This window comes from Scylla paramamosain, chromosome 27 (genome assembly GCF_035594125.1).
Source record: "Scylla paramamosain isolate STU-SP2022 chromosome 27, ASM3559412v1, whole genome shotgun sequence".
Lineage (NCBI taxonomy): Eukaryota > Metazoa > Arthropoda > Malacostraca > Decapoda > Portunidae > Scylla > Scylla paramamosain.
The window spans coordinates 17,219,719-17,363,897 of record NC_087177.1 but is presented as its reverse complement, the minus strand read 5'-3'; the positions used below and the strand labels follow the sequence as shown (position 1 = coordinate 17,363,897).

Here is a 144,179-nt window from a genome sequence, read left to right as displayed (position 1 = left end):
ACACTCAAAACACATGTGTTTGTTAATGTTATTCTGTTTCTCCAGAAAGGGTGTTTTGTATGCCTTTTCGCGTTTTTGTACGTAAGAAGCTCAAAAACACTCTAAAGACACGATTTTCATTAAATTATTTTGTTTTCTTATATAGCGTGTTTTCTATGTTTTATTATTTTTTAATCGTTTTGTTTTGTAAGAAGCACTCAAAATACATTTTTTTTTAATGTTGTTTAGTTTTCCCAAATAGGGTGCTTCGCATCAAAATTATCATTTTGGTACTTGACATGCTAAAAACACTCATATTACACGTTTTTAGCATTGTTGTTCTGATTCTTCTTATAGGGTGCTTTGTATGCATTTTGACGTTTTGGTCTTTAACATTGTAGTAATCACTCATAATACACGTTTTTCGAAATTATCTGTTTCTCAATATAAAGTGCTATTCATGTGTTTTATCGCGTTGATACCTAAGAATCTGAAAAAAAAAAATACTCATAGCATTCGTTTCTGTTAATATCGTCTCGTTTCCCATAATGAGTACTTTGCATGAATTTTTACCTGTACCTAACCTGAATGTACCTGTACCTGAATGTACCTAACAGGCTCAAAAGGAAAAAAAAAAAAAAAATCAAAAGATACGTTTTCGATTTTGTTTATTTATCCCATATCTTTTTTTTTTCTTTAAGTAGGAGGGACACTGGCCAAGAGCAACAAAAATCTAATAAAAAAAAAAAAGGTCCAAAGCGGTAGTCAAAAATTGAAGGATAAGTGTCTTGAAACTTCCCTCTTGAAGGAATTCAAGTCATAGGAAGGTGGAAATACGGAAGCAGGCAAGCAGTTCCAGAGATTACCAGAGAAAGGGATGAATGATTGAGAATACTGGTTAACTCTTGCATTAGAGAGGTGGACAGAATAGGGGTGAGAGAAACAAAAAAGTCTTGTGCAGCGAGGCCACGGGAGAAGGGGAGGCATGCAGTTAGCAAAATCAGAAGAGCAGTTAGCATGAAAATAGCGGTAGAAGACAGCAAGAGATGTAACATTGCGACGGTGAGAGAGAGAGAGGCTGAATACAGTCAGTTAGAAGAGAGGAGTTGATAAGACGAAAAACTTTTGATTCCAGCATGTCTAGAAGACAGGTATGAGTGGAACCCCCCCCAGACATGTGAAGCATACTCCATACATGGACGGATAAGGCCCTTGTACAGAGTTAGCAGCTGGGGAGAGGGCGAGAAAAACTGGCGAAGACGTCTCTGAACACCTAACTTCATAGAAATTGTTTTAGCTAGAGATGAGATATGAAGTTTCCAGTTCAGATTATAAGTAAAGGACAGACCGAGGATGTTCAGTGTTGAAGAGGCGGACAGTTGAATGTCATTGAAGAAGGGGATAGTTGTTTGGAAGGTTGTGTAGAGTTGATAGATGGAGGAATTGAGTTTTTGAGGCATTAAACAATACCAAGTTTGCCCTGCCCCAATCAGAAATTTTAGAAAGATCAGAAGTCAAGCGTTCTGTGGCTTCCCTGTGTGAAATGTTTACTTCCTGAAGGGTTGGACGTCTATGAAAAGACGTGGAAAAGTGCAGGGTGGTATCACCAGCGTAGGAGTGGATAGGACAAGAAGTTTGGTTTAGAAGGTCATTGATGAATAATAAGAAGAGAGTGGGTGAGAAAAACCACTGTTAATAGATTTAGGAGAAGAACAGTGACCGTCTACAACAGCAGCAATAGAATGATCAGAAAGGAAAATTGAGATGAGGTTATAGAGAGAAGGATAGAAGCCGTAGGAGGTTAGTTTGGAAATCAAAGCTTTGTGCCAGACTCTGTCAAAAGCTTTTGATATATCCAAGGCAACAGCAAAAGTTTCACCAAAATCTCTAAAAGAGGATGACCAAGACTCAGTAAGGAAAGCCAGATCACCAATAGAGCGGCCTTGACGGAAGCCATACTGGCGATCAGATAGGAAGTTGCAAAGTGATAGATGTTTAAGAATCTTCCTGTTGAGGATTCAAAAACTTTAGATAAGCAGAAACTTAAAGCAATAGGACGGTAGTTTGAGGGATTAGAACGGTCACTCTTTTTAGGAACAGGCTGAATGTAAGCAAACTTCCAGCAAGAAGGAAAGGTAAATGTTGACAGACGGAGCTGAAAGGGTTTGACTAGGCAAGGTGCAAGCACGGAGGCACAGTTTCAGAGAACAATAGGAGGGACCCCATCAGTTCCATAAGCCTTCCGAGGGTTTAGGCCAGCGAGGGTATGGAAAACATCATTGCAAAGAATTTTAATAGGTAGCATGACATAGTCAGAGGGTAGAGGAGAGGGAGGAGCAAGCCCAGAATCACCCAAGGTAAAGTTTTTAGCGAAGGTTTGAGCAAAGAGTTCAGCTTTAGAAATAGATGTGATAGCAATGTTGCCATCTGGTTGAAATAAAGGAGGGAAAGAAGAAGAAGCAAAGTTATTGGAGATATTTTTCGTTAGATGCCAGAAGTTACGAGGAGAGTTAGATCTTGAAAGATTTTGACACTTTCTGTTAATGTAGGAGTTTTTGGCTAGTAGGAGAACAGACTTGGCATGGTTCCGGGCAGAAATATAAAGTGCGTGAGATACTGGTGATGGAAGGCTTAAGTACCTTTTGCGGGCCACCTCTCTATTATGTATAGCACGAGAACAAGCTGTGTTAAACCAAGTTTTGGAAGGTTTAGGTCGAGAAAAAGATTGAGGAATGTACGCCTCCATGCCAGACACTATCACCTTTGTTATGCGCTCGCACACAAAGACGGGTCTCTGACACGGAAGCAGTAGTCATTCCAAGGAAAATCAGCAAAATATCTCCTCAGGGCGCCCCAACTAGCAGAGACAAAATGCCAGAGACACCTTCGCTTAGAGGGATCATGAGAAAGGATTGGAGCAATAGGACAAGATACAGATTTCAAAATGTGATCGGAGGAGCCCAACGGAGAAGAGAGGGTGACAACGTAAGCAGGAGTAGAGGTCAGGAAAAGGTCAAGAATGTTGGGCGTATTTCCAAGACGATCAGGAGTACGAGTAGGGTGTCGGACCAATCGCTCAAGGTCGTGGAGGATAGCAAAGTTGAAGGCCAGTTCACCAGGATGGTCAGTGAAGGGAGAGGAAAACCAAAGCTGGTGGTGAACATTGAAGTCTCCAAGAATGGAGATCTTTGCAAAAGGGAAGACAGTCAGAATGTGCTCCACTTTGGAAGTTAAGTAGTCAAAGAATTTCTTAGAGGAGTTGGGTGAGAGGTATACAGCACAGATAAATTTAGTTTAAGAGTGACTCTGATGGTAGAAAACTCGGAAGATTCAAGAGCGTGGGGACGAAAGCGGGTTAAGTTGTTGCGCACATAAACTCAACATCGAGCTTTGGTTCGATGTTGGTTAGCGTGTTAATACTTAAAAAGCTGAAAAGCAGTCAAAAGACACGTTTTTGTTAATGTTATTTTTTTTCCTATGTAGGGTACTTTGCAAGCACCCTTTGGTTTTCATACCTGACAAGGCCAAAAACACTCATATTACACGTTTTTAGCATTATTGTTGTGATTCTTCAAATACGGTGCTTTGTATGTATTTTGGCGTTTTGATCCCTTAAATTGGTGGTAATCACTCATAATACACGATTTTGGTTAGGTCATTCTGTTTTTCAATATAGAGTGCTATTCATGTGTTTTATCGTTTTGGTACCTAAAGTAGCGTATAAATACTCATAATACACGTTTCCGTTATTTTTTTTTTTTCATTTCCCATATTAGGTATTTTGCATGCTTTTTGGTACCTAGCAAGTTCAAAAAATACTCAAAAGACACGTTTTCGATAATGTTAATTTGCTTTCCCATATAGCGTATTGTCGATGTTTTTAGTATTTTGTCCCTTATACGCTCATAAACACCCAAATGACACATGTCTGGTAATATCATCTCGTTACCCTGTATAGTATGCTATGCATGCATTTTGGCGTTTTGATACCTAATAAGCTCAAAACAATAAAAACACACCTTTTATATAATGTTCTTTTCTCCAAAAATGTTATTTTGGTATCATTGTACGTAAGAAGCTCAAAAACATTCCAAAGACACTATTTTGATGATTTTTTTATTTACTCATTTATTTATTTTTATTAATATAGCGTGTTTTCCATGCTTTTAAGCGTTTTTGGTATGTAAGAAACTGAAAAGCACTCAAGACACGTTTTTGATAGTTTTTTTTTTAACATGAACATTAGCATGAACATTAGTGTTTTGGTACCTCACAAGCCCAAAAACACTCATATTACACGTTTTTAGCATTGTTATTCTCATTTTTCGGACAGGTTGCTTTGTATCCCTTATAGAGTTCTTTGTATAGCATATAATGCGTTTTGATCCCTAACATGGTGGCAATCACTCATAATACACATTTTTGGTAATGTCGTTCTGTTTCTCCATATGAAATGGTATTCATGAGTTTTAACGCTACGATAGCTAAGAAGCTGAAAAACATTAATAATAATGCACGTTTCTGTTAATATCGTTTCTTTTCCTATATTGGGTATTTTGCCTACATTTTAAGGTTCTGTTACTTAACAAGCTCAAAGACACTCAAATTACACGTTTTTTCATAATGTTCCTCTGTTTCTCGGTAAAAAGTTTATTGTGTGTGTTTTAGCATTATGTTACGTAAAGAAACTGAAACACTCAAAAGAAACATTTTCGATAATGTTTAGTTTCCCTGTATAAGGAGTTTTCCTTGCTTTTTAGCGTTTTGGTACGTATGAAAAGAAAAACATTAAAAAGTTATATCGTTTCGTTACACGTGCTTTGCACGTGCTTCGAGACATGGATGATTTTCTTTCTTTTCTTTTCTGATCTTCGTTCATACAAAAATACTAAAACGCATCCAAAACCAAAAGAAAAAATTCTGGAGAAAAGAAAAAAAAGTGTGTTTTAAGTATTTTTGAGTCTTCGGTAACAAAACGCCAAAATACCTGCAAAGCAACCAATATTAGGTAATGAGATGATATTAGAAGAAATGGGTCATTTGGTGTTTGAGTTTATGAAGAATGGGAAATATATATGGGAAATATATATTGGAAAACAAATTAACATTATCGAAAACGTGTAATTTGAGTGTTTTTGAGCTTGTTAGGTACAAAAACGATAAAAATGCATGCGTTCCCAATTTCAGAAACGAAAAGATATTAACAGAAACGTGTATTATGAGTTTTTCAGCTTCATAACTACCAAAACGGCAAAACACATGAACAGCATTCTTTATGGAGAAACACCAAAAAAAAAAAAAACGTGCATTTTGAATAAATACCACCATGTTAGGGACCAAAACGCCAAAATGCATACAAAGCTCCCTATAAAAAGAATCAGAGCAACAATGCTAAAAACGTATAAGTGTTTTTTGGGCTTGTCAAGTACCAAAACGCTGAACTGCATAGAAAGCACATTATATGGGGAAAAAAAAAAAAAAAAATACAACTTTACCAAATACCTGTCTTTTGAGTGCTTCTCAGTTTCTTACGTACCAAAACCATATATATATATATATATATATATATATATATATATATATATATATATATATATATATATATATATATATATATATATATATATATATATATATATATGAGCATGGAAAACACGCTTTATTGGAATACAAAACACATTCATCAAATTTGTGTCTTTAGTGTGTTTTGAGCTTCTTATGTGCAAGAATGCTAAAACAAATACAAAACACCCCTTCTGGAGAAACATAACAACATTAAGAAAAGCGTAAGATTTAAGTGTTTTTGAGCTTGTTAGGTATCAAAATGCCGAAATCCATGCAAATTACCCTATACGACGTAACTAGATAACATCACCAAAAAGTGCCAAAACTCTCATCACCAAAACTCTAAAATGCATAGGAAGTACTAGATATGGGGAAACGAAACGATATTAACAAAAACATGAGTTATAAGTGTTTTAGATTCTTAGTTACCAAAACGCTAAAAACAAGGGAGAAACAGAACAACATTACCAAAAATGTGTATTATGAGTGATTATCACCATGTTAGGCATCAAAGCGCCATAATGCATACAGAGCACCCTATTACAAGACATAGCTAAAAAGGCTTGTTAGGTACCAAAACGGTAATGTGCATGGAAAGCACCCTATTTGGAAAAAAAAAAAAAGTTTTAGTGTTAGCTTTTTACATACCAAAACGCTAAAAAGCATGTTATATTGGGAAAAACAAAAATTATCAAAATCGAGTCTTTTTATGTTTACAAACGCTTATAAAACACTTTTCTGGAGAAATAGAACATTATTACCAAAAAAAAAAAAAAACGGGCTTGAGTGTTTTTTAGTTTAAGTACTCAAACGTCAAAATGCATGCAAATCACCCGATATTGGGTAACGAGACGACATTACTAAGAACGCTTTATTTGGGTGCCGATGAGCGTATTAGGCATATAATCGTCAAAAAAGCATGAAAAAAAACCCTATATGGAAAAAAAAAAATTATCGAATACGTGTCTTTTCTGTTTTTGAGCTCATAAAAAAAAAAAAAAAGTTATATCACATGCAAAACACCCCATACGGAAAAACTTAACGTTACTATGAAAAACATGTATTTTGATTGTCTTTGGTCATATTGGGTACCAAAACGCCAAAATACATGAGAAATACCGGATATTGGAAAAAAAGAAATAATAAAAACAATATTAACAGAAACGTGCATTATGAGTGTTCTTCAGCTTCTTAGGTACTAAAGCGCTAACAAATGAATAGAACTCTATATGGAGAAACAGAACAACATTATAAGTGATTCTAGCCATGTTAGTGACCATGTTAGTGTTATATAAACACGACATTGCTAAAAACGTGTAATATGAGTGCTTTTGAGATTGTTAAGCTAAATGCGTGAAAAAAAAAAAAAACACGCTATATTGGGAAACAAAACATCTTTATAGAAAACGTGTCTTTTGGATGTCTTTTTGAGGTTATTTCGTGCCTAAACATTAAAACACATTTAAAACATCCCTTAAGGAGAAAAAGAAAATCGTAAAAAAAAAAAAAAAAGTGTATTTTGAATGTCTCTGAGCTTGTTAGGTGCCAAAACGCTAAAAATACATACAAAGTAGCCAATATGGGAAAACAAATGATATTAACAAAAACGTGTATTTGAGCTTCTTAGGTACTTAAATGCTAAAGTGCATTCAAGGCTACCGATTTTAGGAAAGCAAACATAACCAAATACGTCTCTTTTGAGTGATTTTTTTTTTTTAATTCCTACGTACCAAAACGCTAAAAAAAAAAAAGCATGGAAAATACTCTCTACTGGAAAACAGAACAACATTATCTATCAATCAATCAATCGTGTCTCTGGAGTGTTTTTGAGCTTCTTGCGTACCAAAACTCTAAAGTGATTATCAAAAAAAAAAAAAAAACACCCTTTCTTGAGAAACAGAACCTTACCTAAAACTTGTGTTTTGATTGATTTTGAGTTTTTTAGGTATCAAAACACCAAAATACGCGCACATCACCTATGTGAGGTAAAGAAACGACATCACCAAAACCATGTCATTTGTGTTTTTATGACCGTATTAGGCACCAAAACGCGAAAAACATCCTATTTGATATATATATATATATATATATATATATATATATATATATATATATATATATATATATATATATATATATATATATATATATATATATATATATATATATATATATATATATATATATATATATATATATATATATATATATATATATATATATATATATATATATATATATATATATATATATATATATATATATATATATATATATATATATATATATATATATATATATATATATATATATATATATATATATATATATATATATATATATATATATTATCAAAAACGTGTCTTTTCATTGTTTATAAGCTTCTTACATACCAAAACACTAAAACGTTTCTAACACGAGTGTTTTTGGGCCTGTTAGATATCATATTGTTAAGGTGAAAGCAAAACACCCTATATGGAAAAAGAAAAGAACATTACCAAAAACTTTTTTTAAGTGCAAAAGCATGGAAAACACATTATATTGGAAAAAAAAGAGCTTTATCAAAATATTGTCTTTTTAGCGTTTTTGAGCTTCTTACGTACAAAAACGATAATATATATATATATATATATATATATATATATATATATATATATATATATATATATATATATATATATATATATATATATATATATATATATATATATATATATATATATGTATATATATGTGTATATATATATATATATATATATATATATATATACTCGTATATATATATATATATATATATATATATATATATATATATATATATATATATATATATATATATATATATATATATATATATATATATATATATATATATATATATATATATATATATATATATATATATATATATATATATATATATATATATATATATATATATATATATATATATATATATATATATATATATATATATATATATATATATATATATATATATATATATATATATATATATATATATATATATATATATATATATATATATATATATATATATATATATATATATATATATATATATATATATATATATATATATATATATATATATATATATATATATATATATATATATATATATATATATATATATATATATATATATATATATATATATATATATATATATATATATATATATATATATATATATATATATATATATATATATATATATATATATATATATATATATATATATATATATATATATATATATATATATATATATATATATATATATATATATATATATATATATATATATATATATATATATATATATATATATATATATATATATATATATATATATATATATATATATATATATATATTTATTTATTTATTTATTTATTTTTTTTTTTTCTGGAGAAACAGATCACTAATTTTTTCCTATCTCCTTCCTAAACCTAAATTTTTCAAGCTTGAACCCGTTATTTCTTGTTCTACCCTGGTTGCTGATCCTTAGAATTTTGCTTACATCCCCCTTGTTATAACCCTTATACCACTTAAAGACTTCTATCAGGTCCTTTCCTAACCTACGTCTCTCTAAATGATGTGAATTTAACAACTTCAATCTCGCATCGTAAGGAATACGCCTCATCCCCTGCATCCTTTTAGTCATTCTCCTCTGTACTGATTCTAAAAGACCTATATCTTTCCTGTAATGTGGGGACCAGAACTGCACAGCGTAGTCTAGATGAGGTCTGACCAGCGCCAAGAAGAACTTTAATATTACTTCCAGCCTTCTACTTTTAACACTCCTTAAAATGAATCCTAGTACCCTGTTTGCCCTGTTTCTGGCCTCTATGCATTGTTTTCCTAGACGGCGTTCAGAGCTAACTATAACTCCTAAATCTTTCTCGTACCCTGTATCTACCAGAGTTTGGTTGTTTAATGTGTACCTACTGTGTGGGTTTCCTCTACCTACGCTAAGTACTTTGCATTTATTGATATTAAATTGCATTTGCCATCTGTCCGTTCATTCATTCATCCTATCTAAATCTGCCTGCAAGGCGATGGCATCCGATTCTGACCTAATTAATCTACCTATGTTTGTGTCATACTCAAATTTACTAACATCACTACTAATTCCACTATCCAAGTCATTGATATATATTAGAAATAACAATGGCCCTAATACTGATCCCTGTGGCACCCCACTAATTACATGACCTCGCTCGGATTTCGAGCCGTTTATTACAACTCTTTGTCGCTTGTCGCTAAGCCATGACCCTATCCAGCCATGACCTTCCCATCTATCCCGTGTGCCCTAACCTTTCTCAGGAGCCTTTGATGGGGTACCTTGTCAAATGCTTTACTAAAGTCCAGATATAAGATATCATAACTATCACCATTATCTACTGCCTCGTGCACTTTACTATAAAAACTTAACAAATTTGTCAGGCAAGACTTCCCCTTCGTGAAGCCATGCTGTGACTGATCTATCAAGTTATGTTTCTCTAAATGTTCCCTAATGTACCTCACTATTATTGACTCCAATATTTTACCTACAACTGAAGTTAAGCTGACAGTTAGACGCTAAAGTTTTATCTCCTTTCTTAAAGATGGGTACTACATTAGTCTGCCTCCACATTACTGGTACCACACCTGACTCAAGTGATTTCCTAAAGACAGAAACTAGCGGCTCACTTAACCTCTTTGCATTCATTAAGTACTCTGGGATATATTTCCTCTGGTGATGGTGTCTTGAACTTTTTAGCCTATCTATCTCCTGTTCCACTATCTCCTTAGTTATGGAAATATCTGTCAGCTTCTCATTCTCATCTGCTCTAAACATCTGTTGACTATCTGGCATATCCTGCATGTTTTCCTGAGTGAAGACAGTTAGAAAATACTCATTCAGAATTTTACTAATCTCCTCTCCAGAACTAACCAGCTCCCCATCTGCTGCCTTTAATGGACCTATCGTCTTCGCCTGGCTGGCTACCTTTAATTCATGGCATGGCACTGGCATGTTGTATGACGATTCGCTAGTCTTCCCTCGCTCGCCCGATCAGATTGAGAGAGATGTCAAGTAACAAAATATACGAAGGAAAAAAAAATTCTAATGCGATTTTTACGTACATAAAAAAACATTGAAGTATTGGGCGTCTTTTTTTGCGCGCTCTGATGCAACAACGCGGGATATTTGAAAATGGCCTCCGGAAGGGAAGGAATTTAATTTTACGAAAAAAAAACACACCTGGTAATTTAGGCTATCTCCAACATCCTGAGCAAAAAAGAAAAAAGATTTTCGTCTGATTTATAAAAAAATATTCGTCGAAAAATACGGAGAGGCATCTCCAGCGAAGGTAAAGCCCCCAGCTAGTTTAGGTTAAGTTAGGTAATGTTAAGTTCAAGTTAGTGACCTTAAGGTGGGGAATTCAAAGGGGGGCCGGTTAGGTTAGGATGGTTAGGTTAAGTTAGATTAGGTTATGGATAGCCTAGAAATTTCCTATTTTCAAAATATGTCGTTTCTCATCCTTAGACTTTTACAAAAATGTCAAAAATATCTCATTTTAGCTTTCCCCACCCAAAACCCACACTTTCTGATAAAGTCCCCAAGCTTGCTGGGGATAGGGGAAGTTCAGAAAAACAAGATATGGTGTATCGTGTTAAACTGTAGTTTTACGAAAATATCGTTCAGTTAAGAAAAAAAAAAAAAATGTTGGGCAGCCATCACTTGACGCCTTAAGCGATACAATCTTAAGGAAAGACGATTGAATTCTTCATGCAAAGTATTGCAATGCGACTGTCAAAAAATATTGGAGGAAAGCAGATATATGTGATGAGGTGCTTAGTGATGAAGCTTTAAATCTGTGTGACTCACCTGAGTCAAATGAGAGCCTTATAATGTTAGAAATTCAGCTGGAAAGAGAGAAATTGTAAGATAGAGAACGAAAGAGGGAATTTCAGATTACCATGCTTAACAGGAAGACTCACTTGAGTAGTACAGAAGGGAAATTTGACGTGTACAAAGTCACAAAGTTCATTCCTTCTTTTAGTGAAGATGATCTAGATGATTTTTCATGCAATTTGACAGAGTAGCAAACACTCAGTATTGGCAAATGTTGGTACAGTCTGCTCTGAAAGGGAAAGCTCTCTCAACTTACCTCTGCCTACAAGATGACCAACATAATGACTATGAGACCATAAAGGAAGTAGTTATTAAAGGCTTATCAACACTTCTGAGTATTACGGGGAGATGTTTCGGAACTGTTTCAAGGAAACTAATCAGACATGTTGAATATATTCACTGTTTAAGTAAGTGGAGAGATCACTGGATAATTGCTAGTGAGGTGACTACCTTTGAACAGGTATTGGAATCATGTTATTGGAACAATACTTATGGGGAGTTCCTCAGGAAGTTAGGTTATACATATATGAGAAGGAGGTGAAGAGTCTGGAGAAAGCCACTTCTCTTGCTGAGGATTACAGAATCATTTGTGCATCACGTAAAAGGGGTGCTGAGAGAACTGCCACTGTCCACGTCAAGTCTCCCAGACCTAATGGTAAGCATGTTGGTAGTTCGTACAATTAAATCAGAGTAATAAGATTCAGTCCCCTCAGAATGCTAATGTATCTGGTAATTTTGTTAAGTCTGACATTTGTAATAACTGCAAACAACCTGGACACTACAAAAATAGATGTCCTAATTTAGGTAAGAAGATCCAAAGTGGTGACTCCAGTGCAGTTGTTTATTGTGTGGGAAAACCAAGACTCACACTACTTGTTTTGCAGAAATGAGTCCTCAGTTGTAAAGGATCCTCAGCAGGTGTTTCATCACTCTAAGTCTGAGGGACCCGTGTCAGTCAGCAAAGATAGTACGCCAGTTACTGTCAGTAACCCTGCGAAATACTGGAGCATCTTAAAGTGTTGTAGTAAGGGATTCTGCTCCTTTTGTTGATGAATTGTACACTGGAGATTATGTCTTGTTGAAGGGTGTAAGTGAAACTATTACTCTTCCTTTGCCTTGGCTCTATCATAAGACTGAGTTGATATCACAACCAGTTACTGTGGCAGTACAGGATTCGTTACATGTTGACGGAGTCTCATTCCTGTTGAGGAATGATATTGCTGGTAGTAGGATAGTCTCTAATCCTATTGTTAATTCTTGCTTTTTGGATGAAGATCCTACCACTGAGCTTAAAAATTCTTATCCTGGTTTGTTTCCTGTCTGTGTTGTAACCAGAAGTAAAGTTTGTAAGTCCAGTAAAAAAGTTTGTTATGAGACTGTTTCTGACTGTTTGGATGGGAGTTTAAGCATATTTTCTGACCCTGTTGTGGCAAGTGAATGTAATGCAAATATAAACTCTGATGGAAAGCCTAAGTTAAAGGAAGGTCACATTTCTGAGGGTACAAGTGACTATGTGGTGGCTAGACAAATGTTAAGTGATGCCCAAGTGTCATATCCTACACTGATGTCCTTATTTCATAAAGCTGTAGATCTTGTTGCTTGTGAAGATGAATCAGTTTCCTATTACCCAAAGTCTGACGTACTGATGCGCAAGTCTTTACTCACGCTGATATGCAACTCCACTCGGTACCCAGACGCAGTTCACTTGAGAAACATCAAGTTATCTTGCTGACGATATTTACTCCTTTTGGGTTACCTGAAGTTCTCCAATCTGACCAAGGAAGTAATTTTACCTCTAACCTATTTAAGTAAGTCATGTCACCACTAGGCATAAAACAGCATCTGTCCTCAGCGTATCATCCACAAGCCAAGGAGCCCTAGAGAGATGGCATCAGACTTGCTTAATATTGCTTAGAGACTGAGAATGACAGGGATGAGGGCATTCACGTTGTGTTGTATGCTATTCCAAGTGCCAAACAAGAGATTCAGGTCCAAATGAAATGCTGTTTGGGAGAAACAAAGGAAAGTTGGTTGATGGAAGAAGACACAGTGAACCTAAGTGATTATGTGTAAAAAATGAAGGAATGATTGAAAAAAAAAAATGCATGAATTTGCTAGAATGAAGAAACACTATATTGTTCAGTCAGAGGTGAGAAAATTTGAGAAGGGAGATAATGTACTCTTCACTGTCCTTTGACAGAAAGTTTCCATTGCAGGCCATGTATCAAGGACCATTCGAGGTGTTGAGCAAGGAGAGTGAGCTGAACTATGTCGTTGCTGCTCGAGGTTCACGCAAGAGCAAAAGGTTGGTTCATGTTCATCTTCTAAAATAGTATGCTAAGAGAAGTGTGGATGTTTTTGAATCTGTCATCGTTAATGTAGTAAGACTTGAAAGCACTGTAACAGAGAATGATGAGTTCAAGGTAAAAGTAAACGTTAAATTCAATAATTATGATGTATTAAGTTCACTGGATCCAAAGAAGAAGAAAGAGCAAAGGAGTTGGCCTGACTTTTGTATGGATATGTACATTTATGTTCTGATATTTCAAAACAGACTCACTTATTTGAACATGACATTGTCCTTGTTGATGGTGCTACACCTGTGAGGCAAGCTCCATACAGAGTTTTCCCTGAGAAAAGAAAAGAAAAGAAAATACTGAGAGAGGAAGTGGAGTTTCTACTTAAGCACGGTTTAGCTGAACCAATTAAGAGCGAATGGGCATCTACTTGTATTCTCGTTCCTAAACCTGATGGATCATCGAAAATGTGCACGGATTACAGACATGCATACTTACTCACCAGAACTGATTCTTTTCCCCTTCCACGAGTAGATGATGTTACTGACTCAGTGGGAAATGCTGCTTTCATGACTAAGATAGACATGTTACGTGGTTACTATCAAGCGCCCCTCACAAAACGTGCCAAAGAAAATAATGCAATCATCACCCCAAATGGTTTATATCAGTACTGTATTATGCTCTTTGGTTTAACGAATTCCCGTGCCCATTGGTTTAATGAATTCCCCAGGAACATTTCAAAGGTTGACTTCAGGTTTGATTGATGGACTCAAGGGAGTACAGTGTTATATCGATGACTTAATTGTCTATTCTTCTAATTGGGAAGCTCACATGGATACACTTCATTCCCTCTTCCACACCTTTTTTTTTTTTACACCTAAGTTTTTCGGTCATGAGGTTAGTGGTGGGAAAGTTGCTCCTATCTTGACGTACCTGTTCCTAGAACCCGTAAAGAGCTGCCAGAGGTTATTAGAAAAGATAGGATATTACAGGAAATTTTGTTCAGTTTTGCTAAGTTGTCAGCCCTTTAACTGATTTAGTGAACCCGAAGCCAATGAAATGCGGTGAATCTTGTCAAGATGCTTTTAACAAAATAAGAAAATTTACTAATGACTAAACCTGTTTTAAATGGACCAAATTTCCAGTCACCTTTTCTGTTGTACATTGATGCCAGTGATGCAGCCGCTGGAGCAGTGCTGATGCAAGGTGGGAGCATAATGTTATTGTAAGTAATGTATGTGTATTATCAAGTATTTATTTTGTAAATAAGGCATGTAGTGTTATTGTGAGTGTCTGAGTATGTGCAGGGGGGTAGGGCAGCGTGGGATAAGAGTTGAATATTGCCGGGAGACTAGCGCGAGGTACTGTATTCGCCAAAGCACTTATGGAGCACATGGCTGTAGACATCGCTGGTCCTTATTCATGTACAGAGAGAGGCAACAAGTACCTATGTGTGCCCATGGACTATTTTACTAAGTTACAATAGATATGCGCGCTGCCTAATCACGAGGCAGAAACAATGGCCCAGTTCCTCGTCGACCAAGTCTTCACCCGGTTCGGTGTACCCGGGGAACTACACTCAGACCAGGAGCACGAGTTTGAGTCCCGAAATTTCCATGAGTGTTGCCGGGTCCTGGGGATTCACAAAACTCGTACCACGCCTTTACGACCTCAGACCGATGGCATGATGGGGAGGTTTAATGCCAGCATCGTCCATGACCTGGACAACAAGTATTACAGCGCGGACCAGCACGACTGCGATGTGTGGGTTTCGTACATGCTGACGGCTTATCGCTCTGCTGAACACGAGACCACTGGGTACTTGTCAGCAAGACTTATGTTTGGCAGAGAGATTCACTTTCCGGCCACAGGCCGGCCGCTGGAGGGAGGCCTGCCATACGTCCACACTGACTGCGTCAAGACACTGCAGCGGCGACTGTAGGAGACGCATCTTCGTGCGAGCCTGCATCTCAAGACAGAGTGCCAGGCCATGTGAAAACAGTACAAGGAAAAAAAAAAACGCTGAGTACAGCCCCATTGACCTGGTGTTGCTCCACAATCCAGAATGCAAGCCGAAGCTCCAATCATGCTAGGAAGGCCTGTGCAAGGTTGTAGAGGCAATCTCAGCTGCTCTTTATCATCTCGACATGCCTGAGAGGAACAGAGCTGGCAAAGTGGTTCATGTGGACCGCCTATGACGACACCCAGGTACACATGGGGTGAAAAGGATGACAGTGGCACCGATGGTGACAAGTGTTAGAGACATTGTTATCGATCGTGATAGTGACGCTGGTACTAAGAGTGATAGTGACGCTGATACTGATAGTGGAACTGATAGTGATAATAACACTAGAGAAACTTATCTGGGACCACAAGGCTACCACAGTATTAAAGATTGCGAAATGAGTGAAAATAAAGATGGAGAAAGAAGTGAAGAGAGTAGAACTCCACCGAGACGCCAACCCCAGAAACCTGGCTTGCTGGTAAATTACGTGATAGACATACAAACCTGCCCCGTGTATTGCTTTATCTTTATTTATTTATTTTTTCATTTATATTTGTATTTTTGTTGTTTAAGTTAGTGTGTGGGCAAGGTCGCCATACAATAAAGAGGGGGAGCAGTGTTACGTAGGTGGCTGGAATACCCATATTACTTGTATGTGTATTATGAAGTATTTATTTTGTAAATGAGGCATGTAGTGTTAATGTGAGTGTCTGTGTGTGTGGGAGGGTACGGCTGCGCGGGATAACGCCTGAATATTGGCGGGAGATTAGTACCGGTTACAGCGTTCCGCTGGCTCCGCGGAGTGACGCCAGTAGTCGCTTGATCACCGCTGAAGTTGGAGTCTCACTACGAGCGAGAGAGAGAGAGAGAGAGAGAGAGAGAGAGAGAGAGAGAGAGAGAGACGTGCGCCCTTACCTGCCTCTGCTATTATACCTGCCCCCATGAGCGTGCAATGCTTGTATACCTAGCTAAGACTGTGTGCTCTAACTGACTCGCAAGGCGTTCTTTGTGGTTTCATACAAGAAGTATTAATCTGCTGTGTCTTCTGTACTAAATATAATCGTGTGACTATTCTGCTCCACCCCTGCCTTTGTCTGCCATTATTCCAAGACGACTGTCTTGGGTGATCCACGTGATAGGTAAGATGAACAGTGATATCAGCCCAGAATCCTGACGACGAGTGACTGTCAGTGAATTAGCTTCATAAATAGCTAGAAAGAATAGCCGGTGGGTATCGTAATAATATTGTATCCTGTTTGTTAAACATACGTTGTTAAAGTATGCTTATGTATGCATATGTATGTATGCCTGAGTGTGAGTGCATCCAAAAAGACACCGACATTTAAGCAATTATATTCAACATGGACACTATAAAAAATCATTCAATATAATGTAGCACATTGGCAGCCCTACAAATTTAATCTTATCAACACATACAGAACACTGAATCCTGATATTATTCTTATTAACAGTCACGGTTTATCAGAAAATATCACAGTTAAAATGCAAGGATACACGACATATCAAGTTAATTCCAACAATCAGTTACATGATGGACCAGCAATTCTCATCAAATCTACTATCAAACACCGAATAAATGATGACTTCATCACTGACTTTCTACAGATTACTATTGAAACCACGGGAAAGGTTAACATTGCAACAACTTATATATCAACAAGAAAACCGTTACCATTCTCAGATATACATAAATTAGCCTAAAACAACACGCCAACTTACATTTGCGAGACTTCAATGCTAAACATCATTGCCTGGGCAACAGTTACAACAACAATGTCAGTAAAGGGCTTAAGATCATGTTCGACCAAAACAAACACCACCAAAGACTTAACTTTTACATATATATCCCTAACAATTCTGGAACATCCTCTGATATAATTTCATACATTCCACATACATTCCATACATTCTACAACCATATAATATATATATAACCTTGACCACCCACAGCATCCGACCATCTTCCGATCATCTTCACTATAACCACTAAAGCTATAACAATACCTACTGTCCCAAGACAGAACATGAAGAGGACAGACTGGGATGCCTTCAAAGCAATAACTGAAATGGGATTCAATGAAGCAAAACCCTCATCACAGGCTACACCTGACCAAATAGATACAGCACTAGGCAAATGGTAGTCATCACTAATTCCATGCCGAGTTACATACCACTTGCCAACAGAACAACAGTAGGGAAACCCATCTAATTCTACAGTAAAGAATGTACAAACATACTTTATTTTTTTTTTATCTAAAGACGGAGGCAGATCAACATAGACAGATCAGCACTAAATATATATTTTTTAAGATACAAAAAAAAAATCTTTGATCACAGAATGCAGGAAATTACATAACAAAAACTGGACTAACAAAATGCAATATCTTACACAAAAATATAAGAACCCTAAAAAATTTTAGAGACATATCAAGAAAATAATAGAATCAAACATCCAAAAGCCAACATACATTACAGGGAATAACAAGAAACTATTCACCAAACAGAAAAAGGAAAAAGCTTTAGAGAAATTTGGCAGATTTTTTAATATTTTTATATATATATATAAGCCCCGTAGAGAACCTCAATTCCCATCAACATAATGAACAGAGTGAAGAATTTTCTTAACTTACACAGCCATCATACCAAGCCACACAACAGAGCAAACACAAGCCGACTTAACAGTGAATGCAACCTAACTAAACCCATAACACAGCAAGAAGTAAACAAAACTTTCGAGCAATTCAAAAGTAATTCTCCAGGCCATGGCCAAATCACTAAATTAATCCTGCAGAATTTACCAAATAATACCCTAAACATCTTCGTCGAAATTTTGAATAATACATTATCACCGGGATACTTCCTGAAGAAATTCAAACACGCCACAATTATACAAATTCCAAAACAAAGGCAAAGACCCGTTTGATTACAGATCAATTTCTTTATTAACAGTACTTGGAAAGATCCTGGAATGAATCTTAAATAAGAGGCTAAAGTCATATATTGAAAATAACAACATAATCCCTAATTCTCAGCACGGCTTTAGGACTGCAAGGGGTACAGATACTGTTTTGGCAGTTACAATAAAGACAAAAGTACATGCTTTGGATGACAAAAATCAATGCTATATAATTTTAAGGGATGTAGCCAAAGTATCTGATAAAGGTTGGCACGAAGGAATAAAATTCAAATGAATTAACTTGTAGTTATCTTGCTTAATAACCAGAATTCTCTCCACTTTCTTGGACTCCTGAACGGCAAGCATTTCAGTAAAAAGCTACACAGGTCCGCCACTCCTTATCAGGAGTAGGGTTCCCCAGGGATGCTCCCTCTCATCAACCTTATACACTGTACGGCAGCAACACCAAGCTGTATAAACATTCAATATGCTGACGACATTACAGCCTATATATATTATAGCCTATCCCAGTAAATCTAGGAAAATTATGGCAAGAAGAGTCACAACAGACATAAACCGGCTGAACAAATATGAATATTCCAAAATGGAAAATAAAAATTAACACAAACAAATTTTAAATAACATCTCTTGCAGTTCGATCCACTGACTCAATAGAAAAAAAATGAATATAAATGGTTCCAACGTTCCGTTCTCTGACGAATCGAAGATCCTGTGTTACAATCAAACCTAGATAGATTTATGGACACGTAAATAAATTAAAGAACAGAGTCCATGCAATGTTAACAACACTTGGGCAATTCTCAGACTTTCCTGTAAACATGTAATTTCATCCGGTAAGAGCCTATATAACACCCCTTCTTACCTATCTGACTTACCCCCCTCAACGCAGTCTCAAAGGAATCCATTCTTAAGTTCCAAAAACTACAAAATACGAAAAAAATACCCGTATTCACACAATACAGAGGAACTACATCACCTCTCTAATATGCAAGCACTTAACCTTTTAATCTACTACTACGCTGGAAACAGAATAAAAGAGAAACTACTTACACTACAGGATCCACAATTTATAAACATAACAGATAACATAAACAAGATCCGAACATGGTTTAAAAAATTCTATTAACACTGGAGAAGGATACACCCGCGCCTAATTACACCAGAAACTAATCTAGCAAACAGGACTTGCACATACAGGACACACGCACACAGGAATGCATACATATGCATATATAATCATACAGACATACCAATACACTCGTCCGTCGCTGCGGCGTCCATCTCTGTTCCTTTCCCTTAACTCCCGTGCCCTTCTGGCGCTGGACAGAGCGGATATCGTCAGCAATGTCACTATGCCCGTCCTAGTGAGGGTTGTTGACTACCGGGTTAGTCTCCTTGGCGCTCGGCACTGAGGCGGAGGTCGAGTATCGCAGTAATAGTCGGAGCGGCCACTCATAACTTCTGCACCATCACAGAAGACACCAGTTAATACTAAAAATCTAGCTATGTAAAGAGAATGATAAAGAAACTACCAAAAAACAGCAAGGCGGGTCGCCCGCTATCTTTAAACTCTCCCAGTGTTATTTCACCTTTAGTATTTTTTCTCGTGTCTTTGGCTCTTCCATTTCACCCTTTTCTATCACCCCCGCCTTGCAAACAAGCTCCATCTAGCCGTTCTCAGTAGTACAGTGGTCAGTATCCACGCCTGTCACGCAGGAGAACGCCGTCGAGAAATCTTTTCTGTGGGCCGTCTCTGGATATTAAGGTCCGCGTCATCTTGTTTTTTTTTTTTTTTCAAGGTGGCATTTAGCCACACACACACACACCAACCGAGGATGGATAATCTCTTCCAAGAGATAATTGCCCGTCCCAACATCAGTGTTGGCGAGCCTGAGCCTCTCCTCACAACACCACCGCCCAAGCCCAGGAATAAAATGCGACACCAGCGCCGTTAACGACCAACAACAGCACAGATGGGCCACTTATAGCCCGTGTGAGGCTTTAGGCCCCACGAATCTATCAAGCAAAGCACAGTTAACACCTCAGCTCCGCTCTCTACAGGCAACATCATCCCGGAAGAAAACGCAAATTTTGACCGAAACACCAGTTCATTCAAGAAAACGCAGCCCAGTTTCAACACCATATACACGCAAACTTAAACAGACTAGACAACTCAAGCCCTCTCACAAAAAAATCACAAGATTATATAAAAAGTAAACAAACTAAAAAAATAAATAAATAACTCACCAGAAATAAGTGAGATCAATAAAGCAGTCACACAGAAACTACCTGACGTGGCAACAAAAACTAACATTACGTTGTCCACCGGATATTTTCCAAAACAAGTTAATCAAGATCAAAATGATACCAAAACATAATAAGTCAACTGTCAACCCTCTCAGCTACAGACTAATATCCTTACTGAAAGTTCCTGGGAAATTACTGGAAAAAAATAATCAATAGAAGGCTTCAGATATATCTGGAAACTAACAACAAATTGCCAATAACACAGCTTGGATTGTGGAAAGCGAAAAGTACTGACACAGCACTAGCTATTACAATAGAGAAAATATCAGAAGCACTCACAAACAAAGAACAGTGTTACATCGTTCTCAGAGATGTATAAAGCATTCAAATAAAGTTTGGCATAATGGATTGAAACAGAATTCTTAACACAGGACTACCGAACATATTAACAAAAATTTTTAAGCAGCTTCCTCATACTGAACAGCAAGCATCACAATCACAAGTTTTATCAGTATAAGTTTCTCAATAAAAGTTCTCTCTCGCCAACACTCTACTCACTCTACATCTCAAATGATGCATCAGGAGAATATGGTCTCTGGTGGGCTAATTGTGTGTAGCAAGGATGTAGGGATGTTGTTGTACGGCATCTTTATCTTCTCCACACTGTACAAGCATCAAACTTACCATACAACAACATCCCTACATCCTTGTAACACACAATTAGCCCACCAGAGACCATATTCTCCTGATGCATCATCATCAGGCAAAATATTTCCCTGCCTAATAAAACTTTCCCTCGGGCCGATGAGCAAATCTGACTTACTGGCCCCCTCAAATCTTCTCTATGGAAAACACATCAATCTCACGTCTGGACCTTCACTACCCACAACATCATTCCCACTTGCTCGCTCATGGCTCCATGGAGTCTCTGTGCCACACCCATAAAACCGATAAAACAAAAATGCTACTAAGAGGTGCCATCTGGCCACTCTTAACAAACTACACTCCTTCCCTAGTGTGACACCACCAAGTCTGCGTCTCACTATCAAGTACAGCATTATTAGCGCTGCGTTTCTCCCGCCAGCCCCTCGATGATACCGGTATCGACAGCGAACTGATGGTTGCTCCTTTCCAGGATGCAGCATACACAACGGCACACATGGAAACCCCGCCATCACACAGCAGCAATAAACCCTGGCTCCAACATGGGTGCTTTTGGCCCAACACCACTGGTCACAGCAACTGCTCCGTGTGCATTCACTTCTCAACATATCCGATACCTTGTCGCTTCGAGTAAGCCGACATCCATCATCACATACTACACTGCTCGGGCCCAGCATCTGACAGTTAACAAGAACTTGGTCAAACAGAGCCCCCAGGAACACTGAGGGTGCTTCCCGAGTGGCAAGCAACAAATTCATCGATCGGCAGCCTCACTTAGCACTACCTCCAAACAAAGCACCGTAACGCTCATGTCAAATACATCATACCAACTTGTCCGGGAAGGAGGAACAACATCATAAACCATCCCCACCAGGGGAGAAACAACACCGGCCAAAAGACAACTGAGAGAGGAGGCCCCAGACAAGAGGTCATCAGGCTTGCCAGCCTGACCCGCCCGGTTACGACCAGCAAACGGGACAACAACCGGCCCCATTACCGTGCTAAATGCTCCGGATCAACCAAACTCCAAAACGACCAAACACCCGGCTGCTACGTGCTTCTAACACCTGTCCCTCCTTAACAGCGGATGGCACATTAAAATGGAGCATTAAATCTCAGTCCTCCTCTCTCCGCCAGCTATTCACAATATTGTTACTCTCAACACACACTGCCCGACCCTCTGTTTCCTTGCCATCCATCCCTGCCTTGGTAAGCAATGGGGCAACACACACTCGAGAGACAGAGCATTCCTTAACTACAATGACAGCTATTGCAGTAGCTGCCATCCCGGGTGGCTCACCACGTGAGCAAACACCTGCCGTGGAAACTCCCGCCTTCCCAGCAGAATCAGGAGTCTCCTCGCCCTCAGCAGCGACCCCCTGACACATCAGACACAACAGACTGAGTTGCAGAGAGAGCACTGGTGCCCACAGACACAGACAACCGCAGGTGACAACTCAGCATGAGCATCACCTCCGGGAGGCTCTGCAGGGTGAGGTAAGCCATCAAACAAACGACCCAAATCCATCACTCCAGCCTCACCCTTGGCAACAGTCTCTACAAAATCAGGTGCTCTCTGTGGTGGCTCTGCACTTCTGCGGTCAGCCCCAGCACACTGACTCAAAGACGAGTCTGACTCTAACCCGTCAAAACCGTTGCCAGCAGCGGGAGAGGCCTCTGGGCACTCTGCCCCAACTGTGGCATCAGTACCAATACTGCACTCCTCTAGTGGTGGCCCTGCCCAGTCGCAGTCGATTCCAGGAGTCACAGATCCCGCTGGCACCTGACACCTAGATGCTCATTTCGCCTTAGGACGAGTAACAGCAACAACAGATTTACATATTTCAGTAGCCTACTAATCTGGGAGAGGGTCTGCGGATATATTTATTTTTTTTTAATGCAGAAGGGGCACCGGCCAAGGGTAACAAAAATCCAATAAAAAAAAATGGAGTCCACTGAGATGCCGGTCCCCTAAGAGTCCAAAGCGGTAGTAAAAAATTAAAGGGTGAGTGTCTTGAAACCTCCCTCTTGAGGGAGTTCAAGTCATAGGAAGGTGGAAATACAGAAGCGGACAGGGAGTTTCAGAATTTAACAGAAGAATGGGTGAATGATTGAGAATACTGGTTAACTCTTACATTAGAGAGGTCGACATAATAAGGTTGAGAGAAAGAGTCTTGCGTAGAGAGACCGCGGGAGAAGGGAGAGGGACAACTCGACGCTGCCAACTCAACACCGCCGACTCAACGCCGCCGACTCAGCGCCAGGACAACTCAACGCCGGGACAACCCAACGCCGGTACAACCCAACGCTAATGAGCGTTTTGGAACAACCTATTTGGCTGACAACCAACCTCTCTTGTCGAAACTATTTAAAACGTTTCAGATGATTCGTAAAAGGAATTTGCCTGACATACCAACGCTGGTTTCGAAACTTTATTAATCGTTTCAAATGATTCATAGAAAGAATTGGGCTGACGAACCACCGTTCGTGTGAAACTATTTAGATCGATTCAAATGATTCGTAGAAAGAATTCTTGACATACCGAGAATTCATAACTTCATACTGGTGTTGCCTGTCATAGTGTATACTACATCACTTAGATCGGCGACGTTTTTGTTTTTTTTATCAACCCCAAAATGGAAATAAAGCAAATTCTTAGTCAAAGAGGAAAAAAAAATTTGCACAAGAAGGCCATTTATTTGTATTTGATAAGTATAGTAAAAGAGACAACAACATAAGTTTTTGGCGTCGTGACCAAGCCTCTAGGTGCAATGGAAGGATTCATACGAAGTTTGGAGTAGTTATCAAGGGAGTAAATGAGCATTCCCACAATTCGTCAGCAGCAACTATATAAATGGCTAAAGTGCACACAGCCTTGAAGCGTCGTGCCAGAGATACTGTTGAAAAACCCAGTAATAAGTGAAGTCTTAACAAATGTATCCCATGCTACGCTTGGATCATTGCCAGATTCTTCAGCTATGAGGAAAACGATTCAACGCACAAGGAAAGCCGTAAGCGCTCCCCCTCCGAATCCTGTAGATCTTCAAGAGCTTGAGTTGCCGCACCAGTACAAAATTTATTTTTCCAAAAGAAAGAAGAGAAGAAAATTTCTTGATCTGCGATAGTGGTCCAGGATTACACAGAATTTAGCTTTTTGGAAGACAAAGTTGGCTGAAGCATTTGCATTCATCTGATACTTGGTATGTCGATGGAACTTTTAAAATTGTTATTTTCACAAGATTAAAATTATTATTTTCACAAGATTATTTTCACAAGTTTACATTATTCTTGCAAAGAAATTCGATGGAGTTATTCCGATTATATATGCTCTTTTGCCAAATAAGCAGCGATCAACTTACGCAAAGAAATGCTCAAAGATATCATGCCTACACTAAACCCAACATCTATTATTTGCAATTTTGAACAGGCAGCCTTTACAGCTATAAAAGAAGCATTTTCAAAAGCTGAAATAAAAGGATTTTTTTTCCATTTATCACAAAATATGCACAAAAAAGATAGCTGCCATGGGTTACACTTCTATGTACAACAACGATGCCAGCTTTGCATTAAAAGCAAAAATGATATCAAGTTTAGCATTTGTTCCTCTTTTGTATATTGATACTTATATTGACGCTCTCTCTGCGGACATACCTGAAGAACTTGCAGAATTATTGAATTGGTTCGAAGATAACTATATTGGAAGACCAAATCGGCGTGGAACCAGTAGAAGACCTCCTCTCTTAACACCTGAAATGTGGAATCTTTACAAGAGAACGTTGCACGAGGAAGACAGGACATATAACCATGCTGAAGTAGCAAATAGAAGACTGCAAACAGAGCTGAGGATGGAACACCCCACAATATGGAGATTCATTAAGGGGGTGCAGAAGATGCAAAGAAACCGAGATACATTTTTCAAGCAGTTAATTGGAGGCCATCGGCCTCCTCCTAAATTGTAAAAGTATATGAAGGCAGATGCTAGAATTTTTCAGATTGTTGCTTCTTTTTCACAACGATCTCCCGCTGAATATTTGAGAGGAATTGCATACAATTTTCAGAAATGTTCTAAATTAAAATGTCATTATTAAAAATTGATCCTTAATAATTTTTTTTTATTAATTTTAGAAGGTAAACTTTTTAAAATTATCATTAATAAATCACTTTTATCTGTTTTTGAAAAGTCGACGAAAAAGTTTCGTAGTTGCATGCCGTTGAGTTGTCCTGGTGGTGAGTTCTCGTAGCATTTGATTGTCCTGGCGTTGAGTTGTCTCGGCGTTGAGTTGCCCTGGTGTTGAGTTGTTTTGGCGTTGAGTCGGCGCTGTTGAGTCGGCAGTGTTGAGTTGGCGGCGTTGAGTTGTCCTGCACCCGCGGGAGAAGGGAAGGCAAGCAGTTGGCAAGATCAGAAGAGCAGTTACCGTGAAAATAGCAGTAAAAGATAGCAAGAGATTCAACATTGCGGCGATGAGAAAGAGGCTGATGACAGTCAGTTATAGGAGATGAGTTGATAAGACGAAAAGCTTTGGATTCCACCCTGTCTAGAAGAGCGGTATGAGTGGAATCTCCCTAGACATGTGAAGCATACTCCATACATGGATGGATAAGGCAGTACAGAGTTAGCAGCCAGGAGGATTAGAAAAAGTGGCGTAGACGTCACAGAACACCTGACATTATAGAAGTTGTTTTAGCTAGAGATGACATGTGAAGTTTCCAGTTTAGATTATAAGTAAGAGACAAACAGTGAATATTCAGTGTAGAAGAGGGGGACAGTTGAGTGTCATTGAAAAAGAGGGGATAGTTGTTTGGAAGGTTTTTTCAAGTTGATAGATAGAGGAATTGAATTTTTGAGGCATTGAACAATACTAGGTTCGCTATGCCACTATTAAAATTTTAGAAAGATTAGAAGTCGAGCTTTATTTCTTTAAGTGTTGGACGTCTACGAAAAGATGTAGAAATGTGCAGACTGGTATCGTCAGCGTAGGAGTGGATAGGACAAGAAGTTCGGTTTAGAAGATCATTGATGAATAATAAGAAGAGAGTGTGTGACAGGACAGAACCCTGAGGAACACCACTGTTAATAGATTTAAGAGAAGAACATTGACCACCTACCACAGCACCAGAAAGGAAACTTGAGATGAAACTACAGAGAGAAGGATAAAAGCCATAGGAGGGTAGTTTGGAAATCAAAGTTTTTTGCCAAACTCTATGAAAAGATTTTGATATAACTAAGGCAACGGCAAATGTTTCACCAAAAATCTCGAAAAGAGAATGAGACTCAGTAAAGAAAGTCAGAAGATTACCAGTAGAGCAGCCTTGACAGAACCCATACTGCCGTTCAGAATGGAGGTTGTTAAGCGATAGGTATTTAAAAATCTTCATGACGGTTGTAAAGTTATAGGTATTTAAAAATCTTCCTGTTGAGGATAGATTAAAAAACACTTTTAGATAGGCAGGTAATTAAAGAAATAAGACGGTAGTTTGAGGGATTAGAAGGGTTCCCCCTTTTTAGAAACAGGCTGAATGTAGGCAAACTTCCAGCAAGAAGGAAGCTGAAAAAGTTTGATTAGGCAAGATACAAGCACGGAGGCACAGTTTCAGAGAACAATAGGAGGGACCCCATCAGGTCCATAAGCTTTCCGAGGGTTTAGGCCAGCGAGGACATAGAAAACATCATTGCTAAGAATTTTAATAAGTAGCATAAAGTCAGAAGGTGGAGGAGAAGGAGGAACAAACCCTGAATCATCTAAGGTAGAGTGTTTAGCAAAGGTTTGAGCTAAGAGATCAGCTTTAGAAATAGATGTGATAGCTATCTGGTTGAAATAAAGGAGAGAAAAAAAAAGAAAAAGCAAAGTTATTGGAGATATTTTTGGCTAGTGCCAGAAATCAAGAGGGGAGTTTTGGCTACTTGAAGAACAGACTAGGCATGGTTCTGGGCTGAAATATAAAGCGCAAGAGATTCTGGTCATGGAAGGCTCAAGTACCTTTTGTGGGCCACCTCTTATGTATAGCACGAAAACAATCTTTCCAAGGTTTAGAAAGTTTGGGTTGAGAAAAAAAAAAAAGTGATGAATGTTCGCCTCCATGTCAGACACTATCACGTCTGTCACGCGCTCCGCACTCAGATCTCTGACACGGAAGTCATTCCAAGGAAAATCAGCAAGTAGTCAAAGATTTTTTTTTTTATAGTCCGAGGAGTTAGGTGAGAGGTATACAGCACAGATAAATTTAGTTTGAGAGTGACTCTGTAGTCGTAGCCAGATGATGGAAAACTCAGAAGATTCAAAAGCATGGGCATGAAAGCAGGTTAAGTCGTTGCGCACATATATGCAACATGCAGCTTTGAATTGAAAATGAGGATAGAAAAAGTAGTATGTAACAGAAAAGGGGCTAGTGTCAGTTGCCTCAGTCACCTGTGTTTCAGTGAGTTAAAGAAGATGTGGTTTAGTAGAGGAGAGGTGGTGTTCAAGAGACTGAAAATTAGATCAAAGACCACGAAGTTGTTGTTGCAGAAGTTAATGAAGAAAAAGTTGAGAGGAGTGTCAAGACACTTAGGGTCGATACTAGAAGACCAGTCTGACCTGGGGACATTTGTGGTCCCCTCTCCAGATGGGGATTCCGAAGCTGGTGTAGGAGTCGCCAAGATAATTTTTAATTTTGAGTGAAGGGTGTGTGTGTAATTAGGTGCTTGTAGTTTTGTGTGAAGAAAGAGAGTTGTCTTTAGAGGGCAAGCTATGACTATCCCCTTGTGTTGTGAAACACAAAGGGAAAACGTTCAGTTAGGTCACAGCTGAGTTTAATGATAGGTTCACACCACCCTCTGATCCATCGCTTTAGACCTCACTGGAAATAATTATCGTTTAGGCAGATGCCTACTACCTCCTCCTGCACCCAGCAGCTGCACCCAGACTCTTCCACAAGCCAGGTCATTCCCCATAAGGAAATCGATCCCCGACATTGGAAGGTCCTCCGCTCGTGCCACCCACGTCTCTGCGGTCACTAGCGAGCATACAAGACTTATTATTATCTCCGCCGTAGCGAAGCTTTTCGCGGCGCCAATTTCCCGGCACCACAAAGGCGATCGGAAGCAACTCGCCTCTTGATCTTGATCTTGATGGTACAGGTGGCACAGGATCACTCCTGAGCCAGGCCTTTGGATCGGCAACTCCTGTAGAAGGGAAAAAAAAAAAAAAAGAAAAGAACAGCATCCCCTATCCTAATTGTTCATACATCTGGCACGCCACATTCTCTCCAGAAACTCTTTCACCGCCTCAATCATCCTTTCATTCGCCTTTCTACACAGTCCCAGCAACAACACCATCCATTACTTTCCTGCCTTCTCCACTCTTTCATTCCTATCATGCCCTAACTCAATCAGTATCACTTGCATCATCTCATTCCTGTCTCTGGCATACTTCACACACTCCAGCACCACATGTTCCACCGTCTCATCCTCTCCCATGTCACACATCTGCCACACTTTGCTGCGGGACTCAGACCACCTGTAACTCTTTGCATTCACATCCATACACTGTGCCCTCGCTCGGAAGAGAAGATCACCGCCCAGGCTTCCATCATACCACCTTTCATACCTCGGGGCCTCTTTCTCCTTGTACCATTCCAGGGTATTCTTTATTTCCATCTCATTCTTCCATTCATTCAGCCCCACACATTTCACTTCTTCGTCTATTATATTCTTCCATTTTCTCACATCCCATTCAGCTCCCACTCTGCCTTCTCTTGTTACCACCCATTCACGCTCATTTTGATTCCTCCCAACCATTCTTATCGCCCACACAACTTGCAATCCATTCCTGTCTGTCATTCTCATGCACAATATATATATATATATATATATATATATATATATATATATATATATATATATATATATATATATATATATATATATATATATATATTTCCTGAAGGGTTCGACATTTACAAAAAGACGAGAAAAAATGCGGGGTGGTATCATAAGCGTAGGAATGAACAGGAAAAGAAGATTGGTTTAGAAGATCATTGGTGGATAATAGAAAGAGAGTGGATGACAAGACAGAATTCTAATGAACACAATTGTTGATAGACTTATAAGAACAGTGATCGTCTACCGAAGTGGCAATAGAACGGTTCGAGTGGAAACTTGAAACGAAGTTACAGAGAGGATAGAAGCTGCTTGAGGGTAGTATGGAAATCAAAGCTTTGTGCCAGACTTTATCAAAAACTTTTGATGTATCTAAGGCAACACCAAAAGTTTCACCAAAATCTCAAAAAGAGGAAGACTAAAACTCTGTATGGAAAACCAGTAGAGCGGCCTTGACAGAACCCATACTGACGATCATATAGAAGGTTGTGAAGTGATAGATGTTGAAGAATCTTCCTATTGAGAATAAATGAGAAAATTTTAGAGAGGCAGGAAACGAAAGCAACAGAACGGTATTTTGAGGGTTTAGAACGGTCATCCTTTTTAGGAACATGTAAAATGTAAGCAAACTTTCAGCATGAAGGAAAGGTAGATTTTGATAGACAGAGTTGGAAGAGTTGGAATAGGAAAGGTGAGAGCACAGAGGTACAGTTTCGAAGAACACTAGGAGAGACTAGCGAGGACATAGAAAACATCACTGCGAAGAATCTTAATGGGTAGCATGAAGTAGTCGGAGGGTGGAGAAGAGGGAGGCAAAAGTTCTAAATAATCCCAGGTGGAGTTTTTAACAAAAAATTGAGCTAAGAATTCATATTTAGAAATAAATGTGATTCCATTGGTGCCATCAGGTTGAAATAAAGCAGGAAAAATTAAGAATTGGTGTCCTTCATTTCTCTCCATGTTTCTTCCACATTTCCAGTGTGCAGCTCTCTCTCTCTCTCTCTCTCTCTCTCTCTCTCTCTCTCTCTCTCTCTCTCTGTGACTTTTTTTTTTTAATACTCTGTTTAGGTTCCAAACTAATTAAGCCAATTAACATTATTGGTAGAAATATATCACTGAGGACTTGTATGTGAGTAACTCCTTTATATATTGAAAGAAAATTTTAAGGAATAAAAAATATAATATATATATATATATATATATATATATATATATATATATATATATATATATATATATATATATATATATATATATATATATATATATATATATATATATATATATATGTTTTATTTTATTTATTTATTTATTTAGTTTTATAACCGAGATGTTTTTACATTTCGCTATTCAACCTTTCCATCCATTTTGCCAGCCGCACTGTTCAGGCACGAATGTCAAGAAACAAGAGAGTTGGTGAACACAACGAAGTTTGTTTGTGCTGTGACTGACAAAGTCGATTCGCTTCCTAACAGCCATCGTGGAAGGACGTTCCAGAACGTCGTGCAAGGACGTGCTCTTGGCGCGCACGAGCGTTTATTTTTTATTTTTTGGTTATGACTTTAATGGTTACGACTTTTGTGTCCCACAAATTTTATTTTGAGTTCTAGCACGAGCGATTTTCACGGCGGTGTCTATCCTGGAGTTCAACATGAATTACGAAGAGGTAGCATGTTTGTGCTCTATTGTTAAAGAAGAAAAAAATATATATATATTCGGTACATCCAGTGTTAAGCCAAGGTTGTTACAGGGTCAGATCTATGAAGACCTGAAATCATACCACATAAACAAGTTTTTAGCTATTTTAGGATGAATATGGACACGTTTGACAAACTTACGAACTTAGGCCTGTAGCAGAACACCAAAACACCAACATGAGAGAATGTATTCTAGGAAAAGACTTAATTACAGCTACTTTACGATAAGAGTATATAATTATAAAACTTTAGTCAGGCTTTCAGATAGAAATTAATTTAATCTTATTCACTGTAGAAAAATTTACTCCGTGTTTACTAAACAAAAATTATTTTATCTGAATGACCATAAAAAAAAAACGATTTTCGGACATTTTTATTCTGTTCTGTATAAAATTCAAATAAATTAATATTTTTAAAATGAAAGTATTATATGAATGACAAAAAAAATATTTTCATCATGATTTGTATGGATAATATTCATTTATTTATTCTTTTTTATACAATAACACACAATACTTGAAACACAAAGTCGCTCGTATGCACTCTCTTCTAAAGTAATGGTTTCTATCCGTGATTCAAGAGAGAGAGAGAGAGAGAGAGAGAGAGAGAGAGAGAGAGAGAGAGAGAGAGAGAGAGTGTGTGTTACAAACTCATAGTAGTGTGTGAAATTTCAGGTATATCTAAGTAATTCAATAAACATTCTATTTTATTTCATACTCGGTCCATTTCATAGACATTTCATGAATTGAATAGGAAATCAATTATGCCTTCCATATTAAATCTGTTAGATAGAAATTCAATGGACACGATGAGCATACCAGAAGTGACGCCAACCATCCAGACCCACCATATGCCCTGCAGCTGGCGCATTGTGAGGCTATTTGAACTTCCCTTGCGGTCAGAAATTCTTTGCAAACGACAGCCAGGTTTATTGAATTGGAGGTAAAGATGTTTTATTATGCCATATGCACGTAACCATCGGATCCTGTGGAAGAAATTAATAAGTACATTATATTGTATTATACATCTCACCTGACATCTGCAGCTATAAAAATTGACTATTCAGATTCCAGAATTAAGGACATCCTGACTCATTTACTCTTACTTTTCACGGAAGTCTTCTTTCTTAGAGACTTCAATGTTTACCACCAAATATGACTTTCCTCTCCCTTCAATGATCAATCTAATGGACTAATATTAAACTCTGCCGTCTTCCACGTTATAGAGCAATTAGTGCACTACCCTACTGGTATTTCTGACCGTCTTGGAGATACGCCCAAGATTCTTAATGTTTTCCTAACCTCTAATCCTGCTTATGATGTTACTCTGGAGGTGTCTTCTCTTTTGAGCTCCTCCAATCACAGCTTCATATCTATATCTTGTCCTATGGCTTCAATTCCTCCCTTCGATGCCCTAAAGCGGAGATTAACTGATTGATTGATGTCGCGCCGAAGCATTGTGGTCATATGGCGCTGTGCAAATTTAAAAGCAACAAAGATTTTAGTTTAAAATATTTATATTAAAAAAATATATATACTTATTGTAAAAATGCTAAAAGACCACTGAAAAGTAAACATAAAAAATAAAATGAGATGAACCATAAAAACCTTAACTGCTAAAGAGGGTTGGTGTTTTAAAGTATTATTTAATTTAATTCAAAGTGAGGGGATACTGACCCCACGGACATCCCCCCCAAGCCAAGTTGCATTTGCCGTTAAACCTCTGGTAATTTATTTGACCTGAGGAGGTATTATTCAGATTTTCCATGGAATAACTACCGCTTACGTGTCAGGGATCTATCTTTAGGTGCTGAACGCATTACGGAGATGATTATGTTTGGCATGGAGGCATTCATTCCTCACTATTTCTCTCGCTTTAACCTTCTAAATTTTAACTCAGCCTGTTTGTGATAGCCTTCTAGGACGCTTTAGGTACGTATATGTTTACATTATGTGTTATTGCTGTATGTTTCTTCATCACTCTTTGGGCTACGTCCGGCAGCGTCCACGGACCAGTTGTCTCTGTTTCCGCCTACATTCTACCTTTTTATACTCTCCTATGACTTTCTTTTAACATACAAATAGTTTATACGAAGTCTGTTTCCTTTCCACACAGAACACGTTCTTATACTCTGAATATGATTGAGAGGAATCCTACAAATGGTAGTTAAGACATTCATCACATAGAATTCATATGGCGTTGCTACGAAACTTTAAAGGTAATAAAGATTGCTGGTTAAAATACTAATATAGAAACAAAAAATTATGGAATGGTTAGAATATTAAAAATCACACAAAAAAAAATGTAAATACAAAAAAAAAAAAAAAAAATGGGAAGAACAATATAAAAAAGTGCTAGAAATAGGAGGACTGGTATGTTAATGTATAAATTAATTAGTCTGGTTTAAAGTGAAGGGATACTGACACCACTGACCCAGACCAATGTGTCTGGCGTTGTTCATTTCATATTCAGTACACTGACCCCACTGACCCAGATATCTGGCGTTGTCCGTTACGTGCCCAAGACACTGACCTCACTGATCCAGACATCTGGCGTTGTTCGTTACGAGTCAAAGACACTGACCTCACTGACCCAGGCCGCAAGACCCAGCGTTGTTTGTTACGTGTGTTACAATCAATTACGATCCCGATTATCTTTCTAAGAAAGTGGACGTTACATTGATCCCGGAAAGTTTTAAAGGTCTGGATTTTTAAAGGTTTCGAGTGCCTACACGACCTATCCGAAATCGCCAGAATTACACCCCCTCACTGAACCCTTACCTTAACACAGCATACCAGGAATCACCCCAAATACCAGATCAATGTTGGGGGAGTAGAAAACACGATTATTCTATGTTACAACATTATATATTAATACTAATGATAATTCACAAACAAAATGAGATAGTACACGTTAATATATGACGTTTCCGTCACTACACACAACGCCAGAACCCGTTTACACCTCCACTGGCCACTGAAGTATTTTTCTCAGCCACAGGAATTTACCCAGACGCCATCACCGCGTCCCCAAACAATAATTTCCGTGTTTCCTCTCCTCACACCTCACAAGACATCATCATGATACCAGAGATCACCTACAACACCATAACACCATCCCCAAAATCGCCAGCCTTCAAGGACAACACCAGCTTCTAAGGATAACACCACAGCCTCCACTCACAAAATGGCGGCTGGTTTGACCTATGCTCCCCCTCAAGCCAGCGTCACCAGCACAATTCACCAACCGAATTCCAGCGGACAAGAGCTCTTGGTACCACAAAAGACTCACTAACCTGATCCTGGATATCAAGGTTATACCGCCGCATCACTAATACCTCCACACGCTCACTCCATCACCATTCCACACCAAAATTCCTCCTTAGAGACGCCTACCTTCCGTTCTACCTCAAGGCCTAAGGCGCTCTGCTTTCCCCTCAAGACCTTAGGACGCTCTGTTTTCCCCTCTCTGGAATGTGTTGTTGCCCACTCAAGCTCCCCTCATTTCAACATATTTCCACCTCAATTACATTCCCTCCTTTACACATATAAACACATGGAGGACTTAAATTATGAAGAGAATAATACCTTAAGATATAAAATGAGTAAATAAGCCTTATACTAAATTATCACTAAGAATAAGAATAATGTCTGAAAGGCAGGTAAACGGAACACGGGGGACACTAAGAAAACGTGTTCCTTTTCAAGGTAAACTCGGCCAATAACATGACACATGCTTTCTCACTTACCTCTATGTTCTCCCAGCGCAAAACTATATTACTTAAAGAATAAAAGAAATAAGAACAGTAACCAATAATTTGTTTCAAAGACCAGCCTTTTCCACAAACATAAGACCTCATGTCCCAGGAAGAGAGCCATCTCTCAAAGTATCAGCGACATCTGGAAAATCCCATCCTCATCACAACGGAAAAGATATCGCTCCCACAGCTCCACCAGACTGGGACACTGCACTAGAAAGTGTCGCACTGTAAAGGGAACTAAACAGTCGTCACAAAATGGTTGGGTTTCCCGGGACATGAGGCAACAAATGAGCGGCGATCCCGCTCATGGACATATGTCCATAGACGGAATGTTACAGAAGTTATCTCACCCATCTTAGTGATGGCAACCAAATCTCTCCACCTGCCCTGCCAACTGGCAAGAACAGCTACTTCCATACTGGAGTATGTCATGAAAGGGATTGGGGATGGAAGAAGCAGCCTGAGTTGCCGCCTCTTTAGCCAACATCTCGGCCCTTGAACTCCAACATGTGCAGAGAACCAGCAAAATCCGATGTGGTAACCTCTACGCTGTTAAAGGCAAAGCCACCCAAAAATCGATAAAGCAAGTGGGTGAAGGGAAAAGGGCTAAAATTTTGAACAGCGGAAAGAACACTGCGAGACACTAAAAATTGTAAAAGATGAGACGGAAAGAGTAAAAACCATTCTTAAAGCTAGGATAATGGCAGAAAGCTCTGCCATAAAAACAGAAGCAACACCTAGGAGGCTACCGCCACGAAAGAAAGAAGGAAAGATAACATGAAATCTGACTCCACCATTAAATTCTGATCCGTCTGAAAATACAGGGATGCAATCGGAATGTGTGGAATAGTGTTCCAAGAATATTGCAGACTCAAAATCTGGTAGAAACTTATCATTAGGAATATCAGGGCCACAGACAGAAATGTCTGGTAATTGCCAATAACCAACTCTAGAAAATCTACAGGGAAATATAGAAACGGAACATTTAATGCCACCTTAGCAGATGCAAACCTAACACAAGGGCTCGTACACAAACATTTTTAACAGGCTAAAAGTACTTATAGTATAAGTACTATATACTATATAGTATAACTTTTACTGCTAAAATACCCTTAAAAGTAATACATAATCACTTTTAAGACCTAAAAGACTTTTAGCGGCTAGGAGTGGTGAGGGGTACTCCTAAGCGCCTAAAATTACTTTTCGGCGGCAGAATGACAGCCCAGCACCTCAATTTTCGGCTAAGGAGAAGAATCCTAAGAGAGTATAGTGATACTCAGCTGATCGAGAGAGCTCTGCCTGCCATTGTTAAGGAATGCACTAGGGAGTCACACTGTAGGGAGTAAGATTAGATAAAGGCCATAGCTTCGGTACAACGCGGCCATCAGCCAAAACCCTTCAAGCTCACGCACTACACATCATCTTCAGTTTTATTCTCTCTCTCTCTCTCTCTCTCTCTCTCTCTCTCTCTCTCTCTCTCTCTCTCTCTCTCTCTCTCTCTCTCTCATGGATATTATGATGAGACAAACACGCTATATAAACTGCAGGATTCCCCACTGACATTAGAATTACTGATGGGGCACATATAAAAATTACTGCATCTATAGATTAGAGATTTGAAAGCAGAATAAGTAAATAAGGCATGAAATAAAGCTAATTGTAGAATGCAATTGTAGCTCATGACACCAAGATCCATTTTAAATTGTCCTTTGGCAGTATGTGTGTGTGTGTGTGTGTGTGTGTGTGTGTGTGTGTGTGTGTGTGTGTGTGTGTGTGTGTGTGTGTGTGTGTGTGTGTGTGTTGTCATGATCCCAGTTATCTTTCCAAGAAAATGGACGATACACTAATCCCAGAAAATTTTAAAGGCCTAGATTTTTAAAGGCCTCAAATACCTACCCGACCTATCAGAAATCGCCAGCTATTAAACCCTCTAACCAAAACCCTTACCTTGGCACAGCACTCCAGAAATCACCTCAATACCAGATCAATGTTGGGGTAGAAAACACAATTATTCTATATAATAATAGAATATATTAATACTAATGTTAACGTACAAATAAATTGAGGTAGTACATATTAAATGAAATTAGAGAACAAATGTCTGCCCTAGACCAACACAGGATAATTGCCACACTTAGTTACCATACGTTTCTCTTTACTCAAGCTCTTATATCGCCTCCCTTATTGCCTAAAGGTTATATACACCATCACATGACATTCCTGTCACTTTACCAAGCACTAAAACCCTTTTACTTCTTTACAGGCTGATGGAATATTTTTCCCAGCTGCAAGAATTTCCCCAGACGCCATCACCAAACAACAATTCCCGTATTTCGCCTCCTTAAACACCACAAGATATCACCACCATCACCATAGTTCACTTATAATACCAAAATGTGACATCACTGACACAACTCATCAACCAAATTTCAACGAACAAGACCTCTTGGTACCACAAAAGACTCACCAACCTGATCCTGGATATCAGGATTATACCACCACATCACCAATACATCCACACACCCACTCAATCACCACACCACCACCCAAATTTATCCCTCGAGAACGCCACCTCCTCTGTTTCCCCCTTAGGGCTTTGGTGCCAGCTCAAGAATTTTGTTGATTCAGGCATGAGAGATGGAAATGTATTGTCTTTCGCCTCAACACATTCCACTCAAATACATCTATTCCATTACATATACATACATATAAAGAACTTAAATTATGAAGAGAATAGTACTACATGATATAAAATGAGTAAATAAGCCTTATAATAACTTATAACTGAGAATAAAGATATTTTTAGGAGGAAAACGGAACATGGGGGACACTAAGAAAACGTGTTCCTTTTTAGGGTAAAACTCGGCCAGTAACATGACATCCCCTTCCCAAAAGAGGCGTGAGGCATCTGATTAGGATGCCTCACGACTAAATGGAGGCAAGACAAGACATTAGCATTTACATTCTCGCTGCCTTTGACATGGTGAATTTCCAGGTCATAATCCTGTAAGACCAGACACCACCTCATCAGCCTTTCATTGGTGTTTTTTTTTTTCATTCTATGCAGGAAAATCAGGGGGTTGTGGTCGATGAAGACCTGCACATGTCCCTTTGACATGTACTTCAAAATGACTCAAACTCAGCACAAATCCCAAAGCCTCCTTCTCAGTAGTGCTGTAAACCTTATGACATGGTGGCAGCTTCTTAGAATAATAGCCTATGGGATGCTGAACTCCCTCATGATCCTGCAAAAACACAACACCCATACCATCCTGACTGGCATCCACATATAACACATAATCAGGCATGCATAGCACTGGGGCCCTGATTAACATTTTCTTAATTTCCAAAAAAGCTTCCTCACAATGTTTATCAACAAAATTTTGACTTCTTACTCAGTAACTTGGTCAGGGGCATAGCAACATCTGATATTTTTTTTACAAAAACGCTTATAATACCCACTGGCCCCTAAAAATCTCAGTATCTCCTTCCTGTTGGTGGGTGGAGGGAGATCTACAATGTATTCAACCTTTTACTTCCACAGTTCTCATTTCACCTTTCCCTACCTTCAAACCTTCTAAACCTCATCTTCTTTTCCTTACTGAAACTCAGGTGTCTGAGGCAACTGACAGTAGCCCCTTTTCTGTTCCCTCCTATTTTCTCTATTCTCATTTTCAATCCAAAGCTGGATGCTGTGTTTATGTGCGCAATGACTTAACCTGCTCTCGTGCCCACGCTCTTGAATCTTCCGAATTTTCCACCATCCGGCTACGATTACAGAATCACGCTCATACTAAATTTATCTGTGCTGTATACCTCTCACCTAACTCATCTGACTATAAGAAATTCTTTGACTACTTAACTTCCAAAGTGAGCACATTCTGACCCTCTTCCCTTTTGCAGAGATCTCCATTCTTGGAGACTTCAATGTTCACCACCAGCTTTGGCTTTCCTCTCCCTTCACTGACCATCCTGGTGAACTAGCCTACAACTTTGCTATCCTCCATGACCTAGAGCAATTGGTGCAACACCCTACTCGCATTCCTGACCGTCTTGGATATACGCCCAACATTCTTGACCTTTTCCTGACCTCTAATCCTTCTGCTTATGCTATCACCCTTTCTTCTCCGTTGGGCTCCTCCGATCACAGTCTCATATCTTTATCTTGTCCTATCACTCCAATCCCTCCTTAGGATCCCCCTAAGTGAAGGTGCCTCTGGCATTTTGCCTCTGCTAGTTGGAGGGACCTGTGGAGGTATTTTGCTGATTTTCCTTGGAATGACTACTGCTTCCGTGTCAGAGACCCGTCTTTGTGTGCTGAGTGCATAACAGAGGTGATAGTGTCTGGCATGGAGGCCTACATTCCTCACTCTTTTTTTCGCCCTAAACCTTGGTTTAACACAGCTTGTTCTCCAGCTATACATGATAGAGAGGTGGCCCAAAAAAGGTACTTAAGCCTTCCATCACCAGAATCTCATGCACTTTATATTTCTGCCCGGAACCATTTCAAGTCTGTTCTCCAACTAGCCAAAAACTCCTTCATTAACAGAAAATGTCAAAACCTTTCAAGATCTAACTCCCCTTGTGTTTTCTGGCATCTAGCCAAAAATATCTCCAATAACTTTGCTTGTTCTTCTTTCCCTCCTCTATTTCAACCAGATGGCACCACTGCTATCACATCTATTTCTAAAGCTGAACTCTTTGCTCAAACCTTTGCTAAAAACTCTACCTTGGACGATTCTGGGCTTGTTCCTCCTTCTCCTCCACCCTCTCACTACTTCATGCCACGTATTAAAATTCTTCGCAATGATGTTTTCCATGCCCTCGCTGGCCTAAACCTTCGGAAGGCTTATGGACCTGATGGGGTCCCTCCTATTGTTCTCCGAAACTGTGCCTCTGTGCTTACACCTTGCCTAGTCAAACTCTTTCAGCTCTGTCTTTCAACATCTACCTTTCCTTCTTGCTGGAAGTTTGCCTACATTCAACCTGTTCCTAAAAAGGGTGACCGTTCTAATCCCTCAAACTACCGTCCTCTTGCTTTAATTTCCTGCCTATCTAAAGTTTTTTAATCTATCCTCAACAGGAAGATTCTTAAACATCTATCACTTCACACCCTTCTATCTGATCGCCAGTATGGGTTCCGTCAAGGCCGCTCTACTGGTGATCTTCTGGCTTTCCTTACTGAGTCTTGGTCATCCTCTTTTAGAGATTTTGGTGAAACTTTTGCTGTTGCCTTGGACATATCAAAAGCTTTTGATAGAGTCTGGCACAAAGCTTTGATTTCTAAACTACCCTCCTACGGTTTCTATCCTTCTCTCTGTAACTTCATCTCAAGTTTCCTTTCTGACTGTTCTATTGCTGCTGTGGTAGATGGTCACTGTTCTTGTCCTAAATTTATTAATAGTGTTGTTCCTCAGGGTTCTGTTCTGTCACCCACTCTCTTCTTATTATTCATTAATGATCTAAACCAAACTTCTTGTCGTATCCACTCCTACGCTGATGATACCACCCTGCACTTTTCCACATCTTTTCATAGACGTCCAACCCTTCAGAAGGTAAACATATCACGCAGGGAAGCCACAGAACGCTTGACTTCTGATCTTTCTAAAATTTCTGATTGGGGCAGAGCAAACTTGGTATTGTTCAATGCCTCAAAAACTCAATTCCTCCATCTATGAAGTCGACACAACCTTCCAGACAACTATCCCTTCTTCTTCAATGACACTCAACTGTCCCCCTCTTCTACACTGAGTATCCTTGGTCTGTCCTTTACTTATAATCTGAAATGGAAACTTCACATCTCATCTCTAGCTAAAACAGGTTCTATGAAGTTGGGTGTTCTGAGACGTCTCCGCCAGTTTTTCTCACCCCCCAGCTGCTAACTCTGTACAAGGGCCTTATCCGTCCATGTATGGAGTATGCTTCACATGTCTGGGGGGGTTCCACTCATACTGCTCTTCTAGACAGGGTGGAATCAAAACCTTTTCGTCTCATCAACTCTTCTCCTCTAACTGACTGTCTTCAGCCTCTCTCTCACCGCCGCAATGTTGCATATCTAGCTGTCTTCTACCGCTATTTTCATGCTAACTGCTTTTCTGATCTTGCTAACTGCATGCCTCCCCTCCTTCCGCGGCCTCGCCGCACAAGACTTTCTTCTTTCTCTCACCCCTATTGTGTCCGCCTCTCTAACGCAAGAGTTAACCAGTATTCTCAATCATTCATCCCTTTCTCTGGTAAACTCTGGAATTCCCTGCCTGCTTCTGTATTTCCACCTTCCTATGACTTGAATTCCTTCAAGAGGGAGGTTTCAAGACACTTATTCATGAATTTTTGACCACTGCTTTGGCCCTTTTATGGGACTGGCATTTCAGTGGGCATATTTCTTTATTGGATTTTTGTTGCCCTTGGCCAGTGTCCTTCCTACATAAAAAAAAAAACCTAGGTATTCCACATCAGCTTGTACAAAATTACTTTTCATCAAGTTTATAGTGAGAGTGGCATCATCCAGTCATCTGAATATTTCCTCCAGTAACTGCACAGGTTTCTCCCAACTCTCAGTGTATGACAAAATGTCATCTATATGCACAGAACATCCTTCCATTCCTTTCAGCACTCTATTCATCAATCTCTGAAAAGAAATCCCACTGTTCTTCATCCAAAACGGAAGAACTTTGTACTGATACAATCCATCCATATTGATGAAAGCTGATATGGCTTTTGCCCTCTCAGTCAATCCTACTTGCCAGTACTCTTTTAACAAGTCAATTTTTGTTATGTAATACAAATTTCATAACAAAAATTGACTTGTTAAAAGAGTACTGGCAAGTAGGATTGACTGAGAGGGCAAAAGCCATATCAGCTTTCATCAGTGTCCACAAGTCCCACCCAAACGTTTGGGTCACCGCGCAGACTGGGAACAATTCAGGCAACTCCACTTTCCCATTTGTTGAATGAGGAACTGCTGCCGGAGTGGTGGCCTACCAGAGGATTGTTTTCCATCTGAAGTTTAGGGATGACTCTACCTCCAGCCAGGTCATTCCCGACCAACATATCCACTCCATCTACAGGCAGTGTCTCCTTCACTCCAACCGTCACCTCCCCAGTGACGCATCCACAGTCCAGCCAAACTTTCTGCAGGGGAATACTAAACTTACCTCCCGTGCTTTTGCACGAGACTCCTCTGCCAGTGCTGGTCTCCTCTGTCCATGGGAGTACACTATTTAAGATCAGGCTCTGATTATCTCGAAGGATTCTTATCACCTTCTCAGGGCTTCCCTTCACTTTCACCGTGCCTTCACTTGTGAAATGCTCAAAGCCCTCATCCCTCGGTGACTCCTCTTGTATATGTGTGTTCATATTCTATACATACTTCACCAGGTACCTTTGGGCGGTCACTGCTCCCACTGGCTTTGACCTTCCCTTCAGATACTGGTACTTTTTATGCCCACTTCCCCCACATCCTCACTTAACTGCACCTTCATCGCCACTAACCTTCTTGTAGTAGATAGTGCTTCCCTGCTCAGTCCTGTGTGGCATAGATCTAGGGTTGCGGTTGTGTGGTGGGGGCATGTCATAATTGTGGAAAAAATTATAGTGGTCAGGACGGGGCTGGTTTGACCTATGGAAGGATCTCGAGCTCACCTGGTGGTCATTCCTATATTTGTGATTACCATCACTTTCGTTGAAGAAAGACTTTCTCCCTCCATGGCATTCACTTCTACTCAGCACTTGGGCTTCACAGTAATTGTCAGCCTTGCGTCCAGCTTCCATCACATCTCTCACGTTATGTGATATGAGCTCATATTTTGAACTGAGAGGCACCTTGACCATAAATTGCTCCATCAGAACTCCTTTCTTTTCCTGGACTGTAGGGACTTCCTCGGCCTTCATCCATCGTTCCATTTCAAGACAGCACTCTCGAGCCATCTCGTGATAAGTGGCACCTGGGCGTTTTGTAACCATGCAGAACCTTTCCTGGTACACTCCCGGACTTACATGGGTTGATCCCAGCACCGCTTCCTTTATCACTTTATAATCACCCGCCTCTTCCTCATTCAAACGCACATATGCCTCTCTGGCCTTTCCTTCAAATTTAGACCGGACCAGCAATGCCCACTCATCTTCATCCCATCACCTTGCCCACTCATCATCTCATCCCCTCAACTTCGTATATTTTTCAATCTGAAGGAAGAAATCTTCTTCCTCCCCCTTCCACAAATTTAGACACATAGATTACATTTCTCTCTAAGCCCCCGTTTCCTTAGGCACCGTTTCCTGCTCTGGCCTCTGTTAATTTCATTCCTTTTCTGCCTTTATCTTTTCTATTTCCACTTCCTTCTGCATTTGCAACTTCATCTGCTCCCTCTGAATCTGCAATTGCTCCTTCTCCAACTCCACTTCTTTCTGCATTTGCGACTGCAGTTTCACTAATTCAAACTTTTCACTACTAGAAAGGCCATCAGTTCCGCCAAATGTATCACCTCCCTCTACACTATTTCCATCATCATCCTCATTTTTCATCACCATCATTTTTAAACCAGCTCCTCTCTACAAGAGCTTTTTTTTTTTTTTTTTTTTTTTAACTCCACATGCATTTCCTCCTTTTTCTTGGATTTCAACTCTACTTGGAACTTCTCAACCACTAAACACAATTCCTCCTTGGTTAGCGGGTACAAGGCATGCACACTTCTTGACAGAAGGAACACCTCAACACGTTTAACCGCTATGATTACAATTATTACACTTCACAAAATATTTTCCAAATATAACGCCACTAGTTATTTAACACCGAACAAAATACACCTTCACACACCAATAAAGGCACCATAAAATGATAGGCACAAGAAATACATACATAATTTAAAGAAATATTTCACACAGGTAAATTCTTCTCAATGACAATTACCGTGTAACACTCATTACATCCTACAAAATATTCAATATCCCGGATGGGTGCACATTTCTGTCACGATCCCGGTTATTTTTCCAAGAAAGTAGACGGTTCACTGATCCACGAAAGTTTTAAAGATCTGCATTTCTAAAGGCCTCGAATACCTACTTGACCTATCCGAAATCACCAGCTATTAAACCCTCTCACCAAAACCCTTACCTTGGCACAGCACGCCAGAAATTATCTCAATACCAGATCAATGTTGGGATAAAAAACAGTTATTCTATATAATAACATAATTTATTAATGATAATGTTAACTTACAAATAAATTGAAGTAGTACACATTAAAGGAAATTAGGGAACAAATTTCTACCCTAGACCAACACAGAATAATTCCCACACTCAACTACCACACGTTTCTCTTTACTCAGGCTCTTATATCAGCTCCCTTATTGCCTAAAGGTTATACACACTATGACATTGCTGTCACTTCACCAAGCACTAGAACCCTTTTACTTTTTCACAGGCCGCTGGAATATTTTCCCCAGCTGCAGGAATTTCCCCAGACGCCGTCACTGCGTCACCAAATAATAATTCTCGTATTTCACCTCCTCAAACCTCACAAGACATCACCACTATCACCATGGTTCAACTATAACACCACAACACCACCCCTAAACCCACTAATAACGCCACAACACCACTATAACTCCAACCACAAAATGGCTGCCTCTCAGCCCCTATGCTGTCCCTCAGCGTTACGTCACCGACACAACTCGCCAACCAAATTTCAGCGAACAAGACCTTTTGGTACCACAAAAGACTCACCAACCTAATCCTGGATATCAGGGTTATACCACCACATCACAAATACCTCCACACACCCACTCAATCACCACAACACCATCCAAATTTATCCCTTGAGAGTGCCACCTCTCTGTTCCCCTACAGGGCTTTAGTGCCTCCTGAAGAATTTTGCTGATTCAGGTGTGAGAGGCGGACATGTATTGCCTCTCGCCTCAACACAAATTATGAAGAGAATAACACTACATTATATAAAATAAGTAAATAAGCCTTATACTAACTTATAACTGAGAATAAAGATATTTTTAGAAGGAAAACGGAACACGGCGGACACTAAGAAAACGTGTTCCTTTACAGGGTAAACACGGCCAATAACATGAGAGAGAGAGAGAGAGAGAGAGAGAGAGAGAGAGAGAGAGAGAGAGAGAGAGAGAGAGAGAGAGAGAGAGAGAGAGAGAGAGAGAGAGAGAGAGAGAGAGAGAGAGAGAGAGTGTGTGTGTCAAACTAACAACCCGTCACCACATAGTCCAAGTAACTGGAATTTAATTTATCTTTCGGCATTCAACTTGATAACCTCACCCAGATACCTCATAGTTTCTTGCTGAGAGTAAGTACAACTTAACAAATCCGTCTGAATTCAACACAACTTAACCAAGTCATCTCACAGCTGCTTGTAGGGAGTGGAATTTAATACAGATAATTGCATTCAGTCTAACTCTACTATCCCCACAGCTGCTTGCAGGGATGAGCAGAATTTTGAAAATAATTTTGCACTGAGCAGAAACTAGTATGTCATACAATTATCCTGAAAGAGATGTTTTTCTTTTTCCTTGGTTTGGCTAAGCTGCCGCCACCATTGTTGTGTTGACATCCCCTGGACGGGTTCGAATTTGAACTTGCCTCATGTACACAATTAAACTCATAAAATATGTCAATAGTCCGGTTCTTTTATCGAAAAGCGAAATATAAATTCATATTAAATATTTCTATGTATTGTTTTAACATTCAAGTGAAAGCAATTACATAATGGTTAGGGTCTTTCTTAAGCCCTAAACATAGCACATATAGCGAGTCTAGATTTTTAGTTTTACTTCTAGTTAAAAATTACTTCAGAAGACTTTTATAGTTTCTTCTATACACTTTTAGCATTTACTTTTAGCTAGGGGTAAATTTAAAAGTCTTTTTAGGGGTTTTTATGTATATGGGACCAGAAGGTTTAGGCAAACCCGGGTGAGACCCATATAAATGTGAACGTGAATCACGGGAGACTGACACACAAGAAACACAGTCAGGAAGACGTTGAACACAATACCAGCACCTCAGTAAGAATGACTGGCGACGCAAGTCCAGCGGAAAGACTTCAGCATCTACCAGTAAGCTAGGAACTGGAGAAAAGTGGAACGCACCAGTTGCCAGGCGAACACCGGTATGGTGCACACGAAGCCGAGCCTCTGTAGTAGAGGGAGGAATAAACCTTACAACCATACTCCAACTTAAAAAGAATAAGAGTTTGGCGCAAGATAAAGAGGGTCTATCTATCAGCTCCCAAGAGGTATGAGCCAAGACTCAAAGGTGTGACAGCGCCTTCATACTTGCTGCCTTAATATAACGAAGGTAAGGTACCCAAGTCAGGTGTCTGTCAAATAAAAATCCCAAGAAACGAGTTTCCTCCACACAAGAAATTCTTCTATCATATAGTTACAAATCTGGGTCAGGGTGAACACCACGAAAGCTTTTAGTCTCATCAACTCCTCTCCTGTCTTCAGTCTCTTGCTCATCGCCGCAATGGTACATCTCTTGCTATCTTCTACCGCTATTTTCATGCTAATTGCCCTTCTGATCTTGCTAACTGCATGCCACCCTTCCTCCTGCGGCCTCACTGCACAAGCGAGCCTCGTCTCATCAACTCCTCTCTTCTAACTGACTGTCTTCAACCTCTTTCCCATCCCCGTAATGTAAAAGGTAGAGCCACTCAGGAATCGATAAAACAATCGGATGAAGAGAACAAGGGCTAAAATGTTGAACAGCGCAAAGAACATTGCGAGAATCGCTTAAAATTGTAAAAGATGAGGCGGGAAGAGTAAAAATAAATGCGGGGATGGAGTAGGAATATGTGGAATAGTGTTCCACGAATAATGCACAGGAGTCAAAAAATCTGGTAAAAAATTCTCATTAAGAATATCAGGGCCACAGACGAAAATGTCTGGCTTTTGCCAATAACCAACTCTAGGAAACCTACAGGGATATACAGAAACGGAACGTACATTTAATGTCTCCATAGCAGATACAACCCTGAAACCAAAAGGTTTAGTGAAACTCGGGTGAGGCACATATAGTTGAGAATGTGAATCGCGGGACACATCCACACAAGAAACTGATTCGGAAAGACATTGGACTTGATACTAACACGTCAACAACAAGGATTGGCGACGCAAGTCCAATGGAAGGCCACCAGCATCCACCAGTAAGCTAGGGATTGGGGATGAGTTGCCAGTCGAGCCTCAATAGCAGATGAATAAATCTCACAACCATACTGCAGTTCAGAAAGAATAAGAGTTCTTTGCAAGAGGAGGAGGGCCTGTCTGTCAGCACCCCAAGACTCTAAAAAGTGACTGCGCCTTCATACATGATGCTTTAATATTACAAAGGTGGGGTACCCAAGTTAGGCGTCTGTCAAATATACGAGTAAGTCCCAGGAAACGAGTTTCCTCTATACAAGATATTCTTCTATTATATAGATACAAATCTGGATCAGGCTAAACACCACACCGCTGAGGCATGTGTTCCAAAGACTTCTACAATTCACACAAAGCATGGAGTTTCATGGTGGATAACGGATTGCCGACTATAGACGATTCATGCATTTCAGCCAGCGGCCCAGTCAAGGAAATTTCATAGCCTACAAAAAGCAAGGGCAGACAAGGAGTCTTCTGTAATGCTAAAAGAGACTCATTCCGACAGATTAAATCAACTGTGAACCGCACCACCCCCTTGTCACAAGCTTGGAAGACGATACACTCATTAAACAATGAAAAACCCTATATTCCAATCACAACCCTCAATATAAATAATATTACAACAGAGAACGAAGCTGACATCGTCAACTCAGTAGCCCAGCATTTTCACCAGGCCAACTATTATGACCCCTCTTTCCTTCCCCATAAAGATGCAGCAGAACTCACTCTCTCAAACTTTGCCACAAAAGGCGTAAACTTGAACTACAACACAGAGTTCATGTTGGATGAATTCCTCTCCGCCCTAAAATCATGTAAAGGCTCCAGTTCAGATCTAGACAAAATATCATATAGCATGCTACAACATCTCGGCTATCATTCCCTTTCAAAATTATTACAACTCTACAATAGAATCTGGACCACACACACTTTCCCTCACTCCTAGCATTTTGCTCACGTCATCCCAATCCCCAGAAAGAATGGACGGCTTACGGACCCGACGGGCTTAGGTAGAACCACCACCTACACACTACGGTCCGCCGTCCAGTCGCTGCAGGACTCAACACACACTGCCAGCGTACAGGCGTCAGACTGGAAGTCTGATGCTAATCATTCTTCCTCCTGGAAGCGATCCACCACCACCTTCACCATCAACTGGCTTCCGGGGAAGAAGGCTGTCGTTACCGAGGCGGAGTTCCACCAACACTTCCGTGCCCTCCTCGTTGGCCTACTTCCATCCCTACGTCTATATACTGATGGCTCTAACATGGATAAATGTGTCGTTGCAAGTGTGTGGTCGTGTGAGTGTGCCATCGGGTTCCAACTCCCTTCCCATACATCGGAGTTTTCTGCTGAACTTTTTGTTATTGATAAGGCCATAGAGTATGCATTAAATTCATCATTCAATTGTAATTTGTTTGGACTCTATGTCAGCCTTTCAAACAACAGAATCCGGCCACACGGATACAAAAAAAGAAAAAAATCTAGGGCAACATTATTAATAAAATTTTGTAAATCCTTCTCTGATTTGGATGCCAGGACATTCCAGTATTAGCAAAAATAAACTGGCAGACATGCTGTGGAGATCTGCTGGAGAGCTTGAGGGAGCGTGGAATGTTCTTCAAGATCTGTTAAATCATCAGCAAAACTTTTCTGGCAGAATCACTGGGATAACCTCCACCTACACACAATCAAACTCATCCTAGGAGAGTGGGCCTCTTCCAGTCGCAACACACGGCTAGAGGAGGTGGTCCTCCCACGCCTCAAGATGGGCTGTACCTTACCTACCCATAGGCTCCCATTACATGGCAAACTCCTTTCCACCACAGTGTCCCACTTGTAAAGTCATCCGCTCTATTGAGCGCATCCTGCTTCACTATGTACGTTATCAGGAGGAAAGGCGGTCCTTGCCAGCTTATTGACGGGCCGCGGCCACCCGGTAACGCGGACCACCCTTTTGAGTGCAGTGAAAATTACGAGCCACCCCCCAACTTGAGTGAGGTTTTCAAGAAATCTCATTCAAGTTGGGAGGTGGCTCGTAATTTTTACCGCGCGTCATTGGATACAACACATGACTGGATTCTGGTGGAGTGAGGACTCTAGACCTATTCCGCAACATGCAACGCCTGAAGATGCCTTCTGTGCAAGAAATAAAGTGAAGGAAAGAAAACACCAAGTTGGCGAAATGCCAGCAAAATTTAAAGAAGATATCGTTTGCCCTGCATTTGACAGATTCCTGCAACAAGAGGAGACAGGATCACAGAACGTACCGGAGAACTGTGAGAGACTGGGATCGTATTAAAAGAGATTCTAAGCTATAAAGGTTTGACTCAGCCCAACTCCTATCCTTAGAGTTATGCTTAACTTCGAGCTGAGACTAGGTCTTAAGGCGCAGAAAATTTAAGACAGGTCTGGAGGTAGTTTACCTTTAAGGCTGCATTCACACGAGCCACTTTTTATGGTCAGTGGCGACCACAAAAAAAAAAAAAGAGAAAATATAAAACACACACATCTCTATGGACCCATTCACACTTTTTTTGTGGAAGCCACAAAAAAAAAAAAAAAAAAGGTAAATTGTGTCGAGCAGAGTCATTTTCTCGACCACACCACTGTAGCTGGCCACATGGGCGAGCGATAGAAACCATTATTTTTTTAATGGCAGCATACACACGAGCCACTGTTTGAAGCTGCCACTCTGCCTCCTGCTGCTTTCGCGTTGTCTTGTCCTGTCTGTCACAGCATTAAGTACTTTATGTGAGTAGGAAGAATACCTGAGTTGTTTGACTGAAATATTGATCGCAGAGATAGAAAAGAGACCAGTACTTAATGATTTGAATATGAACAAACACAGTGACAAGAATACTAAAGAAAAATAATGTATGAAATGCTACATGCAGATATCTGTTATAACTAACTATGGGGCGCACCCAGTACTTTCTGCAATTTTTCCGTTTCATCTTCATAAAGAGAGTGCAGACAGCTGCTATTTCCACGATATTCATATGGCACTGACCCCATTTGTGGCCGCCAGTGAGTGGCTCGTGTGCATAGTTTTTTTTTTCTTTTCATATGAAGGAAAATACTACTAATAAAAAAAAGGTCCACTGAAATGCGGAACTCCGAATAGAGTCCAAAGTGGTAGTCAAAAATTCAAGGATAAGTGACTTGAAACCTCCCTCTTGAAGGAATTCAAGTTATAGGAGGGTGGAAATACACGAGCAAACATGGTATTTCCGAGTTTACCAGAGAAATGGATGAATGATTGAGAATACTGGTTAAGCCTTGTATTAGACAGGTGGACAGAATAGGAGTGAAATAAGAGTCTTATGCAGGGAGACCGCGGAAGGAGTGGAGGCATGCAGTTAGCAAGATGAGAAGAGAAGTTAGCATGAAAATAGCGGTAGAAGATATCAAGAAATGTAACACTGCGGCAATGAGAGAGAGGCTGAAGACGGTCAAAAAAGATGAGTTGATGAGACGAAAAGCTTTTGATTCCACCCTGTCTAGCAGAGCGGTATGAGAGAAAAGTCCCCAAACATGTGAAGCATACTCCATATATGGACGGATAAGGCCCCTATAAAGAGTTAGCAGCTGGAAGAGCGAGACAATCTGGCGGAGACATCTCAGAACTCCTAACTTCATAGAAGCTGTTTTAACTAGAGATGAGATGTGAAGTTTCCAGTTTAGATTTTAAGTAAAGGACAAACCGAGGGTGTTTAGTGTAGAAGAGGGGGACAGTTGAGTGTCACTGAAGAGGAGGGGATAGTTGTCTGCAAGGTTCTTTCGAGTTGATAGATGGAGGAATTGAGTTTTTGAGGCATTGAATAATACTAAGTTTGACCTGCCAGAACCAGAAATTTTAGAGAGATCAGAAGTCAGGCGATCTGTGGCTTCCCTGCGTGAACTGTTTACTTACTGAAGAGTTGGACGTCTACGAAAAGGCATGGATGGAAAAATGCAGAGTGGTATCATGATCGTAGAAGATCATTGATGAATAATAGGAAGAGAGTGGATGACAGGACAGAACCCTGAAGAACACCACTGTTAATAGATTTAGTAGAAGAACAGTGACCGTTTATCACAGCACCAATAGAACGGTCAGAAAGTAAACTTGAAATTAAGTTACAGAGAAAAGGATAGAAGCCGCAGCAGGGTAGTTCGGAAATCAAAGCTTTGTACCAGAATCCATCATAAGCTTTTGATATGTCTAAGGCAACAGCAAAAATTTCAAGAAAATCTCTAAAAGTGAATGACCGAGACTCAGTAAGGAAAGCCAGATCACCAGTAGGGAGGCCTTGACGGAACATATACTGGCGATCAGATAAAAGGTTGTGTGATGGTAGATGTTTAAAAATCTTCCTGTTAAGGTTAGATAAAAAAAAAAGAAAAAAGATAGGCAGGAAATTAAAGCAATAGGACGGTTACTTTTTTTAGGAACAGTCTAAATATAGGCAAATTTCCAACAAGAAGGAACGGGAGAAGTTGAAAGAGTTTGACTAGGCAAGGTGCAATCACAGAGGCACAGTTTTGGAATCCGTAAGACCTTTGAGGGTTTAGGCCAGCGAAGGCATGGAAAACGTCATTACGAAGAATTTTAATAGATGCCAAGAAGTAGTCAGAGGGTGGAGGACAGGGAGGAGCAAGTCTTAAATCATCCAAGGTTGAGTTTTTAGCAAGGATTTGAGGGAAGAGTTCAGCTTAAGAGATAGATGAGATGGCTAGTGCCACAAGTCACGAGGGGAGTTAGATCTTGAAAGATTTTGAAACTTTCTATTAATGAAGGGTTTTTGGCTAGCTGAAGAACAGACTTGGCATGATTCCGGGCAGAAATATAAAGCGAATGAGATTCTGGTGATGGAAGGTTCAAGTGCCTTTTGTGGGTCACCTGTCTATTATGTATAGCACGAGAACAGGCTGTGCTTTAGGTCGAGAAAAAAAATTGAGGAATATACTCTTCAATGCCAGACACTTCTGTTATGCACCCGGCACACAGAGATGGGTCTCTGACATGGGAGCAGTAGTCATTCCAAGGAAAATCAATATATTCCACCTTACATCCCCCAGCTAGTAAAGGCAAAACGCCAAAGGCACTTCCCCTTAGGAGAGTCCTGAGGAGAGATTGGAGCGATAGGAGAAGATACAGATATAAGCAAGTAATCGGAGGACCCCAACGGAGAAGATAGAATAACAATATAAGCAGGATTAGAAATTAGGAAAAGATGAAGAATGTTGGGCGTATCTCCAAGACGGTCAGGAATATGGGTAGGGTGTTGCACTAATCGTGGAGGATAGCAAAGCTGAAGGCTAGTTCACCAGGATGGTCAGTGAAAGGAAAGGAAAGCCAAAGCTGGTCATGAACATTGAAGTCTGTAAGAATGGAGATCTCTGCAAAAGGGAAGAGAGTCAGAATGTGCTCCACTTTGAAAATTAACTAGTCAAAGAATTTCTTATAGTCATAGCAGATAGGTTGAGAGGTATACAGCACGAATAAATTTAGTTTGAGAATGACTCTGTAGTCGTAGGCAGATGGGGGAAAACTCGGAAGATTCAAGAGCGGAGGCACGAAAGCAGGATAAGTCGTTGAGCACATAGACGCAACATCCAGCTTTAGATTGAAAATGAGGATAAAGTAGGGGGGAACAGAAAAGGGGCTACTGAAACACCTGTTTTTTTTAGTGAGGAATAGAAGATGAGGTTTAGTAGAGGAGAGGTGATGTTTTGCAGATTGAAAATTAGATCTAAGACCGCGAATGCTGCAGAAGTTAATGAAATAAAAGTTGAAGATGGGGTGTTAAAACACTTCAGGGTCGATATCAGAAGAGCAGTCCGCTTTGCCCCCCGCCCGCATTCCATTTTCCGGTCCCCTAGGACCTGACGCCAGCCTCGGCCGACCAAGTGGTGCGAGGTCAACCCTCATACCCTTTGTCTCCGGACGCCAGCCCTTGCGGTGACCTGAACCGGACAGCAACCTCCCCTACTTCAGCCCTAATCTGTGTCTGCCTTTCCTCGGTGGAGGACACGGGTAGTCCACGTCTGCCCTTTCTTGCTGGTGGACATGCCCAGTCATGTCCACCCAGGCCTCGGGATTGGACGTACGACTAACAGGCAGCTTATCACTTATCTTTTGTACAGTATTACTTTATCATATCAGTATGCAGCAGCTTTACCACCGCATTTCTTTGGTCTACAGAAGAACTAGTAATAGAAGAAGCTTATAGACATTCTCTAGTACATAAAAATGGTGACCGCGGCGGAAGGAGTCGATGCTGCAAGTTCTTCTGGCCCACATGTCCTGCCTGGTCGTCGCCAGCTATTCCAGCTACCTTCTTCGCCTCCGGGTAACCTGTTAAACCGTCACCGACGCATTTCTGCTAAGCTGTCACTGATACAAATTGCTACGCTACTACACATCTATAGTGCTTTCTTCAAACTGCTTTAAGGGCCTTTTTCAAGGTTTTTATGCTGAGCTTGCCCCGCCAACCTGTGCCCGTACGACTTCAAACTGTCATCGACGACGTCCTTGTTTCAAGCCTGGACATTTTAAGCCGTCACTGAAGCATCTCGACTGCTTTACTGCTGATCCTGTCGTTCTAAGACTTTGGATGTCATGCCGTCAGTCTTCGCATCCCCAAGTTTTGGTGTTTCCTGTCTGTGTGGTCTTTCCTGCTCATGGCTTTTCATTGCATAATCTGCCACGATCCACCATACTTGAAGATTTTATCGCCATCATGTGCGTTATTTGTGCAACGTTATGATTTTTGTAGTGCATTTTTATTTTGAAATTTATTTGGCATAGAAACGCCTTGTTCTTTGGTTTTAGGAATCTAGTGTTGTCCTAGTTTTTCTTGACCTGTGATTCGCTGTGCTGAAGTCACAGCTAGTGTGAGTTTTGTGTTTGACTACTGTGCTTTCTTTTCTGACATCTTTGTTATGTGGGTTTTGTGATTCGCCAGTGTGCATTCACTTTTCTGATATCTTTGTTCTGTGAGCCTTGCGATTGGCTATAGTGCATACACCACGTGTCTTACACAGATAAGACCGTCTTTATTATGTGAATTATTGCTTAAATGTGCCTGCGTCACCCCATATGCTTTGTTCGCTACGAGGACGCAGCGAGATGGGTGGCTGAGGAATGTGGCGGACGCTTCACCCGCAGCCCGCATTCCATTCTTGGGGCACCTGGGACATGACTTCCCGCGGTTGGCCCCTCAGCCAACCACGTGGTGTGAGGTCAACCCTCACACCCTTAGTCTCCGGATACCAGCACTGGCCGTGACCTGACCAGGCCAGCAACTACCCATACATCATCCCAAGTCAGTGTCCATCCAGTTTTGCTGGAGGGCATGGGTAGTCAGTGTCCGCCTTTCTTCGGTGGTGGACATGGAGAGTCGTATCTACCCAGGCCTCGGAGGTGGACGTGCGAAAAACTGGCAGTTTCACTTTATTTATATTGTATAGTTTTATTTTATTAATACATTGCAGCTGATTATTACCACTGTATTTCTTTGATGACCGACCTGGGGACCACAAATGTCCCCAGGTCGGACTGCTCTTCTGGTATCAACCCAAAATGTCTTGAGACTCCTCTCAACTTTTTCTTCATTAATTTCTGCAACATTCGCAGTCTTAGATCTAATTTTCAATCTGTTGAACATCACCTCTTCTCTAAAAAAAAACGTGACTGAGGCAACTGACAATAGCCCCTTTTCTGTTCCCTCCTACTTTATCTATCCTCATTTTCAGTCCAAAGCTGGATGTTGCCTTTATGTGAGCAACGACTTAACCTGCTCTCGTGCCCATTCTCTTGAATCTTCTGAGTTTTCCACCATCTGCCTACAGACTACAGAGTCACTCTCAAATTAAATGTATCTGTGCTGTATACCTGTCCTAACTCCTCTAACTATAAGAAATTCTTTGACTACTTAACTTCCAAAGTGGAGTACATTCTGACTCTCTTCCTTTTTGCGGAGATCTCCATTCCTGGATACTTCAATGTTCACCACCAGCTTTGGCTTTCCTCTCCCTTCACTGACCATCCTGGTGAACTAGCCTTCAACTATACTATCCTCCATGACCTAGAGCAATTGGTGCAACACCCTACTCGTATTCTTGACCGTCTTGGAGATACGCCCAACATTCTTGACCTTTTCCTAGCATTTAATCTTTCTGCTTAGGCTGTTATCCTCTCTTCTCCGTTGGGCTCCTCCTATCACAATCTCATATCAATATCTTGTCCTATCGCTTCAATTCCTCCTCAGGAGCCCCCTAAGCGGAGGTGCCTCCGGTATTTTGCCTCTAGTTGTTGGGGGGACCTGAGGAGGTATTCTGCTGATTTTCCTTGGAATGACTACCGTTTCCGTGACAGGGACCCATCTCTGTGTGTCGAGCGCATAACAGAGGTTATAGTGTCTGGCATGGCGGCATACATTCCTCACTCTTTTTCTCAACCTAAATCTTCCAAACCTTGGTTTAACACAGCCTGTTCTCGTGCTATACATGATAGAGAGGTGGCCCACAAAAGGTACTTGAACCTTTCATCACCAAAATCTCATGCACTTTATATTTCTGCCCGGAACCATGCTAAGTCTGTTCTCCAATAAGCCCAAACTCCTTCATTAAAAGAAAAGTGCCAAAATCTTTCAAGATCTAACTTTCTTCGTGGCTTCTGGCATCTAGCCAAAAACATCTCCAAAAACTTTGGTTCTTCTTTTTCCCTTCTTTATTTAAACCAGATGGCATCACTGCTATCACATCTATCTCTAAAGCTGAACTCTTCGCTCAGACATTTGCTAAAAACTCTACCTTTGACGATTCAGGGCTTGTTCCTCCCTCTCCTCCACCCTCTGACTACTTCATGCTACCTATTAAAATTCTTTGCAATGATGTTCTCCATGCCCTCGTTGGCCTAAACTCTCGGAAGGCTTATGGGCTTGATAGGGTCTCTCCTATTGTTCTCCAAAACTGCGCCTCCGTGCTTGCACCTTGCCTATTCAAAGTCTTTCAACTTTGTCTGTCAACATCTACCTTTCCTTCTTGCTGGAAGTTTGCCTACATTCAGCCTGTTCCTAAAAAGGGTGACCGTCCTAATCCCTCAAACTACCGTCGTATTGCTTTAATTCCTGCCTATCTAAAGTTTTTTAATCTATACTCAACAGGAAGATTCTTAAACATCTATCACTTCAAAACCTTCTATCTGATCGCCAGTATGAGTCAAGGCTGTTCTACTGGTGATCTTTTAGCTTTCCTTACTGAGTCTTGGTCATCCTCTTTTAGAGATTTTGGTGAAACTTTTGCTGTTGCCTTAGACATATCAAAAGCTTTTGATATAGTCTGACACGGTAGGAGGGACAGGAAGATTCTTAAACATTTTCCTATTCACAGTTTTATAATCTGATCACTAGTATGGGTTCCGTGGTGACAATTCTACTGTCGATCTGATGTTTCTTACTGAGTCTCGGTCATCTTCTTTTAAGGATTTGTGGTGAAACTTTCGCTGTTGCCTTTATACATATAAAAATATTTGATAAAATCTGGGATAAAGTTTTAATTTCCAAAAAAGCCCTCCTGCAGCGTCTATCATTCTCGCTGTAATTTCATCTCAAGTTTCCTTTCTGACCGTTCTATTGCTGCTATGATAGACAGTCAATGTTCTTCAAAGTCTATTAACAGTGGTTTTCTTCAGGATTCTGTCATATTTCCCACTCCCTATTATTCATCAATGATCTTGGAAACCAAACTTGTCCTATCCAATCCTACAATGATGATACCACTCCATTTTTCCAAGTCTTTTCTTAGACGCCCAAACCATTCACGCAGAGAAGCAACGGAACGCTTGAGTTCTGATCTTTCTGAAATTTTTGACTGGAGCAGAGCAAAATTAGTGTTGTTCAATGCCTCAAAAACTCAATTTTTTCAACTATCAACTCGATACAACCTTCCAGACAATTATCTCTTCTTCAGTAACACTCAACTTTCCCCCTGTTCTACATTGAACATTTGTGGTCTGTCCTTTACCAATAATCTAAAAAGGAAACCTCACATCACATCTCCAGCTAAAAAAGCTGTTTTGAAGTTAGGCGCTCTGAGACGTCTTCGTCAGTTTTTCTCCCCTCTTCACCCCCTCCAATCTGTTAACACTATATGGTGTACGCTTCGCATATATGAGAGGGCTTCCACTCACACTGGTCTTCTGAACAGAGTGAAATCAAAAGTATTTTGTCTTATCAACTCCTCTCCTCAAACTGACTGCCTTAAGCGTTTCTGTCTTCGTCGGAGTGTTGTTTCTTTTGGCATTTTATGTTGTTTTAACGCTAACCGCTCTTCTGAACTTGCTAACTGCATGCCTCCCCTATTCCCAGGGCCTCATTGCATATGGCTTTCTACTTTGTCTTGCCCTTATTCTGTTCACCTCTTTAATGCAAGAGTCAACCAGCATTCTCAATCATTAACTCCTTTTTCTTGTAAACTCTGAAACCCCCTGCCTGTTTCTGTATCACCTTTTTCCTATAACTTGAACTGTTTCAAGATGGAGGTTTTAAGACAAATTCAAATTCTGGATGATCCTTTTGACTTTTTCTTTGTGACTGGTACTTCAGTGGACCTGTTTTCATTTTATTTTCATTTTTCTTTAGGTCAGCACTTCCTTTACATTAAAAAAAAAAAAATCTGTCTTCAGCCTCTCTCTTCGCTGCAACGTTGCATCTCTTGCTTTCGTTAATCAATATTCTCATGGTAACTGCTGATCTTGTTAACTTCATGCCTCACCTCCTTCCCCAGCCTCGCTGCATGATTCTTTTTTTTTTTTGTCCACCTCTCTAATGTAAGAATTAACTAGTATTCTCAATCTTTCATCCATTCTTCTTGTAAACTCTGGAACTCCCTGAATGTTTCTGTATTTCTCCGTTCCTGTGACTTTATATCTTTTATGAGGAGTGTTTCAAGACAAAAATTTATCCTCTAACTGTGGATAATCTATTTAGCTGTTCGCTATGGCCACTGGCACCTCCGTGTGCTTTACTTGTTTATTTATTTATTCATTTATTTGTTTGTTTATTTGTGTATTTATTTTTGTACTCCTATTTGTTGCCCTAGGCTAGAGCCCCTTTTTCATAAAAAAATAAAATAAATAAATAAATAAAAATAAAAAATCTCTCTACACAATCATCGTTCTTAGTAATGAATAACCATACCATGAGACGCGAGTTTCCTCTGACAAGTACAAAATCAACCAGAGGGAAATGCATTGACAGTCGAGCTCTCACAACCACATTTTTTTTTTTTTTAATTCCCAGAGCGGAGCGAGGGGCTCCTAACAACGATGATTTGTCCAGGAGCAGCTCTTGGTGTCCATCTCATATAAAAATTGCAATTTCAGTCTCAGAAACATCTACTGTTCGGTAACTTTTGACGGCACATCTTTTTTATTTTATGACATTACTTCGTCAGACCCACCGTTTTGCCGTATTTTGCATGTTTCGATTTATCGGCATGTGCGTGAAGGTTTTTGCCTCGAAACTCGCGCAACTATAGCCTCATCACTACAGATCGAGCTCGAGCGCGCAAAATGCTTGAATTATTTGCCATAACTCACTTCATATACTGGATAGCCAGTTTTGGTTGGCACCATCAGACTCATCAGCATCAGTTACTGTAGAATCAAGATGTATTGTAAAAACTTGACAAAAGAAAAAATAATATAGTATCACGATGAGTTGAACTATAAAAAAAAAAAAAAAAGTTTATAACATTTTATTTATGTTTGCTATTTTCAGCATTTAATCATTGAATGCTGAAATATATTATTATATTAAGTAGAAAAAATTCTCCTGAACACGACAGTGTGATCAGAATGCAAATAAAGCTCCGCATGTTGAAATTACAGTCATTTATAACATGTCACTCGCCGCAACCATTACGTCGGCGCGACACGACGTGGCGTGACCAGGTCTACGACGCGTCTCAAAATTAGAACCCACCAGCTGCTAGGGGAAATTTTTTTAAGTCTTGGATGCCTATGCCAATATTAGCAATTCCCTTGTATCACCTACTGTTGCCATCAAACTAATTTTAGTCTAGTTTGGTCGACAATATGTCTCCTTTTAGAAGGCGTTTAGGCATGGGTGGGTTTAGTGGAAAAGCAGACATATTTATTAAAGGTGCCAGTAGACTCTCATGACACCCACATGGTATCTGCTGCTGTATTTGGAGCTGAAAATAGCGATTCATGGATAATATGTTGATATTGAGCTGAACTCCGATTGCAGAAAATTGCCAACTTCCAGAGTGAGTTTTAACTAGAGCAATCAAGTTCACCACTTCCTTGAGGTAGACTTCACTACTCAACTTCCTTCACAGAGATAAATGTAAGAATAACAGAATCTTATTCCGTAAGTTGTATAACTGATAAACTAATAAAAAAATTATATATATATATATATATATATATATATATATATATATATATATATATATATATATATATATATATATATATATATAATAGTAACAGTTTTAGATAGTAATTACCATTTATTTACATGGAAGGTTAGCTGGAATTCCATGCTCAAAACCTTCGGCATATGGTCGCGCCATCCAAGATGGAGGCAGGTGTTTGAGATGTTGTCTATTTTTATTTACTTATTTATTTTATTTATTTATTGGTATAATTGCAGTTCCCCCCAATAAGCCGCACGTAAGTATGAAGTATCTCACGGTCTAGATCACACTGCTAGGAGCATTTCTAATCCCATATTACCTTGTCACAAACGAATAATAAGGTCGGGAGGGAATTTCAAAAATTTACCTCAGTTTTTAGCTGGGATCCTGTTTCCACAGTCATTGAAAGGATAGTGAGTGTGTTCGTGTGTTTGTTAGGTTAGGTTAGGTTAGGTTAGGATAGGTTAGGTTAGGATAGGTTAGGATATTTAAGGTTAGGTTAGGATAGGTTAGGTAAGGTTAGGTAAGGTTAGGTTACCTTAGCTGTCTGGTTGTGTTCGAATATACTAATTGTGGGGGTTCAAGGGGGTACAGCCCCCCTGGTTATAAAAGGTTTTTGGTTTGCTACATTTAGGAAATTTCCTTGACTTTTAGGGAAATTTCCCTACATTTTCAGTCTATATATTACTCGTATGTGCCTTTCCCCCCCCCCAAAAAAAAAAACCGGTTCCCCACAGGCCCCCAAGCTTGCTAGAGGGGTTGGGGGCGTGTAGAGATTGGAGATATTGGGTAAAACTGCAAATTTACCTGTTTATTTATTTATTTTTCATTTGAAATGATAACTAAACACAGCAAGTTGCTTACCTGTCGTTCATCTGCTCCTTGAACCAACTGTTTTTATTTATCATGAGGCCTAAATAGTCTTGACGTGTGTCTTGAGATGCTATGTGGATACGGCAGGCTGCAAAACCATGTCGCCCCTCAGCCTGATTCAGTGCCGTTGCTTTGCTTAAATGCGACCTTTCACTATCTGCAAAAATATGCAAACCAAACTTGTGTGGATATAATATTTTGAGGTATATGAGTATTGCAACAATACATCATAATCTTAAGTACAAAGTTATTTTTAATGCATGAGAAGCCAGCCAAGAGTATGTAATAAAAAGAAAGTCCGAAACAGAAGGCAATTTGGTTTATGAAATGTCTAATATTCCTCATATTAAAGGGAAAAAAAAAAAAACAAGGCAAAATTCCAAAGATTACTACCTAATGAAAAGGAAAAGAAAGTTATTTCTTATATTAGAGATAGGCAAAACAGGATGATAGTAAGCAGAAAGTCTTGTGCAGTGTGCAGCGAGGGCAAGGGATGAGGTGAACCATGCATGTAACATGTTCAGAGGACCAGTAACTATGGAAATATTGGGAGAATGAAGAAAGAGATGCAATATTCCGGCAGAGTGAGATATTGTAGGTAATCAAGCAGCGCAACGATGTTCAACGATGTTCAGCGCAACTTATTCAACATTGGGGATCATCATGACACTAAACGTAAAAATCTAACTAAAAGTAATTATTAAATAGATAAATAGATATATGGATATTTCCACTCGCATCACGCATAATATCAAGACATAATTGGTTTGTGTTGTAATTAGTATATAAGCTTTATATTAAAGGGTAATTAAGGTTAATCTAGTACAAACTAAATATTAGTTACTAAATTAAATAAAACCAAGGTAGAAGTGTACAAAAGGTGTATAGCTCCTGTTTCTGACGTGGCGACCACGAGGGAGTGAGCCTGTCTGCCTCAGAAGCAGACGCCACCCACTAGCCACCATGACAAGTCCCATGAAGACGCGTTTGCCACTCTACCTCTGGTCAGTAGTTAAATTATCTAAATTAAGAACTTAGAAGCTCGGAATCCTGGGATAACCGCAAGGAAGCAAGTGACAAACTCACTGCCAATCCACAGCTAAGTTTTCATATATTTATAATTTTGTATAGTGATACTTTCTGTAATTATGTGTTAGCTGGGAAACATTTGGTTGTGTCAAGGTCTAATAGTTACCACAATCTACTGTACCGAGTGAGGAAGACAGGATTTCTTGTCAATTACCGAAGGTTCGAGATGTTTCATGCTGCACGAATCGGGAATAGCAACGCACCCGAAACCCATCCTGCAAATTAACTGGGGTGAAATTAGGACTTTTTGACGTCTTGGGGCTAAAGATGAAGTCTTTAACCACGATATATGATTAAAATGGGTGCTAAAAAAAGTCTCACGAATTAACCATATGATCACTGGGGAGCAACGATATAAACCGGTAAAACTGATCCCAAGGACATAATGAGAACATTATAGGCATAATTAGTCAAATGGAAAAACAGCGTTCCTCTGAGGCTGTTTAGTGTAAATAAAACTTTAAAATATCACATCTGGCAAGGGATAATGTGCACTGGAATCGAATAAGTAGAGGTAAAATGTCTCATGATATCATAGTTCATAATCCGGAAACTGATGGATAAGACTGTGATAGTGTTATCAGCTAGCACTTATAGTATTGTCAGGTCCAAGGGAAGACAGCGAAACACTGTAGAAGCTCCAGTATATTGAAAAGTTCTTGTTAGAGAGTGTACAAGGTATAGAGCATGGCTAAACGCCCTGTGGCTGGCTGTGGACTGAGGAACAATAGTGGGCGGGAGAGATGACAACAGGACTCCCGTTGAGCCCATTAATAAGGGCTCCCGTTAATAACAACAAAAAGAAAATGAACTTATTATATATTCTATCACTTAACAAGATCCTGAATGATTTTAAGACAAATTACTAAACTAAGCCCAACCTGAAAACAAATATAAACACCCATTGAGTTCGGTAGAACCGCGGGTGCAAAGTAACCACAATAAAACCACATGTGGGTTAACAGACGACTACTCAGAAAACCAGCGAATAATAACTTGAAATGAAATCCTCAAATATTTTTATCAAAATGTTAAGGAAATCCTTGGTAACAAAGCAAGGTTGGTTAGCAAGAAGTATTAAAGAAGGTATTGAACTAATGGGAAGTGATCACCTAACCTTAGGTATATTACAGAAAGTAATAGAATCATTAAGAGAAAAATGGAGTAGCTATCAAGCTACTTTCAATCAATTAAAAAACTAAATTGTTAAGTGAAGCCTAAGATGACCAAATTACTTCAGAATATGAACGGCAGGAAATAAATTATAGTGAACAGCTAACTAAATTTGAAGCTCAATATTTGCTTTTAACAACCACGCAAGATCAGCCTGAGAGTATAGGAATAAAGCGTCTCTTTAGGCAAGTAGTAATATGGGCCGACAGTGAAATCTGTTTACACTGAATAAATAAAACAGAAATCTATATGTGAAAAAAATGGGGTAGAAAAAATACTGTCGACACAAGGGAACTTTGAGTGTTATCATATTCCTACTAAAAACAGAAAAAAAAAAAACAGCAGGTCTTTTAACATTCTCCAAACTATTAAAGGAGACCAAATGGTTGCACAGGACAAACAGGTTGACCCAGAAATATAACTGCCCCATCCAAAAAGGCATATAAAGAGGTAAGTAGCAGTTAACTTAATAGAAGCTCAACCTCAGGCTAACCATCAACTTAATATGGCAATTTATATAATTCATCCTTCATTAAGTTAATTAATGTAACCAAAAGAGTATTACATTTCATTACTCAGAAACTGAGTAAAGCAATGCCAGATGCTTTAAAATTTTGGATCATAAAACAACAAAGTGAATTCTTTATAGATATCCATAAGGCATTAGGTGACCGAAAATTAAGATTAAAGTAATAAAAAATCTTGGGCTATACATGGATGACGAACAAATTATAAGGTGCCGGGTAGAATAAAATATGCTGAGCTACCTTATGAAACAAAGGTTACCAAAGGGGAATCACCTCACGAAATTAATAATGGAAGCCCACAGAATAATCTTACATGGAGGAATCGGGGACACTTGCTCAAGTTAGGAAAAATTACTGGATACCTAAAGGGTGTCAAGTAGTGAAAACTTCCCTGAAGGAATATGAAGTATGCCAACTTTATGACGCAAGACCGTTGACGTATCCAGGACCTCCAAACCTACCACCGGAAAGAGTAAGCCTAGGTACACCCTTCGAAGTACGGGTGTAGATTACACAGGTACTCTTATAATAAGAGGTGAGGGTGACATGCCAAAGGTGTGTATATATATATATATATATATATATATATATATATATATATATATATATATATATATATATATATATATATATATATATATATATATATATATATATATATATATATATATATATATATATATATATATATATATATATATATATATATATATATATATATATATATATATATATATATATATATTTATTTATTTATATATATATATATATATATATATATATATATATATATATATATATATATATATATATATATATATATATATATATATATATATATATATATATATATATATATATATATATATATATATATATATATATATATATATATATATATATATATATATATATATATATATATATATTTGTTCACCTGTACCAGAACAAGAGCAGTCCACCTAGAGGAGGCCGAAGACCTTATTTCAGAGACCTCCCTGAAATTGTTTAGAATCTTTGGAGCAAGGCGTTCCTATCCCCATCTCATCTTAAATGATTATGCCATTAACTTTGTTGAGACTACTCCCTTTATGGAAGATATCATAAATGATCCAAAAGTACAAGAAACATTAACAAATAGGCAATGTCGTCGGAAATTCATCACACCAAGGGGGCTCTGGCAGAACGGTTTCACAAAATGATAGGGCTAGTCAAAAACTGGCTAAAGAAAACGCTACATCGATCCAAATTAAATTTCAAAGAATTAAGAAAAGTAGTAACGGAAATTGAGAGTAGAATCAACAACCGACCTCAAACATACTTAGATGACACTTCCTTAAATCTGGAGGCAATAAAACCATCTCTTATATGGGAGACGATTAGAGCCATTCACATCCATCGAGGTGGAGGATCATATCATAGACCACACCATACATGATAGGTCCCAGTATGTGAGAGAGTGAGTTATCAACAAAAATTTTTACAGGGGTGGGAGGAATACTGGTCTGAAGAATATCTCATCAGTCTTCATAAGAAATTCTATGGCGCTCAATCATCCGAAAATGCAATTTTCCTTAAGGAAGGTAACATCCTGTTATAAAAGATGGAGTAGATCATTCCACTTGGCCTTTCGCTAGGATATTAAAATTATATCCTGATGAGAATGGTATCATTAGAATGGCCAAAATTATGGTAAAGGGACAAAGGACTCTAAGAATAATAAATAAACTAATTCCGCTGGAGTGTTTTTCCTTGTTGAGGTCAGTAGACCCAGAGGGTTGCCCCAGGTTCGGGAGAGAACGGATAAAGAGGTACAGACCAGTCTCAAAAGTCTCAAAAGTCACAAGAGAGGTGGAGGAATTTAATCTTATATATATATATATATATATATATATATATATATATATATATATATATATATATATATATATATATATATATATATATATATATATATATATATATATATATATATATATATATATATATATATATATATATATATATATATATATATATATATATATATATATATATATATATATATATATATATATATATATATATATATATATATATACATATATATATATTACAGCAGGGACAGTAGCCAAGGGCAACAAAATCCAATAAAAAAAAAAAAAAGCTCATTTAGATGTCGGTCCCCGAATAAGGTCCAAACCGGCAGTCAAAAATTGAAGGATAAGTGTCTTAAAACCTCCCTCTTGAAGGAATTCAAGTCATAGGAACGTGGAAATACAGAAGCAGGCAGGCAGTTCCAGAGTTTACCAGAGAAAGGGATGAATGATTGAGGATACTGGTTAACAGAATACTGGGTGGCAGGAAGAGGCCGTACGCACCTGCCGAAACGATAATTACTCCCAGTGAGGCCTAAAGCACTGAATCAGAAGTTGCTGTGAACTTATCATTAAACCCAACTGTGACCTCACTGAACGTTTTCCTTTGTGTCTCACAACAGAAAGGGGCAGTCACAGCCTGCCCTCTAAATACAGCAGCTCTCTCCCATCACAGAAAACTACTAACACCTAATTACACACACACCCTTCACTCAAAATTCAAAATTATCGTGGCGATTCCTACACCAGCCCTGTAGTCCCCATCAGGGGAGAGGGCCACAGATGTCCCCAGGTCGGACTGCTCTTCTGGTATCGACCCTAAATGTCTTGACACCTCCATCAACTTTTTTGTGATTAACTTCTGCAACATTCAAGGTCTTAGATCTTATTTTCAATCTCTAGAACATCACCTCTCCTCTGCTAAATCTCATCTTTTTCTCATTGAAACACAGGTACCTGAGGCAACTGACAGTAGCCCCTTTTCTGTTCCCTCCTACTTTCTCTATACTCATTTTCAGTCCAAATCTGGATGTTGTGTCTATGCGCGAAACGACTTAAACTGCCCTCGTGCCCACGCTCTTGAATCTTCCGAGTTTTCCATCATCTGCCTACGACTACAGAGTCACTCTCAAACTAAATTTATCTGTGTTGTATACCTCCCACCTTAATCCTCTGATTATAAGAAATTCTTTAACTACTTAACTTCCAAAGTGGAGCACATTCTGACTCTCTTCCCTTTTGCAGAGATCTCCATTCTTGGAGACTTCAATGTTCACCACCAGCTTTGGCTTTCCTCTCCCTTCACTGGCCATCCTGGTGAACTAGCCTTCAACTATGCTATCCTCCACGACTTAGAGCAATTGGTGCAACACCCTACTCGTAGTCTTGACCGTCATGAAGATACGCCTAACATTCTTGACCTTTTTCTAACCTCTAATTTTTGTATTTATGCTGTTACCCTCTCTTCTTTGACGGGCTTCTCCGATCACAATCTCAAATCTGTATCTTGTCCTATCTCTTCAATCCCTCCTCAGGATCCCGCTAAGCTGAGGTGCCTCTGGCGTTTTACCTCTGCTAGGTGGGGGGACCTCAGGAGGTATTTTGCTCATTTTCCTTGGAATGACTACTGTTTCCGTGTCAGAGACACGTGTGCTGAGCGCATAACAGAAGTGATAATGTCTGGCATGTTGGTTTACATTCCTCACTCTTTTTCTCGAACTAAACCTTCAAAGACACCTCCGCTTAGGGGGATCCTGAGGAGGGAATGGAGTAATAGAGCAAGATACAAATATGACATTGTGATCGGAGGAGCCTAATGGAGAAGATAAGGTGAGAGCATAAGCAGAAGGAATAGAGGTTAGGAAAAGGCCAAAAATGTTGGGCGCATGTCCAAGAAGTTAAGTAATCAAAGAATTTCTTTTAGACAGATGAGTTAGGTGAGATGTATATAGCACAGTTAAATTTAGTTCGGGAGTGACTCTATAGTCGTAGGCAGATGGTGGCAAACTCAGAATATTCAAGAGCGTGGGCATGAGAGCCTGTTAAGTCGTTGCGCACATAGACACAACATCCAGCTTTGGATTGAAAATGAGGATAGAGAAAGTAGGAGGGAATAGAAAAGGGGCTATTGTCAGTTCCGCAGACACTTGTGTTTCAGTGAGAAAAATATGAGGTTTAGCAGAGGAGAGGTGGTGCTCTAGAGATTAAAAATTAGATCTAAGACCTTCGTCATCCTTTTTGGGTGATTTTAGTGAAACTTTCGCAGGTGCCTTAGACATATCAAAAGCTTTTCATAGAGTCTGGCACAAAGCTCTGATTTCCAAAGTACTTTCTTAAAGCTTCTATCCTTCTCTCTCTGTAACTTCATATCAAGTTTCCTTTCTGACCGTTCTATTGCTGCTGTGGTAGATGGTCACTGATCTCTTAAATCTATTTAGTCCTCTTAAATCTGTCCTGTCACCCACTCTCTTGCTATTACTCATCAATGATCTTTTAAACAAAACTTCGTGTCCTTTCCACTCCTATGCTGACAAAACCACCCTGCACTTTTCCACGTCTTTTCGGAGACGCAAAACCCTTCAGGAAGTAAATGGCTCACACGGGGAAGCCACAGAACGCCTGCCTTCTGATCTTTCTAAAATTTTTTGATTGGGCAGAGCAAACTTGGTAATGTTCAGTGCCTCAAAAACTCAATTTCTCTATCTACCAACTCGACACAGTCTTTCAGATAACTATCCTCTCTTCTTCAGTAACACTCACCTGTCCCCTTCCTCTACATTGAACATCCTTGGTTTGTCCTTTACTTATAATCTAAACTGGAAACTTCACATCTCATCTCTATCTAAAACAGCTTCTATGAAGTTAGGCGTTTTGAGTCGTCTCCACCATTTTTTTTTTATTTCTTTATTTTTGCTAGCCCTTCTAGCTGCTAACTTTGTACAGGGGCCTTATCCTTCCATTTATGGCGTATTTTTCATATGTATGGGGTGTTCCACTCATACCATGCTTTTTGACATAGTGGAGTCAAAACTTCTTCATCTTATCAATTCCATTTTTCTATCTGACTGTTTTCGGCTCCTTTTTTCATCGCCGCAACGTCGCATCTCTCCTATCGCTATTTTCTTCCTCTACCGCTCTCTATCTCTTCTACCTCTCTAATGCAAGAGTTAACCAGTATTCTCAATCATTCATCCCTTTCTCTGGTAAACTCTGGAACTATCTACTTGCTCCTGTATTTCCTCCTTTCTATGACTTAAGCTCTTTCAATAGGGATCTTACAAGACAATTATCCTCCATTACTTGATTTTGTTTATTTGGAGCTCTATGGGATCTAGCATCAAGTGGGTTTTTTTTGTACGTTTTTTTTTTCTTTTGTTGCCTTTGGCCAATGGCTTTCTTGCATTATATATATATATATATATATATATATATATATATATATATATATATATATATATATATATATATATATATATATATATATATATATATATATGTTACATAGAGCGCTATAGTGGAAAGAAGAAGAAGAGAGAGAGAGAGAGAGAGAGAGAGAGAGAGAGAGAGAGAGAGAGAGAGAGAGAGAGAGAGAGAGAGAGAGTGTGTGTGTGTGTGTGTGTGTGTGTGTGACCCGTTCCTAACCTCCTGTTCCTCCCTTTCCTCTACCACCAACTACTTCATATTACCTATTAAGACTCTTTGCAATGATGTTTTCTATGCCTTCGCTGGCCTTAACTATTGGAAGGCTTATGGACTTCATGGATCCTTCCTATTGTTCTTCTAAACTCTGCTTCCGTGAGCAAGTAAAAAGAAAAAAAAAAAAAAACATACAAATGCATAAAATGTTTTCACTGAACAAAACACGCACACAAAAAAAAAAGAAGAAAATACCAGGGTAACCACAAAATGAAAGAAAATGGAAAGCTATCTCATCAATTATCTAGTAGCCTACTCCAAAAATAAAGGTAAATGAGGGATTAGCCTCATACATATGGTAATAAATAAAGAAAACCTAACCGTGCAAAGCTTAAAAATAAAGGAACACTTATAACTGCTGGGAGAGAGAGAGAGAGAGAGAGAGAGAGAGAGAGAGAGAGAGAGAGAGAGAGAGAGAGAGAGAGAGAGAGATTAAAACGCCTGCAGTGTATATATATATATATATATATATATATATATATATATATATATATATATATATATATATATATATATATATATATATATTATACAGTGTTCTCTACAAATCCGTTATTTAGGAGATATAAGACTCTTACGAAAAGTAGCAGCAAATTATCTTGATCAACATTAAGGATATCAGACATTTCAGCTGCGTGTGCACATATTCCATGTAAACCCAGATCTATTACTGCTGCGATACTTACAAAAACATAGATTTTTTTTTTCGGTGGTAATGCATATATTTTTTTGGGTAGGTGAGCAATATGTAGTGCTTACGCGTCGGAAATGTAGCAGAAATCAGTTTCCTTAGTTAAAAACACAGCGAGGACACAGCCTGTGGCAGAATGTTAGACACTGTAGTTTGCTTCAGGTTACTCGAATGTTAGGCACTGTAGTTCGTTTCAAGTTTTCCTTTTTTTTTTTTTATTTAGGAGGGACACTGGCCAAGGGCAACAAACATAAAAAAAAAAAAAGCCCACTGAGATGCCAGTCCCAGAAAAGGATCCAAAGCGGTACTCAAAAATTGAATAATAAGTGTCTTGAAACCTCGCTCTTGAAGAAATTCAAGTCATAGGAAGGAGGAAATACAGGAGTAGGCAGGGAGTTCCAGAGTTTACCAGAGAAAAGGATGAATGATTGAAAATACTGGTTAACTCTTCCATTAGAGAAGTGGACAGAATAGGGGCGAGAAAAAGAAGAAAGACTTATGCAGCGAGGCTGCGGGAGGAGGAGAGGTATGCAGGTAGCAAGATCAGAAGAGCAGTTAGCATGAAAATAGCGGTAGAAGATAGCTAGATATGCAGCATTCCTACGATGAGAAGAAGGTTAAGACAGTCAGTTAGAGAAGACGAGTTGATGAGAAGAAATGCTTTTGATTCCACCCTGAGTGCAAGCCCCCAGACATGTGAAGCATACTTCATACATTGACGGATAAGGCCCTTGTACAGAGTTAACAGCTTGGGGGGAGGTGAGAAAAATTGGCGGAGACGTCTCAGAACACCTAACTTCATAGAAGCTGTTTTAGCTAGAGATAAGATGTGAAGTTTTCAGTTCAGGTTATAAGTAAAGGACAGACCGACGATGTTCAGTGTAGAAGCGAGGGACAGTTGAGTGTCCATGAAGAAGAGAGGATAGTTGTCTGGAAGGTTGTGTCGAATTGATAGATGGAAAAATTGAGTTTTTGAGGCATTGAACAATACCAAGTTTGCTCTGCCCCAGTCAGAAATATTACAAAGATTAGAAGTCAGGCGTCTGTGGCTTCCCTGCGTGAAAAGTTTACTTCCTTAAGTGTTGGACGTCTATCAAAAGACGTGGAAAAGTGCAGGGTGGTATCATCAGCGTAGGGGTGGATAGGACAAGAAGTTTGGTTTAGAAGGTCATTGGTGAATAATAAAAAGAGAGTGGGTGACAGGACAGAACCCTGAGGAACACCACTGTTAATAGACTTAGGAGAAGAACAGAGAAGAACGTCTACCACAGCAGCAATAGAACGGTCAGAAAGGAAACTTGAGATGAAGTTACAGAGAAAAGGATAGAAGCTGTAGGGGGGTAGTTTGGAAATCAAAGCTTTGTGTCAGACTCTATGAAAAGCTTTTGATGTGTCCAAGGCAACAGCAAAAGTTTCACCAAAATCTCTAAAAAAAAGATGACTAAGACTCAGTAAGGAAAGTAATGATCACCAGTAGAGCAGCCTTGATGGAGCCCATACTGGCGATCAGATAGAAGGTTGTGAAGTGATAGATGTTTTAGAATCTTCCTGTTGAGGATAGATTCAAAAACTGTAGATAGGCAGGAAACTAAAGAAATAGGACGGTAGTTTGAAGGATTAGAACGGTCACTCTTTTTAGGAACAGGGTAAATGTAGGCAAACTTCCAGCAAGAAGGAAAGGTAGATGTTGACAGAAAGTGTTGAAAGAGTTTGACTAGGCAAGGTGCAAGCACGGAGGCACAGTTCCGGAGAACAATAGGAGGGACCCCATCAGGTCCATAAGCCAGTGAGGGCATGGAAAACATCATTGTGAAGAATTTTAATAAGTAGTATGAAGTAGTGTAGAAAAGGGAGGAACAAGCCCTGAATCGTCCAAGGTAGAGTTTTTAGCAAAGGTCTAGTCAAGAGTTCAGCTTTAGGAATAGATGTGCTAGCAGTGGTGCCATTTGGTTGAAATAAAGGAGGAAAAGAAGAAGCAAAGTTATTGGAGATATTTCTGGCTAGATGCCAGAAGTCACGATTTGAATTAGATCTTGAAAGATTTTGAAACTTTCTATTAATGAGGTAGTTTTTGGCTAGTTGAAGAACAGACTTGGCATGGTTCTGGGCAGAAATATAAAGTACACGAGATTCTTTAGATTAGAGATTAGGAAAAGGTCAAGAATGTTGGCCATATCTCTAAGATGGTCAGGAATATGAGTAGGGTGTTGCACCAATTGCTCTAGGTCATGGAGGATAGCAAAGTTGAAGGTTAGTTCACCAGCATGGTCAGTGAAGGGAAAGCAAATCCAAAGCTGGTGGTGAACATTGTGGTCTCCAAGAATGGAGATCTCCGCAAAAGGGAAGAAAGTCAGAATGTGCTTCACTTTGGAAGTTAAGTAGTCAAGGAATTTCTTATAGTTAGAGGAGTTAGGTGAGAGATATACAGCACAGATAAATTTAGTTTGAGAGTGACTCTGTAGTCGTAGCCAGATGATGGAAAACTCGGAAGATTCAAGAGCGCTGGCACGAAAGGAGTTTAAGTCGTTATACACATAAACACAACTTCCAGCTTTAGATTGAAAATGACGATAGAGAAAATAGGAGTTAACAGAAAAAGGACAACTCTCAGTTGCCTCAGACACCTGTGTTTCAGTGAAAAAAAGATGAGGTTTAGAAGTGGAGAGATGGTGTTCTACACATTGAAAATTAGACCTAAGACCATGAATGTTGCAGAGGTTAATGAAGAAAAGTTGAGGGGGTTGTCAAGACACTTAGGCTCGTTATCAGAAAAGCAATCCGACCTGTAGACATTTGTGGTCCCCTCCCCAGATAGCGAATCCGAGGCTGGTGTAGGAGACATCATGATAATTTTGAATTTTTGAGTGAAAGGTGTGTGTGTTATTAGGTGCTTGAAGTTTTGTGTGGAGGAAGAGAGTTGTCTTTAGAGGGCAGGCTGTGACTGCCCTCTTGTGTTGTGAGACACAAAGGGAAACGTTCAGTGAGGTCACAGCCGGATTTAATGATAAGTTCACAGCACCCCTTGATCCTGTGCTTAGGATCTCACTCAGAGTAATTATCGTTTCGGCTAGTGCCAACTAAAGTTACTCAAATCCAAACTGTAGTTACGTTTGTGGTGGGACAAGTGCTTATTCACAGGTACGGTCACCCTCTCACTCTCTAGCAGTATGTAAATTCACATTACAGTGTCAGTGGAGAAATTCTCCATTTACAGTGACGACTGATGACAGAACGTTTCGTCAGCATTTCTTTCTTCTTGCAGCAGGACGGCACCGAAACTCTCGCACACAATGAAGCCATCGCATACTGTGGGCTTGTTTCTCTATTAATCATCGTTATGTACAGTTACTATTCCCCACATTATTACTGACGAAAACATTGTAGGAATATCACTTGCTAAACTCTGCTGGTCCACCGATGCCAACTGTACCTAAAGTTGTTTATTGGATGTGCAATACGCAAACAATGTAAGCTTTTGAGGAAGATTACAAATGTTTAGATAGCTATGAGGTTTTCCTTTAATGATGTCCACATATTTTTCCTACACAGGTTTAAATGATGGAACCATATACCTTCACAGAAGAAATTAATATGCTGATGTGTTTTGGTGAAGCGCGTGGGTGCAGCAGGGAAGCATAATGGTTGTATGCAGCAAAATATCCATTACAACGTCAGCCATATTATCAGACATTCCCCAACATACACAGAAGGCTGAGAGACTCTGGCAATCTACGCACAACCAGACCCGATGCAGGTAGACCTCGGAGGGTTCGCACACCAAACACTGATGAGGAAGTGTTGAATGCTGTTGCTGACAATAATAGGACTAGCGTTTGTGCAATTGCACATTATGGTACAGGCATTAATACATGCTGACTATCCAAGGCGATTAGAATTTAGTCAGTGGTTCTTAAATAAAACAGTTACTACTTTTACAATTCTATATTGCTCACAGATGAAGCCTCATATACCAGGACAGGCATATTCAATACTCATAATGTGCAATACTGAGATGAGGAGAACCCACATACCAAATGGAATAGAGGACATCAGCAGAGGTTTTCAATCATTGTATAGTGTGGCATAATTGGTGATTATCTTTTGGATCCTTATGTACTTCCCAGACGTCTGACTGGCGAAACATATTTTGAATTTTTACAATACACTTTATCTGGCTTACTGAAAGATTAATCATTACCCACATACTTCCTTTTCTGTGGAAGGGTTAAAGAGAGTGGCGACCTGAGAGGCTTGACAGAAGTTAATGACTGGCAGGTGCCTGGTTTCGTTGTATTTGTGCAGTGGGGCCGCGCGAGGTGGGTGCAGTGAGGCCGCGCGAGGAGGGGAAGCATGCAATAACCAAGATCAGAAAAGTAGTTAGCGTGAAAATAGCGGCAAAAGATAGCAAGAGCACATCATTTCAGCGATGCAAGAGAGGCTGAAGACAATCAGTTGGAGAAGAGGAGTTGATGAGACAAAATGCTTTTCATTCCACCGTGTCTAAAACAGCGGTATGAGTGGAACTCCCTCCGCCCCATACATGTGAAGCATACTCCACACATGGACGGATGAGATCCCGTGCAGAGTGAGCAGCGGGGGCATGAGAAAAAATGGCGGATTCGACTCAGAGGGGATAGTTATCTGGAAGGTTGTGTTGAGTTGATACATGGAGGAATGCAGCTTTTGAAGCATTTAACTATACTAAGTTTGCTATGCCCCAATCAGAAATTTTTGAGAGATCATAAGCCAGGCGGTCTGTGGCTTCCCTGCATGAACTGTTTACTTCCTGAAAGGTTGGACATCTACGAAAAGACATGAAAAGTGCAGTATGGTATCATCAGCGTAAGAGTGGATAGGACAAGAAGTTTACTTTAAATAATTTATGAATAACAGGAAGACAGTGGGTGACAGAACAGAACCCTGATGGATTCTGAACCCTGACGGGGAACTTGAGATGAAGTTACAGGGAGAAGGCTAGAAATCGTAGGAAGGTAGTTTGGAAATCAAAGCTTTGTGCTAAACTCTATAAAAAACTTTTGTTGTGTCAAAGGCAACAGCGAAAGTTTCACCAAAGGTCCTAAAAGAGGATTATCAAGACTCAGTAAGGAAAGCCAGAAGAGAAGATCACCAGTAGAGTGACCTCAACGGAACCCATACTGGCGATCAGAAATATGGTTATGAAAAGATAAATGTTAAGGATCTTCCTGTTGATGATAGATTAAAAACTTTAGAGAAGCAGGAAATTAAAGAACAGTAGTTTGAGGAATTAGAGCGGTCATCCTTTTTAGGAAAAGGTTGAATGTAGGCAAACTTTCAGCAAGAAGAAATGGTGGATGTTGATAGAGAGAGTTGGAAGAGTTTGAATAGGAAAGGTGCAAGCACGGAGGCACAGTTTCAGAGAACAATGTGAGGGAACCCATCCGAGGGTTAAAGGCAGCGAGGGCATGAAAAACATCACTTCAAAAGATCTTACTGGGTAGCATGAAGTAGTCGGAAAGTGGAGATGGAAGAACAAGCCCTGAATCATCTAAAGTAGGGGTTTAAGCAAAGGTTTAAGTTAGGATTTCAGCTTTAGAAATAGATGAGATGGCGGTGGTGCCATCAGGTTGTTATAAAAGAGGGAAAGATGAAGAAGCAAAGTTATTGTATATGTTTTTGGGTAGGTGCCAGAAATCACGAAGAGAGTTGGATCTTGAAAGATTTTGACATTTTCTATTTATGAAGGAGTTTTTGGTTACTTGGAGAAATGCTTGGCATGATAATGGGCAGATACATGAAGTGCATGTCATTCAGGTGATGGAAGGGTAAAGCACCTTTTGTGGGCCACCTCTCTATCATGTATAGCACGACAACAGGCTGTGTTAACCAAGGTTTGGAAGGTTTAGGTCGAGAGAAAGAGTGAGGAATGTACGCCTCTATACCAGACATTATCACTTCTGATATGCGCTCAGTACACAGAGAATTGTGTCTGTCACGATAACAGTAGTCATTCCAAGGAAAATCGGAACAATACCTACTCAGGTCCCTCCAAGTAGCAGAGACAAAACAACAAAGGCACGTCCACTTTGGGGGATCCTGAGGAGGGATTATAGTGATAGGACAAGATACATATAATTATAAGGTTGTGATCGGAGGAGCCTAACGGAAAAGATCAGGTGACAGCATAAGCAGAAGCATTAAAGGTTAGAAAGGGTCAAGAATGTCAGGCATATCTCCAATACGGTTAGGAATACAAGTAGGGTGTTGCACCAGTTGCTCTAAGTCATGGAGAATAGCAAAGTTAAAGGCTAGTTCAGCAGGATGGTTAGTGAAAGAAAAGGAGAGGCAAAGCTGGTGGTAAACACTGATCTCAAAAAATGGATATCCCCGCAAAATGGAAGAGACTCAGCATGTGCTCCACTCTGGTAGCTAAGTAGTCAAGCATTTTTTTTTTCATAGTCAGAGGAGTTAGGTGAGGGGTATACAGCACAGATAAATTTATTTTGAGAGTGACTAGTCGTACTCGGAAGGTGGAAAATTTGGAAGATTTAAGACCGTAGATACGAGTGAAAGTCATTGCGTACATAGACGTTACATCCAGTTTTGGATTGAAAATGAGGATAAAGAAAGGAGGGAACAGAAAGGAGGCTACTGTTAATTGCCTCAGACACCTGTGTTACGGTGAGGAAAAGATGAGGTTTAGTAGAGAAGAGAAGGTGTTCTACATTTTGCAGAAGTTAATTAAGAATATGTTCACGGGAGTGTCAAGACAGTTAGGGTCGATACCAGAAGAGCAGTTCAACCTGGGAATACTCGTGGTCCCCTGCCCATTTGGGGTTTCATAGGCTGGTGTTAGAATTACCATATTTGATTTAAAATTTTGAGTGAAGGGTGTTTGCATAATTAGGTGCAAGTAGTTTTGTATGAAGGAAGAGAGTTGTCTTTAGGGGCCAGGCTGTAAGTATCCCATTGTATTGTAAAGCACAAAGAGAAATGTTCGGTGAGGTCACAGCTGGGTTTTTGATAAGCTCACAGCATTCCCTGATAAAGATGCCAGTCAGAGTATATTGTAGAGACAGACTTGGAGGAAGAGCTTTAGTGGGCATTGATATTTTTCTATAAATACTTTGTCTCGGCTGTGGTGCCTCATGCCTTTTGGCCTACTTTCCCTTCTTCATCGCTTTCTCCACCTACATCATTCCCATTTATCCCTTTTTGTTCCAGACCGCCTTCGCCCAGGCTGTTTATGGTATTTTCTTTTTTTTTTATGTCCTGTCTGTGCCCTGTGTCCTTATTTGTTTCTCCAGTAACTATGACTCCTGGAGGGCCCGGGATGGTGCCATGCCGTGACTCCCCGAGTGACGTGAAAACCCTCCTTGAGACTTAGTTACGGGGGAAGTGTGCCTCCTAGTGGCGCCCGCTGGTAACGTAGGAACAAGCCTGACCGTAAAGGCAGGATTGGGCCTACGGCTAAAGTGCTTCCCCACGAGATGAATGTGAGGCGGGGAGTTGGACAATATTCCATCCTCCCTTATCAAACGTTCATAGAGCAATGGGGTTCCGCCAGGTTTCGGAGCCCTTAACAGCTTCACTGATCCGGAGTATTCCTGCTCCTTCGGGTTCTCTATCCCGTTGGGGTGGGGCCGTCGGGGTGATTTGCTGCATCGTTGGGCCAAACCCACTTACCCCCGGCATCGGTAGTCACTCTGGCGCTTCCGGGATGACGGCCCGCTGGAGGGAAGTTAGCGCTCCTCTAGGAGACCAGCCTGAAGACCAGCGGGTTCATGGCTTTGATAAAGGGGTACACGGTGCGGATGCGGTACCAGTCCCCCCTGGTCCGAGAGGCGGGCATAGAGCCTCTGTGTTCGTCACTCGGACCAGAGGCGCTCTCGCAGAAGGCGTGCGTCTGCTAAAGGTTTTTCATGCTGCGGCGGGCCTAGTATTCAGGTAGCCAACCGCCTGGTCTGAGGGTGGCGTCCTCAGCTGGAATCCTGTCGGGGGTGACTCCGGCAGGTAGGTTTCGCATCACCTGTGCCGTCCGTAGGGCGGTAGGTGTGAGTAGTGCTGGCCGAGCCCATTACCCTGTCGTCCCCCCAAAGGGATTATCTCGACCGCTTGTTATCTGTTGCTTGTTCACCAAGCACGGGTGAACGGCGGTCGGACAAAGTATGACTCGATCAAGGTAGTTCCTTTGAAAGGTTTGCCTTTCATATCCACGGTTGCGGATGCTGATCATCGTTACTCATCACAGTAATACAAAGAGCGTCATATTCGCGACACAAAGCTACATAGAGTGTGTATATATATATATATATATATATATATATATATATATATATATATATATATATATATATATATATATATATATATATATATATATATATATATATATATATATATATATAGTGTGTGTGTGTGTGTGTGTGCGTGTGTGTGTGTGTGTGTCAGTCGCATCAGTCATTACAATTATATATATATATATATATATATATATATATATATATATATATATATATATATATATATATATATATATATATATATATATATATATATATATATATATATATATATATACATATATATATTTATTCATATATTTCATCCCACTTGCCCACGTGGCCAGCCTTACCTATTTTTAGCCTTTTCACCTTCCTATCGCCCTCTCAAAGGAATACCACACCTTCCCTACATTCCTGCCAGTATTTAGGGAAAACACCTGCATTCCTTTCCTGTCGTCCTCCCTGGTCATTGTCCAGAACAACGACCTCTACCATTAGTCTCTTCACCCATTTAGAGACAGCTCATTGGTCTTTTCTTCATATCAGATTCTGAATCCTCATCCACTTCCTTCACATAAATAAAGCCTGTATGGTTAGGTAGAGCCCAGTTCAGTCCATCAGAAAGTACAGTTTCAGAGAGAGAGCACATTAGTTCAGTTCAGTCCATCAGAGAGTTCAGATCAGAGACAGTCTTCAGAGGGAGAGAATCAAGCATCATCACGTCGGTCGTAATCTGTGCCTCGGTATCACGTGTGTAAATCCCCGTCCATCATTAAATCTTATCAACTTTGTGTTACTATATTCGCACAATAATCCAAACCACTAATCACGATCTCCACGCTACCAACAATATTCATCGAAGAAGCAGTCAGCCACCACCATCTATTCTGCAACCGTCATCCCCAGCAACATCCAGTAAGTCAAGCAACTAGTGATCTCTCCAAAACAGTGGTGCAGCAAAATATATCTAATACAAGTAGTAAACAATCTTGCCGATAGAAGTGGTATGCAGCCTCAATCAGAACAGTGGTGAATCATTCTCTCTAGATCAGTGGTGCGCAGCGGTATTGTACGATCAAAGAACACACGAACTCTCGACTCTCTCAAAAATCCAGTATAAGCTGAGACACGAGTACCACGCCAACATCGCGGGCAAGTTGCGAGTCGTTATCATTCATCACTTAAACGACATCCTGGGTGTATCGCTCTACACGTGGCAAGTCATGGTCTGATCCTGCCTGTCCCTCACCATGCTTCAATACTGGGTCAGCACATCCCCACGTGTTTTGCCGCCGCTCCTGCTTAATCTCCCTTAGGCCAAACCTGTCATCACGCCTGTTCCTACTCATCAAGCCGCTTATCTTCGCTTCACCTGGTCGCCATTGATGTTTCTTCCTGAGGTGTGGGTGTCCCTTGGCTCCTTCCCAGAGCCACCACCCATCCACCACCCTCTCCCATCTGAGTACTCGCGGTCACGCCTCGTCTGGTAATTTTCCCGGGTCGCAGTACATACTGAGTTGCCTGCCGCGCACCCCGCCGCAATCTGGTTGTCGCAATGCCTGTTAGCCGCCACTTCACCCCCGCTGTTCTCTCACTGCCCGGATACGCCCAAGGTCATCTCTCCATGTCTGCTCCCAGCTGTGGTCTTCCCAGTCATGAGGTCGTCACTTCACCTCCGCCAAATTTAAGTATTCCATCTGCTTTTGATTAGTCTTGTCATTTCCACTCTTACTTCTGTTGATGTATATATATATATATATATATATATATATATATATATATATATATATATATATATATATATATATATATATATATATATATATATATATATATATATATATATATATATATATATATATATATATATATATATATATATATATATATATATATATATATATATATATATATATACGACACACAAAATAGCACACAATATGGTAACACAGACAATAAATAATAATGAAGGAAAGAAGGGAATAATATATACACTGATAGACAGACAGACAGACGGTCAGGGAGGAGACGGACAGGCAGACAGAAAGACAAATATATATATATATATATATATATATATATATATATATATATATATATATATATATATATATATATATATATATATATATATATATATATATATATATATATATATATATATATATATATATATATATATATATATATATATATATATATATATATATATATATATATATATATTTGTCTTTCTGTCTGTCTGTCTGCCTGTCCGTCTCCTGCCTGACCGTCTGTCTGTCTGTCTATCAGTGTATATATTATTCCCTTCTTTCCTTCATTATTATTTATTGTCTGTGTTACCATATTGTGTGCTATTTTGTGTGTCGTATTCTGTGCTATTCTGTGTGTTTCATATTTCTGTATATGTTCTTAATTGATTCTCTATGCGATTTACGTCTCTAATGAAGACACGGTCACAGTCTGCCATATCTTCATCACTACCTGCCAAAGTGTTTACTGAAAACACCATAACACCTCACATCACCTTTATTCATGAAGCTCAACAATTTCCATTTTTCCTGGAGCTGGCACAGAAACCGTTCATCAGTTTATTCAGAGGATTGAGGAGGAATGTACCAGACGTTCAGCCACATCTGATAAGGAGAGAATATTCATTTTGAAATCACGTATCTGTCAAGAGCCCTCGAGTTTCGTTGGCCTGTTGGTGAAATCATGTAAAATCGCTTCTCTCACTATCTTTGATGATTTCACCACTCGCCTCGGAAATAATTTTCAGTCATTCAAAGCTTGGAGCCACCCATTCTCTCCTCAAACTCTCAAAATCTATCACACAGCACGTCCACTCACACACTAACTCTTACAAGGCAGAAAACATTGCTTCCTCTTTGAGCTCGGAATTGATCGCTCAACTCCAAGATTCAAATTGGTTTACTGGTGACTCACTGTCAAAAAATGAGTTAAAAAGACTCATAGCTTATATCTTGTTCACCACCTTTCTTGATGCTCCCAATTTCCAGTTCGCAAGTTCAATAAAACGGATTACATATGCAATTTCTTGATGCTCCTAATTTCCAGTTCGCAAGTGATATCCAATTCAATAAAACAGATTACATATGTAATGTCTGCAAAGTCATATCACGTAAGTGTCTTCTTCGCAGCTCTGAGCCTGTTCAGTTACTTGATGCCTCTTCACCTGACTCTTTCATCTCACTTCATCACCCACCTTCTTGTTCTTCTTCACCTTCTTGTTGACGTTACACTAATCGTATATCCACTTCGCCTAAATATCAATACACTCGATAGAAATCAAGATCAAGAAGTGTCACTTGCACCCGTTGCAAGCTACCTGGTCATGTTATTGCGCACTATAAGGTTGCTCTTGATAGCTCAGGAAGACACTCATTCAACCTTGATGCATTCTGTTCATTCCATAGAAGGGTAGGTCATTTCTTGCACGACTGCAGGCACAGTCTCAGGTAGCTGAACAAACATTGTTGGGAAACTTTTCGAGCCCTTCTCTGGCCAATCCATCATAACATTATTACAAATCATCACCTTCTTATGTACCTAAAAAAAAAGTACAAAACACAAGGTATGCTTCATCCATCATCTAACTCAGTACTTCCCTCAGTTAACGTTAAATATGCTGGATTATTCAATGGCATTGTCACAGATGTTACGTGTCACTCTGCATCATACAACGCTTTCTTTGACACAGGTGCTGCTGTTGACCTTATCAAGATGAATGTATTTAGGAGACTCTCTTCCTCTTTTCAGAATCACATCACCTCCTGATATTAATCTCAATGGTATATCTCAATGGTACTCTTATTACTGTCTTTATCACCCCTATCTTACCTCTTATTACTGTCTTTTTCACCATGTGCAGATAACTGCACATGGTGTTGAAGCCTATGAGAAGAAGATCAGCATTAATGGATACATTTGAAACAATGTAGAAGTAATCATTTATGTCCGGTCCTGGGGTGATAAAGACAGTAATAAGAGTACTTTCTGTGACATCAGCATATTCTCTGCTATCAATGAAATCCTACTGTTCTTCCCTATGATACTTCATCTCTTGCTGGTGTGGTAACGTCAGTCAACTCTTCCTTCTCCTAGTGACCAGACATTATCTACAAGGGATTCTTATGTTACATCATCTAGTTTGCCTGTCTCACAGCCTTATTCTCAACCATCTTCCCTGCCAGACCACAATGTAACTCCTTGTAAAAACATTTTGTTACCAGATCCGATATCACTATCTGAATGTGCTTTATATGTTGTAAACGGTAAGGTTAAATCTGCTGTATATCAGGAACTGATACCTTCTGCTATGCACAACAATCTCCATGTAAAGGTGCCGAGTTAGAATCCGTTCTTATCACAATCGAGGACAATGGATTCTGCAAAATCGGGCTGAAAAATGTCACATCAACGCCTGCTCAAAGTAGGTGTGCTGCTCAGAGAAGTACTTTCTTACTCTGAGAAAGTTGTAACCTTAGAGGATTTATCTTCTTCCTCTATCAATAACTCATCTGACAGCTATAACATGTCTTCTCTCCCACCTATCACGAAAGATCTCTGATACCTGATGTCTATTCTTCATTTCCCAGAATCTCAACAAGAATTATTCGCTCTCCCAAATGCTTCCAGTAATGTTGTCTCACTCCCTGACGAACCTCTGGGCCCCAAAGACGTCATCACACACTCTATCCATCTGACACCTGGGTCCAAGCCATGTTACACCTCCAGCTACAGGTTGTCACACAGCTGTACAGTTCTGCTTGATGAAGCTTTGCAAAGTATGTTGCTGTGCAAAGTATGTTGCTTCAGTTGAACTTGCTTCTTCTCTTCATAAGGCCCCTTTGCTACTCGTTCCTAAGAAACAAGGCGATTGGCGTCTCGTTGTCGACTTCAGGAAATTAAACGTATCTACCAATCTTGATCGTTATCCAGTGCCGAGATTAGGTGATCTTCAGTCTCTAGGTGATGCAAATCCGATATTTTCCATCATATCAGGATTCTTCCAAGTTGAACTCAAGGAATGTTCACGGCCATACAATGTCTTCACTACCTCCTCTGGATAAATTATGTTCAAACATAATTGCTCATGGCTCAGGGTCTACGTTACTCGCCTCTGACATTTCAAAGATTGATAAACTCTGTTCTCTCAGGCCTCATCGGTGAAAGTGTTTGCTGCTTCCTCAACGACGTTATCATTGCATCAAAGAATCTACAGTTGCATTTTCACACACTGTTTCTCGTTCTGTCACGCTTTCAAGCTGCTGGCTTAAAAATCAAACTCAGCGAAACCTGGACATAAAGTTGACAGAGATGGTATCCACACTTTACATGACAAGGTAAATGCTGTGAAAAATTTCCCTGTTCCTACTAATATCGATCAGATCAAGCAATTCATCGGTCTTGCTGGATTTTATCGCCAGTTTATATAAAAAAAAATTAAGTCTTATCGCTCAGCCTCTCTCTCATTTGCCCAAGAAAAATATTGCACTCATTTGCTCTGAAAAGGAACAAAATTCCTATGATCTTCTCAAAACTCCCTTGTGTCAAACACCAATCCTTACATTTCCTAATTTCGAAAAAGATTTCATCTTATACATAGACGCTTCAGGCTTTGGATCAGTGTTGTTCTTATTCAAAAGGATGAATTCATTCAAAAAGTCATCACATAAGAACATAAGAACATAAGAACATAAGAAATAAGGGAAGCTGCAAGAAGCGACCAGGCTTACACGTGGCAGTCCCTGTATGAAACACTCCTACCTATTTCCATCTGTTATCCCCATCCATAAACTTGTCTAATCTTCTCTTAAAGCTCTCTAGTGTCCTGGCACTAACTACATGATTACTGAGTCCGTTCCACTCATCTACCACTCTATTTGAGAACCAATTTTTTCCTATCTCCTTCCTAAACCTAAATTTTTCAAGCTTGAACCCGTTATTTCTTGTTCTACCCTGGTTGCTGATCCTAAGAATTTTGCTTACATCTCCCTTGTTATAACCCTTATACCACTTAAAGACTTCTATCAGGTCCCCTCTTAACCTACGTCTCTCTAGAGAATGTAAATTTAACCGCTTCAACCTCGCTTCGTAAGGAATACTCCTCATCCCCTGTATCCTTTTAGTCATTCTCCTCTGTACTGATTCTAATAGACCTATATCTTTCCTGTAATGTGGGGACCAGAACTGCACAGCGTAGTCTAGATGAGGTCTGACCAGCGCCAAGTATAACTTTAATATTACTTCCGGCCTTCTACTTTTAACACTCCTAAAAATGAATCCTAGTACCCTATTTGCCTTGTTTCTGGCTTCTATGCATTGTTTCCCTAGACGGAGTTCAGAGCTAACTATAACTCCTAAATCTTTCTCGTACCCTGTACCTACCAGAGTTTGGGTGTTTAATGTGTACCTATTGTGTGGGTTTCCTCTACCTACGCTAAGCACTTTGCATTTATTGATATTAAATTGCATTTGCCATCTATCCGTCCATTCATTCATTCTATCTAAGTCTGTCTGCAAGGCGATGGCATCCGCTTCTGACCTAATTAATCTACCTATCTTTGTGTCATCCGCAAATTTACTAACATCGCTACTAATTCCACTATCCAAGTCATTGATATATATTAGAAATAATAATGGCCCTAATACTGATCCCTGTGGCACCCCACTAATGACATGACCCCACTCGGATTTCGAGCCGTTTATTACCACTCTCTGTCGCCTGTTACCAAGCCATGACCCTATCCAACCTAACACCTTCCCATCTATCCCGTGCGCCCTAACCTTTCTCAGGAGCCTTTGATGGGGCACCTTGTCGAATGCTTTACTAAAGTCCAGATATAAGATATCATAACTATCACCATTATCTACTGCCTCGTACACCTTACTGTAAAAACTTAACAAGTTTGTCAGGCAAGACTTCCCCTTCGTGAAGCCATGCTGTGACTGATTTATCAAGTTATGTTTGTCTAAATGTTCCCTAATGTTCCTGGCTATTATTGACTCTAACATTTTACCTACAACTGAAGTTAAGCTGACAGGTCTATAATTAGACGCTAAAGTTTTATCCCCTTTCTTAAAGATGGGTACTACATTAGCCTGCCTCCACATGTCTGGTACCTCACCCGACTCCAGTGATTTCCTAAAGACAGAAACTAACGGCTCACTAATAATCTTTTTACATTCCTTCAGTACTCTGGGATATATTTCATCAGGTCCTGGTGACTTGAACTTTTTTAGCCTATCTATCTCCTGCTCCACTATCTCCCTAGTTATGGAAATATCCGTCAGCTTCTCATTCTCATCTGCTCTAAACACCTGTTCACTATCTGGCATATCCTGCATGTTTTCCTGAGTGAAGACAGTTAAAAAATAATCATTCAGAAGTTTACTAATCTCCTCCCCAGAACTAACCAGCTCCCCATCTGCTGCCTTTAATGGACCTACAGTATCCTTATTTTTCGTCCTGTATACCTGATAAAATCCCTTGGGGTCCGTCTTCGCCTGGCTGGCTACCTTTAATTCATAATTGTCCTTAGCTTTCCTCGTTAACTTCCTGACTGTTCTAACTAATTCATTATACTGTGTCCTTAAAACTTCCTCACCTGCCTTTAATCTCTTATATATACTTCTCTTACGCCCTATATAATGCTTTAACCTAGCAGTCATCCATTTAGGGTCATTTTTTTGTGATCTTATTGTTTTATACGGGATATTTGCTAATTGACCTGTATGAACTTTATCTACGAAATATTTATACAATTCATCTACATTTACTTCACCTAAACCCCTCATCTCGTTCCCTACCATCCTCTCCCCTCCCTCATCAACTCGCCTCGACCTTACCTCTCTCATTTCAGCATGACATCACGCATTTGCGTATGCTAGCAGACTTCTCAATAAGGCAGAACAAAATTATGATGTCAAGAAGCGTGTAAGTCTCGCTGTGATCTGGGCGTTACGTCATTTTCGTGAACTCAGATTAGAATATAAATTCATGTCCACACTGATCATTATGCTGTACACATAGAGATCTTCAAAGGCAACTTCACAGGTCAGTTTGCTCGCTGGCATCTCACGATTCAAGAATTTAATCCTACAATTTCATACATTCCCGGTAAGGCAAACTCAGTGGCCGAAGCACTATCACGCAATGTAGCCGCTATCTCAGCCATCACAGATAATACTGCCATGCCGACCATAGATGAAATCAAGAAAAAAAAAAAAAACACTTACACGCGTTCTATTCTAGTGTTGCATATTACCTCGAATATGTTGATGAAACAAATCATCCTAAGCTGCAGGTTAGTGCAGATACGTTTTTCATGCAAGACAGTCTCTTGTATAACACGAGTTATGTCTCTACTTACAATTCTAGTAAGCGTTTATCTCAGCTCGTGATACCTCAGTCGTTATTGAGGATCGTCCTTCACCATGTTGTTTTTAATATATATATATATATATATATATATATATATATATATATATATATATATATATATATATATATATATATATATATATATATATATATATATATATATATATATATATATATCAATGACTTGGATAGTGGAATTAATAATGATGTCAGTAAATTTGCGGATCACACTAAGATAGGCAGATTAATTAGGTCAGAAACGGATGCCATCGCCTCTCAGGCATATTTAGATAGGATGAACGAATGGACAGACAGATGGCAAATACGGTTGAATATCAACAAATGCAAAGTACTTAGCGTAGGCAGAGAAAACCTACACAGTAGGTACACAATTAACAACGAAGCTCTGGTAGGTTCAGAGTACGAAGAGGATTTAGGAGTTATAGTTAGCTCTGAACTCCGTCTTAGAAAGCAATGCATAGAGGACAGAAACAGGGCAAATAGGGTATTAGGATTAATTTTTAGGATTGTTAAAAGCAGAAGGCCCGAAGTAATATTAAAGCTATATTTGGCGTTGGTCAGACCTCATCTAGACTACGCTGTACAGTTCTGGTCTTCATATTACAGGAAGGATATAGATCTGCTAGAATCAAACAAAGGAGAATGACTAAAATGATACAGGGGATGAGGAGTATTCCTTAAGAGGCGACAATGAAGCTGTTAAATTTACATTCTTTAGAGAGATGTAGGTGAAGAGGGACCCTGACAGAAGTCTTTAAGTGGCATAAGGGTTATAACAAGGGGGACGTAAGCAAAATTCTTAGGATCGGTAACCAGGATAGAACAAGAAATAACGGGTTCAAACTTGAAAAATTAGGTTTAAAAAAAGAGACAGGAAGAAATTGGTTCTTAAACAGAGTGGTAGATGAATGGAACAGACTCAGTAATCAAGTTGTTAGTACTGAGACATTAGAGACCTTTAAGAGAAGATTAGACGGATTTATGGACAGGGACGACAGGTGGAAATTGGTAGGTATATTTCATATGGGGACTGCCACGTGTAGGCCTGGTGGCTTCTTGTAGCTTCCCTTATTTCTTACGTTCTTATGTTCAGGACTCACCCCATGCAGGATACCTAGGTCGAGAACGATGCCTCGCGCAAGCAAAATGATCATATTTCTTGCCGACTATGAGGAAAAATATCTTTCAATATTGTACTCTCTGATCTCAGTGTGCTTCACACCGTCCATCACTCGCTCACGACAGTCCCTCACTTCTCTACCCTATCGCTTCAGCTCCTTGGGATTCAGTATCTTATCAGTATATATGTTACAGTCAATACCTGAATCCAGACAATTTGTAAAGTGACTTATTTTTTCAGGCAATTTGTGAACTGCCTGGTTAGGTTAGGTTAGGTTAGGTTAGGTTAGGTTAGGTTAGGTTAGGTTAGGTTAGGTTAGGTTAGGTTAGGTTAGGCAGTTCACAAATTGCCTGAAAAAATAACTTTACACTTTACAAATTGTCTGGATTCAGGTATTGACTGTAACATATATATATATATATATATATATATATATATATATATATATATATATATATATATATATATATATATATATATATATATATATATATATATATATATATATATATATATATATATATATATATATATATATATATATAATATATATATATATCTATATCTAATCTATCTATCTATCTATCTATCTATCTATGTATATATATATATATATATATATATATATATATATATATATATATATATATATATATATATATATATTATTAAAATAACTTAGACCACATGCATAATATTACACCGTAGCCCGCGGGCCTGTAGGCCAGCAGTTGCACTACTTTGAGCTAAACTATGGAAAGGGCGTTGACGAGTCAAAAAACATTTAACTGCGCCCTGGTTAGTGAAGTTGTGCGAGTGAATCTGATATTTGGGAGCTATATTCCATTCAAGTAAGGATATGACTTATGTACATTGTTAAAATCTTCAGAGAAGAAAAATTGGCGAAGACAACAAAGAATGCCTTATTTCATGAAAGCTACTTCATCTAGAGATGAACCGTGAAACCTCCGGTTTATGTTTCAAATAAATGGAGGGAACTGGAATATTTGAGTATCATTGAAAAATAGATGATAGACCTGACAGAGATGCCACACTACAGTCCCAGACAATTACCACCTTCCAGTGTGAGTTTGAACTTGAGCTTGAAAGCAGATTCACCACTACCTTCGCTGATCACTCGGCTATTACCCACCACGGAGGCAACAGTGGAATTCTTAATAGTGAGCCTGTATAACTGAGGAATTAGTAAACAGTTGCAACATATTAATAAAGAGATAAATAGAGTTGCTTAAACGTCTAACATAAAATGTTGGCAAGTGAAGGAAATGAGTTTTAAAGCATTAAACAAAACAAGATTTACTGTGTCCCATTCAGAAATTCTAGAAAGGTCCGAAGTTAAGTGTGTCCCGGTTCGGAGACACCCTGCACTGCGTCCACCTTTCGGACACATTTTGGCGGGATATCTCTGTGGCGTCTCCCATGCGCCTTGTCCCATCGCTCCCGCACTCTGAGTAACTGTCAGTGTCCAGCCTTGCCTCAGGCTAGGTTATAGCTGTCTGTCGCTATTTGTACCAACACAGCTTATTATTAATATACAGCAGCCTGTTACCTTTTGTTTCCCTGACACCCTCAGCACACCACAAACAACTCTACAACCCTACGACCTACATATAAGAATACAAGCAAGCAAAACCTTGTACATGTGTTCTACAGGATTTTTATTTGACTTGCTTAAAATTCCTGCTGAGTTGAACGTCTGGCAAATGACGTTGACAAATGCAGGGTAGAATCATCGGCATGACAGTGGATAGGGTAAGAAGTTTGGCAGAAATAAATTATGAGAGAGAGAGAGAGAGAGAGAGAGAGAGAGAGAGAGAGAGAGAGAGAGAGAGAGAGAGAGAGAGAGAATCATCAGCTGGCAAGATTCAAGTCACTTAACACAGACTTCATGGACGTAGGCATGTTACAATATTCCTTATTATATTTGTATCCTTTCGGCCAACAAGAAAGCGCATAGCACTTGTTGGTCTGTTTCATTGAACCACCTGATTAGGAGTTACTGAGAAGCAATGAGCTACGGGTTTGCACAACATTGCATGTGAATGATTTCAGTGTCGTACAGAGGGTGGAATAGGCATACTATGAACTGACAATTCGTTTTCCGGCCTTTAGAATATTGAGGCGTCATTTGCATAATACAGCCCTTAATACATATTCATGTGTGCCCTCCACGGCAAACGGGACACTGTGCCCTGGCGGGATCGAATCTGTAACAGTGAAATAGTATGGTGGGTCACTTCGGTGAGGTCATAGGGAAGTTTCGTTCGAAGTTGGGGTTGGTTATCTTCCTTGATCTCGAGGCGGCTTTCAAACTCGTTTCGCCTGCGATCATCTTTAAGGCACTCTGGAAGGCAGCTGCCTGTCGTCAATCTTCCTCAACATTAATGTAAAGTGTATGTTGCTTGTTGGCTACAAGGTGGTGCCAGGCTGCTGTCATATGTAGATGACCTTGTCCTGTACATCCCCCCACCTCTGGCGCCACGAAGTCCTCGTACCGGCTCCGGCACTTGGGAGTCCAAGGCACTGGGTTTCAAACTCGTGCTTCATGGCTTTTGGGTTGAGGCTGCCGGCACCGGCGTCCTCTATCTACGGTGTTCACTTCCAGCATGTAATTGTCCACAAATACGTGAGAGTTTGGCCGGACCAGACCCCCTCCTTCCAAGCAGAGGTCAGGTATTGTGGGGGGATAGACTTTTTGCATGTCTGCGAATGGTTTCGGCGTCATGCAAGAGGTGTGCTAGATATGGGTACACTGGTTGACTGTGAGGGGGATGTCCAGCTTCTGGACAACCACCATCCACCTCCCAGGCAGAAGGCTATCATTATGGTCGAGATTAGCTCCCATAATAAGCCAAAGGAGCTGCCTGCCTCGTTTCTTCGCCAGAAAACATTGCATGGCCTCCTATCAATTCCCAACCACCCGCTACTATTTCACAGACAGCTCAGCTGGGAAGGAGGGAGCTGTTGGTTGCAGCTTTTGCCTATAGCGACACCACTATCGCACAGAGGCTGTCCAGCCATACCACAGCTTTCCAGGCTCAGCTCGATGCATTACTACTGGCCGGGAAGAGGAGTTAGATTTCCACTTCTATTCGGACTCCCTGTCTGCCTTACAGACCCTGTGTGGTTCTAAGGACAACTACAACGTAAAGCTGTTGTCAGGACTGCGTCTTGCGATGCAACTCCTGTACAGCAGAAACCATGAGCTACATTTCCCAGGGTGCTTGGATATGTGGGTCTGTCTGGCAGATAAAGAGTGGGCTGGCGCTGCTGTCAGGCTGGCGTCACCTCAGCAAGGCATTACTTTCCACATGAAGTGGGTGGGGTCTAGCTGCATTGGAATCTGCCAACTTTTGGTCTGCCTTTGCTGGGCTGCTATACAAGGAGGCACTGAAGGCGGTACAAATGTCTGTGACATGGCACTATTCTTTTGTTTTTCTTACATCACCAGTTGTCTGATCGGGCTGTCTTTTGTTAGGGTACCCAAAGGTTTTGGGCATGAATAAAAAACACACACACATGCGCTCGAACATAGTTTCTAGCATCTGCAGATTACGAGCAATACGCAAACTCATAAGACTTCAGATATTTTAAACGTCAAAAAAATAAAAATAAACGTTAAAAAGTCAAAACCGACAGAAGCGTGTCTTTTTCCCAGCCATTTTGATCAGGTACTTGAAATGTACGTGCAATCATGGGCCGATACCGATAGCCTTGCCAGATTTACTATTCTTAGATTACTGATATTGTACATACATCCTGAGTGCGTGGTATGTGTTCCACGTTCTGAGTTTAGGGAAACTATTTCTTTCTCATGACATTAATTGATATTTCCACTCCACCATATATGTATCTATGTGAAGAATGTTTCCACGGCTTTGAATGTCCAATAATAAACTATTCATTTCAGATCCTAGGAAGCATCGTTTTTCTCAAATATCTTTTAAACAAACAGTTGGACCAATATGTCATTTTGACAGAGTTTGTTTGACAATGTCCCTTATTGTAAGGCACTACAACATATTACCAAATAAGTTTAATCAAGGAGTTTAATCTTTTTCTTGAAGGGTAAGTTGGCAAGAGTGTGACATTTGGACGCAGGTTTTATGTGACAATGTTCTCATGTGTATCATTCCACCACCAGTCGTTCCACATCCCTAATGTGTTGGGTGCCTAAGAAAAGACATGCAAAATGCAGTGCTAGCATCAGCGTAGGAGTGGACAGAACGTTAAGTTTGGCTTAAAAGATGATCAATGAAAAATAGTTAACAGTAACAGAGTGGGTGACAGGACAGAACCTTAAGGAACACCAGTTTTTAGACTTAAGAAAAGAACAGTGACCATCTACGAGCAGCAGCAATAAAACGGACAAAAAGGAAACTTAAAATAAAGTTATGGGGAAGGATAGAAGCCACATGAAGATAGTTTGGAAATCAAAGCTTTGTGCCAAATGCTGTAAAATGTTTTTCATACATGTAAGGCAACAGCGAAATTTTCACCTATATCCCTAAAACAGGATGACCGAAACTCAGTAAGGAAAACCAGATCACAAGTAGAGCGACCATCACGGAACCCATACTGGCGATCAAATAAAAGGTTGTGAAGTGATGGATGTTTAAGAATCTTCCTGTCAAGGATAAACTAAAAAAAATTTAGAGGGATAGCAAATCAAAGCAATAGGGCGGTAGTTTGAAGAACTAGATCGATCCAGTTTGTTAAGAGCAGACTGATCATTGCAAACTGGGAGCAAGAATAAAATGTGTGATGATGATCAGGTGGCTTTGTGAGGTAGGTTAAGGTGATGAGGTGCTGGTGACGAGATGTTTTAATATCTAAGAAAATAAAAGACAGACCTCAACAGAATATTAATAACGGAAGAAAGAAATATATACCATATTCTATACTCGTACCTATCATAGCAATATATGGATCAAATGAAAAACGTTTAAGGAAATTGTTAAGCAAAACGTCATAAATTCATATATCTTCAAAGCTTTGGTGTAAAAAAAATAAATACTTACTAAAGTAAGCAATTTTGCCATACACTATGTCTTTGGCTAAGTCTGTAGTGTCTTCAATGGTAGAAAGCCGGCGGGCGATGATCCCAAGGACACCCTCAGTCTTGTTCTGTGGAAAGATTATTATGAATTACAATACTGTACAGACACACACACACACACACACACACACACACACACACACACACACTCACACATGATATATATATATATATATATATATATATATATATATATATATATATATATATATATATATATATATATATATATATATATATATATATATATATATATATTTTTTTATTTATTTATTTATTTATTTTTTATTTATTTATATTTTTTTACGACCATAGATTCAGGCCCCTCTTCAAGCTGACTCAAGCTGGTCTAGCTTCCCTCTAAGTCACCATCTATGTGAGTTGGTGCAAGGCTTAATATGGGTGTAGGAGTTTGTATTTACCCAAGCGCGGTACGATATGTTTGTGTATATATATAAAAGCGCCATGGGAACCAGGACGCACGCACAGATGACCCCAGTAGGAGCCGAAGATACCACACCAGCACCGACTCTTCCACCATCAGCTGTGCAGACCGACCTTCCAGAGGATGGATGGAAGACAGCAGGACAGAAAAAGATCAACAAAAAAGTCGCCCAGCAAAACCGTCAAGAAATAAATGTACCCAGCCCCCGACCCACCCAGCAGCCACTAACACCAGCAGAACATCCTCCAGCAGCAGTCACCACCACGTCAGGACCCCTGAAGATCATAGTGTCTCCCACTCGCGGCTTCGAGACAGCTGTACATCTGGCAGAAGCTGTGAATCAGAAAATGATGAGGGAGAGGAATCAGAAATGCACGCAGATGAAGTTTTTGGCCTCAGGAAAAGTACTGATGACTCCTCCCGACCAGGACGCTGCCGACTACTTACTGCAACTTCGAGAAGTGGACGGTCAGCAGATCCAACTCAGACCCACAGGCCAAAACACCAGCAAGGGTGTACTACTTCGCTACCCGATATTGATGCCACTCTCGATAATAGAGCGACACCCTCTGGTCCTGGAGGCCAAAAGATGCAGGATCTACAATGGAGAACCGACTCGGCAAGTCGAAATCACGGTGAAGGGGCCTCTCCCTGGCGAACTGGATCTCGAGAGCTGGGGCACTTTTTACACAAGGCCTTTCAGCCGCGAGCCCCTCCGCTGCTACAGATGCCAGCGTTTCGGCCATCACAAAAACATTTGCACCTTCCCCTTCAGGTGCGGGATCTGTGCAGGGGATCACGACACCGACCACTGCATCACGAAGCACAAGAACGGGGAGGTGACCACCACCAAATGCCCCAACTGCCAGGAAACCCACCATGCTTGGCACAGGAGCTGCATAACCAGGAGGACAATCGTCGACGCCCAGAAAACTTCACAGCAGAACTTCATGGTGTCTCACCGCCCAGCACTGGCAGCAACGTCCACTTGGGGACAACAAACAACAGCAGCCCACTCCCAGACAGCACCCACAGGCAGCACTCACGAATTTCCAGCACTAGGACAGGGAGTAAGGAGACGAAACAACGCCCCCAGAACGAGAATCCATGCTCCACCACCGGCACATCATCCTCCGAGTCAGCAAGCTCCAACACACCAAGCCACATCTCCAGCACCACAGGAACAGTTTGTTCTCACCAAGAGCGACCTGAAGCAGATGTTCGCGTCCCTGGCAGGAGCACTGGCCACGATGTTGGGCAAAACAATAGAGGAAGAAAAATTAGAGACTCTCGCAGACACTGTAATAGAAACAAGCCTGAAGAAGCAAGCCCCCAGAGCTCCAGCAACAACACAAGCAACGCCACCGACCCCAGGACAAACCCCGGCAACAGCAGCCATAGAGGAGGAGAAGGCACTCGGTCTGACGTCCACACGCCCCAAGCAGCAACAACAACAAGCACAAGGAATAATCAACCCACCAACCGGCAACAACAACGAGCTCCAGCACCAGCAACCCACCAAAACGAAACAGTCCGCTTCCTGCAATGGAACATAAACGGACTCAGAGGAAAGCAACATCTGCTGACGGCTGACGCTAAAGCAGAACACAGGGATGTGATACTACTGCAAGAAATCATACTTCCACACGACCCCTACCGCATAATACGAGGCTACAGAGCATTTCACAGTGCACGAGAAGAAGGGCGAACCAGGGGATGCCCAATACTTGTGCGCGATTGCATCCCTTGCACACAAATAGCTAACCATATTGATTGTGGAGAAGGGGTGGAGGTAGTGGCAGTCATCATCAAGTTACAACATATTGAGCTCACAGTCTACAACATATACAACAACCCAGCTAGCGAAAACTTTGATATCAGCGAGGTCCTCGCCTTATGTGCCACCACACATACATTCATTGGAGGAGATTTCAACGCCCATCACAGGAACTTTGGCTCAAGACAGCAGAACAGAAACGGCCATCACATCGTAGAAGTCATGGCCAGTCTTCCAGAAGTGAAACTACTCAACTCCAAAGAACCTACACATATAGCTGGTGGCATCCTGGATCTCACTTTCATCTCCGATACTCTACTCCAGGAAGCAAAATGGGGACTACACCCACATCTCTCCAGTGACCATTTCGCCACGTGCACCACACTAAACTTCCCTCAACTACAGAGACCAGCACATGTCCCAAAATGGAAGATCAAAGAAGCGAACTGGTCTAGTTTTCGAGATGCCTTTCAAAGGAACCTTAACAACATCCCCAGTACCGACCAACTAGATGAAATGGAAGGACGACTCGTCACCGCCCTCCACCAAGCAGCCGACACCGCCATTCCAAAAACAAAACCGACAACTAAAAACCACAAAGACAGGTGGTATTATAACCCCGAAGTACGGGAGTACAACCACAGGATAAATCAAGCCAGAAAACTACACAGACTCTACAAAACAGACACCACGAGACAACTCTTGCGAGCCGCCATCAACATTGCAAAGGACGCCATAAAGAAAATAAAAATTGAGAAATGGCTTGACTGGTGCTCCTCCTGGAACCCCCACACCAGACTAGGAAAAATGTGGAGAAACATTCACATGGCCAGTGGGAAAGTGCCTGCCAGACCACCACTCCATCCAGACCCCAATGGAGAGGCAAACAGACTGGTAGACTCTTTTGCCACCAGAAGCTCCCACACTCAGCTACCCCAAGAAACACGCGACTTCCAACAGCGGCTGAGAGAAGAAAGGCTGGAAACTGTCCGCAGGGCGTGCTTGGAAGAGGCGCCGACAGACACGCCCTTCACACCACAGGAGCTCAAGGCCACACTCAAACCTCGTCGGGACACGGCAGCAGGGACGGACAGGATAACCTATTCCATGATAAGAGAAGCCGGAGAACCCGCCCACCAAGAACTCCTGCGAGTTGTTAATGCCTCGTATGACGCGGGCAGACTGCCTTTATCATGGAAACGGGCCAACATTGTCCCGATCCCTAAACCGAACGACCCGGGGAGCCATAGACCCATCTCCCTCCTTAGCTGTTTGGGAAAAACGGCAGAGAAAATGATGCTGGCACGCCTTCAGTTTGCAACAGGGGACCTGCATCAACATATATACGCCTACACCCCGAACAAAGGCACCAGAGACTGCCTCACCGAGCTGATGACAACAGTAACTAGCAGGAAAGCAGCAGTTGTCTTTGTGGACTTAGAAAAGGCCTTTGAGCTTGCAAGCGCTCCAGCGATCCTGGAGTCGCTTGCAAAACGGGGAGTCAAAGGCAAGCTACTGAAATGGACTCAGGACTTCCTCCAGGAAAGAAAAGCGACAGTCACCTTCCAAGGTAAAACTTCCCACACCAAGACCTTCGAAAATGGGACGCCTCAGGGAAGTATATTAAGTCCCTTCCTTTTCAACATCCTTATGGAAAATCTGGTGACACTCGATCTAGGCGCCAATATAAAAATCCTATGCTATGCTGACGACATAGCCATCGTCACCACAGGTCCCAGATATGCACACAGGGCACAAAGAGCCATCACCCGCATCTCCCAAGAATGCCAGCGTCTTGGGATGAAGATCAATGCCATGAAGACCAAGGCACTTCATCTTGGCTCAAGGAAGACACTTCCTCCACTACGGCTCCATGACTCTGATATTGCATGGGTGGGAAGCCATCCATATCTTGGGGTTTGGATGGATCCCCACCTCACCTTCAAGAGCCATGTCGCTGCCACAGCAGGTAAGGCAAAAGCCAGACTGAACATCATGAGAGCCATCACAGGACTGAAAAGAGGCGCCAACTATCAAGTGCTGCGAACTTATTATATCCAAGCAGTGAGGTCGGTCATAGAATACGGCGCCCCATGCCTCTCCACCGCCAGCACAACAGCCATCACCTCCCTGGAGATGCTGCAAAACCAAGCCATGCGCCTCATGGTTGGAGCACCAAAATGGACAAGGATTTGCCCTCTCCAAGTTGAAACCAACATCCCTCCTCTGGCAACAAGACTGAAAGCCGTCAGCACCGCCCACCTCGGCAAGCTCCTCAGACAAGAGACCACGTCAACGAAGACAGAGAGCATCAGGCAAGCCCTCGCCCAGGACAGGGACCTGTTCACTAAGAAGACATGGGCCTCCACAGCAGCGGACAGCATCAAGACACTATACGTCCAACACTTTTTCACTCAGTTCAAAGCAGACACACCACACGAAGATTACACCCCACCACCGCCATGGACACCACATGTTCCCCATACGTCAGCTCTCAAACCACCGACAGCCAAGGCCAAGCTCAGCAGTGCGGAGCTCTCAGCACTAGCCGAAGAGGCCTTGCAGTCAGCACCCTCCAGAGACGCTGATGTATACTATACAGACGGCTCAGTTGACCGCGAGACCAACACCGCAGCTTCTGCTTTCGTCCATGAGGAGGAAACAGCTCTCTTCCGGCTTCCTGACGGGTCGTCTACTCTGCAGACTGAGCTCCTGGCTATACTTAAAGCGCTCCAACACTCTGAACCAAGACAGAAGCCAGTCACCATCCACACGGACTCCCTGGGCTGCATCCAGGCACTGACAAGAGGGACACCAAGAGATAATGTGGGCCTGATCACTGCCATTCTGGTCACGGCCAGACGCGTCCAGGCAAACGGCAGGGCCGTGCATATCAATTGGGTCCCAAGTCACACAGGCATCCCAGGGAACGAGGAGGCCGACACAGCCGCAAAAAACGCCCTAAGTCTTCCCAATGTCACTGCAAAAATACCGCCAAGTCTCTCCAGCCTGAAGAACAACATTAAAGCGGTGACTCGCCAGGAAGCTCGGGACAACATGAGACAATGGGCCAGTGCGGGATCACCAAGTGCTTACTGGTACCTACAGGCATTACAAAATCCCGACCCACTTCCACGAAACCTGGAGAGGGAATCCAGAGTGAACCTACACAGACTCCGTCTAGGTTACAAATGCTTCAATGAGTTACAAAACACCTATGACACTTGTCCACACTGCCACACACAGACCATGTCCCCACTCGTACACTACATTGAAGATTGTCCAGCAACAGGGACACTGCTCAACAGAAATATTGGCACCGCTCCAGATATACTGAGACATACACCACAAGACACACTCATAGAGCTAGTACGGACGTACCCTCCACCTCGTTAACACAAACACACACACACACACTCACACCCTCACCATCGGGTTTTTTTTTTTGGCAGTCTTGTCGGTAGGCATCTTAGCTGTGGTTTGTTTTCTGACATCTTGCTGTTAGGATAGCTGTGGCTCTGCCAAAAGCCCAAGGGAAAAAGAACTAACCTCAAACTTACGATCTTCATACCACCTGTTTCCCCGGGCCGCCGAAAGGCAAAGGCCCGCGTCACTCCAACGTGACAAATCTACAAAAAAAAAAAAAAAAAAAAAAAAAAAAAAAAAAAAAAAAACCAGGACGCACACACAGACAGAGACTCGACACCGTAGCTCGCCCGTTCTGGCCGCTGAGCAAAAGTGCTGTACTCTCCATTTATGCCACCACACCTGCCTCTCCTCGCCGAACTAGGAAGCACCGGTACCTTAGCGACTGTGCTGACTGGCAAGGCCAGGCCGAGAAGATACCACAGAAGCCTCTACTAGTTCCTGAGCACCGGCACCTTCGCGGCTGTGATCCTGGGACTGGATACGTTCTTCTGAGACTGCAGAATTTGTGGACTCACGATTGGAGGAAGTGCACGCTTAGCACAACTGTGAGGCTCCCTCCTTGGGAACCTCATAAGTCCTGTGTACCGGGGACTCCATTGCTGAGTCCCGCCCAGGCACCTCTCTCTCCCACTATATCTTTTCTCTTTTCGTCCTTAGAGTCCCCTGTTGTGTGAAGGTGAACCCCGAGGCTTGCACGAGGGGGGCCCTTAGAGGGCTGCCTTAAGCACAGCAGAAGGGTTGGACAAAACTCTGGTAGGGTTAGGAGCACAGCAGGGTGGTCCCGACAGTTTTTAGGAACTGGGCCATCAAACTGCTTTGCATAGGCAGGCATCTTCTAATTCACTATCCATAGTTGTGTTGTATGTCGGGCCTTGGCCCCTTGTAGGATTTCTTTTATGACGCCAAACTGAAAAAATGCCTAGAGTGAAGATAAAACACCCAGACACCAGCCAAGAACGAAGACTACTACTACTAAGAACTCTGTCTGAGAACATAATATATGCCACCAGGATCATCAATGCTCAAGATGGCTTCATCGTACTCACTCGCAGCGACGAAGAAATCGACAAAATCTTTCAAGAAAAAGTTTTCCAAGAACTTAAGAAAAACAACTTCCAAGCAGTCCTTCCTCCAGAGCTAAAAGCAAAAAGGACTGTACTTACATTCAACACTGATGACTTTATCTTCCACCATACCGAGAAAGAAATTGAAGAAGAGCTACTAGCAAAAAACCAATGGATGAAAGAAGGAATTGACTCGATTTTCAAGATCCCTCTAACCAAAATAATGAAGATCACTTTCAAGGAAGCCGTAGCAGCAAAGAAGGCCACAGATAATGGCATCTTGGGATTCCATATGAGTATACCACCACACGCAATCAAAATTGAAGAATACGTCCCACTTCTCACATGCCTCAAATGTTACGCCATCGAGGACCACACCACACCAAAATGCCCCAAATCCCAAACTTTCAAAATTTGTTCAGAATGCAGCTCACCTGACCACACATGGAGAGACTGTAATGCAGGTGCAAACAAAAAATGTGTAAATTGCAAGGGTGAACATAGGACACTGGCCAACAAATGTCCTATGAGAAAGAAAGCCATTGAAGAAAAACGACAGCTCAAAAAGAACACTAACACCAAAACATACAGCAACGTAACTACAAGTAACACAAACATAGCTCCAACCAACATATCAAGCTCTTTCCCTGTATTAGAAAAACAAACAGCTACAAAAATGATAGCATGCATGATGCATGCTCACCTAATTAATGCAATAAACCCTGGATCATATAATAGTGAATTTAACAGAGCACTCAAGCTCAATAATCTCCCCCCAGTAAACCTGCCAGACAACCCTCCTTCACAGAAAATCTTGGATCTTACGAAAGATAATCAAACACCTACACCAAATGAAAACACACAGAATACCAGCAACAACACAACACAAAACAATACTAACCCACCACAACACACAGAACACACAGAACAGGAAGACATCTCACAAAAAGAAATGCCACCACTGGAGAAAATATCCGGAGAAGCAATTGGCCTGCAAATAATAACGAAGAAAAGCGAAGGTTGGCCAAAAGAACAAACATTCTCACTACACAGACTAAAAGTAGGAATAGACAATGGCCTCTACAAATTCCGATACCGCAACCCCACATACACAGAAGAGGAAATATTGCTATACATACTTAACAATGACATAGACCTCACTAACTGCTGGTGCACCACAGACGACACACAATTTAATAAGATACGTAACGGCCTTCTCCAAGAACTCACCCCACCTCCAAACAAAGCCACAAAGACCTATAAGAACAGACACAGACACTCATCTAATTAAAGCTAATACAGCAACTAGAACCGTTACCACAGAACAATGCTAAAACAAAACACTAACACAACACAACTCACCACAGACAAAACACAACACTTAACATGGACACAATAACAATAATACAACATAATGTACACACTTGGAACACAAACAAATTCCTACTCTCTAACACATATTTACAACAAAATCCTGACATCATACTATTAAATAGCACCGGAGTTAAAGACACAGAAACTATCAAAGTATTTGGATACAACACATACAAAATCAATAGTCAGAACACCCTACACGATGCCTCTGCAATATTAGTTAAAACAAATATACAACATAGAATTACAGATGACTTCGATACAGATGTACTTCAAGTAACTATATCCACCATTACTGGCCCGATCAACATCGCCACAACATACTTACCACCACGCAGACCCTACCTCCCATTTACAGACTTTCATAGATTAGCCACACAAAATGCACCAACCCACATCATTGGCGATCTAAACGCCAGACATACAGTGCTAAATTACAATGATTGCAACAATGTAGGAAAAGCAATAAAAAAATTAATTGACAACAAAAAACTAAACTACCAAGGCCCACACTTTCACACATTCTTTAGTAGTAACAACACATCAACACCAGATATCATTCTTACCAACAACAAAACATACCACAATATGGAAATAAAACCGGGTCCAACCACATCCTCAGACCATATACCAATACTAATAAAAATAACCACACACGCAATAAAAACAACCACTGCCCCAATACCAAACTACAACGCAGCGAACTGGGAAATGTTCACCCGAGATACTGAAGACGCACACAAAAACATAAACACAAACCCCTACATGACAACACAACAGTTAAATACATCCTTACAACAATGGACCAACACTATAACAGACGCAATGAAGACACACATACCGCTGAAAAGAACAATAACACAACAAAAAGCATTAACAAATCACACCATCAAAAGTCTCACATACTATGCAGAGAACATTACAACTGAAAGCAATATTTCAGGATGGAGTCCTTTAAAATACGCAACACTAAAAAGAATAAAACATGCCATTATAAAAGAATGTAAACATATACAAAACAAGCATTGGGAAGACAAAATAAAAACACTGGTAGACAGACATAAAGATGCCAAGAAGTTCTGGTCGCAGATTAAAAGACTGAAAGGCAATCCTAACAACTTAGAGAATTACATAATTCACGACAATGAAAAAATATATAACATTGAACGACAAGAACAAATTTTTAGAAACATATGGAACAAAAATGTTCAGATATCGCAACAAGAAAAGGCAGAATTCGATCAACACACAGCCAATATCGTGACTCAATTTCTTGACACGAACATCGAGTTATTCACACCACACCCACACGGTGACCCAGACAAACTCAATGACAACCACCCACTCTTATACAAAATAACAACAGACACAACAAAACATATAATAAAAACTCTTAAAAATAATACTCCAGGTGAATCCAAGATAAATAAAACAATACTACAAAACCTATCTCTAGAATCAACCGTAATCTTAACCAAACTTTTCAATATAGCATTATCCATGGGCTACTTCCCAGAAAACTTCAAACATGCAAAGCTGAAACTTATCCCAAAAGCCAATAAACAACCCACAGACCCCAACAATTACAGGCCTATCTCCTTACTGGAAGTCCAAGGAAAAATATTCGAAAAAATAATCAACCAAAGACTACGCACCCACCTAGAAACACACACACTCATCCCAGCATCGCAGCATGGTTTTAGACAAAACAAATCTACAAACACTGCCATAGCAACCCTCACCGAACTACTGGCCAATGCACTTACAACAAATAAAATAACCACAATTGTTACTCGTGACATATCTAAAGCATTTGATAAAGTCTGGCACCAAGGTCTCAAATACAAACTCACAACAATAAACTTACCGGACAATGACATAAAATTACTAAGCAGCTTCCTGGACAGCAGAACTGCAAGGATAACAATAAAAACACACACAGGCCCACCCATACCATTGCTTAGCGGAGTACCGCAGGGAAGTAATTTATCGCCAACCCTTTTCTCCATTTACACCTCCGATATACCATTGCCAGGCCCACAATGCACATACATAGCCTATGCAGACGACATCACACAAATCATATCACAACCAGGAAAAAGCAGGAAATTCTTAGCACGCAAAGTACAAGCAGAAATCTCAAAAATAAACCAATACGAGAACAAATGGAAAATTAAAACTAATATAAATAAATTCAACATTTTTCCAGTATCTATAATAAAAACAGAACCTATAAATGTTAACAATCATATAATACCATACTCCAGCAAAGCAAACATTCTTGGTTTAACAATTCACAACAAAGGATACACTCGACAAATCACTAACAATATAGCAAAGGCCAAACATGCACTATACACTCTAAAAAGATTTCATAAACTAACCACTAACATTAAACTACATTTGATTAAGGCCTGCGTAATTCCAATGCTAATATACCCAAATTATCCTCTGGCTACACTTTCAAAACATGCAATTAGCAAACTACAGAAAATCCAGAACCAAGCCTTAAGATTCGCATACAATGAGAAATACCCATACAGAAAAACTACTTTAGACCTGCATCAATTAAGCAATCTGAAACCAATAAACATTATATTACACGAACGAGCACAGAAGACAAAATACACACTTCAACATATACTACAAGACAACACATACATACAAACAATAACAGAAAACCAAAACAACAACTCGGAACACACATGGTTCAAGAAAACGGCAAAAGCTCTTGAACGAGAGGTTCCACAACCACTTTACACATAAACAGGGAAAAGGGAAGAAGAAAGAGGGAAGCAAAAACAAAATAAACTCACGCACACACACATAAATACACCCACGCACACACATGCACACGCACACAAAACACACACGCACTCACCAAACAACCAGTAAAACTAAAACATATATATATCTACACACTGACACTTGTCCCTAATCAATAGACACACCTTGCACTGCGTCAAAGAGTACAATTAATAAGAACAGCAAGGCGTATCGCCCGCCACCTTTCATTCTTTATCTGTACTTCACTTTCATCCAACCTATTATTCCCTCCAACTCTCAACTCTACCCCCCCCCCCTAGTTTCACCCAAACTTTCTATCCCCTCAAAAGAAAGAAAAGAAGAAAGAAGGACGCACACACAGGCACTCGCACAAAGACACCTCAGACTGGCACAGAGACACACACAGATCACACAGCCTGACTTGTGTACCGGGGCTCTCCCGCTTGGTTGAGAGCCCGCCCCTGTGCAGTTCCTCCTTTCACCTCCCACTATATTTCCTTTCGCCCTAGCGTCCACCGGTGAGTGAAGGTGAACTTGAAGGCTTGCACAAGGGGGGCATTTAGTATGCTGCCTTAAACCCACCGGTTAAGGTCGGGCAAAACTCGGATAGGTGTAGGCGCGGATCGGGGTGGCTACGACTGTTTTTAGAAACGGGGTCATCAAACCTTTCTGCATAGGCAGGCTCCTTCCATTCTCTCTCCCTAGTTGTGTCGTACAGTCGGGCCACGGCCCCTAATAGGATGTAAACATGACAAGACTAAAGATCACGTGTGATGGAGACCCCAAAGATAGACGAATCAAACTAAAACTTCTAGAGATCCTCGCTCCGGCTGATGTGTACGCCAATGCTCTCTACGAAGCCAACGGTGGATACATCATCAATGCCAGTGAAAAGGAAGTTGACACAGTTTTGGAGTCGGCAGCAACCCAGACTCTACAAAGTCATGGCTTCTACCCCATCCTTCCCCCTGAAATAAAGGCACGACGCACCATCATCTGTCACAAGGTGGAACAGACGGCCTTTGAAAACACCAAGAATGACATAGCTGATGAAATTGAAAACAAACAGGAATCGGCAAAGATTCAAGATGCCTACAAGTTCCCAAACAACAGAAACAACACCAGCGGAAATACACTCAAGATCCAGTTCGAGACCATCAGCATGGCAGATAAGGCAACGAAACAGGCCCTACGCCTCTTCAACGTATCCATAGCACCATACCAAATCACCAAAGAGAAATACACACCAATTTCCTACTGCATGAAATGTTATGCAATCGAGGAGCACTCCACCAAACAATGCCCCAAACCAGCAGGGTACCAAGTGTGTTCAGAATGCTCCAGCCATGACCACATCTGGAATATCTGTCCAAAAGAATCAGTGAAATGTATAAACTGTGGACAAGCGCACAAGACAATGGCGTACAAATGCCAGAAAAGGAAGGAGAAAGTCAAAGAAAAACAAGAAGAAAAACGAGTGAAGTCACAGAGCTACTCTCAAGCTGCCAATCACCACAACAACGCCAACACGTTCCCTACATCAGCTACGGCACTAAACAACAACCAAACATCAAAAATGATGATCTGCTACCTCCACGCGCATGCAATGAACATGGTCAACCCGGGGACCTTCCAAAAGACCCTCATTGATATACTACAAGAAAATAATCTCCCAACAGTGGTCCTCCCCAACAATCCTCCCTCCCAGCAAATAATCCAGAATATGTTGCCATCAGAGACACCACAAATTATGGAACCAGTAACAACCAACCTAGCCACGACAACGTCAGTTGCTGAAGCAGACCTTGAACTCTCGTCTGACTCTGAAGAGGAACAAGAAACAGATGAGGAAGAAGATACAGGGCTACCAGAAGAGACAACACAGCAAGAAACACTTCGACAACCACCACCACTTCCCAAACTTACTGAAAGCACTTCAACACATACAGTTACAAGGCAACACAATCACAAACAGACATCACAGACACCACACGCCACAAACAACACCGACACCGAGATAGCCCAAACAACACCCTCAGTCAAGCAAAGAAAAAATCAGCTGAGGAAAACTAGACAACCCGAACCAAAATGGACCAAACGACATTAAACATTGTGCAACATAATGTTCTAAACTGGAGGGGCAGAAGTACTGGTTTTTCAAACATATATAGAAACCTACAGGCAGATGTCATACTTATCAACAGCCATGGAACAACAGAATATCAACCACTCAAACTTTCGGGCTACAATACACCCACCAAAAACCTCACAGGCAGACTGCACGACGGCACAGCGAATGCAGTCAAAAACACCATCCCACATAAAATACACGACACTTACATATCAGACTTGCTAGCAGTTGAAATAGAAACAACCACTGGCCCAATAATCCTTGCCACCCTATACCAGCCACCCACAAGAGATTATCTCCCCATCCCCGATTTCACACAACTGTTCCGACAACACACCCCAGTATACATGATCGCAGATCTAAATGCACGTCATCCACAACTGGGCCACAGGGGTAGAAATACCAAAGGAAAACAATTAGCACACTTGATCAGACATAGAACACTACACCACATCGGCCCACACTTTGCTACATACTACGCACACAACGCAGACACAACACCAGACATAATTCTCACAAACTATAGAACACACCACAACATTCACATCACGCAGGGTCCTCTCACCAGCAGCGACCACATTCCCATCCTGATGAAATTATCCTCTTCTCCAATACAAACACCGATACCACCACAACCATGCTTCTCGAGGGCAAACTGGGAGGAGTTCCAAGATTACATCTCCCAGAACATGGTAGACAACACCGAGGTGGAAAACGCGACTTTAGAGGAAATTGATGAAGAAATAGAAAACTGGTACGCTACTATCAGTGACGCCAAAAGTAGACACATACCCAACACACATCACAGAACTTTACCACACACTCCACACAGCCAATATACACAAACACTTATGCAACAATTCAATGCACTCAGAGCACACTCTTTCGCCAACGGCTGGATGAGAGCACACTACAATAGATACAGGGAGCTTAGGACACTAATACAAGAAGCACTCATAGAAGAATCCAGTCAGCACTGGCAACAGGCAATTGAAACCCTGGCAACACTTTACAAACACCCACCCGATTCTTGGAGAAAACTCAATCAGCTCTCAGGAAACACCACACCACCAACGCATTACCTCATAGACAACGCAAACATGAGACACTACACCCCAGAAGCTCAAGAAGCCCTCCATCGGAACATCTGGAGACAAATATACACTGAAGATGAAGACACGCACGAAGAAACAGAACACATGGTAACACAACACCTACGAGAACACATACACAGAACAACACCACACAACAACGCAGACCCATCACGCCTCGATTCCGACCCAGTACTCACCACTCCAGTAACAATAGAAGAAATCAGAAACATCATCAAACACATGAAAAAGACTTGCCCGGGTAGCAGTGGTTTCAACAAAACAATCCTCCAACATCTACCTCATAATGCCATACAAAACTTAAAGAACATCTATAATGCCACTATATCAGCAGGCTACTTCCCAGACATCTGGAAAAAAGCAACAATAAAACTAATACCCAAGCCAAGTAAATCCCCCGCTCATCCCTTAAACTACCGACCAATCTCACTCTCGGAGGTCCCCGGCAAGATTCTGGAACGTATTATCAATTATAGATTACGCTCCCACCTAGAATATACCAACCAATATAACCCAACACAATTCGGCTTCAGACAAGACAGAGGTACTACCCAAGCTCTCGCGATAATCACTGAAAAAATAGCTCAAAACAAAGTCGACGGAGGACAATGTCACATTGTCTTAAGGGACATCACAAAGGCTTTCGATAAGGTGTGGCATCTCGGGCTAAAATATAAGCTTCTTCACCTGGGACTCCCCGATGTCATAGAACAATTTTTATGCGACTTTCTAGAGGATAGGGAAGCAAGCATTAAAATAGATCAGTTCCGAGGTGTCCCCTTTCCCCTGGGCCGTGGGGTCCCACAGGGCAGTGTGCTGTCCCCGACCCTTTTTGTCATATACACTCAAGACATCCCACCTCCAAGACATGGCCTAAACATCTCTTACGCCGATGACATCACCCAAATCATAGGATACCCTGGCAAATCTAAATACATGATCAACGCCCGCACAGAAAGAGAAATCAATATAGTAAATAATTTTGAAACAAAATGGAACATAAAGACAAATGTAAGTAAGTTTACCCCTCTTGCCCTTGGAAGCAGGCGGAACCCTCCTCTTACAATCAATGGGGAGGAAACAGAATTCCAAAACCATGGGAAATCTTTAGGCCTCCATATTATAAACACAGGTTACAAGAGGCATGTGCACGAAAGAAAACAACAAGGAGAAGCTGCACTGAAGAAGCTGTACAGATTCAGACACCTCCCAATTCCTATGAAAATACATCTTGTAAAAGTAATGGTCATTCCCACACTAGACTATCCTCCAATTCCAACACACGCACTCAGTAACACACAACTAAGAAAATTACAGAGAACACAGAACAAGGCGCTCCGATGGGCCACAGAACAGACATACCCATACACACTCACTACACGAAGCCACAGACACAGCACCACTAAACATACGCCTACACAAACACGCAGTAAAAATATGGACCACACTACAACTAAGCAATAATGAAACATACGAAGCACTAATACAACAAGCAAATCACATTCAAAGATATAACAAATTACCCAAGCAGTTTAACTACAATCATTCATGAACCCAATCCGCTCTTCACATAAACAAAAAGTCACTAAGACAAATTAGCTAGCTAGATAAATAACATATATACAAGCACCCCAACACCCACCAAACACAAAACATTTAACACTTACTAACACACCAAGGTGGGCAGGCCACCAACTTTCTTTCTCCTACTATTTTCACTTTCTCTCTTTTATCTTCCAACTACGATCCTAACCCTCTCTCTTTGCTAAAAAAAAAAAAAAAAAAAAAAAAAAAAACAGGTCGCAGCCGCCACGTGCACTCTCGCTCGCGCTCTCGTAGCAGCAACACGAACTCGCCCTCGCTCCAGCTCCTGCCAGCCACTCAGCCCTCTCTTGCTCCGACGGGCCGAGCCACAAGCTCCGCCCCCTCAGACAAGGAGAGCGCCTTTATAAGGAGCCTAGCAGCGGCCCGATCTCCAAAAAACTCTTTCCGAGAGCTTGGTAAAAAATGGGATCCCTGAGGTTAAACTTGCGCCTATCAAGAACACGGCAGCCCTTATCACAACCCTGACTGCAGGAAAAAGTGCCCCCGTCCCTCCCCAGAGAAGTGTCGTCGAACAAGAACAGGCAGTCACAGCTGAAAGAATTAGTGCGGAAAAACACACTCCAGGTACAGGGAGACTCAGACGGGGACTCCACATCTCCAGCAGGAAGTGACAGCGAGGATGACCACTCGGACGAGGAAGTTAATGGACTGGAGGTTGTCATCGTAAAGAAAAACACGACATGTGGCCCCGAACTCGCACCTTCCCCCATATGGAAAGAGGGGTAAGGGAAGGACGCTACAAGATCCGTCATAACCTCAGTGCCAGTGACTACGACCTTGTTATAGATCGCCTCAGGAAAATGGACCGCCCTGTGGATCACCTCCTCACTTCAGTACGGGACGCAGTCTTCGATACCATGCCATCTGGACCCTTCACCTCTTCAGAGCCATCACTCAAGAAGAGGAGAGGAAGGAAGAAGAAGACCCAGACAGCATAATGCAGCGACTCAAGGTAATCCAGCACAATGTATTACACTGGACGACTCGTAAGTACGACTTATGTAACACTTACCGACAGTTTGACCCGGACGTCATACTAATTAACGGACACGGACTACCAGACGAAAACAGACTTAGGATTCCTGGATTTCGAGTTCACCAGATGAACTCTAATGGTGAGCAAAATGATGGAGTGGCGATAGCAGTCAGACGCTCGCTCACTCACAGAATTCAGGATGACTTTCTTTCTGACACCTTAGCTGTTGACATAGAGACATTCGATGGGACCTTGACAATTGCAACTACATATTTACCTCCTAGACGACAGTACATCCCCCACCCCGATTTCATGAGACTCATACGTAGGCAGACACCGATGCTTTTCGCAGGAGACTTGAACGCCCGACACCAGACACTAGGGTATGGTACTACGAATCAGGTAGGCCGTGATCTCACGGACTATTTCAGACGACAAACCGCGAGACACATTGGCCCTAATTTTCCGACCTACTATGGACCTCTCTCCTCCACTTCACCTGACATTGTCTTCTCCAATCAAACCTTCCACTATGCTCATTCTCTCTCCCCTGGCCCGCTAACTAGTAGTGATCACATACCAATCATTATTGACATTTCAACTTCTCCTATTCTCACTCCGACCCCCCTTTCTTACTCCTTTCATAGGGTTGACTGGGACTCCTTTCAGGAGGACGAAAGCTTAGACATGACAGACGCAATTGACATCTCCCGAGCGAGTCTCGAGGAGATAGACACAGCACTAGCGGACTGGATGACAAAGGTAAAAGACACTGCGGACCGACACATACCAAAAACACAGTACAGACTAGAACCTGCCCCAAGACCGACTAGACAAACACAGATGACAAGGATACAATTCAATGCACTACGACAAAGAGCACAACTTCATGGCTGGACGAACGACGACTAACGACTATAGAAGATACGTTAGACTTAGACTTACGCTCCATGAATTAAGGAGAGACGAAGCCAGGCGACACTGGGGACGGACTCTGGAGGGCCTGGCTTCAAGGTGCAAGGAGCCCAGGAGGTTCTGGGCCCAGGTAAAACGCCTATCTGGACGAACAAAAGGACAAGACTCATACCTACTTGACAGGAACGGACAAAGACACTACAGTAATGCTGACAAAGCCAGACTATTTACTAGGAAATGGGAAACAGTTTTCCAAGACGACGACGAGGACTATGAGGACAATGACATGGTGCTGGATTACCTTGCAGTCCACAGACATCGCACCACTCCGCACCAGGAAGCGGACCCCACGAGGCTGGCGGGTGACTTCCCACTCACCTGCTTCATCTCCCTAGAAGAGCTAAAGGCAGCCATTAGGTCAAGCAAGCCCACCTGCCCTGGCAGCAGTGGGATCAACAGGACAATTCTCGCCCACCTCCCGCCTCCTGCACTTGCTCGACTCCGGGACATCTTCAACTCTGCCCTGTCGGCAGGTTATTTTCCAGACGGGCTTAAAGAAGCGGAGATGAAGATGATAGCCAAGCCTGGCAAGGCTCTAACACAACCGGACAGCTATCGGCCCATCTCCCTCCTGGAGGTGCCAGGAAAAATGTTCGAGAGGGTCATCGGCAGGAGGCTGCGTGACCACCTGGATGGGGGACACCTGTACAACACGGCACAATATGGTTTCCGTCGGGGAAGAGGCACGACGCACGCCATAGCTGTGGCAACAGAGACTCTAGCACTCCACCAGGCACTGGGACATCGGTGCAACCTAGTACTCAGAGATGTAAGCAAGGCGTTCGACAAAGTGTGGCACTTGGGGCTTAAGTTCAAGGTGCTGCACTTGGGGCTCCCGGGCCCTGTCGAGCGCCTTCTCTGCGACTTTTTGGACGATAGGAGTGCCAGAGTGCGTGTCGGCACCTACAGCGGACCGCCCTTCCCGCTGCAGACAGGGGTGCCACAGGGAAGTGTCCTCTCCCCGACGCTATATACCATATTCACAGGAGACTGTCCTGCCTCCCAGGCAGGAATAAACGTCCAGTATGCGGACGACGTCTCCCAGGTAGTCTTCCATCCAGGAAGGTCGCGCCTGATGCTAAATGCGAGGACCGGGCGGGAAATTACGCGAGTCAGCACCTTCGAGGAAGAATGGAGAATAAGAACAAACATGGCTAAATTCTCAGTCATAGCACCAGCCACGCAGAACCCTGAACTTCTGCTGGTCGATGAGGAAGCCGTCGAGTTCAGCCCCAGCGGGAAACTACTGGGCCTTCACGTCTCAGGGCGAGGGTACTCGGCCCACATCTCCCAGAGGGTGGCGAGGGGCAAGGCTGCCTTGGCCCTCCTCCGACGTTTTCGAGAGCTGGACAGCAAGGTCAAGCTCCACCTGGTCAAGACCATGGTGCTGCCTGTCCTAACATACCCACCTGTCCCTCTACATGCCCTCACCCAGACTGCCCACCGCCGCCTCCAGAGAGTACAAAATGCTGCACTTCGGTTTGCGGCTGGCGTCCGGTGGGATGACTTCAAGAGCTCTGAATCCCTTCATATGGACTCAGGCACCCCCCCGGTCAACATACGTCCACACCAACAAGCGGCACAGATGTGGCAGCGCATGGCCGAGGAGGACTGGGAGCAGTACCGGACCCTGAGACAGCTCCATGAAGCAGCGCCACAGTCGCAGCACTCATGGTTTCCCAGAAGCTTGTGGGCGCTGGAACGGACCCCTGACCCGGAACCACTTTACAAATAAGTCTATTATGTATTAATGTAAAAATGCATTATGTAAAAATTAAGTAATTTATTTCCCATTATAAATAAACATCCAACATCATCTCACAATATAAATATGTTACTTTAAGGATATATACAACATGTAAAGAAATAAATACCCCCATATAAGCTTCAAACAACATGTAAACTTTCATATTAAATATAGTTTCTAATATGTATAATAATAGCAGGTCGGATCGCCCGGCAACTTTTGTACTTTGACTTATTTCTGTATTTCTTACTCTGTACTTCCCCCCCCCCCTATTATATATCTCCCCCAACTTAACTCAATAAACTTTAAACTTAAACTTAAACCGATCTCCACTCCGCGCTGTGCTTTACCAGCGCTCCTGATGCAGCAGTTCACTCTACAGCGACCCACATTATCCCAAGTGCTACTCTAGGCACTGAGAATTGAATAGACCACAAAATTCACACAACACACACACCCAATTACACTTCTGACACGAATTGGCGCCCTACCACGTCAATCGCACTCCCGATGGGCTCGGATTGGAATTTACCCCCCGCCCTTGCCTGACGCTGAGTGTTAGATTGGTTGGGGGTAGGAAGCCGAGGGTTTGGTCAGGCTCTCTCTCCTTCTTACTCTATTTCACCTCTCTTTCGCCTCTGGGTGAAGGGGCTGGAGGACCTGAAAAGCCTCCAGAACTCCTGAAGCAGGGGCAGCCTGCGATGCGCCAAGGAAGCCAGTGAGCGTGCTGGTCCAGCCTTGGTTGCGGGGCCAGGTCAAGGCAACTCTTAGCTTGAGGAGGGCCTCCCATAACCTCCATAGGACCTAGATATTTCGCAGGGCGGGGTAGCTGCGACGGTTTTTAGAAATCGGGCTACCAGTAGCAACCGCCAACTGCCAGGCAGGGACCCGCTAGTCACAGGGGGACTCCACCCCGCCCTCAGCATGCCGAGCCAAGACCCCACCACGAGAATGGAGACGACGGTCGAAGATCACACCCTGAGAGGAAAGATGCCAACTAACAAGTCTGATAACCACTTCACACGCGACCCGAGAACCATACCGTCCCGAGAAGGATCCATGAGCATCGACAGGACAAAACGAGGACTCCACCAAGACTCCGAAGATGACGAAAGCTGCCCACCTGCCAAATGCCAAGCCCAAGACAAGACTCCTGAACCCAAGCCCTCCACCTCCAAGCAAGCAAAAGACGAAGACGGCTTCCGATTCCAAGGGCGTGGATACAACCGAGCTCACAGGGACAGATATGAGGAAAAGAAAACGCAACAGGCAACAGCTCCAGAACAGCCAAAAGAGACTCCCACCTCCAGGCACCAGTCCGGCGATGTCCCACGTATCATCATTCCAGCCACGGAAGGTTTCCAGTCACCAATAGACGTCGCAGAAGCTCTAGAGGCAGCGCTGAACATGAGAGAAAAACTACCCATGAAGTTCCTCCACTCAGGGCAAGTGCTCCTCTCCCCACCAACAATGGAAGTACACGACGATATCATCAACCTGAAGGAGCTCAAGGGAAAACCCATACACCTGCAGTCATCCACCAGCAACATCACCAGAGGAGTGGTACTGAAGTACCACCTGCTCATGCCACTCTCACTCCTGCAGAGACACCCCCAGATAATTTCCGCAGACCGACTCACTCATCGAGAAGGAGAACCAACACGTCAAGTGTTGATCACAGTTCGAGGCCCCCTTCCAGGCTATGTAGACCTGGGGAACTGGGGCACGTTCTACACACGTCCTTACGGCAAGGAGCCTCTCAGATGCTTCAACTGCCAGAGGTTTGGCCACCACAAGGCAAACTGTACACTACCAACGAAATGCGGAATCTGCGCCGGCAGCCACGAGACAGAAAAATGCATCAAGATGCACAAAGAAGGAGGCACAACGACAGCGAAGTGCCCCAACTGCCACCGTCCACATCACGCCTGGAACAAAAGCTGCACAGCCAGGAGAGAGTTAGTCGATGTTCAGAAGGCCTCCCAACACCAGTGGATGACTCGACATCGCCCCACAACAATCAGCACAGCCACAACAGACTCCAAACACGACAGCAAACGCCGATTTTCCAGCACTAGGAACACTAGGAACAGCAGCACAGCAACCAAGGACAGGCAGCAGGCCACGACAGCGAATCAACGCATCACGACCACCAACTCAACAAACAGAACACATCACTCTCTCCAAGCAGGACCTGCAGGCAATGTTCCAGACGTTTGCCACTGCCCTCGTCTCCATGCTGGGAAAACAAATACCGTCGGAAGACATCACCACCCTGTCAGTACAAGTTGTGGCCAAAGTGTGCAAGAAGCAGTCGGCACCCCAGCAGCCACCCACCAGCCGCAGCTCCTCGCCTCGGCCACGCAGCCAGTCACCCGCACTGATGCCAGCTCCTCAAAACAACAAGGGAATCACTCCCGCCTCGGCGAACATCGCGAGAGAAAAGGCGGCCCTCGGGATAACACAGAACCGGCGCAGTGTTCCACAGCAAACAAACCCAGCAACACCACCAACACAAACAATGGATACGACACTCACCCTGACACCAATGACAACACTCACACAAACGACACAGGAAACACAGACAGAGAAGAAGACGTGCAAGAAGCACAAAGACAGACGCTCCAAATCCTGCAGTGGAACTGCTGCACGATATCAAATAAACACCACCTCCTAATGGCAGACGCATACGAAAACAATTGGGATGTCATCCTGCTACAAGAGACGGGCCTGCCTCAGGACACACAAACCCACTTCTCAGGATACACTGCATATCACCTTCCGGCCATAGACAGACAGACAAGAGGCTGCTCCATCTTAGTTAAAAGCTGCATACCAAGCCAAAAGATCAACCATCCTGTCGACTGCGGTGATCGAACCGAGGTCCTAGGAATCACCCTCCAACTCCGCCACAGACCCATCCAAGTCTACAACATATACAACAACCTTGTGACACCCTTCGAGATCAGTGAGCTCCTTGCCCTCTGCGCAACAACAAGTGTCTTCATCGGGGGAGACTTCAACGCTCATCACACCATCCTCGGATCAAGAAGACAGAACAGAGACGGGCAACATTTAGCTGAAGTAATGGCCAACGTTCCCGAGGCAACTCTCCTCAACACCATAGGAGAGCCCACACACATCCAAGGCGGTATCCTTGACCTCTCTTTTGCCTCTCCCCATCTCAGCCACGGAGCAAAGTGGGAGCTACATGACCACCTCACCAGTGACCACTTTGCCACCACTATCAAAATCAACTGTGAAAAACCCCCCACCCCAGCACTCGTCCCCAGATGGAACACGAAAAAGGCAGACTGGCCGAGATTTAGAGAAGAAATCCTCCATTACCTAGCCTAGACAGAACCCGGCCTCACAGAAGATGACTTGGAACATCGGCTAGTTGACGCCTTCCACCATGCAGCAAACAAAGCCATTCCTAAAACGAAGAAACCAACACATAACTACAAAGATCGCTGGTACTATGATCAGAGAGTCAAAGAATATAACCACCGGATAAATCAAGCAAGAAAACTCAACTGAACACACAACACAGAGACCACAAGGGAACTCCTGCGTGCTGCCATCAGGACGGCGAGAGAGGGGAAAAAGGCAATAAAAACAGAAAAATGACTGGAATGGTGTTCCGGCATGAACGCCCACACCACTCTCAGCGACCTCTGGAAGCACGTGAAAACTGCAACCGGCAAGAGGACACCGAGAGCACCTACACACCCATACCCAGAGAGGGAAGCCGCCAGACTTCTACAAACTTAAGTGAACAGAGCCACCCCAGCACAGCTCAGCCCCGCGTCCCTAGCCAAGCTTGAAGAGCAACGTCTAGCCCAAGACACCTTCATCCAACAAGCCTGTAGACAAAGACACCCAGCAGACACAGCCTTTACGCCCCGGGAACTGCAGAAGGCGCTACTGCCCAGACCTGACACAGCTGCCGGTGCGGACAAAATCACATACTCCATGATCAGAAAAGGAGGTGAAGCAGCACAAGATGAGCTCCTCAAAATAATCAACACCTCATACGCTACAGGACTTATACCATCAGCATGGAAAGAGGCAACCATACACCCAGTTCCGAAGCCAAGAGACCCAGGCAAAAACAAGGCCAGTCTCTCTGCTAAGCTGCTTTGGGAAGACAGCTGAGAGAATGGTCCTGAACAGATTACATTGGGTGGCTGGCCCACTACACGAAAACATTTTTGCCTACACTCGAAACATCGGAACAAGGGATTGCCTCTTTGACATGCTGACATTCATATCTGGAAGGAAGGCCGTTGTCATCTTCTTAGATATGGAAAAGGCGTTCGAGCTGGCAAACGCAAGAGCCATTCTGACAGCCCTCGCAAGGAAAGGAGTGGCAGGGAAGCTGTTGGCATGGGTAAAAGACTTTTTCACTGGCCGAAAAGCACGGATGCAGTTCCAGGGTCGCCTCTCCAACTACACGATCTTTGAAAACGGCACACCCCAAGGAAGCATCCTCAGTCCACACCTGTTCAACATCCTAATGGAGGAGCTTGTGTCACTTCCACTCACTACAGGCTCCAAGATTCTGTGCTACGCCGATGACATTGCCATCATCACAACGGGGCCACTCCACCTCCAAAAAGCATAGAATGCCATCACCGCAGTCGCCAAGAAGTGCAACTCCCTAGGACTAAAAATAAACTTCGAGAAGGCAAAGGCCATGTACTTCAACGGCGGGAGACCCCATGCACCCCTTCAAGTACAGCCCCATGAAATTGAATGGACAACCCAACATCCTTACTTAGGAATATGGATGGATGAAAACCTAGAATTCAGACGGCACGTGAAGTCCATACAAGAAAGAACCAACACCAGGCTCAAAGCTATGAGAGCCATCACTGCAACAGAAGGCGGTGCCAACTTTAAAGTGCTTAGGCTACTCTACATCCAGGCCATAAGGTCCATTGTAGACTATGCAGCCCCACTTCTAGCCACCATATCACCATACAAGATGGAGGACCTCGAGAAACTCCAAAATGAAGCGCTCCGCATCATCTTGGGGGCACCTCGCTGGACGAAGCTTGTCAACATGAGAGCGGAGGCCGATCTACCACTACTTGCCCATCGTATCCATGCCATGAACACCTCACTCCTTGCCAAGACACTTTCCCAAACTAAATACACAACAGACGCCAGAAAAGTTCATCAGAGTCTCGCCCACAATGAAGAACTCTTTACCAAGAAAACTTGGGCACAGAAAATGGCCCAGGGCATTAAGACGCTACAGATGCAAACACCATTAACCGCAAGAACAACAGATGCCCAGCAGCCCGACTATCAACCACCTCCTCCATGGCAAGAGTCTCTCAGCGCTGACGCCCTCGCAGCCCAAGCTCAACAAGCTCTTCACGCAGTGAATGACAGGAACATGGAGGTCTATTTCACAGACGGATCAGTGGACCCCAACACACACAGAGCAGCAGCAGCCTTCGTGCACAACACAGGAACAGGCATATTCCGCCTCCCCGACCACTCCTCCACGCTCCAAACTGAGCTAGTTGCCATCGGGAAGGCACTAGAAGATGCACTTCACAAACACAAAGACATCCTAATCCACACCGACTCGTTGGGCGCCATACAGTGCCTCCAGCAGACACACTCAGGAGACAACATACGCCTCATCACCACCATCCATGCCAACGCACAGGCCATCCGCAGAAGGAACAGGAAGATCACAATTAACTGGATCCCCAGCCACACTAATATCACAGTAAACGATTTAGCAGACACCGCAGCGAAAGATGGACTCCTACTCCCTACTGTGACGAGCCACGTAGTACCATCCCGAGCGCAAGTCAGCAGCACCGCCAAGAAAACCTGCAAGCAATTATGCACCCAAGCAGTAAGAAGTCAGATTGCTGAAGGGTCACCAAGTGCAACCTGGTATGGCACAGCAACTGCAAACACCGCACCACCTGCTGACACACTACCACGACGCACACGTACACGACTACACAGACTACGACTCGGCTACCACTGCCTAGCCGAGCTCAACAATACACTACCATTCACATGCGAACACTGCGACACACCCTCGTACACACCCCTACAACACTACATTGAAGACTGCCCAAGCACAGCTCCGTTCCTACACAGACACGCACACGACGCACCACACATACTGCAACAAACAGACACCAACAGACTGATACAGATGGTGAATGCCTTTCGGCCACCCAGGTAAAACAACAGTCTTTTTATTCCGAACAGTCTCCTCCTACGCTGCTACGGGGTGTATCTGACACTCCGCTACACGCGAGTAAGTCAGACTCCCCCGAGCACAAAAGAAAGGAGGCTGGACACTTAACACTGGACAAGACACAGGGAAGACAGTATCCTCAAACCACAAGGGGTGTATCTGACACTCCGCTATAGGCGGGCAAGTCAGACTCCCCTAGTGGCATGGAGACTTGTCTCCCTACCTCCTACCAACGAAAGCCACCTGTGGGCCGCCTTTAGGCTAAAAGGCCCGCGCCACTCCACGGAGTGGCAATCTATCAGTCAGTCGGGAACCAGCAGTCAGTCCGGACCTCTCTCTCTGTCACGGCGTGCCTTGTACTCCCTCGCTCCACAAATAAACGCAACCAAGATTCTGGTGTCTCTGCTACCCTTCACACCCCAACATGGCGCAGTATCGTTTAAACTGGGGTGAGGCACCATGATGCGTCAGAGGTAATCCAGGGATGGAGCAAGCAATCCTGGAAGAAGTAGTCACCGGCACACCGGCAAGAGACCACGTGGTGCTTCATCTGCCATTACCAAGCCCTCCCGCCACAGCTCCCAGGTCCGGGCCCTTCAGCACACCCCTCACCCCACCTGCATCAACACGACCACCTAGCGCACAGGCAGCTTCACCATCACATCGTCCGCCGGCTCCCCCGTCGGGTCCAGGGACAGCAACTCGAGGCATGTCACCGGCGGCGTTCGAGGCATGGGCCGTTAGCGTCGAAGACTACGGCCTGATCTGCCGGTGGTTCCCGCCCCTCGCCGCCCCATACGTGCGTCTCCTGTGCGACGGCAGTCTCCAGCAGCGCATTGACGCACGCTTCGACAAGCAGGACTTCCGGCAGCTCTCAACCAGTGCAGCGGTAGAGGTGGTGAGAAGTGTGGTGGTCGGACAGCGGTGCGAGGTAGGTGCATGGTCCGATCTCTTTCAGTACTCCCAGGAGCCGGGAGATAGTGTCGACGCATACGTGTTGAGGTGCCGTGCCTTGGCAGCCGAGTGCAATTTTCGCTGCCCAAAGTGTGATAACTCACTGACCGAGTACATCATGAGCAGAAAAGTGGTCATGGGGCTCAGTGATCGCGACATGAAAGCTGAGGTGTTACGGTGCTTCCCTCGCCTGACGTCCGTGAGTGATGTAGTGTATCAGTGCGAGATCATAGAGGTCGCAGACAAAGTGGCGGGGCGGCGGGTCACAGGGAACGTGGCAGCCCTGGCGGACGCAGGAGCGTCCACCCACAACCCACCGCAACCCCCCCATCCCCCGGCCACCGAGGTGTCAGTTGTGAACCACCAGCGCCGCGCCTGGAGCCGCAGCGCCCCCGGTCGTGCTGGCCCAGGGCGCAGCCGGAAGCGGTGCAAGGGCTGCGGGGACAGTGGGTGCGGCGGTACTAATAAGTGCCCCGCCCGCGACGCCACATGCCGCAATTGTGGGCGCAAAGGGCACTTCTGGCGTATGTGCCGCGCCCTCACACCAGGCAGGGGCCCCGCTACCTCCAACGCAGTGATTGTAGGAGGCGTGGAGGCGACGGAAGACTTGTCAGTGCGGATCGTCTGCCCCCTGGCCGCAGGCGGAGTGCTGCACCACGGCCGTGGCCGACACAGGGGCTCAGGTGTGCATCGCTGGCCGGCCCCTGCTGGAGAGTCTGGGTATCCCCCCAGGGCAACTCCACGCCTCACCCAGGACAGTCAGCCACGTCGCCGGGGGAGGGGTGAAGCTTCTGGGAAGCCTCACGTGCGAGGTGACAGCGGGGGCCATCACCACGTCTGAGTGCGTATACATAGCTGAAGGGGTGCAGCGGCTGTACCTGTCACTTGGAGCTTGCAGAGCCCTTCAGTTGGTGCCGCAAGATTTTCTCCGCCCTGCAATCAGAATCAGCGCGTTGACGGCCCCTGCGTCTCTCAAGACCTCGGCCCACCCATTGTCACCACCCTACGAGTCGGTAGAAGAGAACGTGGGGCGTCTAGAAAAATGGCTCCTGGAGGAGTTTGGACGCATGGTGTTCGCAACAGAGCGCACGCCTCTACCAGAAATGCGTAGCCCGCCACACCACATCCACCTCCGCCCCGGCGCACGCCCCCACGCGGTGCACGTCCCCGCCACAGTCCCGCACCACTTCTACGACGAGGTACGGCGCCAGCTCGACGACGACATCACCAGAGGCATCATAGAGGAAGTGCCTGCCGGAGAGCCGACCGAGTGGTGCGCGCGCATGGTGGTGGTGCCAAAGAAAAACGGGAAGCCACGCAGAACCGTGGACTTCCAGAAGCTCAGCCAAGCTTGCCTGCGCGAGACTCACCACACCAGGACTCCCTTTGATCTCATCTCCAGCGTGCCCAAGCACACCTTCAAGACGGTCGCCGACGCGTACCACCAGATACCCCTGGACAGTGAAAGCCGCAAGTTAACGACATTTATCACCCCTTGGGGAAGATTCCGCTACCGCAGGACTCCCATGGGGCACTGTGCGGCGCAGGACGCCTTCACGAAGCGCCTCGACGACATCATGAGCGACGTGCCCAGGAAAATCAAGTGTGTTGACGACACGCTTCTGCACGACGAAAGTGTGGCAGAAGCCTTCTGGCACACGTATGGATTTCTGCAGAAATGCCGCGACAACAGGGTAACACTGAGGCCAGATAAGTTCAGCTTCTGCAAGAGAAACGTCACGTTCGCCGGGTATCTACTCGGCTGGGAAGACTACCAGCCCAGTCACGACCTCATCAAGAGCATCACAGAATTCACGAAGCCTGCAAGCCCATCACTGACGGATATCTGGTCGTGGTTTGGCCTGGTGAATCAGGTGGCTCCCTTCTTAGCAGTTGCCCCCATCATGGAGCCTTTCAGGGAGCTTCTGAAGAAACCAGCCGGGAAGACTCGGCGCCATCTTCACGTCAGCGAAGGACACCATCAAGAATCTCGCAGCAGAAGGTCTCAAGTTCTACGATACCTCACGCCCCACAGCCGTCCTAACTGACTACAGCCGGCAAGGTATAGGATTCATCGTGTCGCAGCAGTACTGCCAATGCGTGTCCCTGGAGGCACCAATGTGCTGCCCAAACGGATGGAAACTAGTCCTCTGCGGCAGCCGGCACCTGACCGCGGCCGAAAAGAACTACAGCACACTGGAGGGAGAGGCACTCGCGATAGCCTGGTGTCTCAAGAAGGCCCGCTTGTTCCTCTTAGGCTGCAAAAACCTAACCTTCATCACCGATCATAAAGCGCTCACCAAAATCTTCGGTGACAAGGAGCTGAAGGACATTCACAACCCCCGCATCCTCAACATAAAAGAAAGGACCCTGATGTATAACTTCCGTGTCAAGTATATCAAGGGGAAAAGCAACTGCGCCGCGGACGCTCTCTCGCGCTACCCAGCATTAGCAAACGCACCAGAGGACTCAGACGAGGCTGACGATGAAGCAGTGTGCGCTGTCATGGTCGCCGCGGCAGCAGAAGCCACTACAGACGACGTGGGTCATGTGGTAGACCTACGTCATGTGGAGGAGGAGGCAGTCAAAGATGAGGAATATCGGCTCCTCCATGAGTGCGTGGCCGATGATGGGGCGAGCGGAAGGACGCCGAGCCGGCCGCGCTACGCCCGTACTTCAGGATGCGGCAGCACTTGTCATGTCAAGGCGACATTGTGCTTTACACCAGCGATAAGAGATTCCCCCGTCTTGTCATCCCAACCGCCCTCAGATGCACCGTGCTCGCCAATCTCCACGCTGGTCATCAGGGCAGAGACTCAATGCTTCGCAGAGCCAGGCAGTCTGTATACTGGCCCGGCATCGATGCAGAAGTGGAGGAAAAACGACGCCAGTGCCAGATGTGCGAGACGCACACGCCCTCTCAACCAGCCGAGCCGCTCCTGCCCACCCCACCACCCCAGTTCCCATTTCAACAAGCCGTGGCCGACCTGTTTCACCTACACGGCAATGTGTACATCGCATACGCCGACAGGCTGACAGGCTGGCTAGAAGTGGAACACCTGTCTGGGGAAGCCACCAGCTCCCGCCTTATCACGTTGTTCCGGCGGTGGTTCACACGCTTCGGCATCCCTGAAGAGCTCTCATGTGACGAGGGCACCAACCTCACCAGCCACGAATCGAGGAGGTTCTTGGAGGACTGGCGCGTCACCCTACGAATCTCATCATCCCACTACGCCCAATCTAATGGGCGTGCAGAAGCAGCTGTCAAGTCGGCCAAGAGGCTGTTAAGAGGCAACACAACTCGCGGGGGCTCCTAAGACACCGACAGCGCTGCCAGAGCGATCCTCCAGTACCTGAACACACCCCTGCACGGCCTCGACGCATCCCCAGCACAGCTGCTGACAGGCAGACAGCTGCGAGACGCCATACCCGTAGAGAGCTCCCGCTACCTCATCAACGAGCAGTGGGGCAGGACACTGCGCGACCGGGAACGTGCCATGATCCAAACATCAGTCAACTCATCAATGCGGCACGATCAGCAAGCCCACAGTCTGACACCCTTGAGGCCCAGGCAGCGAGCGCGCATCCAAAACCCATCTAGCGGACGGTGGGATCGGGTGGGAACCGTGCTCGAACTATCCGCACCCCGTCAGTATCTTCTACGACTAGACGGCAGTGGGAGAGCGTCCATACGGAATAGACGTCATCTTCGTCCTCTTACCGGTGAACCACAGCTGTCGGATGACTCGACTGAATCCCCTACACCTGTGCGCGTCACCACACCACGGCCCCGTCGCACCCAGCGAGCACCAAGGCACCTTGATGATTATTTCTTAAACTCTCCTGTGTAGGTTAACTCAGTGTCACTCAAGGATATGTGTTATGTTTACTTTTCCTTTGCTCCCCACAGCGCATATTATATTTTAAGTTATATCATTACACCATCCTGTGTAATTGGTGGGAGAGTGTAGGAGTTTGTATTTACCCAAGCGCGGTACGATATGTTTGTGTATATATATATACAGGCGCCATGGGAACCAGAAGTCAGTGACACACACACGGCACACGACACACACACGACACACATCAGACACATCACACACACACACACACACACACACACACACACCACTGAACCACCGATGCAGACACAGACAAAACCTCCTATATAAAAATAGCAATGTGGTCTGCCCAGTCTTTTCTCTCTACAGTCTTTCCATTTCTAACTATACACCTTCCTCTGTCCAAACTCTTCTTCATTCACCTTCTTCCTCTAATTAAAAAAAAAAAAAAAAAAGAAGTCAGTCCGGACCTCTCTCTCTGTCACCCCGTGCCTTGTTCTCCCTCGCTCCATAAATAAACGCAACCAAGATTCTGGTGTCTCTGCTACCCTTCACACCCCAACAATGTGTTACAAGATCCTTCTGGTCTCTAGCACCTTTTTTCTCTGACGGTCATAACACCAGGTTCTGCTCCCCCTTTCCGGCTACCACTTCCTGTGCAGTATAGTGAGGAACCCAATTCACACCCACAGCGTCCTTCTGACCCCCTGTAGTGAATTACACAACTGAGATCCAGTTTGTTTATCCCACCCACAAAAAATGGAATAATACAACAGCCAATTCCAACAGCTGGGTAAGAGTCGCCAGTCATGTTGTAAGGAAAAGACAATCATAACAAGTGACAACACATACAGGGTCGAGGTATAAAACCCTGTTGGACTACCGCCCTCAAGAACAAACCACCCACTGTCCAACTGCCTGTTATAGGCTCTAGCCAAGTAATGTCGTTTACAGCCTTCTGCTGGACAGCAGGCCTTATCAGGACCTGAGGAGGGAGTAAAGTTCACTACACAGCTCTTCACTTAAGTCCTTTGCGACTGAGCAGCCTTAACCAACAATAGCATTTAACACAAAACAGGTACACAAAGTGACACGAATACTGACAAGTACCCACAGAAAAAAAAAAAAAAAGCAGGATAATTCACTGCTCATTCTATCACAAATTACTCGGTTTGCTTTAGCACTGCCGAGGAATCACTTACCCAAAAGACTCCTAAAGCGACTTAGATAGGGCCGGTAATTACTCACTTATCCCCTCAAAGCAAATGACATGTCTAACTTTAATCCCTTCCTAGTCTTCTCCAAACAGCGCTGTCTTCCTTTGTATGTTTATCTTTCATGGTGGCTGGGCGATGATGCTCTTCAATTCTGCTGCTACAGGGAGAGGGAGTGGGGTGGTGACATACATCCATACACTTACTCGCTCACTGCACTCCGGGCTGGTTTATAATATAAACAACACTTTAAAACTGATCTAATGAAAGGAAACTAAAATAAATGCAGCTTTTTTCCGCCCTTAATATTGACTGTGTGGAATATTTCATTAATACGTGACTTTCAAGCCGTCAGAACATTTCTTTACGAGACACTGATCCCAACACCTCTAGACGTTCAACGTTTGCTGACAACTGTGGAGGCTTGTGGGGGGAACAGAGATGCCAATTAATATTTGCGTTGACAATTATCAATATGATTCACGGGTGTAGACAAGACACCCTAACTCTGAGTCAACTTTTTATTTAACAGTCATCATTATTTTGTAAACAAACAAAAGTACACACTGGCTCTACAAGTAGTGACAATTTACAAATCAGGTTTAACAGCAATCACCTATCACCTTCCTGTACGAACGCGTACGGTTCCTGTCCACTGGTCAGTTTCCGCCAATCTCCCAAGGCTTAAAGGCTGCCAGTGCATGATAACACAGGAGTAGTCTGTCTTTATAAATAATTGTATGGTGTTCAGACATGTCCATCGTTATGATTATAAATATAACTTATTCCCAGAAAAAAAAAAAAAAATATATATATATATATATATATATATATATATATATATATATATATATATATATATATATATATATATATATATATATATATATATATATATATATATATATATATATATATATATATATATATATATATATATATATATATATATATATATATATATATATATATATATATATATATATATATATATATATATATATATATATATATATATATATATATATATAATAATCCAAGTATCATGAGTATTTGGATATGCTATTGCAGCTATTTGCATGGGAACTTTTGAAGGACGAATTATTAACAGGTACAGTAGTGTGATCGACATAAAACAGGCTTGTGATCAACCAGTCGATCGGCCACCCCTGGTCTAGAATTACATGGGGCGAAATGTGAGGGTGGCTAATAAGCTATGCGCATCCTACACACTCGCAAGACTGTCCTGCTCTCAAAGCTTTTAATATTCGATAAATCACTGTTCTTATTTTTAGGAGTTGGCTGGAATTTTTTTGTCTTACAGTTGACTATGACTTTTCTCCTTTCATGGGTATCAGTTTCAAATCGTTACTACAAGGGAAAGTGGGAAAAATTAAAAGAAGAGTAACTCTAGTTAGGATGCGAGAAACTTACTATATACACGGTATGAACGCATTTTTTAAAATTAGATTGTGAACGAGGAAAGCGAAGCAAACATAGCCTGCCGGCTTCTTCCTCGGTCTCTGTCCTTTTCCATTTCTTCCCCTTCCACCTCCTCACATGATTTGGTGGTCTTTGGCTGGGGATGGCGCTTGAGATCCATTCCTACGCTAGTTAAACGCGAGACTGGAGAAAGCCGGCTAGGAGTAGGGAGGGGATATTTAGGGGGCTCTTTATTAATAACTCTAATTGAAGTTATCTTGGCAGCAACCCCCTTCCATACTGATTAGGATTAGCCCCCACGGGAGGTTCTCTGTATTTGCCATGCAAATACAGAGAACCAGCGAATGGTTCTCTGCAAATGCAAATACAGAGAACCAGCGAATGTCTGTCGCTGTCTACTCGTTTCCTGACGTCTCATGTCTTGGTGACATTGTGGGATCGGTCTCTTGACCATTCCTACCTAATCTGTCTGTTGCTGTCTACTTGCGTCCTGTGTGTCGTGTGTTGTTAAATGCTATTAACCCTTACCGTCCCGTAAACGTATATGTACGTTTGTGGACGAAATGCCGTTCACTTATATTTACGGCGTAAGTTTTCCCGCCTCATTTCATACTGAAAAAGGCGGGTTACTCTTGCCATTTCACTAGCCATCAATAGGGAGTTTTCAGAACTAGTGGTTGTCACCAGGTGGCAAGCAATATCAGATATACCTACAGTGTTATTCTATTTACATGAAAATGCAATGGGCTTATATAATTTTTTTTTTCTACGTAATTCCTTCTAAGTAGTAACACAAGTAAAATCAAACTCTTTTCATGAACAAATGTATATGAGTTGATTTTCTAGTGAATCGGCATTTAGATTTATTTGGTCATCTTAAGATTTCCAAATGAATACACTCTTGATTGGAAACGTCTTAATCTAGACGACAGTAAACATAAAGGCAACATGTCTGTGACAGTCAAAAGTTCAAATTACATAGATCTCATTCCTAGTTTATGGAAACGGCAATTTTAATAAAAAAAAAAAAATGGCAACTCGAGTGTCCTGGCGATAGTAATGCTGTATCTTTAACCAAAACAAACACCTGACTCGGTCGCGCTGGTTGAACTTAAGAAAGTTGTTGGACAAGAAGTTGAATGTTGGTGTGGTGCCCATCTCCACAACGCCCTAAACAATGGATTACGGTAGCTGGACACTACAGCAGCAGCAGGATCGCCTGAGAGATGTTTGTTTTGGTTCTCGATTACTTTGCCTTGTCGCTCGCTTCGTGAGAGGGATGATAAAATACCCACAAAAAAAAAACAAAAAAAAAACTTGAGCCATATATCACGATGTTATTGAGTAGGTTGTGTCATACTATATAGTACAGTGTGATTTTTTATATTTTTTTTTTCATTGTCCAAATCAATAGTTTTTATACTTGTAATAAAACGCTAGCAGTTTACTCGATAATACCACAAAAAACAAAACAAAAAATAATTTGACCACATTCTCTCAATATTATCCATACCGGATTTTGAAAAGTCGATACATCATTTCAATAGTATCATGACGATCAATGTTCTATGCATCTTTACGCACCTGGGATTTACTACAACAATATTTTAGCTCTCTTTCCTACAGTTACATGAGCAGCAACGACATCTAGCGGTTTAGTTCCGAAAACTCCCCATTATCTTCGAGTTGTGAGTCAAGGACGCGTGGTACATCCTCTCAGTAGTCTGGCAGTCATGGAAGGAAGTAATCGTATGCGTCGTTTTGGCGCTCTCACAGAAGAGGAATGGACTGAGATGTTGTTTCCTGGAGATGATTCATAAGATGGTGAACGTATGGATGATGCTGAGATGTGGGCTATTGATGATGAACACCTCGATTTTGATTTTACAGCATACAGCGATAGTGAACTATCTACACAGAGTGAGGGAGCGAGCGGCCGCATGAGCCCAGCCCCAGCCCCTCCACCCCAGCCAACACTACAGCCTACTACCGCGCCTCCAAGCCACACTCGCATATCGCTTTCACAAGCATGGAATTGGATTCAGGGTTGTCCATTTGTGCCCATATTATTTGATTTTGATGGAAGATTTTCTGGAATCACAGCAGATAGTGGCATTGAGGATGAGTGTACGCCTCTGGAACTGTTTACTTTATTTTTTTGATGTCCAGATTATGAATCACATTGTTTCAAAAACAAACAAATATTATCAACACACAGTAAACAGATCTGTTGTTAGTCCCAGGTCTCATGTTAGAGATTGGGAAGACACGACAAGTAGTGAAATGTATATATTTCTTGCTACGTCTGTGCTCCTGGTTCACACCAAGAAACATAAAACACGTGATTATTGGTCCACAGATCCATTGATTTCCACCCCACAGTTTGCAAAACTTATGTGTCGGAATCGGTACGAGAAAAATTATTATAATATATCAAATTTACACCGTACTGTCACATCTCTGGTGGTGCAACTCTGTAAGGGATTATCGTCAACATCTCGACTTTCACATCACTTCTCTAGATGTAAGTGTTGAAATATTTTTTCTTGTTGTCTTTTCCTATTATTTTCGTTTTAAATTTTCATATTCTAAGACTGATTAATGTTTAGAAAAAAAAGATTCCCTCGCAAATGTGGGTTGGGGGGGGGATAACCAGAATTAATGCGGGATTGTAAGGTTAATCCATAGGGCTCGCAGCTGTGTGTCTGAGGTCTGGAGAACTTTATAATATTCTGCAAGATTACAGTTGTCTGCTCTCCCATGAGCTCCACCAGCGTTACAGGGAGTGCGTGCCTGTCTTTTGGGAGACTGCAGATAGGATATTTTCTAGCAAGATTATGTATAATATTCTGTTGGACATGGGTGGTCGACTTGTGGGCGGTAGTCCACACGACATTGTACACTCATTATCTATAAGACGTCTTTACTGTCCAAGCTCCCTACCACATGTCTAATTAGTTGGTGTTCGTTATATTCTCTTCCCAGTTGGTGGCAACCTATTGAAGCTTGATAGCTGTTGGCGACCAGGAGGTGCCTGGATTATATATATATATATATATATATATATATATATATATATATATATATATATATATATATATATATATATATATATATATATATATTACAGTCAAAACCCGGAATCAGTCAAAACTAGTTTTAACTAAACCCGGAATCAGTCAAAACTAGTTTTAACTAGGTATTTTCAATGTGTTGGTGAACAACTAGTATTACCTAGGCAAAACTAGTTATACCTTAATGTGTTTGATATAACTAGAAATATCAAAGTTTAACTAGTTAAATCTAGTTTTATCTGATCGTGTAAGTTAAAACTAGATTCAACAACAGTACTGAATGTCAAAAGTAGGTGAGGGATATGACCACTCGTTTGAGTACCATTGCTCGTTTGAGTACCATTTTTGGGGAACTCAAACATAACATCCCCATCTAACCTAACCTAACCTAACTACGTTAGACTAAAAGTGAAATCGGTGTAGTGCCGGGGAAAACATTTATATGTATAAGTAGCATTAGGTTAGGTTAGGTTAGGTTAGATGGGGATGTTATGTTTGAGTTCCCCAAAAATGGTACTCAAACGAGCAATGGTACTCAAACTCATATCCCTCACCTACTAGTTAAAACTAGTTTTGACTGATTCCGGATTTTGACTGTAACATATATATATATATATATATATATATATATATATATATATATATATATATATATATATATATATATATATATATATATATATATATATATATATATCTTTCGCCCATCTGTGACCTCCTACAATGTTCCCTATGTGTGTCACAACATAGTAAGGCACTCATAGCCTGCCTTTTAAAGATAACTTTCTTAAAGCATAACATTCATCTAACACACGTATACGTTCGCTCAAAATTTAAAAATTGCAACCACGCTGCGTCCCCCTCTGTGGAAGATACCAAGAAATTTTATTAAACCTGAATGCTCTCTCTCTCTCTCTCTCTCTCTCTCTCTCTCTCTCTCTCTCTCTCTCTCTCTCTCTCTCTCTCTCTTACTCACTATAAACATCATATGGTTTGGATCGTTGTGGCGGACAACAGGTATTACGTCTGGTCGCTCCACAAGGTCAGCCAAGGTATCAATTGGCTGCTGATATCTGTCAGAATTTTAAATAATTGCAATCTTTGTCATCGGTATCATATATATATATATATATATATATATATATATATATATATATATATATATATATATATATATATATATATATATATATATATATAGACACACACACACAAAATGATGTGAAAATAAATATTGATTTTACAAACTGTCATTTCTAAAAATGAAGTTCCATAATATACTACAATATTGTTAGCACTTCCTAACCGAAAACTTTTTTTTTTCACGAGAGAGAGAAAGAGAGAGAGAGAGAGAGAGAGAGAGAGAGAGAGAGAGAGAGAGAGAGAGAGAGAGAAAGAGAGTTTAAAAAGGGACTACCTGGGTAATGAGAGCCACGCAGTAAGGTTTCCGGAATAGACACCAGTTAGTGTAATCACAATAACCCAACTCACTGCTACCAACGCTCTGCCACTTGCACTCGCTGGTTGATGTTCATGATCTGCAACATTATCTCTTATGTAATTATTATATATATATATATATATATATATATATATATATATATATATATATATATATATATATATATATATATATATATATATATATATATATATATATATATATATATATATATATATATATATATATATATATATATATTTATATATATATACATGTACACATAGAATCTCCACTTATACACTGAAACTTCTCCCAACAGAGATTAATGTTAGGCCTTTCACAAAGTCATTGAGGACTACTCGGTTCGTACATTTCTTAGCATGTGCGAGGATGTCATGCAGCAGTCGGGAACGACTGTTTTTGTGAGATCAAGATTGGCACCCGGATTCATAGCGCTGAAAATTTTAACACATCCTTTCTCGCAAGGAATCTTGGGGCAGACTTTGAACTTTTCAAAGAAACACTGTTGCGAGTTTTTAGGTGGAGCAGAAAACACCCTCATGAAGCAGATAAGTTCAATTGTGGAAATTGTTGCGAGTGAGATCAGAACAGGGGAACCCTGGGACGTTTCCTGCGGGTGAACAAATGCAAATGAACTGCTTTCACATACTGAAGGAGAAAGGGTGGGGCGAGGCACCCGACAATGCAATGATCACCTTTGACCGCCTCTGTAAATCCTTTCAAGTATTTTTCTTGCTATTTCATGTCAATGGATGGGCCAGACTCGCCTTCCAGTTACTTTTCCATTATCCTGATAATTCATATGATGCTTTGATTACAGCAGCAGAAAACAAAATGATGGAAGGAAAATGGAGAGCATCAATCGCTGTGACGAGCACCAGTGACATGCCCGTAGAGACTTATGCTGCAGTGGTTGGGGGATCGGCCTAAGACCTGTTCATATTGCAAAAGAGTTGGACATGATTTAACGTAAGCACGATCGTAAAAAGGCTGAAGCAGAAACGGCGGCCCGAGCCATCACAGCCGCCTTGTGCATATCAAGAGGGAACGGAACGCTCCCAGGAAGACCTAAATGTTTCTCTCCCACTCACACCCCCTAACCCTCCTTTTCCATCTCCACTCACCCTTTATTCAAGCCTTATCCTCTTCGTCCTCCTTAACTTGCTAGTATACCACCCAGTTCTCCTCCTCCTCCTTACCCTGCTGGCAACCCAGCCAGAGCCACCACTCTTGTTTTTGCCTCGTACACAGTTATGGGCATCCTTCATCTGACTGTTGTCGATAGATTGTGCACATGCAGACAGAAATGGAAACGCGACGTGTTGCCGATCCTTGACCATTGTGTGAAATCGTGCGCTTCATGCTACAAAAACCCGGTTAGGGGAAGTAGACAAACAACGTGCATCCACAGGAACTGAGGCCTTAGCCATTTATGACAGCGTTGTGGCTGCCTGTGATCAAACACACATCATTGCTTTGCCTACTAGAATTGGATCATACGGGCTTAATTGGCCGTGGACACTGGTGCTACTGGGAATGTCCTCTCGAAAGAATCATTTAAGGCTATTAAGCGGAATATTCACAGCGGTCGGTGGCCATCACGCCAGAGGGACTTGAACTTAAGGGGAGTAAATGGCTCAACCTTAAAGATTTTAGGGATGGTTACTTTACCCATACAAATGAGAAAGGGAATTCCAATCAAACAGATACATTTCTATGTTGCCTCCAACTTTCAGTTTCCTGCTGACGGACAATTGGGACTAACGGATATGAAATCCAACAACTGGAACTGGTATGTACACCGATTTTTTTTTTTTTTTTTTTTTTTTTTATGGAGGTACTTGGTGTTATGGTGCTGCCATCAACCTGGATATGAATGTCACTCGGGATGTGTGGCAGGTTTCCTAGGGCTCCTAACCCTAGGATTTACCAGTATTTAACATATGATCTTTAGTGTGAAAGCACAGTACTCTTGTTAGGGTTTCCTCATAGTGTCGTACTAACTCCTGTACGTTGTCTTTGGTGCCAGTTAGTATAAAATGAGTGTCGTCGGCATACTGGATTACCATACAGTTTTTAATAAAATGAGAGAGATCATTTACGTATATGTTAAAAAGAATAGGAGCCACCACTAACTCCCGTGGCTCCCTGAACGTGATTTTTTGTTTCCTCGATACATGATTCCCAATGTGTACGGATTGTGTTCTGTTCTTAAAGATAGTTTTGAAACCAGAAAATATCAATATTCAATGTGACACACTTCTCAATTAATATTTTGTGGTTTACACTGTTGAAAACCTTTGATAAGTCACATAATGATACCAATGATAATTTCTTTTTTTGTCCATATTGTAGTATAGTTTATCAGACAGTGTAAGTATAGTTGTGTTAGTTGAAAGAACGGACCTGAAACCTCTTTGGATATTATTTAATAGACTGTTGATCTCCAGGTGCTCGGAAAGTTGTTTGGCAATTACTTTTCCAAGACACACAGTATAGAGTATAGAGACACAGTATAGAGAACAGAGATATGGAGTGGTAGTCGGCAGCAAGGTTGTCATCACCGGACTTGTGGATGGGAACAATGATGGAATGTTTCCATGCTGCTGGTATAATGCCAGTTACAGTAGAAGTATTAATCATGTTAAATCAGATATTACAATAGGGAAAGAGTCTTTTATAAATCTGAGAGGAATCTCATCTGAGCCATATGAATTCAAGTGCTTCATGTATTTTGTGGTTACAACAATGGTGGCACTATCAACTGGCTTTGGTCTAAACATGAATGTGCTGTCAGTGACATCGATCTGTACTGTCTATGGCCATCCACCATTACCCTTTACATAATGTTGCGCTTCCTCAAATGTATGTTTAGCTACACTCGAAAAAAAATGTGTTAAATTGTTCAGCTCTTGCAGAATTTCGTCATCTTTCAAAGCTTCATTGATTTTGTTTTTTCTTATTGGGAACTAAGTCTTAAAAGGTGGCAGACAGCTGCGGTGTCACCCCTGTTTTACTGTAATTTATCATTATAGTATTAGTGTTTACAGTTACGGATTGACATCTTGGCTGACCTTTTCAGTTTCTTGTATTCATTCTGTAAGTTAACGTTGCTTCGGTCGTGTTTATTATAACTGTATCTGGTTTCGTTACTGCATTAAGACTGTGATCCAAGTCGCGGTGGGACCTTCTCATTTATTTGGTTACCACTGGTGTACAGATATCTAAGTAATTCATAAAATGTTCTGTAAATAACTTTTTTTTTATGTAGGAGGGACACCTTTTTTTTATGTAGGAGGGACACCAGCCAAAAGCAACAAAAAAACAATAAAAAAATAAATAAAAAGACACACTGAGATGCCGGTCCACGAACAGGGTCCGAAACAGTAGTCTAAAATTGAAGGATAAGTGTCTTGAAACTTCCTTCTTGAAGGAATTCAAGTCATAAGAAGGTGGAAATACAGAGGCAGGCAAAGACTTCCAGAGTTTACCAGAGAAAGAGATGAATGACTGAGAATACTGGTTAATTCTTGCATTAGAGAAGTGGACAGAATAGGGATGAGAGAAAGAAGAAAGTCTTGTGCAGCGAGACCGCAGGAAAAGGGGAGGCATACAGTTAGCAAGATGAGAAGAACAGTTAGCATGAAAATAGCGGTAGAAGATAGCTAGAGATGCAACACAGACTCTATCAAAAGCTCTTGATATGTCTTAGGCAACAGCAAAAGTTATGCCAAAATCTCTAAAAGACTCAGTAAGTAAGTCCAGAACATTACTAGTTAAGCTGCCTTGACAGAACCCATACTGGTGATCAGATAGAAGGTTGTGAAGTTATAAATGTTTAAGAATCTTCCTGCTGAGGATAGATTAAAAACTTTAGATAGGCAGGAAATTAAAGCAAAAGGACGGTAGTTTAAGGGATTAGAACGGCCACCCTTTTTAGGAACAGGCTGAATGTAGGCAAACTTCCACCAAGAAAGAAAGGTAGATGTTGACAGACAGTGCTGAAAGAGTTTGACTATGCAAGGTGCAAGCACGGAGGCATAGTTTTGGAGAACAATAGGAGGGACCCCATCAGGTTCATAAGCATTCCGAGGGTTTAAAGCCAGCGAGGGCATGGAGAACATCATTAATAGGTAGCATGAAGTAGTCAGAGGGTGGAAGAGAAGGAGGAACAAACCCTGAATCCTCCAAGGTAGAGTTTTTAAACAAAGGTTTGAGCGAAGAGTTCAGCTCTAAAGATAGATGTGATAGCAGTAGTGCCATCTAGATGAAATAAAGGGGGAAAGAAGAAGCAGTTTTTTGGCTAGTTGGAAAACAGACTTGGCATGGTTCCAGCCAGAAATATAAAGTGCATGAAATTCTGGTGATGGGAGGCTTAAGTACCTTTTGTGGGCCACCTCTTTATCATATATAGCACGAGAACAAGTTGTCTTAAACTAAGTTTTGGAAGGTTTACGTCGAGAAGAAGAGTGAGGAATGTACGCCTCCATGCCAGACTGTTATGCGCTCGTTACACAGAGACGGGTCTCTGACACGGAAGCGGTAGTCATTCCTAGAAAAATCAGCAAAATACCTCCTGAGGTCCCTCTAACTAGCAGAGACAAAATGCCAGAGGCTTCTCCACTTAGGTGGATCCTGAGAAGGAATTGAAGCGATAGGACAAGATACAGATATGAAATTGTGATCGGAGGAGCCCAATGAAGAAAAGAGGGTAACGGCATAAGCAGAAGGATTAGAGGTTAGGAAAAGATCAGGAATGTTGGCCATATCTCCAAGATGGTCAGGAATACGAGTAGGGTGTTGCACCAATTGCTCAAGGTCATGAAAGACAGTAGAGTTAAAGGCTAGTTCACCTGGATGGTCAGTGAAGGGAGAGAAAAGCCAAAGCTGGTGGTGAACATTGAAGTCTGCAAGAATGGAGATCTCCACAAAGGGGAAGAGAGTCAGAATGTGCTCCACTTTGGAAGTTAAGTAGTCAAAGAATTCCTTATAGTCAGAATGTGCTCCACTTTGAAAGTTAAGTAGTCAAAGAATTCCTTATAGTCAGAGGAGTTAGGTGAGAAGTATACAACATAGATAAATTTGGTTTGAGACTGACTCTATAGTCATACCCAGATGGTGGAAAACTCGGAAGATTTAAGAGCGTGGGCACGAGAGAAGGTTAAGTCGTTGCACACATAAAATGTAACATCCAGCTTTGGACTGAAAATGAGGATAGAGAAAGTAGGAGAGAAAGGAAAAGGGGCTTCTTTTCCTCATTGAAACACAGGTACCTGAGGTACCTGTGTTTCAATGAGGAAAAGATGAGGTTTAGTAGAGGATAGGTGGTGTTCTACAGATTGAAAATTAGATCTAAGACCGCGAATGGTACACAAGTTAATGAAGAAAAAGCTGAGGTTGGTGTCAAGATACTTAGGGTCGATACCAGAAGAATAGTCCGACCTCGGGACATTTGTGGTCCCATATCCAGATAGGGACTCTGAGGCCGGTGTAGGAGTCGTCATGATAATTTTGAATTTTGAATGAAATGTGTGTGTGTATAATTAGGTGCTTGTAGTTTTGTGTTAAGGAATATAGTTGTCTACGAGTATATAGGGTAAGCTGTGATTGTCCTCTTGTGTAGTGAGACACAAAGGGAAATGTTCAGTGAGGTCACAGCTAGTTTTGATCTAATGCTTTAGACCTCACTGAGAGTAATTATCGTTTCGGCAGATTCCTTCAAGGTTATATCTTTTGCTTGATAAAAGGTTATATAGTGTTTCGGGAGAAGAGCGTTTAATTGTTGAAACGTTTTTATGGTAGCTTTAGGTTTGCGTACTTCTCGTGTTATACTGAAGAGCTCATGTCCACCAACAGGCCATGGGGTCGTGTCTAAGAGGATTGTAGAGTAATATAATAATGATTAGTTGAGTCATCTTAACATTTGTGATTATCTACCTTACCTTATTATTTTCTATTAATAAGTTATCATTAAAGTCGCCCAGTAAGTAACATGGCTTTTTCCGTAGAGAGATCCTGCGAAGTACATTGCGGATGTAGTCAAATGAGACAATCGCGTTAGAGTGGCGATTGTAATGTACAGCGAGATAAAGTAACATAAAATGAAGAAAATAAGTATGCGTGAGAAAAGAATAATGAGAGAGAGAGAGAGAGAGAGAGAGAGAGAGAGAGAGAGAGAGAGAGAGAGAGAGAGAGCCAGGGACGAGACTTACGTGAACCCTACACGATTAATATTATGGACACAATATATTGACTTTATATTATTGATTTATATTATGCAATAAAATATCAAACTCTTTTTGATGTCTTCAATATATTATGTCATTCTTCAATACCGCTCCTTCACTGTCAATAATATTGTACAATATGGAATATTGCGCAGTAATATTGATCGTGTAGGGTCAGCTTTAGACGCGTCCTAGTCACTTATGTACTCAGCCTGAAACTGAGATATTTATCTTATCTAAGATATTTATCTTACCTAAAGATATTTATCTTATCTATTGCGCAATTACTCATGTTCCCCAATTAAATTTCCTTACTTTCCCTTATCCATTCAATTTGAGACTCACTCAGTATTTAGTAGAAGAGTTGCCCTTGATAACGAAATAATCAGTATTCATCTAGCCCCCCTTTGTTTAGTCAGTAGGATTTTTAAAATCAAAATGTTTTATTCAAGTAAAGACCGCGCGGGGAGCGGGTGTGGGCCCATTTCTTACCTTGTACCCCTCCCTTCCCTAACTAGCAGAGCGGGAAGGTGGTTGGAGCGCTTTCCCACAGGGTAGTCACTACCCAGCAGCTGGAAGCAGCAGATTTACTGAGACTTGCTCTAACATTTATCGGAGACTAAGGCGGGATACTAGTTAGCCGGGTTAGTTGCCTTAATGGGATAAGTGCGTCATTACTGGCCGTACACCCCGGCCCTTTATATAGAAGACGAGTCTCCATAGTAGTCTGTCAGTAAGGGTAGTTGTGAATTACACACTAAACCCAGGGAAGTGACTCCTCTCCTGTATACGAGCACAGGTCAAGCTGGAGCAGTGAGCGGTGAGTGACCGTCCTGTGTGTTTGTGGGCACTCTTTTTGCTGTAGTTTCTAGTGTTTCTTGTTAGTGCCCCTGTTTGTCTTAAATGCTACTGCGGGCTGATGCAGTTCAGCCGCAGAGGACTAAGCAATTAATGGCATAGTGAATTCTACTCCCTCATCAGCTCCTGACAAGGCCTGTCGTCCAGGAGGCAGCAAACGATACTACTCGGCTTGAGCCTATATCACTGTTGGGGTGGGAGGACTGTCACGGTGGGTGGAGCCTAACGGTGTATTATACCTGAATCATATACGTGTTATCGTATGTTAACGGGGGAGGGGGGGGGGGAGTGGCGGTTTTTTGCCGCTCTGTCCTCAGCCCCTCACACCTCCCTGTCAATATTCCTGCCGGAATAGAGGCCCTGTGGGTGAGAGTTAAACCCCCTGCCATCCCAGCAACACAGCCTCCATCATCGTGTGTGTAATGTACCACCCCCCACGAGCCACCACAGCACAATTACTCACCACTCACATCATTGACACTGCTGATGCCCTGAGGGTGAGGTATCCTGCTGCCAAGCTGGTCATCTGTGGGGACTTTAACAGATTAGATATCAGCGATATCCTACACCAGCTACACCTCACCCAGGTCGTGGACTTCTCCACCCAATAGCAAGCCACCCTTGACTTTATATTGACAGACCTGAACCACCAGTACTCTCCCCCCAAGCCGCTGCCTCCCATGGGACGATGCACCCACCTCTCTATAATGTGGACACCCACAGCCACTACCACGACCCCCCGGTCAGCTGTCAGCTGTCACCAGGACCTACCACCCCATGCCTGACTCAGCCATGAGGGAGTTTGGGCAGTGGATGACACAACACCCATGGACCGAGGTGCTGGATGTGGAGGACGCCCACTTAAAATGGCATAATTACATCGCCACCACCACAGAAGCTTCCACCACTACTTCCCAGCCAAGAGCGTTATAGTGCACCTGCCTGATGCCCCCTGGATGACGCCCCGCATTAAAAGACTCATGCGTCAGCGACCTGGGCGTTCCACTCCTGCCCGGTCCTATACAGGAAACTAAGAAACAGTGATCAGGGAGATTATGGCTGCCAAGGCAAGCTATTACCCGAACAAGATACACCATCTCAAGTTGGCTAACAACAGACAGCGGTACGCTAGGATCAAAGCTTTGTGTGGCCTACAAAAACACACTTCATCTCTACTTTGCACCTCACACATTCCTGCTAATTTCGCAGATCAGGAGATTAACGATCACTTTGCCGCAACCTTTCAGACCTTTCCTCCCCTCCACACCACTCCGCTTCCTGCCTATCTTCCCGCTCCCTCCCCTCCCCCCACTGTCCAGGCGATGGATGTTTTTAAGGGAATACTTAAATTTAAACCAAGATCCACCACACCCACTGACCTTCCCATAAAAATTTACAAGGAGTTTGCTGCAGAGCTAGCGACACCGCTGTGTTCCATAATAAACGCCTCTCTCTCTCCCAACACTTGCTCAGCAGACTGGAAGACATCTTACATCACCTCCATCCCCAAAACTTCCAGTCCACAGTCACTGATTGACCTGAGGCCAGTCTCTATCACCCCCATCCCTAGCCTTATTTGTGAAGATTTTATTTGACTGGGCCTACACCAAAATTTGTAATACCGGTGACATCAAACAGTTTGGAAACATTAAAGCCACATCCACCTCCCATTACCTGACCAGCTTCCTTGAATTCATCCACAGACACCTGGACAAGAGAAACACCTCTCTAGCTGTTGCTTCTGTGAACTTCAAAAAAGCCTTTGATCTTCTTGATCACACTGTTGTCATCAGCAAGGAGGAGGCAGGATGTAGATAACATCTGATCGCTAAAAAAAGGAAGAGTTGCAACAGATAGACACCTGCCGAAACGATAATTACTCCCAGTGAGGTCTAAAGCACTGTTCAGGGGGTGCTGTGAACTTATCATTAAACCCAGCTGTGACCTCACTGAACGTTTCCCTTTGTGTCTCACAACACAAGGGGGCAGTCACAGCCTGCCCTCTAAAGACAACTCTCTTCCTCCACACAAAACTACAAGCACCTAATAACACACACACCCTTCACTCAAAAATTTTAAAATCATCATGGCGACTCCTACACCAGCCTCGGAGTCCCCATCTGGGGAGGGACCACAAATGTTCCCAGGTCGAACCGCCTTTCTGTCGACGACCCTAAGTGTCTTGACACCCCCCTCAACTTTTCCTTCATTAACTTCTGCAACGTTCGCGGTCTAAGATCTAATTTTCAATCTGTAGAACACCACCTCTCCTCTTCTAAACCTCATCTTCTTTTCCTCACTGAAACTCAGGTGTCTGGGGCAACTGACAGTAGCCCCTTTTCTGTTCCCTCCTACTTTCTCTATCCTCATTTTCGATCCAAAGCTGGATGCTGCGTTTATGTGCGCAATGACTTAATCTGCTCTCGTGCCCACGCTCTTGAATCTTCCGAGTTTTCCACCATCTGGCTACAACTACAGAGTCACTCTCATACTAAATTTATCTGTGCTGTATACCTCTCACCTAACTCCTCTGACTATAAGAAATTCTTTGACTACTTAACTTCCAAAGTGGAGCACATTCTGACCCTCTTCCCTTTTGCAGAGATCTCCATTCTTGGAGACTTGAATGTTCACCACCAGCTTTGGCTTTCCTCTCCCTTCACTGACCATCCTGGTGAACTAGCCTATAACTTTGCTATCCTCCATGACCTAGAGCAATTGGTGCAACACCCTACTCGTATTCCTGACCGTCTTGGAGATACGCCCAACATTCTTGACCTTTTCCTGACCTCTAATCCTTCTGCTTATGCTGTCACCCTTTCTTCTCCGTTGGGCTCCTCCGATCACAATCTCATATCTTTATCTTGTCCTATCGCTCCAATCCCTCCTCAGGATCCCCCTAAGCGAAGGTGCCTCTGGCGTTTTGCCTCTGCTAGTTGGGGGGACCTGAGGAGGTATTTTACTGATTTTCCTTGGAATGACTACTGCTTCCATGTCAGAGACCCGTCTTTGTGTGCTGAGGGCATAACAGAGGTGATAGTGTCTGGCATGGAGGCGTACATCCCTCACTCTTTTTCTCGTCCTAAACCTTCTAAACCCTGGTTTAGAAGGTTTAGCTTGTTCTCGTGCTATACATGATAGAGAGGTGGCCCACAAAAGGTACTTAAGCCTTCCATCACCAGAATCTCATGCACTTTATATTTCTGCCCGAAACCATGCCAAGTCTGTTCTCCAACTAGCCAAAAACTCCTTCATTAACAGAAAATGTTAAAACCTTTCAAGATCTAACTCCCCTCGTGATTTCTGGCATCTAGGCAAAAATATCTCCAATAACTTTGCTTGTTCTTCTTCCCCTCCTCTATTTCAACCAGATGGCACCACTGCTATCACATCTATTTCTAAAGCTGAACTCTTCGTTCAAATTTTTGCTAAAAACTCTACCTTGGACGATTCTGGGCTTGTTCCTCCCTCTCCTCCACCCTCTGACTACTTCATGCCACGTATTAAAATTCTTCGCAATGATGTTTTCCATGCCCTTGCTGGCCTAAGCCCTCGGAAGGCTTATGGACCTGATGGGGTCCCTTCTATTGTTCTCCGAAACTGTGCCTCCATGCTTGCACCTTGCCTAGTCAATCTCTTTCAGCTCTGTCTGTCAACATCTACCTTTCCTTCTTGCTGGAAGTTTGCCTACATTCAGCCTGTTCCTAAAAAGGGTGACCGTTCTAATCCCTCAAACTACCGTCCTATTGCTTTAATTTCCTGCCTATCTAAAGTTTTTGAAACTATCCTCAACAGGAAGTTTCTTAAACATCTATCACTTCACAACCTTCTCTCTGATCGCCAGTATGGCTTCCGTCAAGGCCGCTCTATTGGTGATCTTCTGGCTTTCCTTACTGAGTCTCTGTCATCCTCTTTTAGAGATTTTTGTGAAACTTTTGCTGTTGCCTTGGACATATCAAAAGCTTTTGATAGAGTCTGGCACAAAGCTTTGATTTCCAAACTACCCTCCTACGGTTTCTATCCTTCTCCCTGTAACTTCATCTCAAGTTTCCTTTCTGACAGTTCTATTGCTGCTGTGGTAGACGGTCACTGTTCTTCTCCTAAATCTATTAACAGTGGTGTTCCTCAGGGTTCTGTCCTGTCACCCACTCTCTTCTTATTATTCATTAATGATCTTCTAACCCAAACTTCTTGTCCTATCCACTCCTACGCTGATGATACCACCCTGCACTTTTCCATGTCTTTTCATAGACGTCCAACCCTTCAAGAAGTAAACATATCACGCAGGGAAGCCACAGAACGCTTGACTTCTGATCTTTCTAAAATTTCTGATTGGGGCAGAGCAAACTTGGTATTGTTCAATGCCTCAAAAACTCAATTCCTTCATCTATCAACTAGAGACAACCTTCCAGACAACTATCCCCTCTTCTTCATTGACACTCAACTGTCCCCCTCTTCTACACTGAACTTCCTCGGTCTGTCCTTTACTTATAATCTGAACTGGAAACTTCACATCTTATCTCTAGCTAAAACAGCTTCTATGAAGTTAGGCGTTCTGAGACGTCTCCGCCAGTTTTTCTCACCACCCTAGCTGCTAACTCTCTACAAGGGCCTTATCCGTCCAAGTATGGAGTATGCTTCACATGTCTGGGGCGGTTCCACTCATACTGCTCATCTAGACAGGGTGAAATCAAAAGCTTTTCGTCTCATCAACTCCTCTCCTCTAACTGACTGTCTTCAGCCTCTCTCTCACCGCCGCAATGTTGCATATCTAGCTGTCTTCTACCGCTATTTTCATGCTAACTGCTCTTCTGATCTTGCTAACTGCATGCCTCCCCTCCTTCTGCGGCCTCGCTGCACAAGACTTTCTTCTTTCTCTCACCCCTATTCTGTCCACCTCTCTAACCCAAGAGTTAACCAGTATTCTCAATCATTCATCCCTTTCTCTGGTAAACTCTGGAACTCCCTGCCTGCTTCTGTATTTCCACCTTCCTATGACTTGAATTCCTTCAAGAGGGAGGTTTCAAGACACTTATTCATCAATTTTTGACCACTGCTTTGACCCTTTTATGGGACTGGCATTTCAGTGGGCATTTTTTTTTATTAGATTATTGTTGCCCTTGGCCAGTGTCCTTCCTACATAAAAAAAAATAAATAAATAAAATAAAAAACTAAGTCTGGGTCTCCCTCCTAACCTGGTAGCATGGCTAGCTGACTCCCTCACAGGGAGGCGTCAGTCTTTAGCTATCAGGGCTCTGTCTCTAATTTCCAACAGCTGACATGTGGGGTCCCCCAGGGGACCAAAATGGGTCCACTATGCTTCCTCTTCCTGATCAACGATGCCCTCACTGACTCCCCCCATCACTGGAAGTATGTGGACCGTGGGCGTCCCAGTCTCCAACAGGAGCCCGGACTACCCGCCATTGCAAGTAATTTTAAAGCGACTGCAGACGTGGACGGAGAAGAACAGAATGACCATCAACCACAACAAAACTGTGGTGATGAATTTCTGTACCTCCTCTGTACCAGTGCTCCCTCCCAAGCACACAGTGGGCCCTTACCCCCTCCAGGTAGCCCGATGTGTCAAGCTTCTCGGAGTCACGGTGGACGACCAGCTGACCTGAAAGCAGCATGTCGTCAGCACCGTAAGATCCGCTACCTACAGGCTGTACATGCTGCGCAGACTCAGGTCGCTGGAGACGCCGACAAACGAGCTAAGGGGGATGGGAGTACCTCACCTTCATCTTCCCCAAACTCATGTATGTAGCGTGGTCCTCCTCCCCCACACACACTCAACAGCTCCAGCTGGAGAGTGTGCAGAAAAGGGCGTGTAGGGTCATCCTTGGCCGTGCCTACACCACCTATGATGAAGCCCTGACCACCCTGAGTCTGTCAAGATTATCGGCCAGGCACCGAGAGGCTCTAGAGAAGTTTGGAAGGGGACTTCTACATCATCCACATCTCAGACACATGCTGCCGCCTGACGCGCCTCGCCCAATCCGTGCCACAAGACATCACAACAAGATAACGCCCCTAAAGGCACCGCGCACGGATCGGTACTGCCTGAAAGCGATTCCCACCATGGTGCGAGCCATCAATAAATAGTATTTTCGTTTCTAGATTAGATTTAGCTTTAGGATTAATATTAAGTATTTCCCCACCCGCTCTATAGATTTTCTGTTTGTAAATTGCCATAATAATAAACCGTTTATTATTATTATTATTATTATTATTATTATTATTATTACACACACACACACACACACACACACACACACACACACACACACACACACACACACACACACACACACACACATATATATATATATATATATATATATATATATATATATATATATATATATATATATATATATATATATATATATATATATATATATATATATATATATATATATATATATATATATATATATATATATATATATATATATATATATATATATATATATATATATATACACACTAGTATATGTATTATATTTATATATCACAGTCACTGGCGCCGGAGGGGGAGCACTTGGTCCAAGAAGTCGACGGCCATTGAACCCTCCAATGACAGGCGAGCCATTAAAGAAGGTGGCACTGCTTACCAGAATATAGTCTGAGGGATTTGATTTAATTTGACTGATTAAAAAAATAAATAAAATAAAAAATACGGGAAGGCGCCACAATGTTATATGGAGCCGCAGTGAACTAGGATGGAAACAACTTCATGATAGGAGGAATTTCTTTAGCACTATAAGCTTTCCATGAATGACGACTAGAGAGAACAGAAAATATTATTGCAAATAATTTGAATAACACACATAATACAAACAAATGGTGGAGGTAAGAGAGGAATAATTCCAAAATTATCCAATGTTGAGATATTAACAAAGATCTGAGAAAAAAAAAAAAAGTTAAGTTTTAGAGATAGGGAAGGTAGGACTGTTTCCATGTGGATGAAATGGAAGAACAGATAAAAAAAATAAAATATTGGTGATATTTTTAGTTAACTGCCACAGGTTACAAGAAGTGACTGTCATTTTTTTTTTTTTTTTTATGAAAGAGGTTGTTGGACAGACCGAGCATAAATCTAAGCTTATAAATAAATGAGTTG

At 42.0% G+C, this 144,179-nt stretch overlaps 1 protein-coding gene across 1 annotated transcript; it reads right to left on the bottom strand.

Annotated features, from left to right (window-relative positions):
• Positions 1-31,671: 31,671 nt before the first annotated feature.
• Positions 31,672-130,038, bottom strand: LOC135114500 (uncharacterized). Its single transcript, XM_064030397.1, has 5 exons — positions 129,921-130,038; positions 129,480-129,576; positions 92,279-92,384; positions 60,384-60,549; positions 31,672-32,160 (listed from the first exon to the last, which is right to left on the bottom strand). The coding sequence occupies exons 2-5, from the start codon at positions 129,489-129,491 to the stop codon at positions 31,914-31,916; spliced, it is 531 nt and encodes a 176-aa protein (XP_063886467.1). The 5' UTR covers positions 129,492-129,576; positions 129,921-130,038; the 3' UTR covers positions 31,672-31,913.
• Between the last annotated feature and the right edge of the window lie 14,141 nt (positions 130,039-144,179).

Bases quoted from the DNA above. Each gene is read 5' to 3' on its own strand.
- LOC135114500 (XM_064030397.1), bottom strand. The intron at 60,550-92,278 runs GTAAGTATTTAT...ATATTTTTGCAG, and splicing joins TGGCAAAATTGCTTACTTTA to ATAGTGAAAGGTCGCATTTA. The intron at 32,161-60,383 runs GTAAGCAACTTG...TTTCTTCCACAG, and splicing joins AAGGAGCAGATGAACGACAG to GATCCGATGGTTACGTGCAT.